The sequence below is a fragment of the Talpa europaea genome (genome assembly GCF_964194135.1).
Source record: "Talpa europaea genome assembly, chromosome: 12".
Taxonomy (NCBI): Eukaryota; Metazoa; Chordata; class Mammalia; order Eulipotyphla; family Talpidae; genus Talpa; species Talpa europaea.
Window position 1 is genome coordinate 101,404,623 of NC_140079.1, and position 114,964 is coordinate 101,519,586.

Below are 114,964 nucleotides of genomic sequence, written 5' to 3' on the forward strand. Positions count from 1 at the left end.
TTTATGAATAAAAGAACTGGGTACAGGGGCCTCCCCTGGTGGCTCAAGTGGTTGAGCATTGCACTGTGAAGCTGTCCGCAGCCTCTGCAGCGCAGGTTTGATCCCGGCCAGCGGGCAAGGGTCCTGTATGGCGCAGCAGACCTCTCCTGTCGCACCCGCTGCTCCCCTCAGCAGTGTATTTCGTCAGTCTGCCTGTTCTGTTCCCCGCTCTGTCTCTGATGAATCCTCTCACCCTCCTGCGCCTCTGGTCTGTACCCTGGTTCTTGTATAAAGTAAATAAATCTTAAAAAAAAAAAAAAAGAACTGGGTACAGGCCAGAGGTGTGGGGGGTGAGAGGATTCACCAGAGACAGAGTGGGGAATAGAACAGGCGGACTGAAATCCACTGCTGAGGGGAGCAGCAGGCGAGACGGGAGAGGTCTGCTGCACCATGTGGGTCAGCTCCCTAGCTGGGGATTGAACTCAGGTGGCAGTGGCTGCTGATTGCTTCATAGTGCTACATCTTAACCCCTTGTGCCACCAGGAAGGATCTCACTGTGTTTTTATTGGAAGTAATGGTGGACATTTCTTCCTATGTTTGCTGGCCTTCTTAGTATCCTCTTTGGTGAACTGTCTGTTCATATCTCCTTCCCATTTATTAGTGGATTGTTTTCTATTGTTGCATTTTGGGAATTTTTAAATACATTTGGATATCAATGGCTTATCAGTTGTATATTGTATGAATATTTTCTCCCATTCAGTAGGATGTCTTTTTAACCATCTTGTGTTTTCTCTCCCTATAACTTGAGGCAATCCCAATTATTTATTTTTGGTTTTATTTCCCTTACCATAGGGGTCAAGTCACCAAAAACATCTTTATTGTTGATATTGTAGGAGTGTCACTGATGTTTTCTTCTGTTCATTTTGTTGTCTTAGGTCTTATGTCTAAATCTCGAGCCCACTTGGCGTTTATTTTGTGTATCGAGTTAGAGAGTGAACCAACTTCACTCTTTTCCCCAGCACCATTTATTAAAGACACTTGCCTTTCCCCATTGTATGGTCAGAGCTGTTTTATCATAGATTACGCACCGATGTGTACAAGGATTTACCTCTGGGTTTTTGATTCCATTCCACTGATCCATGTATCTATTTTTGTGTGAATACCATATTGTTTGTATCACTGTTGCTTTATAGTAAAGTCTGAAATCAAGTATATGATTTCTGTTTCTCTCCTTTTTCCTCCAGGTTGTTTTTGCAATTAGTCAAGGTCTTGTGTGTTTCCATATAAATCTCAATATTTTGTGTTCAGTTTCATTGAAAAATAGTGCTGGTATTTTTATAAGGATTGCATTAAAATTGAATATCGTTTTAGGCAAGATATTCATTTTTATTATATTGATTCTTCCATCGATTAGAATGGAATATCTTTCCATCTCCTAGGGTGCTAAGTCCTTTAGTAACATCTGATAGTTCTTGTTATGTTGATCTTTTACCTTCCTTAGTAAGGCTGATTCTGAAGTATTTAATTCTTTCTGAAGCAATTGAAAATAGAATTATTTTCTTAATTTCCTTTGATTCTTGTTTGTTATTTGTATATGAAAAGGGTATGGATTTTTGCATGTTGATTTTGTAACTTGTCACTTTGCTGTATTCATCTGAGGTTTTTAATAACTTCTTTTTTTATATAAGATTTATTTATTTATTTATAAAAGCACCGGGCACAGTTAGAAGGGCAGGAGGGTGAGAGAATTCACCAGAGCCAGAGCGGGGAACAGAACAGGCAGACTGACGAAGTACACTGCTGAGGGGAGCAGCGGGCATGGCAGGAGAGGTCTGCATGCCATGTGGGACCCTTTCCAGCTGCCAGGGATCGGACCGGTGCTGCAGAGGCTGTGGGCAGCTTCGCAGCCCAGTGCTCAATCACTGTGCCACCAGAGGAGGCCCTCTAATAACTTCTTGATGGAGTCTTAGGGTGTTTCATATACATTAGCATATCATCTACAGTGGTAGTTTCACTTCTTATTTTCTGACTTCTTGGATTCCTTTTATTTCCAAAAAAGACAATTTTGAAAATGACGACACATGCACTAGCTTAATATCATGAAAATATTTGATTAGTAGCTAAAATTCTACCCACAGCAAAAAAAAAAAAAAAAATCCAATACAAACACACAAATTTTGTGTTGTAGTTTCTTTTTTTTTTTTTTATAAATTTTATTGTTATATTCCCCATACAATTGCAGCCCCCCCATTCTGACCCCAATCCCTCCCCTCCTGCCCCCGCCCCCCTAAAAGTGTCTCTGGTTCATAGTTTTTTGTTGATTTTGATTTTCACTTTCTTATATTCATTTTCCTGGTCCCTTATTTAAGTTTTCTAGATTCCTGCTATGAGTGAGACCATCCGGTATTTTTCTTTTTCTTTTTGGCTTATTTCGCTGAGCATGATCCCTTCCAGCGCCATCCATGTTGCTGCAAATTGCATGTGTTTATCTTTTTTGAATGCTGAGTAATATTCCATGGTATATATGTACCACATCTTCTTGATCCAGTCATCTATTTTTGGGCATTTGGGTTGTTTCCAAAGCTTAGCTATTGTAAACAGTGCTGCTATAAACATAGGGGTGCAGGTGCTCTTTGGAATTGATGTTTCTGTGTCCTTTGGGTAAATACCTAGGAGTGGAATTGCTGGATCATATGGAAGCTCTATGTTTAGTAGGTCCAGAAATCTCCACACAGCTCTCCACAGTGGTTGGACCAGTTTGCACTCCCACCAACAGTGCAGAAGAGTTCCTTTTTCTCCACACCCTCGCCAACATTTGTTGTTGCTAGTTTTTTTAATATGTGCCATTCTCACTGGTGTAAGATGGTATCTCATGGTAGTTTTGATTTGCATTTCCCTGATGACAAGTGATGTTGAACATTTTTTCATATGCCTGTTGGCCATTTGCATTTCCTCTTCAGAGAAGTTTCTTTTAAGCTCTTCTGCCCATTTTTTGACTGGATTATTTTCTTTGTTGTTGTTGAGTCTCATCAGCTCTTTGCAGATTTTTGTGATCAGTCCTTTTTCATTAGTGTTGGGTGCAAAAATGTTCTCCCAGTTGGTGGGGTTTCTCTTTGTTTTTGTTATTGTCTCTTTTGCTGTGCAAAAGCTCTTTAATTTGATGTAGTCCCAGCTGTTTATCTTTGCCTTCACTATCACTGCTTTGGGTGATGTGTCTGTAAAGATGTCTTTGATGTGCAAATCACATAGTGTTTCGCCTATATTTCCTTCTATATATTTTATGGTTTCAGGTCTTATGTCTAGTTCTTTAATCCATTTTGAGTTGATTTTTGTGTATGGTGTGAGGTAGTGGTCAAGCTTCATTCTTTTGCATGTAGCAACCCACTTTTCCCAGCACCATTTATTGAACAAACTTTCTTTGCTCCAATGCATATTCTTTGCTCCTTTGTCAAAGATTAGTTGACCATAAATCTGTGGGTTTATTTCTGGATTTTCTATTCGATTCCATTGGTCTGTATGTCTGTTCTTGTTCCAATACCATGCAGTTTTGATGATTATGGCTTTGTAGTATAGTTTGAAGTCTGGGAGTCTGATGCCTCCATTCCCTTCTTTTTTTTTCAGGAGAGCTTTGGCTATTCGGGGTTTTTTGTGATTCCATATGAATTTCATCAATAATTGTTCTATTTCTTTGAAGAATGACATTGAAATTTTGATTGGAATAGCATTGAATCTGTATATTGCTTTTGGAAGGATGGCCATTTTAATAATGTTTATTCTTCCAATCCATGAGCAGGGGATGTCTCTCCATTTCTTTGTGTCTTCTTCTATTTCTTTTAACAGTGTTTCATAGTTTTCTTTGTATAGGTCCTTTACCTCTTTTGTTAGATTTATTCCCAAATATTTGATTGTTGTAGTTTCTTCTGTTCAATTCACTCTTGTATGTGATTTTACTGAACATTTAAGGAAGTGTTATATCCGATTTCATGCAAACTGCGCCAAGAAAGAAAAAAAAAAAACCATTCACCTTATTCCACGAGACAAGAGTGATTTATTAAAGGAAATTATAAGTCAATCTTATTTCTGAAACTTGACGCAAAAATCCTAAATAAATACTAACAAACCAAATCCGATAACATATTTTAAATGATAACATAGGAAAACAAAGAAGCTCACAATCAAATTAGAATCGAGTAAGGTTTCCTCCAGCAATAGAATGAATGTTTTATATTAGAAAATCTTCCAGACAATTTCACAACATTAATAGATAAAAGGAGAAAAGAACATATGGACTCTTCAGAAATTGAGAAAAACTGTCTGCTAAAATTCAACACTCTTTGATAACGCTCAGTAAATGAATATGAAGAGCGTGACTACCTCAACCTGAACAAGTAGGAAGCACAGAAACCTGGCGCGGGGGGCTGAGACCCACCTCCAAGCCTTCTCTCCCGACGCTGCTTCACCTCTGGTCCTCTCCGTCTCCAGCAACGACTCCAGCTGCTCACAATAAAATCTGGAGCCCTCTTTGATCCCTCTCTTCTCCACTTGCCCCATTTCAACTCCTCAGGACCTCCCGGTCCCAAATACGCCTAGAATCCAACCACTGTCACCGTCTCCACGGCTAACAATAGTCCAAGCCCGGCTTCCAGCTCTGCGCCCGCCCCATGTCGCCTCTCAAGTCAGCATCCAGAGATCCTTTTAAAAATGCCTTGTTGAGTTATAACTGACTTAAACCACAGTTTGCTCATTTGGAGTGTCCATTTCAAGGGCCTTGGGAATAGTCTCAGAGCTGTGCCTCTGTTCCTAAATCAATTATAGAACATTTTCATTACCCGAAGACGTCCCGTGCCCTTAGGCCAATAGACACCAGTGCCCTCACCCCCGCAGCCCTAGGCGGCGACTGGGGTGCTTTCTGTCCCTATAGATGTGCTCGCTACGGACATTTCATCGAACAGAACCACACCCTGCGCGGCCCGTGTGGCTGCTGCTGCACCGAGCTCGTGGCTTCCAAGGTGGGCCTGAGCCGTAGCCTGCACCAGCACTTCGGTCCTCTGACGGCTGGGCGAGACCCGTTGCGTGGACAGATGGCATGTGGGTGGCGCAGCCCTCAGCTGATGGTCTTTGGCTTCTAGCTGTGGAGAATAATGCTGCTATGAACATTCTTGCAAGTTCTTGTGTGGACCTATATTTCGGGTCTCCATGTACATGCCTAGGAGTGGAATTGCTGGGACAAAAGGTAACTGTGTTTCACTTTTTTTTTTTTAAGATTTATTTATTTATTTATGCAAGCACTGGGTACAGTCAGAAGCGTGGGAGGTTGAGAGAATTCACCAGAGCCAGAGCGGGGAACAGAACAGGCAGGCTGACGAAATGCACTGATGAGGGGAGCAGCGGGCGGCAGGAAAGGTCTGCGCGCCATGTGGGACCCTCGCCTAGCAGCTGGGGATCGAACCGGCGCTGCAGAGGCTGCGGGCAGCTTCACAGCCCAGCGCTCAACTGCTGCGCCACCAGGGGAGGCCCTGTGTTTAACTTTTTGAAGAACTGCCAGACTGTTCCAAAGTGGCTGCCCGGTTTTAGCTTTCTGCCAGCAGTGTATACGGATTTGAATTTCTCCACATCTTCACCAGAACTTGCATACTCTGTCTTTTGATCATAACTGTCCTCTGGGAGCAGAGTAGTGTCTCGCTGGGTTTGATTTGCATTTCCTCCACGGCTGGTGATGCTGAGTACCTCTGCGCGGGCTCATTGGCCGTTGGGATAGGTTCCATGGAGAAGCCTAGATCCCTGCCCATTTTAACTTGGGTTATTTAATTTTTAATACAGAGTTGGAATTTTCCTTTATATATTTCAAATACACATGCCAATACCGATTTGCCACTGAAGTGATTCCTTTTAAAATTTAACTCAGCTAACATCATTCCTTGGCTTTGCAATCTTCCCATGGTCCCCATCTCACTCAGGGCGCAAGCCAGAGTCCTCATAATGCCCTCCAAGGCCCTCCGAGAGCCACCTTTGTGTGGCCAGCTTCACCTGCTACCACTCACCCCTTTGCAGCCACTTGTCTCCTTGCCGTTCCCAGCACACGCCTTACCCGCTGCTGCCTTGACCTTGGCTCACCTGTCCTGGCCTGGAGGTCCGCTCCCCCGGGAGTCCTCACAGCCCACTTCCTCCCCGACTCTGCTCAAATGCCGCTTTCTCAATGAGATCTGCCCCAATGTGTTTGAAAATCATCCCCGGTCTTGTTTTGCCGAGCTCTGTCTCTTTTCTCAGTGGCTACTCTCCTCTTCTAATGCACTGTGACATTTCTTGTAATTATTATTTATGTTATGATTAATATTTATTTATTAGTCCCCGTCACTGGAATCTCTATAAGGGCAGAGACTTCTTGCTCTTTCATTCACTGATGTGTCGCCAGTTCTCAGAACGGCACCCAGCCCATGGAAGGCTCACAATACACATGAGTGAATGATTGTAAAAATGCGGAGCCACTGGAGAGTTTTGAGCAGAGGACTGTCATGGTCTGACTTACATTTTCTTTTTTTTTTTAAATTTATTTATTTATACAAGAACTGGTGTACAGGCCAGATGCGCGGGAGGGTGAGAGGATTCACCAGAGCCAGAGCGGGGAACAGAACAGGCAGACGGACGAAATACACTGCTGAGGGGAGAAGCGGGGAGACAGGCAAGTTCTGCTGCGCCATGTGGATTCTCACCAGTGGTCCGGGATCGAACCCACGCTGCAGAGGCTGCGGACAGCTTCACAGTGCGGCGCTCAACCACCTGCGCCTCCAGGGAGACCCCTGACTTATATTTTCAAAAAGTCACCGTCAACCCTATTTATTATAGACCGTAGTGGGACGAGGTAGAAGCAAGGGGGCCGGCTGGGAACGTATCGTAGTCCCTGACCAAGAGATGCTGTCACTTGAACTAGGGAGGTAGCAGCCAAGAGATGATGAGCAGCTGGACTTGGGATATAATCTGGGGCAGAGCCTAGAGGGTTTCTTCAATGAGTTCGATGTGTAGTGAGAGAAGTAGAAGAATCAAGAATGACTCCAAGTTTTTTTGGCCTTAGTAACTAGAAAAAACTGAGTCTCAATCATCCAAGAAGACAATTGGGTGGGAAGGTACCATGGAGGGGATGTCAGGAGGTCAGCAGTGGAATATGTTAATTTTGAGCTGTCAGTTTGATCTCTATGTAGAGTCAGGAGAGAGGTTCTGAGACAGAGATAATCAATTTGGAAGCCACAGGCATTTAGGGGGTATTTAAAGTCACGAGGCCAGAAGAAACCACCAAGAGAATGAACGAAGGTGAAGAAGGGAACAGAAGAAAAAGACGGAGCCTGCGGCATCCCAGCCTCGAGATGTCAAAAGAGGCGGGACCAGCAATGGAGGCAGAGAAGCAGAGACAGTACAGTCAGGAAGAAAACGCAGAGTGCAGTGTCCTCGGGGCAAGCTACAGAGAGCACACGCGGAACGTGGCGTCGTCAGCTACGCCGGATGGCGCTGAGCAGCCCACCCTGGACAGAGGATTAACCGGCGCCTGTACTCTGAGGTCGGCCGTGTCCTTGACCAGTGCAGTTTTTGATGGGATGGCGGGGACAGAAGCCTGTCTGGAATGGGTCAAAAGAAAAACGTGTGCTTCCTGCCACCTGCCGTGATGAAATAAATGTTTACTGGAACAACAGCCCTGAAAATATAACAGACTATAAAAGTGGAAAAAATATGCGAGGCAGCCATTCTCAGGCACTGGGCATCAGACAGGGTAAAACTATGACACCCAAGAGAAGAAAGCGTTATTGCCCGGCTCTCTGCCTCAGGACCATTTCTCAGCCCAATTAAAGAGCTGGACTCTGAAAAAGCATGGTGGTCACGCTGAGCTGAGAAATACAGGTTCAGCAAACATAAAATAGTTGAAATCTGTGGGCAACTCATTAGAGAGGAGGAAGCTCAGGTGAGAGAGGCCCATAGTCTTAGGGCTCCCCCAGGAGCCCGTGACTCAGCTTTGGGCTGTCTACTGCAGGTGATACCACCCGAGGTGGCGGGGAGCAGCGCTGCAGCCTCTACCCTGCAGCCAGGGTAGAGAGGTCACACCATCTCCTCCAGGCCTTAGGATTCAGCTGAAAATGACCTTCAGAGTAAGGACCTCATCCTAGAGCAGCTCCCAGCATAGCTTTTCTGAAAAGGAACAGATATTAAACATTTAAGCTTTAAATGTGTGTCTATGACTTCTGCCACAACTATTCAACTCTGCGGTTGTAATATAAGAGCAGCCAGGGACACCATCATGAGCAGATGATGGTTGTGTTACAGTAAAACTTAATTGACAAAAGTCTGGTGATCATGGGAAGATTTGACCCAAAGGTTGTCATTTTCCAAACCCTGCCCTAGAATAAGATGTTTTCTACATTCATTTTAACAAAGCCCAACACCAAACCACAGAAGATCCACAGTAGAGGCAGAGTTTGAAGGTAAAGAGCCACCAGGTCAGAGAGGCTGGCGAAAACCCTGGACTTGTACAGATCTGTGCTAACAAGTGTGGAAACAAGCCTGAAGAAGTTCAAGAACATCAGCTGTGATAGAGTTGTCTGCTAAAATGAGAATCAATACTTCTCAGAGGAATATAACAGAATCCATCATCTCCACAAATGTGCTAACCATGATAGCTATTATTCAATCAAAAAATCACTAGACCAAAAAAAAAAAAAAAACAAACCACACACACACACACACACACACACACACAAACATGATCCAAAAGGGGGAAAAAAAGGTAACAGTAGAAATGCAACAACAGATGTCTGCTAAGGCTACTTAGCAGACAAATGTCTTAAAGTGGCTATTAGAAATATATTTTTATAGGAAAATATGTTCAAGGAAATTGAAAGTAAATACTTAAAGAGTGAACAAATAGACTTTCAATGGAGAAATTGAAAATACAAAAAGGAATTAAATGGAAATTCTAGGAATTAAAAGTAAAAAAAAAAAAAATTTGCATCAGTCAAAGATAGGAAAGACCTTATGGGGAAAAATGACAAAACTTTATTGTAAGACACAGAAAACTTAAAATAAATGAACAGTTATAATGTTTTTGGGAATGAAAAGACTCAATATTTCAAAACCTTAGAAGCTTTTTTTTTGTTTAAAGATTTATTCATTTATGCAAACAAGAGCTGGGGTACAGGTCAGAGAAGCGGGTGGTGAGAGGATCCACCAGAGACAGAGCGGGGAACAGAACAGGCAGACGGACCAAAGTACACTGCTGAGAGGAACAGTGGGCGAGCCAGGAGAGGTCTGCTGCGCCATGTGGGTTGCTCCCTGGCCGGCCAGGGACTGAACTCGTGCTGCAGAGGCTGGGGATTGCTTCACAGTGCGGTGCTCAATCCCTTGCTCCACCAGGGAGGCCCCTTTAAAAGCTTTTTATTATGGAAAATTTCAAAATCTGTGCAGCATCACGTAATGATCATGTAGTGACTCCTCAGACGTCTATCACTCAGCCTCCATGACCACCAATTGCTAGCCCCTCCTTCCGTCATGACATACTATTTATAAATATGTCAGCCTATGCCTCTAAAAGATAAGGACTGTTTAAATATATATAATCATATAGTATCACACCAAAGGCAGAACAGTCATTTCTTGGGATTAGTCTACACCACTCAGGGTTTCCATGGTCCATGGCGCCATTTTAACTCGTTGGAATCCATACAACAGCCACATGCATGTTATGTTATGTTGCTTAAGTCTCTCATCTGTGGGTTCTCCCTTTTCTGCTTTATGTTTTTCTCTTTCAAGTGTATTGGTAAAAGAAAACTTGGTTTTCTTTTAAAAAATTTTCAAAAAAGCAACCCAGAGTCTGGACTTTCTCGATCCCATCACGTAGTGTGGCGTGTTCCTCTGTCCTTGTTCTTGCCTGGTGTTTAGTGGGAAGGCTCATTATTTTTAAAACGACAGCTCTCTGGAAGTTAATCTATGCATGCAAATCTAATGAAAATTCAGCGTCTAAGCTGGTTCTGGACGAACGGACTCTAAAATTCATTTGGAAGCCTGGAGAGCAAGAGCAGTCAGGATAACGCTGGAAAGAAGAGGGCGTGCGGGCACTGTCCCTTCTCGGAGTCGGGGTCCTCTCCGTTCCCAGCCGCTGAAACGCGGGGCCTTGCTGTGGGGATGAGAGGCAGACCAGCTGAGCGGAGTAAAGAGGAACGTGGAAGAAGACACAGTAAATCAAAAAGAAGATGAGGGGGTGTTCAGTTAATAAAACTGTTGTAAGGAAAAAGGTAGAGGTAGACCCTGCCTCAACCCTGCACAAGCTTAAGTGGGAAAAAGTAAAATTGTAACATTTTTAGAAGAAAGGTTTCCATGTAGTGAAAGATCTCTTAGTTCATAGGAGGAAGGTCGAGAACACTACATTTGAAGACATTAAATTTTAAAACTTCTTTAGTGGCAAGTCACTAAAAATACATACATAAGCCAAGGAAGGGAGAATTTATTTCATTTTGGGAGAGTCAGCATCCGAAAGTTAAACAGAAACCCCGACTGATGAATATACAGTAAGAAGAACGGTTTAATGACCGGTCTGCTAAGACTGGCAAGGTGTTGGCAGCACGTACAACTCCAAATGCTAGTAAGAATGTGAAGGTCTTCAGCCTCGCTGGCGCTCAGGGAGGCGCACTTTAAAATGATAGGGAGGGACTCTCCTGGTGGTGCAGCGGTTGAGCTCTGGGCTGCAAAGCTGCCCGCAGCCTCTGCAGCGCCAGTTCGATCCCCGGCCGCCGGCGAGGGTCCCACATGGCGCGACAGACCTCTCCTGCCGCACCCCGCTGCTCCCCTCAGCAGTGTATTTCGTCAGTCTGCCTGTTCTGTTCCCCACTCTGGCGCTGGTGAATCCTCTCACCCTCCCGCCCTTCTGATTGTACCCAGTGCTTGTATAAATAAATAAATAAATAAATCAAAAAAAAAAAAATGATAGGGAGGGCCTCCCTGGTGGCGCCAGGGGTTAAAGCACAACCTATGAAGCTAACCGCAGCCACTGTAGCACGAGTTCGATCCCCAGCCAGGGAGCAACCCACATGACACAGCACACCTCTCCTGACTCTCCCGCTGCTCCCCTCAGCAGTGTGTTTCAGTCCATCTGCCTGTTCTTTTCCCCGCTCTGTCTCTGGTGAATTCTCTCACTCCCCACGCCTCTGGCCTGTACCCCTGTTCTTGTATGCATAAATAAATAAATCTTAAAAAATAAAAATAAAATGATAGGGAGACACCATTTCATCCCCCAAAGGCTGGGGGAAATGATTAAGTCTGGTCAATAGCTGACATTGGCCAAGATGTGGGCTATGGACGAAAATCCTCTGCCAGAGGCACGCACGTCGGAAACACCGTTTCGGAAAGCAAGTGGACAGGTGTACCTATGTGCCAGACACCTTCCGGATGCCCTCCCGCTGACACACTCCACCTAGTGGGTGCCCAGGCTGCCAGGACCTTGGGCTGGGATGCACCAGGGGGCAGCCTGGCTGGAGATCAGAAAGGACAGATTGGGACACTTCTGCCTTCAACCCCTTGGCTAAAGATTGTTCCTCCAACCAGGGCCCCTCTGCAGACTTTCTTCCCCGGTTCCAGCAAGCATGCCCTTTCACCTGCCCTTTGGGCCTTGTGGGGGCACTGGCTCAGCTGCTGTTCACCCCAAAATAAATACCCAAAATAATTGAGAACGGGCTAGTAAAGAGATACTTGTACGCCCATTACTATGAACTGACTGTTCGTGTCCCCCTAAAACTGGTATGTTGAAACCTAACACGCACTGTGATGGGGTTAAGGGTTGGCGCCATGGGGTGATGGGTCATGACAGTGAGGTCTTCGTGACTAGGATGAGGCCCTTATACCCCTTCCACGATGAGAGACTGTAGCGAGAGGGGGCAGCAGGCCCTCCGGACACTGAATCTGCCTGCACCTTCCCAGCCTCCAGAGCCTGGTGAGGGACACGTCCCTGTTGGTCGCCAGGCGGGCAGTACCGCAGCTCCGACAGACTAAGACAAAGCAAGGTGGGAAGAGATACACTTGCACATTCAAGTGCACAGCAGCGTTATTCACAGTAGCCAGAAGGCGGAAGTGGGTGAGTGGACACACAGATGTGGTAGAGCAACACCATGGAACGTTACGCGGCCTTAAAAAGGAAGGAGATTCTGACACCTGCTGCACATGGATGAGCCTTGAAGTAGATGGTCGGGGCCAAGGGCTAAGGGGTGGGGAACGGGAGCTCGTGCTTAGTAGGGACAGCTCCTGTTTGGGAAGATGAAAACTTCTGGAGGTGGTGGCTACTCAACACCGAGACTGTGCGTAGGATTACAGAGCCACACACTGACAAATGGCTGAAATGGCCCATTTTCTCTTATGTATGTTTTACCAAAAAAAAAAAAAAAAAAAAAAACATTGAATGCCAAGAAGAGATTTCCAAAGGAATCGTGCCATGTGCCACTCATGTGAGGTGTCTCCACACGCAGACAGTGGCCAGTGGCGATGGGCTGTGCACATTATATGAACCACACCAATATGTCACTTTGGAGGGGGTCAAATGTCCGCAGGTGTCGGTAGTTTTGTTTGAGTTGACATCATAAAAATACACATCTTGTCAGGGGATGCTGGGCACCAACTCTGGGAAAGTGGGGACTTTGGGGAAGGGAAGTGGGGTGCAGCTTTAGTTCTCTCTGATACGTTATTTCAGAGCCAAGATCTGAAGCTGAAGTGACAAAGTGTGACCATTGCCCATCTTAGCAGACACGGCAGTGGGACGTGCGGGTGCGTCTGCTGGCCTGATCTAAGGGGCCCTGACGGAGGCCCCGGGGTGACCTGAGTGTTGTCCTCTGTGGGGTGGGGACCTGGAGCTGCCTCAGGCCAGAGCCCCCCTGTCTCAGTAGCCCGGAGGCCTCTGACTCAGGGGAGTTTGACAACGTCATTCATTCCTTAAATTTTATAAACCTGCTTCTTGAGGGACACAGATTCAGGGTGAGAGGGACCCGGAGCACACGGGTACAGAAGCTGTGGCCCGTCGTCCTCTGGCTCCACACTCCCCGCCCTCCTGTGACTCTCAGATGCGTCTGTGTGTGACTTCCAGGGCCTGCTGCTTGGCTTCCTCGAATATACAGGGACGTCTCTTTCTTCTTTGCCCAAGAGAGCAGCACAGTGGTCAGGCCACCCCCCGCCCAGGAGAACCTCAAGTGTTACTTGATGGATGAGAAGAGGGTGACACGGAGGGCAGTGTGCCCTCACAGAGCCGTGCCCACGAGTGCCTGGAGCCCTGCAGAGGCCGGAGGGCTTCCTGGAGTGGGTGGCGTTGACGCTGGGTCTTGCAGGACAGTGGGATAAAAAGGCCGGAATGAGGAGCCCTTCCAAGCGACTGGGGGGAGCAGTGGAAAGCGGAAGGGACAGACGGGGGCCCAGCTCGAGGGACTGACAGCATGAACAGGAGAAAGAGGAGAGACAGGGAGCGACACCCCGAGGCCATCACCCTCTTGGACACACGCGTTGAACAGGCCCCACACATGGGCTTTTCTTGAAGCTACATAAATGTGTGTGTGTGATTTTTCTTTTCCTGCTGCGGGAGCGACGTGTTTAGACAGAGTTAACCCGGTGCTGCGTGGGGAGAACGTGGAGCCCAAGGGGCACCTCGGGGCGAAGCTGCGGTGAGGCAAGCGGCGCTGCGGGAGGAGGCCCGGGAGGAGGCCCCGAGAGCCCGGGGAGCCCAGGCGAGGGAGGAGGGAGGCGTCGGCGCTGACTCAGGTTCTGGCCCAGGAAACAGGGTGCTGGTGAGACCTTCCAGAGAGGGGCCTCCTCATGACAGCGCAGCTAGATTTGGGGGGCAGACACGAACTGAGAGGCGGACCCCTCGGGTTTTGCTGGAACTGTCCGCGGGGAGTGGCCGCGCGAGTCGGGCTCCCGGGACCCCACATGGACTGGAGCAATGGGGGGCTGTAGAGGCCCCGCGCCCGGGCTGGGGGCGCCCCGGGCTGGGGGGCCACGCTCCGTCTGCCCAGGCCGGGCGCTCAGCGCCTCCCGCGGGGGGTGTCCGGCCCGGGGCCCCGAAGCGTCGGGCGGGCGCGGGGCCGCGAGGCTGGTATCGGGGTTCCCGCCGGCCCCGCCGCTTCCCGCCTCAGTTTCCCCCGCCCGCCCCGAGGGCTCCGCAGCCGCCGCGGCCGCCGCCCGTCGCCGGGCTCGGGGGGCGGAGGGCCCGGCCGGGCCGCCGGGGGCGCGGGGAGCCGGAGCCGTCGGCGTCGCCCCGGGGGGCCGGGCGTGGGGGGGGGCGGGGGGCGACCGGCGGCGACGCCGCGCCCCGGAGCCCGGCCCGCGGCCCGGCCGCCGTCCCCGGCCCTCGCGGGGCCCCGCCCGCGCCGCCCCGTCGCCGTCCGGACAAAGGGGGCGCCCGGGCCGGGCGCCCGGAGCCGCGCCGGCCGGGCCCCGTCCCCGCCGCCCCACGCCCGACGCCCGGCGGCCGCGCCTTCGGCCCCTCGGCCCGAGCGCGCTCGGCTGTTTCCGGCGCGGCCGGCGCAGGTGGAGGGGGCGGGGCGGGGGCCGTGCGTGGTGACGCCGCGGGGGGGTGACGCACCGGCGTGCCCCGCCCCCTCCCCCTCCCCGTTCAGGCTCTGGAAAGAGAAGAAAAAAAACTTTCTTTTTTTTTTAATTGAGGAATCAACAGCCGCCATCTTGTCGCGGACCCGACCGGGGCTTCGAGCGCGATCTACGCGGCCCCGCCGGTCCCGGGCCCCGCAACCGCCCGCGCTGCCCGCTCCGCCCGGCCGGCCCGCTCCGCCCGGCCCTCGGCGCCCGCCCCGGCGGCCCCGCTCGCCTCTCGGCTCGGCCTCCCGGAGCCGCGGCGGCGGCGGCGGCGGCGGCGGCGCGGGGTGGGGGCCGCGGCGGCGGCGGCGGCGACCGGGCGCCGCTCCCCCCACGGCGGCGGCGGCGGCGGCGCGGGCCGGGCGGGGCGCGGAGCCGGGCCCCCCGGTCGCCGGGCCGCGCGGGCCCGCGGCGGGCGCGGGGGGGCGGGCGGCGCGGCGGCGCTCCATGGCCCCGGGCCCGGCCTGAGGCGCGGCCGTCGCGGCAGGCCCGGCCGGGGCGCCGCCGCTCGGCTCGGGGGCGCGCGGGGGATGCGGGGGCCGCGGCCGGCGGCGGCCGGGGGCGGGCGCTGAGCGCGGCGGGGCGCTGTTGCCGCGGCTGAGATTGGGCCGCCGCCTCCCCCACCCGGCGGCCTCCTCCGCGGCGCCCGCCCGCGGCTCCGCGCCCGGCCCGCCCGGGCGCCCCCTCGCCGCCGCCGCGCGCCGGGAAGATGGCCGAGAACTTGCTGGACGGGCCGCCCAACCCCAAGCGGGCCAAGCTCGGCTCGCCCGGCTTCGCGGCGGCTGACGGCGCAGGTGAGCTGACAGCGGGGGGGCGGGGGCGCCCCGGCCCCGCCAACTCCCCGAAAGTTGCCGGGACGCGCCGCGCCGGGGTCCGCCCCGGGGCTCCGCCGGCGGGTGGCGCGGCCGCGGCTCGGCCCGGGGCAGGTGCGGGCAGGGCCGGCCGGGGTGCGGGCAGCGCCGGGGTGCGGGCAGGGCCGGGGTGCGGGCAGGGCTGGGGTGCGGGCAGGGCTGGGGTGCGGGCAGGGCCGGCCGGGGTGCGGGCAGGGCCGGGGTGCGGGCAGGGCGGGGGTGCGGGCAGCGCCGGGGTGCGGGCAGGGCCGGCCGGGGTGCGGGCAGCGCCGGGGTGCGGGCAGGGCCGGCCGGGGTGCGGGCAGGGCCGGCCGGGGTGCGGGCAGCGCCGGGGTGCGGGCAGCGCCGGGGTGCGGGCAGCGCCGGGGTGCGGGCAGGGCTGGGGGTGCGGGCAGGGCCGGCCGGGGTGCGGGCAGGGCCGGCCGGGGTGCGGGCAGGGCCGGGGTGCGGGCAGGGCGGGGGTGCGGGCAGGGCCGGGGTGCGGGCAGGGCTGGGGGTGCGGGCAGGGCCGGGGTGCGGGCAGGGCTGGGGTGCGGGCAGGGCCGGGGTGCGGGCAGGGCCGGCCGGGGTGCGGGCAGGGCCGGGCCGGGGATGTGGGCCAGCCCGGGGCGCGAGTTTCTGGGGGGCCCCGGGCTCGTGCCTGCGCCCCCCGGAGCGGCCCCTCGGAACTTTGGCGGCCCCGGGCCGCCGCCGGGAGGAGCCTCCCGCTGTCTGATTCACGGGCCGCCCCGTCCGGGCCGCCCCGTCCGGGCCTCCCTGCGCGAGCGCCCGCGGCCCCGTCCCCCGCGCCCGGGAGCAGCTCGCGGGGACCCGGTCCCGCCGGGGCGCGACCCGTCGCTCCCCGTCGCCGTGCGGCCGCCGCCGCCCCCCGCCGGCGAGCCCCGAACTTTCTGACTTTCGTTTCACCGCGGCGGGGCCGGGGCGGGCGAGGAGGCGGCGGCTCCGGGTCAGCCCCGCGGCCGCCGGGGCCCGGGAGCGGGGCGCGCGCGGGGCGGGGCGGGGCGGGCGACCCCGGGCGCCGGGCGGGGCTGGCGGGGCCCGGGGCCCCGGGACAGAGGCCGCCGCGGCCGGGCGCTGCGGGCGCGGCGAGGCCCGGCCTGGACGCGGGCGGCCGGGCAAGTTCAACTCGGAGGCGCGTCCCGGACCCCGCGAGGGGCTGCGGCCGCGCTATTGTTCGGGGCGCGCTATTGTCACGGGCTGTTTTGCTGTTCGTGGAGGGACGGAGAGTAACTCGGCCGAACAAAAGGCCGGTCCTACTGTCTGCGTCCAGCTGTTTCCAAGATGGAGGCCCCGGGCGGCCCTTCTGACGAGCTCCGCTGCCGGGACCGGCGGCGGCCCGCGGGGGTCCTCGGACGCGTCCCGCCGCGCCGGGTGTTCGCGGGCACCGGGGCTTTTACCCTGCCGGCTGTGGAACGAAAAATAGTTTTCCGTAGATCTGATTTAGATGATCCAAGGATAAAATCCACGGCGGCACCTAGGTGTTGGGTCCTTGGCTACAGGTCGGCGATCCGTCTGCTCGCTCCGGTAACAGCCTCTCGGGGAGAGGGTCTGCTAGTGGGGGGGTCGTTACCAGCCCGTTAAACACGTACAACCTTGTCTCTTGTAGCTGCTCGTTTAGGACAGAGATCTTGAGGCTGTATGTTGAGTAAGTTCAGGGCTGAAGGATTTACGTAATCCCCACGGCGGAGTGAAGGTGCATGGTCGATGGGAAAGTGGGGTGAGCACGGGGAAACATTCTTGAGCGGCTCGACCTTATTTTAGTGAGGGGATGTGTGTTTGACACTCCGAGGAGAAAAGTGGGCCACGGTGCACTCGGCAAGTGCCCCGCTGGTGTGATGAAGTTTGTGGGAGAGGACTTCTGTGCCAGGGGCCAGGAGGAGGTGGTGGCAGTGGCAGCTGCCTCGGTGGCCTGAGAAATAGGAGTGGCTCAGATGCCAGCACGCAGTGTGTGTCTGGGGACGGGCCTGTGGACCCAGAAACAGTACTGCTGCGATTGGGGGGCTCACTAGCCAAGCTACTGCCCACAGGGCACTTGCAGTCTAGCGTGGGTGTGCATAATCCAGTGGGGTGAGGTGGCAGCTTGAGTGGTGAATGTCGTGGCCGCCAGTGAGGGGCCGGGAGGTCCGGGATGGCGTCTTGTGGGGGGGGGGGTGGGCAACAGTGATGCAGAAACAGGGAGTGTGCCCTGAAGGAGAGCGGCCAGAAGGGAAAAAAACAGCGCTGTCCCCCTGCCCCAGAGTTCTGTTGGGGCGCAGAATGTGATGCTCTCAGAAGTTGTTGAAATCACTTAACCACTTTTTCACTAACACACTTGGCACTCGGGAAGAAGGAGGGGTTTGTGCTGCCAGTGTATAGTTAGCTGTGTGTGTGTTTTTAGAAACTTTTTAATTTAATGTGTCCAGATTAAAACAGCATGTTAATGTCCTTCAGGGATTTAATAGTGTAGGAGAACTAATGTCCAGGCAAGCGGAAGGCTGTGTGTGCACGCGCGTGCTTTATGGAGACAGTTTATACACGACAAATGTAATAGAAAGGCTTTTGAGATTGCATTCTGGAGACTAAGCAAAGGTCTGTTCCATCCTGGGCTGTGTAGTGTCCCTCGGCAGTCGTGATTGCGGTGATCATGCAGGTCCCTTTAAACGGTGGAAAAGCGGGTGTAAGTAAAGCTCGGTCGCCAGCCGGGGCACCTCCTGCGACAGCGCGGCGGCCTTACGGAGCAGCTTTTCTGAGTTTGACCCGCACAGCTTCCTGCGAGGTTGGAAGGTTTTCTAGGTTAGGAGCTGGACGCGAGTGAGGACACCCTCCCCAGCATAAAAGACTTGGAACCAGCACCGAACCTGGACCATTCAAGCAACGCATATTCGCTCTGTAGATCTGTCCAGAAAAGTGGTGTCTGCTCAGACCACAGACCCCAGAGACTGCTGAACTTGGCAGGTCCTAATAGCGGAACTGCAGTAAGTGATTTGAATTCCTTGGTTGGGGGGGGGGGCGCAGACAGAGATGTGTTCTTCCTTCAGGGGCACAGGGCAGGCTGCCCCACGCCCCCTTGTTCCTGGCGCAGCAGGGTATGACCCAGGTCTACACAGTGGCCTCAACCGACCCTGTTCATTGCGGTGGTACCTGAGGACCAGTCAGGGTGTTTGGCTCATCTCTAAGTTAAATAAGCTAAATAGGAAAAGGGATTTGCGTGGAGACTTCTAGGGCAGGACCTTTTGAGTAACTGCAGGGACCGAGAACAGTGGCTCTGCTTAAGTTCCTGGTGGTGATGGGGGGCAGTGCGGGTCCTGCCAGAGGGGTGGCAGATGGGGAGACTTGTTGAAGGTTCAGATGTGATTCTGTAATTCTCACACATGATTGAAAATGACTTAGACAGGGACTGAGGCCGCATCCCCGTCTGGAGTGGATGCCGAGGCCATTGGCCCGTGGTGGTGCCCCTTGCGCCGTTGTAGTCGTGGCACGAAGTGGGTGGTGACTTGGTGCTGTGCAGGGTGCCAGCTTGATGATTTTTCTTAACGTGTTTACAGAAGAATCGTTGTGAGTGACTTCGCCAAAGTCTGCCTGGCCTGTCAGGGTGAGACGCACCTTCTATGAGGTGCCCCAGGCGGGAAGGCTGCTTCCACCAGCTGAGTGCCTGGAGAGGCGTCAGGCAGGACCCCATCTCTTCACTTCATTCAAACAGCATTTCTAGTGTAGTCCAAGAACTAGGGTGCACGTGGAGAAGCGTTTCTTGAAACAGGCCCTGTGCTCCAGCAGGATGGCCCGTGGTGGGCCGGGACTGGGCCGCCTGGGCCTGCGCGCTGGGGCCAGGCGCCTCGTGAAAGGGCGGCACTCGCACCCTCCCCAGCCTTTCTGTCACACGAGGGTTGGCAGAACTTTTTCTTTGAGGGGCCGGCATACACGTTTTGCCCTTCGTGGGCCATATGGGCTCCGTCGCAGTTGCTCGGTGCCGTCTTAGTGTGAAAGCAGCCTAGACTCTGGACCCACGGGCGCGGCCGCGTGCCAGTCAGGCTAGCACGACTGCCGTTAGCAACACCGGCGGCCGGGACCTGGCCCTCTTATCGCAGCGTGGGACCCTGGCGTTGGGTGGGACCGACTGCTGTGGCTGCCCCAGGCTGGGTGTCTCTGGAGAAGGGCAGTAGAAGAGCAGCAGCCCAAGTTTCCTGGGCACCTACTGCGCGCTGCTCTGGCCGCTGACCCTGAAGTTGAAGTGGGAGCAGGGTGCTGAGCCCCAGGGTCCAGTGAGTGCAAGGCCAGCCAGGCAGTCTGGGAGCTCCCCGCTCCCAGACCCTTTTACATCCTTCTTCACTTCAAATCAGGTAAACTGGAAAAAACAGTTAATGAAGTGACTGCTCATTTGCTCATCTTTTGCCTTTGGCTTTAGTTGACCCCAGTGGCCCTCGGCACGTGCCCTTAGCCCCAGAACATGAAAGCGAGCAGCTTTGTGAGCGCGCGCGCTGATGTCAGTATTACCCTCCGGCGTCCCTAGCTTGTCTCACTAGGTTGTGCTTTTCAGCTAATTGCCGCAGACTTTGGGGTCTAGTCTTCACTTCAACTTGCATTGAGATTTGGAGCAATGCACCGTGCGCGCTCATCTGAGACCAGCCTGGCGGGTCTCAGGCCACGGAGCGTTTGGGGCCCCCAAAGCCTCCAGGGTCCCGGGTGGGGCAGTGCGGGAGCCAGATGCTGGCCTGCAGCCAACCAGGCGGGTGCAGTTTCCCTCCGCCCCACTCTCGTTGCCACCCTCGTCCAGTCACATCAGCTCTCTGCGTGCGTTTCCTCTTCGGCAGAGACAGTGACCACTGCCCTCTCGGACCTCGAGCGTGGGGGAGCGCCTGGTCTGGAGCAAGTGCCCATGCGGGGGCCCCTGCAGGGACGCGGTGTGCCCCAGCCCACACTCCCCGGGCGTGCTGGTCTTTTTGGACCGGAGACCGCCAGCCGACGGTTCTAGAAGTGACAGTAGCCACGTGCACCCCTGCCCCTCAGATGTAGGCTGATCTGAGGAGGTGCGGCCTACCCAGCCGAGAATCCCGTACGTAGTCAGTGCTGTTGGTTTTTGCCTCTGTTGTCAATTGTGTTTTTTTTAAACAGGAACGTGATGGCTTGAAATATTTAAATTACAGATATTTAAATGGCATTACGTGCCTGTCAAGTCTTAGTAATTTTGAAGCATATTTCATGGACCGTCCAGGCAGTAAAGGTGTGCTCCTGTTTCCCTGTGGGTGCTGCAGGTCAGTGTCAGCCACGCACTCGCCACGGGTAGTGAGCAAGGGCCCGTGATCGGTACTTGAGAGTGGCTTCGGACTGTGTGGATGAGACTAGGGGCAACTTGAGAAAAGATAGAAACGCGATCAAGGGCCAGAGCACCTGCATCGGAGCCGACAGTCTGAAGGGCTTGGTCCACTCCCCTGCTGGCTAATGCCCTGTGTCCGTCCGGGGGAGACAGGCCTTGGGGACAGGCGAGGGTCTGGCTAGCCTTGGCTAAGGGAGGGCGTGCAGGCCAGGGGTAGCCTGGAGGGCGCTCGCCTGTCTGCTTCCCAGTGCCGTCAGGCCCCCCCTGCCCAGCCCATGCCAGGCCTCTGGGGAAGTCCACCAGGGTCCGCGGCGTCTGTGCTTGGGGAGCACGCGTGCTACTCACGCAGTCTTGTCTCCACGCTGTGACCGTGACCTTGCCTCGCACCTGACTCCTCTCTGGTTGTACCATACAGGCACCTACATGCTCGAACTCCTGGCCAGTTCTCGTCTTCCTTTCCAGCCCACCTTGAGGCATTTTCTTCAAGGTGCAGGTCTCCTCAGGACACCCTCCCCCGCCTGGCCGGCTTCTCGGATCTGGCGGTTCTGGCGTGCTGGTCCCCAGTGCTGCCTTGACTGGGGAAGGGGTGACATACTTTCCCAAGTCAGGTTTAAACTTAGCTTTCAGGAAAATTCTCCCATTGCAGCATATCATCGATTCAGAAAGGAAGTCGTTGGTTGTGCTGGTGTCTGTTGGGGGCTGCACACACGCGTGCGCGCGCATCCTGCTTCTGGAAGGGTGTGGGGCCCAGGCGTGGAGCCCGGAGGCCATTCCTTTGAGCTTGACTGGAAAGGATTTGGGGCGAGCACTTCAGACACAGGAAAGGCACAGAAGTAAGCAAAAGTGCCTTTTTTTTTTTTTTTTTCTTCCTTTTCAAGCTCTTCGACAATATAGAGAATGACTTGCTGTCATTGAAGAACTGCCTTTGGAGTGTTTTCTGGTTCTAAATTTGGGGAGCCAGGCTATTTTTGAGCTCTTATACCTGAAAGTTGAATTCCTTTCTTTTTAGACCTTACCCATGGAAAGACGTGGGTATCACCCTGTGTGACATTTCCCTCGTGTTTTATTTCCATTAATCAAAAGAATGTTTAGCTCAACCACTGCTAGAATAGTAAAATCTAATGGGGGAAAAATTCACTTGATTGAATCTGACTTTCCTATTTCTGGGCGTCCCATTTACTACTGTTTGGACATCTTTGTGCTGGCCTTTCTGATGTGCCTGTGCCGTACTCCACACACGGGTCTCGGTATTTGTAGCTGTTTACTGGGATTGTACAGTGTTGTTGTGGAGCAAGTTCTTTCTATTCAGAGTTTCCCTTTGCACTGCCCCCAAAATATTTTGTTATTTTCTTATCAAAACTGAACTTCTTAGTTACTAAAAAGCTCTTCACGAGAAAAAAAAAAAAAAAAAAAAACAACTGAACTTCTTATGCATGTTTTAGCTTTGTAGTCAGAATAACCAATAAATAGCCAGAGAAACTAAGCATTATTTTTATGATCGCCTGTAGAGACAGGATTGTGCAGGGTTTTTTTTTGGTTTTGGTTTAGCAGGCTTTGGTATTTGATTGCAAACTGGTAACAATCAGGAACTATAGAAATCTATCAATTAGGGTTTGCGTTGACAATTATGAACTCTAAGAGCTTGACCCAATTCCTTTGAATTAAAATATTTTGAGTATTTGTCACCTGATTAAAAGTAGAACCTTCTAACCATGACTCAGAGTTGAAGGAAATGTCAGAGCTTTTTATACTGGAGGCCGGCGGGGTGGCACTGGGGAGGGCAGGCACCCTGCCTTCAACTCAGAACAGACACCAAACTGCCATGCCCCACTCACCAGCTCTGTGCTCTGAACCAGACTTTACATTTGGGGAGGGGGCGTGTCCTCATTTCTAAGGGACTTTGTCTTTCTGGACTCTCACGCTTCTTCCAGCTGATCAACTTCACATATCAGACTGTCGTAGGTCCTGGTGTCTAAAGTTAGAGTTGCTGTTACCAGCCTTTACTTGTGTAGGGAGGCATTAGACAGCACTTCCTCTAGGGCTGGTGAGGATTGGGGTGGCGGAGGGGAGGGTCCTGGCCCAGAACCAGGTTGGGACACCTGGGAGCTGCCAGCCTGCTTGTTTCACTCCGGTACCGGCTGGCGGGCGCTCAGTGCCAGCGCACAGAGAGTGGACACAGCAGAGGCCAGGAGCCTGCACACGGTGACGCTTGGCGCACTTCGCTCGACCTGTGTTGGAGGTTCAGTGCTGCTCTTTATTGGAAATTTGAGCTCTAAATGGTTTTCTAGTATTGTTTCGGAACAACGACTTGATTGAGGTTAGTAGTTGCGGGGAAAGGAAAATTAAGGAGAAATTATAAAAAGTCTTATTTCCTCACACCTGTTAGAGTGACTGTTCTCCAACAGACCAGCAGTAACCAGTGTGGCGGTGAGGGTGGAGGGGCTGGGGCCTTGCGCGCTGCTGGTGGGGACGGGCCGGCGCAGCCGCGGCGCGGAGCAGCACGTGTGCTTCAGGAGCGAAGGCGGAGGTAGCGTGTGGCCAGCCGCCCCCTTCGGGAGATGTACCTGAAGAAAACAAAACACTTGGAAAAAATATCTGCATGTCAGTGTTCACTTCAGCACTGTTTCCAGCGGTCAGGGTAGGGAACGAAACTCGGTGCCCGTGGACGGGCAGGCGAATGAAGGCTGTGGTGCAACATTGCTTGGCCAGCAAAAAGAAGCCAAGGCATTTGTGACAGCCCAGGAGGACCTTGAGGGCATTATTATTAGTGGAAATAGATCAGAAAGACAGACAAATACCGTGCGATTTCACTTATTTGTGGAATCTGGAACAAACCCCAAACTGAGCTCTTAAAGAGCAGATTGGTGGTTCCCAGAGGTGGAGGCGAGGGGGAGTAGGTAGGTGGAGGGTGAAATGGGTGAAGGGGACTAAAAGGTATGAACTATAGGGCCTCCCCAGTGGCGCAGCCGGTTGAGCGCTGCACTGTGAAGCTGTCCGCAGCCACTACAGTGTGGGTTCGATTCCCAGCCGGTCAGGAAGAAACCCATATGGCGTGGCGGACCTCCCCTGTCTCGCCCGCTGCTTCCCTCAGCACTGTCTTCGGTCCTTCTGCCTGCTCTGCTCCCTGCTCTGTCTCTGGTGAATTCTCTCACCCTGCCACGCCTCCGGCCTGTACCCCCATGCTTGTATAAATAAATAAATCTTCAAAAAAAAAAAAAGTATGAACTGTAAAGCAGACCTCGGGCCCCATGTGGAGCGCGGTCACGCCAGCGGAGGAGGACATGCTGCACAGTTGCAAGTCGCCGAGTGGCGGACAGTGGAAGTTCTCATCGCAAGCAAGAGGTGTTGTCACTCTGTGGTGACCGTGTCAGCGGGGCGTTCCATGGGCATCGCTTCTCAGTAAATAACAAACCTCCTTCGTCCCTTGCCCACCCGAAACTCACGGAGGTTGCGTGTCAGTACGTCCGTCTTTGAAAAGGCTTTCTTTTTAGGAAATAGTGTTAGGGAAGAAAATGGCCTTGGGGATCGCTATCCAGTTTATACAGGTTGATTGGGTGAAAGGATTATCAGTGAAACTTAATTTCCTCTTTGGTTCAGCTACTTGGAGGGATTGTGCTCCTTGCTGTGTTGTGACAGATGCTGTAATGGAAGTTGTTTCAGTGGGGGTTGTTACTATTTTTCCATTCTTCTAGCTATTTTAGGTGTGGTGATTGATGTTTTTTGCTAGTAAAAACTGTCCTGTGGAGGAGAGAAGATTTTCCCCATTTTGTGGCCCATTTAACATTAATCCTATTTATGTATTTAGTAAGAAACCTTTATTGAAAATCTACAAAAAAGTCATGAAATGTTGATAGATTTTTCTGGGTCATTTTGGTTGTGTCGCGTGTTCTATCAGAATTAGTTTTTGTTGGCAGGACACAACCTGTCCAGAGTAGAACTTATCTTAAAAAATTTCTGAGGGAATCATTCGCAATATTAAGAGAGATTCAGCGTTTTACCTCGCACTTGTGACTCTCCCCGGTCTTTGAAGGTTTAAGAAAAATACGACTCCTTCCCAGCAATAACGGTGGTCTTGGCAGCCTCTTTTGCGGGGACGCGGGGTTCTCATGGCCATCTCCGTGGGCCAGCAGAAGCTCTGGCCGTGGGGCTGGAGCCAGGCCGCCTGCAGCTCCCGAGCCCTGGAAGTGTTACTGATGGGATTCAGGAACTAAACTTTAAATTTGATTTAATTTTAATTAATGTAAATGTAAAGCTGCTGTATTAGACAGCACGACCCTGCCGATATTAATCTCATTCATCGTTGAGTTTGCTTTAAGATTTTATGATCTTAGGAATAAAGTTCTTTTTTAAAGGAAACATCTTTTTTTTTTTTTAAGATTTATTATTTATGCATACAAGAGCTGGGGTACAGGCCAGAGATGGGGGGGGTAAGAGGATCCACCAGAGACAGAGTGGGGAGCAGAACAGGCAGATCCATTGAAACGCACTGCTGAGGGGAGCAGCGGGCATGACAGAAGTCTGCTGTGCCCTGTGGGTTTCTCCCTGGCCAGCCGGGGATCAAACTTGTGCTGCAGGGGCTGCAGACAGCTTCATAGTGTGGTGCTTAATCCCTTGTGCCACCAGGGAGACCCTAAAGGGCCCATCTTTTTGAGGTGGAAGACATTTTCAGAAATATACATGACTAGGTTCAGGATTCTTCGTCACTTAGAAGATAAGCGTCACTCTGAGGAGCCGGCCCAGCCTCCTGGAGCCCGGCAGGCCCGTGCCTGCCTCACGGCAGCAGAAGCAATCAGGTGAGACAGAGCGCAGAGGAGGGTCCCCCTTGTGGGCCTGGGGTTCAAGCCAGGTCTGCTCTGCAGAGTCTAGGATGGCCTCCTGGGGGAAGTGACACTGGCCCTGAGACCCTGGATGAGTAGGAGATGGGGTGCTCTCCCAGGCAGAGGGAACAGCCTAACTAGCAGGTGGGAAGGTCTGCAGGTGTACACTCTCAAGCGTGTAGCTAATTTTTTTGCAAAAATCAGTTTGTTCTTTTTGGTGCGCTGGCTGTTTAGAGGTCCTGGGGCTGGCTACAGAGGGGAGCAGGGCAGCCTGGGCCACACGCTAAGCAGCCCTCCTGCACAGCGCACTTTCGGATGTGTGCGTCCAGGTGACGTGCTTGCGATATGGGGGCGCTGGGGTTGATGTTTTTTGCTAGTAAAAACTGTCCTGTGGAGGAGAGACAGGACACCTGAGTGCAAGGGGTGGCAGGCGATCTAGCAGTCCCGCCAGCAGCGCCTGTCTGACCTCACCCTGAGGTCGAGTTGTGAGGGAAGACGTCAGACACTCAGACTGTGGGGCTCAGAGGAAGGATGCTGGCTTGGGCAGGGGCAGTGGCCTAGGCATCTAAAGGAAGGCCGGGGGTCGTGGACAGCCCTGAATGTCAGGCCAGGAGCCCATGTTCTCCTTTTAGGGCTTATAAAAATGCAAAATTTTGGAAATCCCGTTTAGGGTAATTGGAAGAAATGACTGTGATTTGTTCTCCAGAGTTTAGCTCAGCTCTTTCTAAGGTATATTTTCATCCAAGTCCACCTTTGCCAGGAGAGTTGACACCTGCCTTCTCCCTCCAACTCCCCGGGAAGCAGCTTAAGAATCAGAGCTAAGGGCCTCCCCTGGTGGCGCAGTGATTGAGCGGCTGTGAAGCTGCTGGCAGATTCTGTAGCACCGGTTTGATCACGGGTTGCGGGTGAGGGTCCCACATGGCGCAACAGACCTCTCCTGCCGCACCCGCTGCTCCCCTCAGCAGTGTACTTCGGTCCTTCTGCCTGCTCTGCTCCCCGCTCTGGCTCTGGTGAAGTCTCTCACGCTCCCGCGCTTCTGACTGTACCCAGTGCTTGCTTTTTAAAAAAAAAAGAAAGCTAATGTTCTTAAGACAAGGAATTTTTTTTTAAAGATTTATTTATTTATACAAGAACTGGGGTGCAGGCCAGAGGCGTGGGAGGGTGAGAGGATTCACCAGAGAAAGAGCAGGGAACAGGGCCTCCCCGGTGGTGCAGCAGGTTGAGCGCCATGCTGTGAAACTGTCCGCAGCCTCTGCAGTGCAGGTCCGATCCCAGCAAGGGAGACTCTCACATGGCGCAGCAGACCTCTCCTGCTGCGCCCGCTGCTCCCCCTGCTCCCCTCAGCAGTGTCTTTGGTCCGTCTGCCTGTTCTGCTCCCTGCTCTGTCTGTGGTGAATTCTCTCACCCTCTCGCGCCTCTGACTGTTCCCCAGTTCTTGTATAAATAAATAAATCTTTAAAAAAAAGAAAGAGCAGGGACCAGAACAGGCAGACGGAAGAAATACTCTGCTGAGGGGAGCAGCGGGTGAGACAGGAGAGGTCTGCTGTGCCATGTGGGATTCTCGCCAGCCGGCCGGGATCGAACCTGCACTGGCAGAGGCTGCGGACAGCTTCATAGCGCTGCACTCAACCGCCTGTGCCACCAGGGCGGCCCAAGACAAGGAACTTTTTTTATTCAAACAATTTTTTTTTTTTTTTAAATTTTTGCCCTCTATTGAATAGGTAATTCATAGGGTTCAAGGTTCAGTGAGAAGTCCCGCTCTCCTAGCTGCAGCCACCCTGCTCCTGCCCCCAGCAGGCGGTGTTGGCGAGTCTCTCTGTGCTTTGGAGCCAAGCTGTGTGCGTCTGTCTGTCTTCCTAGGCGGCGGTCGCTCCGCTGTCTGTGCCCCAGAGCTGCTGGATGTACCAGATTTGAAGAGCAGGCTTCATTCTAAAAGCTTTTTAATGATAAAATGTTTGATGGTGTACGTAACACAAAATGATGCTAGTGTTTCTGCCTCCCGACAATTAAGGAAATTAATGTGATGTCATCTCAGAATTTTAGCTGTTCTGTTACTGTTGTGTGACCAGGTCATACCAGTTACCTGGATTCTGGAAGAAGTTGTTAAAACCTGTACCAAGGTGTGCAGCTTAACAACCTGCTTCTGTACCAAGTCTTGCTTGGTTGGACTTTCAGGAATATTCATCTTAGCTGCGGACCCTGTCACTCCTTTAGTCAGAGATTGCAGAACTCTAGAGGGGACCAGAAGTCCCTCGCTCTGAGGCCTCTGGCATGGCAGACCCGAGCAGGGGGAGGGCTGGGGGCACTTGGGAGGGAGAGTCACTTGAGAATCATTAAGTTAAAAGGTCGGGAGGGAGAACAAAACTGGTAACTAGCACCTTTTTAGCCATCAGAAGATACATATTTTAAAGAAAAACTACTTGGAAAGTAAGTCCAGAGAGACCATCTTTTTAGTATTTGTGGCCTGGAGTGTCTGCTAAGTGGCGAGAAGTGGAGTTTGGTTCTCCCGGGGGGGCCCCCAGTGAGGGGCTCAGCGGGTGTGAGCTGAGGTGCCATCCGGAGCCCCACAGATGGGCCAGTCGTCACTTCCTTTGTCACAAGCGCAGGTGTGAACAGAATCCTCTCTTAGAGGTTTCGTCATTGATGTTCTAGAAGCTACACGCTTGGATTTTTTTTCCTCCCGTATTTTGAAATGACCTCAGCTTTCCCGCCATGCGCGTCGTTGGGTTTTTATCCTGCTATTAGGTGGATCCTATGAGGGATCCTATGAGGTACAAAGTGTTACGTGTAGATTGTCACAGTCCTTTAAAAATACTTTTGAAAAGTCATTTAAAGTGCTTTTTAAGGCTTGTTTGAACAATAAAACATTTTAAACTAATACTGAGCCCATTTCAGCTGTCCTCCTCAAACTGTGGACACTCCCCTGGAGACAAGAGCGCCTGGGCTGACGCTGATCCTGGGCCTGGACGCTGCGCTAAGCATCCACCTCTTTTCTGGAATTACTGAGGTGGACCGTTGGCTCATGGAGTCCAAAATCAGGACAAAAAAGTGTCGCGCTACGGGCTCCTCTGGGAGTGACTGGTGTTTGCTCCTGGGTTTCTTTCTCTCTCTCCAAGCAGATGCACCCCATGGTGCCCTCATCTGCTCCTGCCCCGCCCCTCTTCGTGACCACTTGTGCCCTTCATCGTGACCACTTGTCCGCAGGAGGCAGGAGCTGTCTGTACCTTCCCGCCCCCCCCCCATGCGTGCGTGTGCCTCCGAGGACAGACCTGGGCTGTACCCCTTAGGAGCTCCGTTTTGTGAGGGGAACAGGGACAGATGGGCATGCCGTGACCTCCTCAAGAGCTGCCCTTGTGGCAGTCAGTCCGGAGGCTTTTCCTCCAGCTCACCAGCACACATGGGGAGCGGACTATGGCGTGGCTGCGTCCTGGGGGGGCTCACCACAGCAGCACCTCAATGGCACTTTCTCTTTTCTCAGGGCTCTTGCCTCTAAAATTCTGCTCTGAGTTTGCTTCTCACTTGAAGTCTGGTGCCGTTCACTCCCTGCCTCCTGTGGCGCAGAAGCAGCTCCCGGTGACAGTGCCCCAGCTTGTGGCCACCACTTGCTCCCTCACGCTTGTGTGGGCCCCAGGGCTGGCTTCCACCTGGGCCCTGGATGTGCCCGCCAGCCTGCAGGCGGCTGCCCATGTGCCTGGCTCTGGACAAGGCGGCTCTGGGGGGATAGGACTTCAGGGTGCCGGGTGCCTCCCCCGATCTGCGCTCAGCAGGGGCGTGTGGCTCTGTAAGAGAAGCCTGAATCTCACAATTTGAGGAATTTGCTTTAATTATTTCCTAATTATCGTTGTAAAAAAAGAAAGATGTCTTTTGGGAACTTGTTTTAATGCTGACATAAAAATCACTTGTAATGGCATAAATGCTAATCAGATGGTGCTTTTTTTTTTTTTGCTTATTCTTTTTTTGTATTTTAATTCTCCGTTGTTGGAGCCTTACTCCATTATTTATTTGCGCAATTCCCAAGGATTTTCAAAGCAAACTGAGCTTTCATTCTCCTAGAATTGTCACAGATTGTTCGGCTTTCCCCGAGAAAACCCTGAGGCAGGTGCCCCGTGCCAGGTGTGGGGGCCAGGTCTGGACGCACCTGCCTGGTTCGGTCCGGGGGGTGGCCGGGGCAGGCGGGACTGTGACCGTCCCTGGCCACCCCAGAGATGGCCGCGGTGTCCATTTCCATTTGCGTCAGGGCCGGCGGGGCCGGGCCCGAGGCAGGGCCGGCGGGTGTTTTCCTCCTTCCCAGACTCTGTCCCGGGGTCGCGTGCTCAGGAGCGGCCGAGGGGGGGGGGGGCGGGGCGCCCCCCCCCCCCGAGTCACGGGCGTGCGCGGGGCTGCGGTGCCTCCTCTGGGGTGTGGGTGTTTAAAGAGCGCATCGCCGCAGCTGGGCCAAGTTGGCTTTCTGTGTCCAGTTTGACTCAGGAGTTGAAAAGTCTGTTTGTAAGTTTTTCCGGGTGGATAAATAAAGGTGCTTAGGTTTTGACAGATTTTAAGAATATTTGCACGAGCTGGAGCGATGGCAAAGAAAATCTAAAGAAATGATGAGCGGAATTGAAAGAACACAGACTCTGTTGCGGTTGGGGGGCGGCTGTGGCGAGGAGGAGGGGCGAGTGGGGACGCGAAGGTCCCCGTGGGGGGGCAGGGGTGCGCCTGGAACTGGAGAAGCTCTTGGAGTCGGGTCCTCCCGTGGCCGCCTCGCGCCGTGCGCGGGGCCGGGACGCCGGCGGGCAGGAGCAGGGACCACGGACACCAGGAGGAGGCGGCGCAGGAGGAGGCGCCAGCGGTGTCACCCTCGGGCAGCTCCTAGCTGGGCGCCTCTCTCTGTGTCTGCGGGAGGAAGGCAGCACCGAGGCGGGATCCCGCTTCCTAGCTTGGGCCGGACTGTAACCGTCCACGGTGCCGTTGTGTGTCCCCTGGCCCCGGCGCCCTGTGGTGCCCTCAGTCTGCGCGCAGGTGGGGACAGGACCTGGCATTCTGTGGCGGGCGCCGGGGCGGCCTGCACCGGCCTGCACCGGGCCGGGGGCGGAGAGCGTGGAGACCCTCGCCAGGCCGGGCCAGCGGGGTGGAGAACAGATGTGGACTCGCCTTGACGGAAAAAGTGGTTCTGCCAACACAGAGATTTGGGGGGTTTGAAATACAATTGACATGAAAAAATGGAGCGTTAGGACAGAAAGAGAAACTGGAAGCCCGAGGAACGCTGTTTTGTGAGTGATTTGTTCAGCTGGTGCGTGTGAAGCCTCCTCCAAGCAGGACTGTTTTCAAACTGCCCCTGGCTGAACAGACGGACCCGGCGCGCACCTAGTTAGTTCAGGAAAACGCAGTTGTCTCTCCGAGCGCCCGCAGCGGTCTAGTCCTTCCTCGAGGGGAAGCACTGACTTCTGATAAAGACGGGTGCGAAGGGGCGCGGGGCCTGCCCTGGCAGGGTGGGGAGGTGCTGGCCACGGGAGGGGGGTGCAGTGCCCGTGGCCTGCCCAGGGTCTGACCCGGCGGCGGCAGCCCTGTGTGCCTGTGGCAGACCCAGGAGCTGGAGGCTGTGTTTTCTCAGATCAGCTCCATGGAAGGGGTGGACTCTGGGTGGGTGGCCAGGACCGCCCCCTCCCCCCCGCCACCCCCCCTTTCCCAGAGCAGGAGGATTCCTGGTCCCGGCTGTGGCTGTTGGCTGTTTTCCGGGAAACTCCCCTGTTAAGCCCACGAGGTCCGGCCTCAGCTTTTCCCACCCCTGGTCCCCTGGTGACTCGGGGGTGGGGGGAGAGGGGACGCACGACGACGGCCCTGGGCTGGGAAGTGGTGGTGCTCAATCTTGCATCTTAGGAACTTCCGATGATTCAGATTGGTGTTGCTCAACCCGGGCGTTGGGACACTTCGGTGCGGAGAGCGTGGCTGCGTCGTGTTGCAACATCCTGGCTCTATCGTCTGTTCAACCGAGCCTGGTGGCTGTGATGGCGAGATGACGTGTGGCTCTAGATGTGCCTTCCACAGCCCCACGTGACCTGTCTCGCCATTTAAAAAGCCACACCTGAGGTACTTGGCTGCGTGCTTGTTCGTAGGTGTGTGGACTGGTGGGTGAGGACATGAGCAGAACTTGGCGGCCCCGCCTGCACCCCAGCAGCCGTGATGGGTTTGGGTTGAAGCAGAGTGAGGAAAATATGGTCAGGGTGAACAAAATGTGGCAGCCCAGTCAGAGATGGAAGCCCAAGCCTCTGCCCAAGACCGGGCGCGCGTGTGTGCACGTGTGCACGGTAACCTTACACCGTGAAAGGAAGCGGGCACGTTTCACAGTGATAGGAGGGTGAGTGAGTTTCTCCCGGTAAGAAACTTTAGAGTAAATTCTTTGTGCAGGTAGAATCAGACCAGCAGGGACTGAGACACAGGCGCTCTGCTCTGCCCGTCCCGGGGTGCGGTCCCTGGTTCACCTGAGGGATGAGACACACAGGCTCCCCGTTTGCTCGGGGACGAGGGACTAGTTGCCTTGGCCAGGACGTGAGCTCGGGTTCCGCTTCCAAGTGCCTTTTCCATTTCCAGTTCCCACGCAGAGCTGGCAGCCCCGATGCTGGTCCTGCCGTGTTGAGCTGGGGTTTGCTCTCTGTCCGCGGTCCCCTCCTAGGCAGAGGGCTCAGGGATGCGCAGAAGGGCCAGGGGAGTTTGGGGGCGGCTCACGCTTCGCTGCAAAGTGCGTGGAGCTCATGGTTCTTCCCTGAGCAAGTAGGAAGGAAGCTGGCCCGCGTCACAATGGCCCCTTTCAGAGTCAGGCGAAGTTTCATTTTCATGTTCGTGGACCATTGTGTCAAGAAAAAGCAAGAGGCCTCGTTCGGAAGATCCCCGAGGAACAGGGCGCGGGCCTGTGGACATAGGGCTAGAGACACGAGTTGACAGAAACAGGAGTTGTGCTGGTGGGAGGTTGTTTTGAATCTTTTTTTTGGATATGATTTTTCTGTCTGGAGACTTCGGGGCTCCTCCAGATTCAGTACCACACAGTCGCAGGAAAGCTGGGGACAGAACCCACAAACCGCGCCGGGAGCAGAGGCTGCTCACTCTCAGGGCGTCTGCTGCGTCCAGGCTTGGTGCACTTGCATGTCCTGTAACCTTGAGGAAACAACCCGAACGGAGGGGTGCTCCACAAGACAGCTGGCCCGTAGGCTTCTGAAACGTCAGCTGCGAGAGAGCGCCTGGGGAAGCTTTGTAGACCAAAGGGGGCAAGACAGAGAGACATGGCCACGGGGGGCCCTGCGTCCAGAGTTGCGTTGCAGGAGGGTAGATGTGGGCATAACACTGGGACAGTGGGCAGAGTGTGAGTGTAGAAGGGCCTGGAGGAGGGGGTCGCCTGCAGCTTGCTCGCACAGTGTCCACAGAAACAAAGTGCAGGTGTGTGTGCAAGTGTGCACTCCTGCGGGTGTGTCCACCTTGTCACCAGCAAGTCAGGAGAAGCAGTCACCGGCACGAGGCATGTGTGGGGCACTTTGGAGGCTGACAGGAGGTGGCTGCCAGTTCTGCACGGCGGCCTGTGGGCTGGAAGGTGGGGTCACAAGGAGGTGCCGTGGAAAGAAGGGTCGAGGGTGAGTGGTAGCCCCGTGCCCACAAAGCATGTGCCACATGGACCTGGACCTCACCCACGGGCTCGGAGACCGCACGGTGCCCTCAGCCCCGCTACGTGGCTTACAAGATCGGGTACGCTTTTCCCTCGCGTGCCGTGCATTGTGAGGCCTCCTGAGCTGGGTCATTCAGCTCCGTGATGGCTTCAAGAACCCAGGCGTTCATGTTTTGGGCTACAGCCATCCTTTGTGAGGGGTGTCTCCTGCGGTTGAAGACGGTTGTCACAGCTCTGTGACGCAGTGGGATGAAGAAAAGGGAGGTTTCTTTCTGATCACTATGAGGAAAGAAACCTTTTCCGGAACTACATGACCATCTTGCCTGTGATCCCCTGAGCTGAGACGGTGTTACCTGCCAGGGACATGATAGTGGAGGGTGACTTACCCCTTTAGTGGAGGGTGACTTACCCCTTTACGCTGGCGCCAGTGGGGGGACTGCCCAGGCAGCCAGCGGGGATGGCGTGGGGAGTGGGTGAGCGGTCACTGGGGTCTGCTTCCCTGGAGAAGGAGGCTCTTCATCTTCCAACAATGGGCAGCTGGAAGGAGAAAGCCCCACACATTCCCCACCGCCACCTCCCTGCACTGTTCCTCCTTGGCATGTCGCTTTCCCGCCCTGCCACACTGCCTGCTGTAGCCCTGACCTCCCCTCTGCCGTCTCGCGCAGTTTCCGTCTGGATGTCTTTGCACGGCATGTTTTCCTGCATCTCTGCCGTCTTCGTAAATATTGTAATAGGTGTGTAATGGCTTACGTTGTGCGGCAATTTGTTAAGCCTCCAAACAAACAATGGCTAGCAGTTTCCAAGCATCTCGCACTTACTAAATACTTTCACTACAGACACTGTTCTGAGTGTTGTACGTTTGTTCACTTAGCCTCACGACTCCGTGACAGGTAGCAGCCGCTGTCACCCTGGTTTTCAACTGCGGAAACCAGCACAGAAAGTCTAACATGTTACCCAGGATCACGCTGCTGGAAAGTGGGGCCTGGCCACAGGGTTGGGGCCGGAGGCAGGCAGCCGGGGCTGGTAGCTGTGACCTCTAGGCCAAATTGCTTCGTTCGCACCTTTGCTTTTGTGGCCCAGCCGGGGTGAATACCTCCCCACACGCACAGCATGTCCTTTGCACACGCGTGGGCAGCAGGTGGCGGTGGGCTGAATCCATGGCCGTGCAGGAGCAGAGATGATGCCTGGACCGTGTCAGAGCAATGTTCTGTTGAGAAGGGCCCGGGGAGAAGGTGCTGGCTGGCTCATGATGGGGACCGGGGGCGGCTGGTTTTCTTTGCCGCGCCGCTTCCCCATGGCACTTGTGCACTTATGTCCTCGTGCATTTGCACTTAGGTGCCAGCATGGGTCGTGTGTGTGTGTGTGTGTGTGTGTGTGTGTGTAACACCAACCCCTTTCAGATGATGCAAGTATTTTTCAAGCTCTCGTTTTTTTTTTTTTTTTTACTTTTAACTATTTTTAGTTTCTATATATGTCTGTTATTTTCTGCTGCTTCAACACTCTGGGAGAGATCTCTTTTGAGAGATCTCATTTCTGGTAGGGCTGGATTTTCTTTGATAGTTCACTTTTTATTACATAATTACTTAAGCTTAAATTTCACTCCCCCTGAATCACTGTTTATCTAACCCGAGGCCCAGTTACTTCTTTACATGCATTTTAATGTTATAATTCTAAAATTTTTTGACTTCCTGTTTTTTGGGTTTTTTTTTTGGTAATTGGTCGATCTGCATCTGCCCTTACACCGCAGGGCCCAATTCCTGCTTTGAAGTAATGATGAAATCTAGTAGGCCTGGCTTTCTGCTCGTCTGTGCTTAGCTTTTCCCTCTTCAGAATTTGAAAACGGTTCTTCCACGCTTTGGTTTTCAGTGGATTAGCAGATCATCTTGACGTGACCCTCAGGCATGCGAGGGCGGGTCCTCGCGCCCCGCTGGGTTCAGGTCACGGTCCCGGCGAGCGGGAAGGCGGTCGTGGTGCTCAGGGCCTCATTTCCATTTCTCTTTGATTTCTAGATTTTGGATCATTGTTTGACCTGGAAAATGATCTTCCCGATGAGCTGATTCCCAACGGAGGAGAGTTAGGCATTTTAAACAGCGGGAACCTTGTTCAAGACGCTGCCTCCAAACATAAACAACTGTCGGAGCTTCTGCGAGGCGGCAGCGGCTCGAGCATCAACCCGGGACTCGGGAATGTGAGCGCCAGCAGCCCTGTGCAGCCGGGCTTGGGGGGCCAGGCCCCAGGGCCGCCGAACAGTGCGAACCTGGCCAGCTTGGGCGCCATGGGCAAGAGCCCTCTGAGCCAGGGAGATTCTTCAGCACCCAGCCTGCCCAAACAGGCGGCCGGCACCTCGGGGCCCACTCCGCCTGCTTCCCAAGCACTGAATCCGCAAGCACAAAAGCAGGTGGGGCTGGTGACCAGCAGTCCCGCCACGTCGCAGACGGGCCCTGGCATCTGCATGAACGCCAGCTTTAGCCAGACCCACCCCGGCCTCCTCAATAGTAACTCTGGCCACAGTTTGATGAACCAGGCCCAGCCAGGACAGGCGCAAGTCATGAACGGATCTCTTGGCGCTGCCGGCAGAGGAAGGGGAACTGGAATGCCATACCCCGCCCCCGCCATGCAAGGCGCCGCGAGCAGCGTGCTGGCCGAGACGTTGACCCAGGTGTCCCCGCAGATCGCCGGTCACGGGGGACTGAACACGGCACAGGCAGGAGGCATGACCAAGGTAAGGGACTCGGGGCGTCGCGTGCTTCTTAGCAGCGGGGCCTCTCCCCACAGGTCGTGCCACAGGCCGGGGGACTGGCACGTTCCTGTCCTCCTGCCCCTCAGACTTGGAAGAGACAGGTTTGGTGTCCGGAGCCCTTCCCCCTGGGCTGCAGATCTCTGCCGGTGCTGGGAGGGGGCAGTCTCAGGGAAGCCACATGTGGGGTGGCCTCTGTGTCAGGCCGTTGAAGACAGCAAACGCAGTTGGGCTGATTGCCCGATCCCCACCTCTGAGGAGAAGGGTGGAGATTCCACCACCTGTTGAGAGAGACAGCTTCTGCCGGGAATCGGCCTCCCGTGCGTCATGCGTCCGCAGAGGCAGCTCTGCCTCCTTTTTACCCCGCTTTCCTTTTTACAACCAGTTGGTGAGGTACCTCTTGTCAGTCTCCACTTGTTCCTCGCTGACGGGCTGCCAGCTGCTGCACTTTCCAGCGCAGGAACGGCAGGGCCAGGGCCCAGAATTAGGTGTGTGAGCATCACCGGGAGCTTCTGACTCCGGGCTGGGCCGCGCCTCTGGGCCCGGGGAAGGCAGGACTGCGGCCACCACCCATACCAGTGGCGGCGAGAGTAGGGGCTGCTTGGGGAACAGGGCAGGTCGATGCCCAGACAGAGGAGGCAGCTGAGAAAGAGGGAAGCTGGTGGGGTGGAGGGTGCAGGCCGACCCCACCGCAGGCGCGTTTGGCACAGCAAATTCCAGAACGCAGGAAACAGCTTGAACTGCTCTTGGGATGTGATTTGTGCCAAATAAAAGCAGGAATAAGAGCAGAAAACAGATTCCCAGCAAGGTTGATGCAAGCGTTGAAAGCTGTGACTCTCCTAGGTGGGAAGAGGACTATTAGCAACTTGAGAAATAAAAGTGAAACAATAGAATTGCATTTGTCTCTTTTGAAACACTCGCGAAGGGGAACGTGAACTTCAGTGTCGTGTCGTGTCCCCCCCCCCCCCCCCGAAGCGGGTCTGTATGCGCGGGGGCTGGGGTTCTGGGGTTCGCTCATAGGAGGCCCCGCGGGCAGGAGAAGTGCTTGCTTTGGGGGTTTAAGTCCTATACCAAAGCAGGCGGCAAGAGTTCTTCAACTTTTGGTCTTAGACTTGCGTCATCTTAAAATATCTAGGGCCCTGAGGACATTTCTTTAAAACGTGGGTCGCCTCTGTCAGCTGGCGCCCGTCAGAGCCCCTGCCCTCGCCCGCGCTCTCGGGCACATGCCTCTCGGGCAGACCGTCCTCCTGAGTCCATGTTCAGGATGTTTTCTGCAGTTTTTAAAAATAAGAGCTCTGGGCTCTGGGTTTAATCCTGGACTCTTTCTTTTGCCTCCATCTTGGTTCGCCCCGTGTCAGAAACTCGTCCCCTCGCGCATGGCAGCTTGTGGTGTGTGAGGAAACCAACTGCCCTCTGTCCCTGTCCTGATATTTCCTAATGTCAGAGCGTCAAAGTGTTTCCTTTGCTGTTCTTAAAAGAGTCTTGTCCAGATGTGTGGCTCCTCGCCCCGTCTGCTCGTCAGAATTACCTGGGAGTTCTCAAAACCTGACGCCCGGGCCCTGCCGCAGACCAGTTCAGTCAGAGCCCGTGTCCACAAGTATCACGCAGGTGCGGGCCTCCTGGGGGGTCATGCGCCCCAGTCGGGAACAGTTGTTTGAGAAAAACTTGAGAATTGTTTCTCAGACTCTTTCAGAATCTTGGGATTTGATTGGGATTGGATGGGACTTCGTAAATCCTTTAGCGAGAAATGAGACATTTTAATAGTTTCGCGGCTCCTGCGTCGCCTTCCCCTGCACATGCCTGTCGAGTCTCAGGTGCAGGCCTGTGCTGCCACAGGGGGACAGTAGGTGCGTCTGTCTGTGGGTGTGTCTATGCTTTTTATGTTGCTATTGGGGTTGCATTGTTTCAATATAGGAGAACTGGTGTGTCATATATCAATAGATAAATACCGCTGTAATGATCTGGCCACGTTATAGGGTTCTCTTATTTATTCTAATTCTTTTTCAGGTGATTTTCTTGAGCTTTCCTAGTGCAGGGTCATCCTTTGCATTCTTGCAGGTGTTTCCAGCAATGTTTATGCTTTCAGGCACCCTGACTTAAGTAGATGCCTGAAACAGTGTTTCATTATTAGGTGCAGCGTGAGCTCTGGATGTAGACATTTTTAATTGGGACACAATCTAGTCTTCATTTATTGGATGTTGGTGTTTGTCAAATTCCTTTTTTTTTTTTTTTGACACCCATGGTTGATTACCCTGTGAATTTATTTTCTTTAGTTTTATGTATATGAAACATATTATCTCAGTAGGTTTCCTAATATCAAATTGAACCATCTCTGTAACTGCGAAATTAAAAGTTAATACACTGCTGAATTTTACTTGTTACTTTTTCATTGAGAATTTTTGCTTCTCACTAATCAATAGTGAGATTGACCTGTAGTTTTTTGTGTATTTTGTCATGTTTTGATATTCGTGCCATGTTAACTTGATAGAGAATTTGGTAGTTTTTTGCATCTATTCTCTGGAATGGCTTAGCATTCAGGTAATCTGTTCTTGAAGAATGGAGTTGCTTCACCTGTAAAACCCTGAGGGCCTGACGCTTTTTTCTGTCAGGATTGACTTGAGATTTTTGACAACAGTTTTGCTGTTTTCTGTTTATTTTGCCTCTTAGTATTGTGGTCTTTTGGATCAAGATATTTTCCTTTAGGAAAGTCTAAATCTGTGATTTTGAGGGAAAACTATTTAACTGTTTATTCATTAAAAAACATAAAGTGGAGGGCCTCCCCGGTGGTGCAGCAGTTGAGCGCTGGGTTGCAAAGCTGCCTGCAGCCTCTTCGGCGCTGGTTCAATCCCCGGCTGCTCCCCGGCCACCGGAGGAGGGTCCCGCATGGCGCGCAGACCTCTCCTGCCGCCCGCTGCTCCCCTCAGCAGTGTCCTTCGGTCCTTCTGCCTGCTCTGCTCCCCGCTCTGGCTCTGGTGGATCCTCTCACCCTCCCACGCTTCTGACTGTACCCAGTGCTTGTATAAATAAATAAATAAAAATCTAAAATAAATAAATAAATAAAAATTTTAAAAAACCATAAAAGTTTAAAAAAAAAGATATTAAAAAAAAACAAAACATAAAGGGGATACTGTTACTGTTGCCCGTTACAGACTAAAGCATGGGGGCACAGCATCGTGGGGGCATGGGGCGGCGCTCACTAGCTCCCTGCACACACCCGGAGAGGAGAGGAACAGCGTGGGCCCGCCATCCAGCCAGCAGCCCCTGGGTCACTGGCCTGTGTAGCCTGTTCTTAGGACAGTTTTGCAATTTATAATTTTAATACAGATTCTTTACATTTAGGCTTTAACATTCATCTAACTTAGAGTTATGCAAAAATCTTACAGTTCTGGACATTCTGCGTGTTCGTGATAATTTCCTCTTTCTCATTCTCATTTTGTGTGACTCTTCAAGAAAAATATTTAAAATAGAAAACACGAGCTCTTTCAGCAGCCTGCCAGTAATGTTAATGTTAACGCGGCATGCTCTGATTGAAAAAATGAAATGATTTTTCTGTTTCAGAAATAGCAACACCTGATTATGTTATCTTCCTGCTAGCATGTTCTGTTTTTCTACTGAACACAACCCAAACACTTGTCCTTTAGATGGAAAGAAAAACGGCACATTTAGGTGAGATTTAGAAGCTGTTCAGCATTCAAGCCCCTCCTGCCGGTGGAGTTGAGAGGGGCTCGCACAGGGAGGGTAGCAGAGGGGATGCTGAGGGCAGGGGCCGCCGTGTGTTTTGGTCCCTGCTCCAGAGCCTTTTCATTCTAAGGTCAACGAGGATTTGCTTGTATGGCCTTAGAAATCCTTCTACTCCTCTCTTGTAAGTAACAAATCTTTGAAAAGGGGCCAAAATAGTTTGTAGAAAGCATTCTTCACAGATTAAGGTTATTTGTTTTTTTTTTTTTTTTTTAAGATTTATTTATTTATGTATACAAGAGCCGGGGTACATGCCAGAGAGGCGGGGGGTGGGGGTGGGTGAGAGAATCCACCAGAGACAGAGTGCGGAACAGAACAGGCAGACTGACCGAAACACATTGCTGAGGAGAGCAGCGGGCGAATCAGAAGAGGTCTGCTGCGCTATGTGGGTTGCTCCCTGGCTGGCCGGGGATCGAACACGTGCTGCAGAGGCTGCGGATTGCTCCACAGTGCGGTGCTTAACCCCTTGCACCACCAGGGAGGCCCTAGGGTTTATTTTTTGATGAAGTTTTGGGAAAGTCTTCCTTAGACTGTGAGCAGGAATGCTAGCGCCTGTACCTCTCTCTGGGGGTGAGGCTCTGGCTCAGACCCTGGTCTCCTGGAGTGGCGCAGCGGCCCTGGCCCCTGTACCTGAGTGTGTGATGCGTCTCTGCAGGTGCCTTGGTGCTGGATCCAGGACCCTCTCCAGAGTTTCAGATTCAGCAGCTTTAGAGCAGGGCCTGAGAATGTGCATTTCTTTTACCCACAGGGCAGGATGCCCACTGAGCACCTGCACCGAAGGGGCTGGACTTGGAGAATATAGTCAGTGAAGAATGAGCAAGAGGCTTGCCCGGCTCACCTGCCTCCTCTGCCCTGCAGCAGTGATTCAGATGTTTAGTGTTTAACCCAAGAAACTGCACATTTGTCTGATGCTTTTTCTGTTTCATGTAATGCCACCTCATCTGTTCCTTAAGGTAGAGCAAAGAAAATAAGGGATTTTACATTAAATAAGCAAATCATGATTTGACTTTTTACAAACAACGGCAGTGGAAATAAATGACGAATTCATAGAAAGAAAAGACTGAAAGCCTTGAATTGCGCTGTGCTGGGGGTGTCTCAAGCTCCTGGACACAGGTGTTGAGTAGCAATGTGAAGCATGTGGGGAGTGGCTCCCCCCACGGGACCTGCCGGAAAGCTGTCCTCCACACGGGAGCCTGTGTTTGCCCAAGTCATCCGTACGGTTGATTTCTTTTAAAATTCATCAAATGAGGTTGTCTGTGGCCTGCCAATGGCTTGCCCAGAGACAGAGCCCGAGGTGCTTACTGTGGGGCAGGGGCAGCCGATCCCTGCGGGAAGCCCCCTGCCCGCCGCGCGCCTGCAGCGGCCGGCCTCCAGGGGACGCCGCTGCAGCCCAGATCCAGCCTCCACTAATTATTAGCTGTGGGGAAATTAGGTGGCCTCTCTGGGTCTTAGTTTCTTGTCTTTTAAATAAGGATAATAATGTACCTGCCTTTGAGAATTGTTGTGTAGATTAAAAAGGGATAATATAATTCCTATCCTGCAGGATCGCAGAGATCCTTCAGTGGGGGGGGGGGGGTCCCCCGGGGGGGTTTCCCTGAGCACTGAGCCTGGTTTCCTTGTGAACTTTCTTACAAAGAATGAGATAACCACAGAACATGTGAAGTGATAATCAGAGGGTGTCTTCCAACAGAAATAGTTGGCGTCTGCTCTTAATCCTATCACCCGATCCGCAATTCCTGCTAAGTTTTTAGATGTTTTCCCCACCAGTCTCCTCTATTATGTATTTGTTTAAGATTTATTTATTTATTTATGCATACAAAAACTGGGGTATAGGCCAGAGGTGTGGGGGTGAGAGGATTCACCAGAGAGACTGCTGAGGGGAGCAGCGGGGAGACAGGAGAGGTCTGCTGCACCCCGTGGGTAGCTCCCTGGCGGGGGATCGAACTCAGACGGCAGTGGCTGGCAGTGGCTGCCAGTGGCTTGATAGCGCTGTCTTCAACCCCTGCGCCACCAGGGAGGCCCTGTGTATCTCTTTAAAGTTAGGGTCCTATTTCTTTTTTCCTCTAAGCTTTGTAACATTTTCTGTAACACAAACTGAGCGACTTGGTATAAATGCCACATTGAATCCTGACTTGATTAAGTCCCCCCATGAGCATTTTAAAAGTAAGACTTGTAAGAAAACACACATCAGCCTTGTTACTTTACCACCTGAAGGTCAGCTGTTACTATCTGGAGGTAAAGAATTACATGCATTAATTTTTTGAATATTTTATTGTTTTGCTCTATTTTTGGAGGTACAATTTACATAGAGTGAAATGCAAAGGCCTTAAGTGTTAGCGCCCTGTCAAGACACAAGGCATTTCCCTGAGCCCAGAGAGCGCCTCTGCGTTCTCCCTGTGCCTGCCCAGACGGTCACTACGACTGCTGTCACCCAGGGGGAGTCTTGCGTGGCCGCAGGCCTCCTGTAGATGGACTCATACGGTGTGTGCTTTATCGGCACGGCTTCCTTAGTTCGCGGGAGCCTGCGCTTCACCCGTGTTGTTGCCCGAATCAGTAGTGCTTTTTCTTGCTCGGTAGTTGGCGTTGTGCAAAGGTGCTGTGATTTGCTCGGCCAGGCTCATGTTCATGGACACTGTGGTGGTTTCCAGTTTAGAGCTATTCTGTGAAGTTTAGAGTCAAGCTTCTGTAACACTTGCACAAATCACTGTGCAGACACGTAAGTTGTGATTTCTGTTGGGTAACTAGGAATGGGATTGACTGGAGGAAGGCGGGGTCTGTTCTGGACTCCAGGTCAGCCTGTGCCCCGAGCCCAGCCATTGGCCCGTCTGTCTGTGCCCCACAACCCAACCTGAGAATGGCTTTCATGTTCCTTGAAAGGATTGATTAAAAAATAACCCAAAGAAAAAGGGATGCACACGCGGCTGCCCGCGGACACAGCAGGTTTCCTTATTGGCCCTCACGGAACCATCGTGTTCTCCCCTCCCCGCTCGCCACCCCAGCCTTTCCGCCAGTGCTGAGCGGGGCTGGTCGGGTCCTCACAGCCGTCTCTAGATTTTGTGTCACTGTGTAATTTGTTTGCTGCTCGTATGGAGAAATATAAATTGAATTTTCTGTATTAATGTTGTGTCCTGTAACCTTCCTAAGCTCACTTATTAGTTACTTGGTAGGTGCCTTAGAATTTTCTAGGTCGTGCTGTCTTTGAATGAAGACAGTTGTGCTTCTTCCTTTCTAATCTGAATGCCTTTTGTTTTTCTGAGTTGACTGCTCTGCCTTAGCCCTCCAGAACGGTGTTTATGAAGTGAAAACATCCCTCCTCAGTTTGCCCTGTGGAGGAGCACTGTTTGTAGCTGACCCTTGCAAGCTGCCCTGCCTTGAGCTGAGGCAGTACCCGGCTTTTCTTGCCAGCCGAGTCTCCATCACATTTCCTGAATTCCACCACCTTCTTTTTCTGCGTCTTCTGACATGACCACAGAGACTTTCTTTATTCTGTGGTCAGGTGCACTTCTGAGTGTTGACCGGCCTTCTGTCCCTGGGACAGCCTCACTGTGCCGAGAGGGTCACCTTTCTATAGGTTGCTGGATCTAATTTATTAAGCTGCCATTTGGCGTGGAGGCATTTGCGTTCGCTGGAGGTGGCAGGCCACGATCTCTTCTTGCAATGTCCTCATTTGGTTTTGGTATCGAGAATGTACTTACTCCATAAAATCACTTGTGGGTTGTTCCCGCTCCCCTTCTTTTCTGAGTTTGTCTGCGATTGGTATTATTTATCCCTTTCTCCTGGGTCTGGAGTTTTCCTTGTAGGAAACTCCAGATCTGTTTAGTTCATGGTTCATTTCGTTTAATAGGCCTAGGCGGGTTCAAATTTTCCGTTTTAGTCTTAATTTTGGTAATCTGAATTTCGCAGAGAATTTACCACTTTGTCTGTGTTCGCTGATGTCCCATGAAGTGTGTGTAATAGTCCCGATTCCTTTAATACCGCCGCCTCCAGGGAGCCCCAGTGTCCCCCTTCCACGCTGACTCCCGGGGCTTGTGTCCCACCCTTGTTTTCCCTGATCAGTCGAGATAGGGGCTTGTCAGCTTTATTGATACTTTAAACAACTTTGAATTTATCGATTTTTTTTTTTTTCCTATACCATTTTTCTTTGGTTTCTTCTGCTTGTATTGGGTTTCCTTTACTCTCCTAGCGTCTTGGGTCGAAGCTTAGTTCATTGGTTTCAGACTCTTCCAGTTTTAACATTTGAGCAACAGCAGTCACCCTAAACGCTGCTTTACACTGCACCCCATAAATTCTGGCATGTTTTGTTTTTATCATTTGTTTCAACGTATTTTTATATTTTACTTGTAATTTCTTTTATGTAGAAGTATGGTGCTTAATTTCCAAATATTTGGGAACTTTTTAGATATTTTGTTACTTGATTTCTAACTGTGTGGCCAGAGAACTGCTCTGATGATTTTTGTCTTTTGAGACTTAGTGAGACTTGCTTTGTGGCCCAGCATGTGGCCCATCTCTGTGAATCTTCTCCATATACTTGGGTATGTAAACTTCAGTTCGAATAAGCTGGTCCATTTTGTTCAAATCACCTCTGTCCTCACGGATTTCCTGGTTTCTTCTGTCAGTTTTTGAGAGAAGAGTACTGACTTATCCAGCTATACGGATAGTTACTTGTTCCTTTAATCACAGGGTCATCTGACTACTTATTTCTTGCATTTAAAGCCCTTTCATTATGTTGGAGCTACATTTTGCATCACTGTGTCTGCCTGGCTTATTGAATTTTCCGTTTTTCTGAAATCGTCCTCATTTCTCTTCATATTCTTTGTGTGGAAATCTACTTTTTCTTCATTAGCCGCTCCTGCTTTCTTATGGTTAGTGTTTGCAAAGTCTGTCTTTCTCACCATCCTGTCTGTGTATTTTTTAAGTGCATCTCATAAAGAACATAGTTGAATGTTCTTCATTTGTTCTGAAAATCTTGGCTCTTTAACCAGAATGTGAATTTATTTACATTTGATGGTGATACATTTGGGGTTAGGGCTCACATCTTGCTGTTGGTTTCTTTTCTGCCCTTCTTTGGAAGGCTGCCTCCAAAGTCTCCGTTACCTTGGGGTTGGTTTTATGTCGCTTGCATTCCCTGTCGTGGCCACACATTGCTGTCACTTGCATGCTCTTGCCATGGCCGCAGATGCTGTGGGCGCGTTGCTGTTGCTGGGTGTTGTCTTGCCCCAGAGAATGTCGTGGCAGGCGGTTTAACTCAGCATCATGAGGACTTTGCAGATTTGTTTACAAATTTTCTTCTACTCGGTCTTGGGGTGGTGGTGGAGGGGGGTATCTCAGTTCCGGTGTTCTGGCGGGTCAGACCTTCTGTGTCTTCGTTGCACCGCTCTGGATCTGGTCAGCGTCGTCCCTTCGTTGTCCGAAGCCCCACCTGTTCTGGGGCTCAGCGCCAACCCCCCCGGGCTCCTGTGCCCCCTCAGCTTCTCCGGAGCCTGTGCTCACATTCTGCCCAATGCCCCGTGTCCCTTCTTGGTCTCTGCATTGTGCTGTTCGGTGCCTGTGGTTTCTTACTTGGGAAACTGGCCTGATAGGAATGGACCAAGTAGCCTTTGGGTGATGGGGCCCAGAAGCTGTGAGCCGCTGAGACAGACATGGCTGCTTCCGATAGGCTGCAGGACAGTGCCCCGGTGAGATGGGACCGAGGCTGGGTGGTGCCTGCACTTCGAGGTCACCTGCACCTGCTCAGCCAGGAGGAGCTTGAAACGCAGAAATCGGCTGTTTGCGCTAGGTCACAGTTGCAAGATGGCGCCAAATTCAAACCCAGGTTTTGCTGGAGCTCCTGCTCGTGGCCCTCCTGTGAGAGCTTCCCACCCACGCAGGCGTTTTGGGAATGGCCCCCAGAGCCGGCGTGAACCTGCCCCAGATTGAGGCGTAGATTCGGGCAGTGCCCAGCGCCCGGGGGTCTGGCTGAAACGTAAATCTGGATCCAGGAGGCCTCGGGAGTGGAGCCGGCATGGCCCCTCTTCTCACTGCCCGGGCTGCTCCATGGAGAACCGTCGCGAAGCTCACCCTGGCGCTCTCTGCATAAATGGGTCCGAAGCACGACTTCTAGGATGGACTTCTCCAGAATGCTTCTGCGATACTTCAGAGAGTTCTCTTTACCGTGGATGGTCATTTGCTGTCCATCTGTCACCCAGTGAAAACATTTAGAATTTTGTGTTCACCTTGCAATACTTCTGACAGTTTTTGCAGTTTTATGGAGGAGATAGCGATGAATTCCAGCGTGGTCCCGCTGTGAGTGGGACAGCTGCCGTTCTTCTCGAACCGGGTCCTGAGGGGAGAGCAGCCAGGCTTGAGCACTCAGGTGTGCGGGGCCCGGTGCTTCGCTCCAGGATCCTGCTTTGGTCTCGTGTCTGACGATCCTGTGCGGCCAGCGCCATGTCTGTTCTCCACGCGGAATAAAACCCCCGAGCTGCCTTTCTGTTTCTCGGGAAGGGACTTGGGAAACGTGAGAGGAAGCAGCAGACCTGGACAGGCTGTCCCCTCTTCTCGCTCCGGAGTTTGTTTTTCCTATGCACCATTTTGCCTGCACTGCGACAGGATTCAGAATGCGCTGGGGTAGCGCCTGCTCCCTCCTTCCCCAGAGCAGGTAGGGTGGAGGGGCTGGAGAGCCAGTCTGACTTCCCGGGGCTGCTCTTTGCCCTACACGAGGCTTGAGCGCCTGCTCCACTCTAGAAGCGCCCAGCTGCACGGAGCCTTGCCGTGTCTCCTCGGGCAGCGGCTCTCGGGCTGGAAAGGGAACTCAGCCGAGCAGGTTTTGCGCGACTGCGCGGACCAGGACCAGGAGGAAGGTGCGCGCTGCGGTGAGGGAGGCCGGCGCCGCCCGTGTCTCTGAACGTCTGTGGACGGGCGCCTCTGCCCGCCGGGTGAGCTCCTCGGGTTACGTCCTGCGCGGGGAAGGGTCTGCTTGGTGGGCTTGCGGGGCTGTCTCAGTTCCTCGGCCCAGAAGAGCAAAGAATACTGTCGTCCTGTTGATATTTATCCTCTTTTTTTTTTTTTTTTTTTCAAAATTTTTAATGGATTTTATTTTTTGGAAAAGACCAAGTTCACAGGAAAATTGGAAGCTCGCGCGGAGCGTCCCGCGGCCCCCCCATGCCCCTCGCCGAGTCCCCGTCCGGGTCCTGAGCCGCGGTGGAGAGGCAGGCGCCGCTGTCGCCTGCCGCGGTGCCTCCCCCCTCTGCCCCAGGACCCCGGGCCGTGTTTCATGGCGTGTCTCCTTCGGCTCCTGCTGCGGTGACATTTTCTCCGATTTTCCTCGTGTTTGAAGTCTTGACGGTTTCGCGGAGGCCGGTGGGGTCTGCTCGGGACGCTCCTCTGTCGGGAGCTGCCTGATGTTCTTCTCAGGAGGAGCCTGGGGCTTGGGGCTCATCCTCGTGGGTCACATCCTGAAGCGGACGACGTTGCTCTTGATTGCTGGTCTGGAGGTGCCTCTGCTGAACCTCCCTTCCAGCCCCTCCTGTTTACCCAGCCCACACTGAGGAGGTGAGGGGACGTCCTGCCTCTCTTCTGGGGGAGTCGGCACGCTGCTTCCTGGGAGTCTCTTCTGGCCAGCAAGCGCGGCGGACAGTGCGGACTGTCGGCGCCCCCGTGTGTCCTTAGCTGTCAGAGGACGAGAGGGTGCGCCTGGGCTCGCGCCTTTTGAAAAATGGTGCATGGCCCGACTGACGTGATTGTAGTGGACACGCCGTGCCCTCCGTAACGAGCCTTACCCGTTTCCATGATTTCAGCCGCGCTCATGAAGGATGGGCTGGGAAACAAGCCCCTTTCACTCCTGCAGCGAGGCAAGAAATGGGCAGAACTGAGAGTTCCGGGGGGGACGCCAGCCTGTCTGGCGCGGGTATTGCAGAAGAGATATCGTCTCGGAGACACTCCTGCCTGACGGTAGAGATGTGCTGTGCTCTGTTTGTGGGAGGAGGTCTTAAAGCCGCCTCAAGATCTGAGCGGGCACCGTGGTTTTCGGGCCTTTTCCTTCACTCCTCCGCTGAAGTCACAAAGAGGAAGTCGGCGGCCCCGGTGCTTTCAGCGGTGCGCGACTGTGCGCCGGGAACGGGCACAGGCCGGGGCGCAGAGATAAGGCACAGGCCCGTGGGGTCACAGAGTGTGTTTTCTCCTCTGGGAACCTGGCGCTCTGCCTTGGAGGTTGACTGGGGTGGGCAGCAGTGCTCCTGGGGTGGCAGGCGTGGCTCCACAGGGGTGCTGGTGCTGCCTGAGGGCTGATCGCAGCAAAAGTGCTGGTGCAGGCGACTGCAGGACGGATGCTGTGGCCCTGGGGTCTGCAGGGTCCACTGAGAGGTCGGGCTCCAGCTCCCACGTGTCGTGTCAGGGCTGATGCTTCTCCCTGAGACTGCGCTTGCCTCTTGGTTGATCTTAGCTGGTTCCTTAGACATGTTGATTAACTCCCAGCCAGGGCGGGGCCTCTTCGTCCTCTCCTGTGGACTTGGAGACCCGGCCGCCGTGCTGGAGGATGCCCACTCTGACGGAGCTGGGCGCGTACTGCTGGAGCTGAGAGCTGCTTCGGGCACAGGGGTTGCTGACGGGTAGACTCGCTTTCTGTCTGGGGTCTGAACACTCAGGCTGTCCGGTCTCTGGCCTTTTGCTCTCCAAGCTCAGGTAGCAGGTAGATTGGGGTGGAGCGGTGCCCTCAGGCAGTGCTGTGCTAGGGCCACCCAGACTATTGCCAGGTTGACAAACAGGAGCTGTGAGAGCAGTGTCAGCCTTTGAGAGCCTGATGGGCTGGTGGTTGAGTTTGCCGGTATTTTCCCTCCCTCCAGCTGCCTTTGCAAGCTGTGGGGATAGATGTCTCCTAGGGCAGTGACTGAGTGAGTTCGGGCCTCCTCTGGCCCATGCATAAGACGCCTGAGCCCAGTGTGACCACTTACAGCCACGTCCTAACCGAGCAATTTTATCGCTTCTTGGCCCTTTGGCCAAGATCAAGTGTCTAGCCAGGGCGACTTTGATGCATGCCCCACCGGGCTGGAGCTCTGGCAGTCAGGTAGTGCTCCCCTGCTGTGCTCCGTGTCTGACGTCACTTGATGGTATTTTGGATGCCGGTGTGCAGCCGGCGTCAGGTCGTCCTGCCGTCACGGCGCTGGGAAGGCTGGACGGAGAACGGCTCTAAGAAACAACTTTTCCTCCTCACGACAACACGGTGCTTTGTAAAAGAATTTGAGTGACACAGAAAGTACATGAAAGAAATCGAAAAGCCCTTTAGAATCACCACTAGTAAATATTCCGGTGTTCTCTCTTCCTTGCTCCGCGTGTGTGTGCCTGCTGGAGAGTAGATGTTCTGCATGCTTTTCAAAGAACTTAGTGTACCAGGAGCTTTTCCACTTGTCAGTCATTAGTGCCTTTCATAGTCGGGAGCTGGTCGAATGCCTCCACGGCGCCAGCATCTCCCACTTTCCTTGTCCGAGCACTTCGGGCACGTCATCTTCAGGAGGGGGTGCCTGCTCTGGAGCATTACAGTTCTCTCCAGGGTCCTCCTGTTCCTGCTCTGTCCCCTCCCCAAAGTCACTCTCCATGCCATCAGCATCATCTACTGTACCGTATGTGTTATTTTGTATGATTCAGTTTTTAGCGAGAAGTCGGGTCCTGTGTGTTTGAGGCAGTGGTATGTCTGAGCGCATTTCCTAGTTTGAGACTATGGGTGACATTTAAGAAATGAGGGAGGACCTGACTTTATGACTATCCGCTCCTGTGCCCTCTGCAGCTGAGCCGGGGTGGGGGGTGGGGTGCCTGGGGTCCTCCTGCTCACCTCCGGGGGCTGCCTTCCCGCGGGGGCTGCCGGCTGTCTGCCGAAACAACTTGCTCGGTTTTCCCGCGCTGGTGTAGAGGACGCGTGGACTCCTCCGCAGGTCGGCCCTCTCGTCCGTGATAGAGCGGTGGCCGTGGTCTCGCCCCACGGCCCTCTCCGCGCACCGCCCTGCCCGGGGCAGCTGTGTGCGCACCCCCCGCCTTCCCCCCCTCCTCCCCTGGCTGTTTGGTCACTTTTCAAGTGGATTTTGTGAGTCCGTGGTGGGGAGGAAGAGTCCGCTCACCCTGGCCGGAGACCCTTCCTGCAGAGGTTTGGGTGTAGACCTCAGTAGCGCGCCAGGTGACCTCTTAAGAGCGCGACCTTCTGCCCCGCTGGGCAGATTCTGTGGAGATTCCCTGGTCTCACGGGCCACGGCAGTCCCCTTTTCTTGCCCGCACTTTCCCTCTCTTTTCCCATGGCCGCTGCTGGGTTGATTGACTTGACTTTGCTTGACAGGGGTGCTCAACCCCGGAGAGGCCGCTTTTCTGCCTACACAGTGAGGAGGGCTTGGAGGCACTAGGGAGAGGCGTCTGTGCGCCCCAGCGCCCTCTCGGGGACGGCTTTGCCCTGGCCCTGCTGTGCCTTCTGCCCGGGTGTGGAGGATGCGCAGTGATGGGGAGTGGACCCTGTGTGCGCTGTGGCAGGGAGTGCCCGGCCCCCTGGGCAGACAGCTGGCCACCCGCATGGCCCCATCAGAAGCATTGCTGCCTTGTGCTCTGGGTCCAGGGGGGCACTTGACTGTGGACTCAGAGTACCCGGTTGTCACCGAATAACTGGGCTTTCCAGGAGTGTGGCCCTCATGACATTCAAGCATATTTAAAACAAAAAGATTTGAGGATCAGAAGGAACTTTCAAGATCACCGAGTAGCGATGGGCAGCAGCGGAGCACCGAGACTTGGGAAGGGACAGAAGTGGCCGCAGTCGCGCCCGGATCAGCCCAGAGCCGGCACTGCCGTGGCCCTGCTGACCTTGCCTGGGCTCCGGCTCGTGCTGGGATCTGACTCGGGTCTGGGGCGCGCGTCCTGCTGGTGCAGGCACTGGTCTTATGGCTGGACGTTTCCTGAGCAGCTGTGTGACTGTAAACGAGGCTGCGGCGGTGGCCAGCTGCCCCACCTCCCGTCTCTGTGCTTCCTGAGCCGCATTCAGGTCACGCTTCGTCCAGGTGAGAGCCCGAGGAGACGCCTACTTTTTACCCACCCGTTGCGATTGTTCCATCTAGAGGGGTGTGCAGACCTTGGGCCCACACGGCAGCCTGAGCGCTTTCTGCGCGTGCAGCATTCCAGGAGCAGAGTCCGGCAGAGGTGGGCTCTCGTGTCAGTCTCCAGCCTGCTCCTCCTGCTCCTGGTGACTCTGACCTGCCAAGCGATGTCTTTGGCATTGGGATCTGTCTGTTGCCTATTTCCACTTGCTGTTTATTTGCCAAGCGGAGGTGCTGGCGGGATTCCAGGAGTGAGTGGGCGATGGCAGACAACCGATCGCAGCCGTGTCTTTCCATGAAAACGGCTTCCCTTGGTGCCTGGTGCTGCCGGCTGCCAGGTGATGTGGCCACAGTAGGCTTGCTCTTCTCCGTGTCATTGGCTCTTAAATGACTCGGCAGGTTTTTGCTCGTGGTGTGCTAAGCTGCGCTGTATTTTACATACTTTCTGTGCGCTGTGGCTTTGCAGGTGTAGGGCCAGGTGCCGAAAGCAGCAGGTGAAGCAGCAGGTCAGCTGGCACCATGTCGCAGGGAGCTTTATTTGCTGCTGCTGCGGCCTCGTGCAAGGCAGCGTTGCATCGATTTCTTATTTTGTGTGGATGTTCTGTTCATTTCTTTTTAATTTTTTTTTTAAGATTTACTTATTTATGCATAGAAGAACTGGGGTGCAGGCCAGAAGTGCGGGGGGGGGGGGGTGAGAGGACTCACCAGAGACAGAGTGGGGAGCAGAACAGGCTGATACACTGAAATCCACTGCCTTGGGGAGCAGCGGGGAGACAGGAGAGAGGTCTGCTGCGCCCTGTGGGTCAGCTCCCTGCCTGGGGATCGAACTCAGGCCGCAGTGGCTGGCGATAGCTTGACAGCACTGAGACTTAATGCCTGCGCCACCAGGGAGGCGCCATATCTATGTTTTGATTTGAATATCAACCCATGAGGGTTAGACCAGGGTATTCTGATCATATATTATTATTTATCATCCACTTTAAATTTGAGGTGGACATTCCGAATATTGTTCTAAGGCTGGAATGCAGTCTAGAGTGAAAACTGGAGGCGTTTATGATTTGCTAGGACAATTTGAAAATTATTTTCTATTGAAAGTACATCCTGCAATTGGGAGGGGGTTGCAATTGTATGGGGAATATAAAAATAAAATCTATTATTTTAAAAAAAAAAAGTACATCCTACAAGTAGTAAATACACATTTTGTCACATGTTTACTTGATGTTTCTCTGAAAATGTCTCATAACCAAATGCCAGTGGTGCCAGCTGGCTTCCCGCGGTCCTGCCGTCTGCGAAGGGCTCACTTGTGTCATTACAGTCATGACACTCATGAAAGGAGTCGCATCAGGTGGCCCCGGGCTCTCGGAGGCCTGTTCACGGCAGACTGGGCCGACCCTGCAACACGAGCTGTGTCCCTCGCCTGAGCACTTCGTGTGGGTGACTTTGTTCATCCTCCACAACCCAAAGAGGGGGTGTTCTATCTTCTCCATTTTATAGGCACTAAGCCCGAGAGGTCCTAGTCAGCTACCCCAGGTCACGCAGCCGCAAGGTGGCAGACCCACCCTCAGATGGGGGAGCGTCCACACTCAGCCCGGCTCACAGCCTCTGAATTTTATTGTTTGCGGCTGTGTTCTGATCAAGTCGTGTTTAGTGTGTTTTATTTTTCAAAAGCAGCCATTGGGCTGGCATCGGCGCCCTGGCCTAGGCTGCCGGCGCCTGGTCTTGGTGACTGCTCCCGTCTCTGGCCAGCAAGGCTCATGGGCCCAGAGGGGCCCGGGCAGTCCTGCTCAGGCTAGGAAGGGCTGGGGCCGGCCCGCGTTCTCTGCCGAGCCGCGGGCTCCTGCCTCCGTGCCCTTCCTCCGCACAGCGCTGTTGGCCGCGTGCTCTCTGAGGCCTTTCAGCTGAAAATTCTACCCTGTCCCGTTGTCCCCCCTGGCAGGTTGTGAGCGGTGGTGCTGTTTCCTCCACTGCTGACCAGCGTCGGCAGCCCCCCCCCCCACTTCCTCTGGTGGCACGGCTGCGTGCTGTGGTTTTAAATGCATGTCAAGGTGTGAGGGAAACTGCCGAAGAGCTCGCTGTGAAGCGGCGTGCTGGAGTGGGCGCGTCGAAACCACATCAGACTCGGCCTCTGCTGCCACTTGAAGCGCGTCTGAAGGCCTGACCGCCGAGGGAGATGGCGGCGTGGAGCCCGACTCTGGCTGTCCAGCTCTGCCCTGCACCGCCTCCCCTCGCCTCTGTCCAGGGTGCGCTCAGCTGGCCACACGTGTGCAGCCGCACCCAGGGCTGCCAGCAGTGGGCGCCCATCCTGCCCGCGAGCCTGCCTCTCGAGAGGACCCTTGGGGGTGAAAATCAGGGAGTCATTTGTGGGGCGCGGGTTTGTGTGAGTGAGTGATGCCTGGAGCGGGCCTGGACGTGGCAGGGTGTTTATAGGAGGGCTGTATGGGGTGGCAGAGGAGGGCCCCTGAGGCAGGCATTCCGAATCTTCAGGGCCTCTTCGGCCCCCCTTTCAGAATGTATTAATGGATGCTTCTCTCAAAATGTGCCCCACACACAGTGGTGCGGGTGTGGCAGCCTCCCCCACGGACCTGGCGCCCCACCTTGAGCTGCTGATCGTGGGGGGGGGGGTGTTACAATCTGTGGTCCCCTGAGCTGTGAAGAAGGCGTTCTCTGTCCCCGTCCCACAGAGGAGCGAGAGGGCGATCCCAGGCTAGTTGCTGTCACAGATGCCGCTGGTCCCTGGAGACGCCCTCCCCCACGCCCACCCCCCACAGTTCTGTGGGCCCCAGTTTGTGGCCAGATTGGATGAGGCAGATACAGTTTTTCTCTGGGCTAGTGCCAGGGCAGGGGCGGCTCCTTTTCTTGGGAACCCAGACCTTGTCTTCTCCTCAGTGTTACTGATCGTTGTCCTGTCGTGACTTGAGTAGACCTTGGAGTTTGCCCCACGCTGAGGTGGGCCGAGGAGGCTGCTTGCAGCCAGGGGCCTGAGGGGTCAGCCTCCCCGGCTGCGGCAGGGACTCAGGGTCTCCTGGCCTGTGGCCACTGTGCGGGGGAGCCGCTGTGCTTTCTGGCCAGATGCCCCACACCTCATCCTGGAGAACCACCCCCAGGGTGCGTGGTATTGGGGGAAGGCGGCGGGGGGTGTGCCTGTCCCATCCACTCCGCCTGCCGCTAGCCTTGGGATCCAGAGGAGAGGAAGGAAACCTTTACTGATGCCTCTCCAGTGCCGCTCTGACTTGGTACCTCAGCTGCGCCTGGCTTCAGGGACGGGGCAGTGGGTCTTCGAGGGCCTCTGTCCTCAGAGTCTGCCTGGTGCCGTGATCTCTTGGAGTGTTCGTTTTTGGGGTTTCTTCCCCAAGGACTCATCAGGCACCGACCATGCTGTGGGGCCTTGGGACACAGAGGAGGCGCCTGTCCCAGGAGGCAACAAGTTGCATCCTGGCTTTGTGCCCAGGACCGGTTGGGGGTGGCTTGTCCGGTGATCAGGACCTGCTGCAGCGTCGTGGCGTGTCTGCAGTGCGTCTGTCTGGGTGCGAGCACAGGGCCTGCCGTCCCTCTGCTGCGGGTGACTGTCACCCACCACTGGCCAGGCAGCCCCGGAGCCTGCCCACACCGGCTGTCTCAGCGGTAACGCTCGTGGGGGCACTGTTCACTTTTTCAAGCTCTACAGAGAGGTGTCTCAGACCTCGTGCCTTCCATTCTTCCTGAGGCTGATACCCCCATCCTTGCTGGCGGGAGGGGGCCAGCATTGGGATCTCGCCTCGCGGCCCCCCTTCTTGTCCAGCTTGTCTGCGCTCACATGCAAACTGGCCAACGTGCCTGTCCTCTTGTTGATGTGGCGGGCATGGCACAGAGGAAGGGGCGCTCAGAGGCGGGTGGCACACTGACCGCGAGAGGGCTCTTTGTGAGGGGCTCGGCAGGGCCCCATGGGTTCTCGTCTGGATTTCACTGTGGGAGAACTTGTCCCTTTTCCAGGTACTAACTATAATTATCTTTCTTATTTTCTGAGCTTGAACTTGAATGCTTAGAGGGGCTCTGAAAGAGTAGAGTGCAAGGCAGTGTTGACCTGCCGGGTTCTTGGGTGAGACAGAACGTTATATTCCATCGCTGGACTTGTGTGCATGCTCTGTAATTCACCAGTGACTCCATGGTCACCAATTTCTGCTGTTCTTTCTAAAATTCAGTGAAAAGTCTATGTGATGGTTCCTCTGGCAGCCTTAAACCAGACGTTGATATACTTTGGTTGAAAAATAAAGCTGTTTACTAAATCGCTGCTAAGTACCTCGTGGGAAATGAGGAGAAATAGGTTGTTGTGTGTGTGAGCCTAGACTTGGGGCCCACGAGGTGCAGCTTGATCAAAGCATGATATGTATAGGACAGATGGCTAGAAGCAAATGGCTTTTACCCAAAATTGCCAGCTCTGGCTGGCAAGTAGACTTTTGGTTCTCGAAGGCTCTGCCGGGAGACAGTTGAGGACAGGAGTAGGCCCCCTCGTTGGGAGGCGCCACGCCGCCTGTTGGAGCTCCTGCATCTCCCCGTCAGTGCTGACTGGTTAGGAGAGGGTGGGGCTGCTCTGGGTTAGGGGCCTGAGCCCTGGCCTCGGAGCCTGATCTGGCGCCAAGGGCCCAGGCCGGCCTTCTGCTCCTCTTGGGAGTTGTGCTCGGTGTCACAGGCTGAGGTAGAATTTTGTCCTATTTCTGAAATACACAGTCGCTTGTGAGGACGGGTGTTCTTTACCTGCCCCCTGTGACCTTTCGCTTGACTTGGTTCTTGCCCGGGAGGATCACAGCCACGTGCAGGTGGTTTCCTTCCTACTGAGGTGGGCCTGGACAGGGTGGAGCGACCCCTGGTAACATCTGGTCCAGTGCTCTCTCCACAGGCCCGGACCCTTCCATCAGTTAAAAGGTCTGCGGCCCGAGAGACTGACCAGGCAAGTGGTGCCCAGCCGACGAGGCCAGCAAACTACAGCCTGGCAAGATGATCACATGAATATTATTGTCAAAGTTTTTGCAAAGTCTTAGAAATACTCTTCTCAACAAGGTGAGCTTGGAGTCCACAGGCACCTGTGTGTTCTCGCCTCTGTGCCTTGCTGTTACTGCCTTGGCGTCTGTGTGTGTGGAGGGACGGGGCCTCTCCGCTGCCACTAGCAGCGTCCTCCTGGAGCACGTATTTGGCTCGTGATGGGTGACTGAAGGCATGAGGGTGCGCGTGCGTGATGCGGGGGACGGCTGTGCCCCACGGCCAGCCGGCCAGGCCCTGGCGCCCCTTCTGAGCGGGCGGTGAGGACGGAGCTGTGAGCAAAGCGCGTCTCCTGGTGCGCCAGGCTCATTGGACCTAAGTAGAGAAAATTTAAAATGAAATTAGGAATTGGAAATCGTAACTGTGTTTTTCCACACGTTCTTAGGCCTCTAAGAACAGTGTTTGATCCTATGCTATAAAGCAAATTCTGAGAGACGTCTGTCAGATGGCGTTAATTTAATATACTTTATGAAAATGCAAATTCTTCCTTCAGTTCGTCTGAGTTTCTAGTAACAACTGAAGAGCCTGGTCGAGGACCAGAAAGGCCCTTGTGTTCAAGTTACGCAGAGCTGTTGCCTCCTGGTGATTGAGTAGTCTGAACTCCGAGTTGAGCCTAATTAGTGAAGAATTTGTTTTTGTTACAGCTCACTCAAGTTGAATTTGAATTTCAGTAGAATTTAAAGGTTTCCGTTTACTCCAGGGAAGCAAATAAGGGCAGAAGTGGCAGCACGAAGGTGCTTACTTGCCAGAGTGAGAAAGTCAGCCGAGGGGGTGGCAGCCCAGCCGGGTGGGGAGCTGCCACAGAGAGCCCTCTGGCTGTGCCGGCCAGTCCTGTCTGTGTGTTTATGGGGCATTTCAGCGGAACGGGTCAGTCGTGGTGCGCGTCGGTCCGCAGCCTGGGAGTTTGGAGCTGAAAGACAAGGTGCGACTCCTCGTGTGGGTGACGCTCACCTTATAGGCGAGAAAGGTGTCCTGGGAGGCACCTGGGTCCAAAGCTGTGGTTTTCAGGGAGGAAAGGAACAGTCCCCGCCACATGGCGATGGGCGGGAGTCACCAGCACCCACCAGGGCTGGCCCCGAGGGCCTCTCCCCCTCCGGGTGTGCTGAAGCAAGCCCCGCGCGTCATGTCACAGTCCGTGCGTCTGCTGTGCGTTCTGAACTAACAGGAACTTAGTTTGAATCGGAGGGTGGGACCCCTAAAGACACTAACCAGCAGAGCATCATCAAGCTGGAGGGGCCCCCTTTGTGGTCATCTTCTCAAGGTGTTGCTGCCGCTGTCCTGGGGGGTGGCGGGGGGGGGGGCAAGCACTAGCTTGGGGGTGGGGGGGCGCGGCTGTCCAGAGCAGCCTCTTCATTTTGAGCCTTGCCTGTTCACAGTTCTCACTCGGAACCCTGAGAATGAGCCTCGTTTAATCATTGAAATGAGTTTTTCACAGGAAATAACAACTTCTCGTGGCTGGGTCAAAGCGAGCCTTTCTGAGGCCCACCCTCTTCCACGTGATCACATCTGACAGCTGACGTCGCCTCTCTTTCTTTCAGATGGGAATGGCTGGCAACACCAGTCCATTTGGACAACCCTTTAGTCAAACTGGAGGGCAGCAAATGGGGGCTCCTGGCGTGAACACCCAGTTGTCCAGCAAACAGAACCTGGTCAACAGTTTGCCTCCCTTCCCTGCAGACATCAAGAATGCTTCAGTCACCAACGTGCCAAACATGGTGAGTCGCTCTGGCCTCAGGCCTGTGCTCCCCGAGGGGGTGCCCTGCTATATGGATTTGTGGGGCCCACAGTGAAGACCTGCCCCTTGCAGTACGCACGGGGGGGGGGGGGGGGGTGAGGGAACAGCCTCTTCCTCTTGAGCCATGGTCTGGTGGAGCTGGCCTGGGGCAGAGGAGTCTGCCTGCCTGCCCTCCCTGGGCGGGGCTCCACGAGTCACTCGAGGCGGAGCCAGGGAAGCAAATGAGGGCAAAAGTGGCAGCTCGAATGTGTTTACTTGCCAGAGTGAGAAAGTCAGCCTGTTCTCAAGTTAGTGCGGGTTTTGACGGCTCTGCTCGGCCTGAGGACTGGTGGGGAGGGAACGGCAGGGCCTGGTGCATCGCCACCCAGGTGGGGATGCTGAGCCACGAGCAACTGGGAGGGGGTGTCCCCGGGAGGGTGGGGACTGGCCTCGAGCAGTGAGGGGCATCTCCAAGAGACCTTAGAGTCACCCTCTGCTGTTGTGGGCCGCAGGGCTCTCGCGGAGAGCGTTTGTGTTCTAAGAGCAAAACCAGGAGCAAACACCACATCGGCCTGCATCGGCAGATGTGTTACCTTTGTCACGTCCTGGCTTCATAAAATTTTTGAGTTTGAAAAATTCCTAAATTAACATTTTCACCATATTCTATGGGATGATTCTAAGACACACTTTTCTCCCCACACCGTACCGTGCTGGAAGCAGGGTGTGTTTTAGAAGCACCACGTGCTGTTTCACTTGTTCATAAATTGCATTAACACGCGCGCCAGCTTACAGGGTTGTCAGAATTTAAAGCTCATTCATGTTTCTCTCCGGCTTGGAGGAGGGGCAGGAGCATCCGTGAGGAAGCGGGCGAGGAGGTCGCGGGCTCCTCCAGGAAGAGGCCACCTGACCGCTGGTGACACTGTCCTCGCTGACGCTTTGGAGAAGTCCCAGCGCGGAGGGAGGAGCATCTGCGGGAAAAGGGGGACGCACGTCCGGCGCGGCTGGGCCGCCAGCTGGGTTGGGTGCTCTTTAAAGAGCGTCCTGTAGAAGCAGGACACGTGTGGGCTTACCTGACCCGAGAAACTTGGTGACCAAAGGGGGTGCCCCTCAGTCTCCGATGAGGCTCCCTGGGGCTTCTCTCCTGTAGGGGTCACTTCTGGGGTGACGATCCTTGGTGTGTTTTATATTTTGAGAAAAATCAAGAACTGCATTAGGAGACTTGCCCGTTTCTGAGGTTGGGGTACAGGCCTGTCCTCGGGGCGCTCCTTGTCAGCATTGCTCTTGAGCGGTGTTGGGGAGTTCTGAACAGCTCCCCCATATTGAAGAGTGGGGGCTCTGGGGGGCTGCCAGGCGGCTGCTGATGCAGGTTTCTGAAGGCAAGGAAGCCAGCGGAGGGACTGCGCACGCCGGGCCGCCCTCTTTTCTGTGTCCTCCACAGGCACAGCCGCGGAGCCCGACCTCCTACGGCAGCCATGGTGATGGCGCCCGTCCCGCCCGGAATCTGCCCGGGAGGAGGAATCTGTTTTGTGGCCACTGATATTCATGAAACTTCGTTGTATTTTCTGTCTCAGTTTTCCAGGATACACTGCTATCCCCACTGAGGCAGAGCAGGCGTGGGTGGGCTCTGCGCCCTGATGCAGGCCTGGCGCATCAGCCGGTATCTGTGGCCGAAACACAAGGCGGGGCTAGAAAGGGCAGGTGGGACTTATATGGCCACAGACTTCGGGCCGAGAGTTATTCTCCAAAGGTCCCACAAACACACCTCGGAGAGCGAGGCGCATCCTGGGGGCGGCCCCTCCTCCTGTTTGCCCTGACCGCAGGGTCTCCTGTCCCAGGGTCCACTTTCTGACCATGTGGGACCAAGACGGGAGCCACAGGGTGGCCTGAGCGCAGTGTCTCTGTGTCTTCGTTGGCAGGCTCGTCTCACGGGGTTCGGGGGTTCTCGTCCCCATGCAGGCACGGAGGGCGCTGCCACACTTCCCGGGGCAGTGAGCAGGCGCCTCAGCTCTTAACCCAAGCCTGCTATCGTTGTGATGGAATCAGAAAGCCTGGGCGTTGGGGGCGCTGGGGCTTAGCGGTGATGCGAGTGTGGGCTGCATCTCGCGCTCTGCCGCCAGCTGAGCTGCAATCTCTGAGGTGTGTTTGTGGGACCTTTGGAGAATAACTCCCGGTCCAAGGTCTGTGGCCCTATGAATCCCACCTGCCCTTTGTATCCCCGCCTTGTGTTTCGGCCATAGATACCGTCTAGGAGACGTCGACTACATTGCCAATACCAGGAAATGGTAATTGAGAGAAATGAACCAAGTCCTTTGCTGTCAGGCTCAAGTGCTCAGTCAGCACCATTTTGCCTTCGTCCACGTGTGGGTCTCTGTCCACCACAATGTCTTTCCTGGAGCCTGGTCAGTATAGGTGGTTCTTCCGTGGAACCTTCCAGGTGGAAGCATAAACGTTCTGCGGAGCAGAAGCAGAGACCAGAGGAAGGTTCTCTGGGCTCAGGCCCACTGTGCCCCAGTGTGGGACGCCTGCGGCCCACCTCTTAGCAGCACACTGGGTAGTCCCAGGTGATTCTGAGAGATGCTGGGAAGGAATATCCCTTTAGAATTGTCAGGTGATTTTTGTGAACTGGTCGTTGGGTGCATAGGGCCTGTGACCTGTGAAGACCCTCACTCAGCAGAGGCCTGCGGTCCGGTCGGTCTGTCCCTTGATCTTCGCACAGGCCCAGCATCTGCCGCCTCTTTTGGCTGCTCTGTCCTGGAGGTCAGCACGCACTGCTCCCTGGCAGACCGGCCCCCCATTTCAGGGGAGACTCGGGGCAGGGGGTGGCGGCCCCGTCCCCTCAGCAGCCTGTGCCTTGGTCCTCTGGCTCTCCCGTTGCTCTGTCCTTCTTGCCTTAGTTCTCCACAGAAACCACATCCTCTGATCTGAAGGGCTACCCGGGGATCTTTCTGCTCCTGCTTGCTCACTTGCAGTTACTTTCGAATTGAATTTTAATCTTAAATTATAAGGTGATCTTACTCTTTAAAAATTGGTAAACAAAAAATGTGACTTCATTTATCTGAATAGCTGTGTTCTCTTTCCTTCTGTTGATCTTCATCCTCTCGAAGGTGATTGTCGCTTCTTTCCGGGTTGGCAGCCGTGTGCGCTTAAGGAGCGTTTTCTTTCTTTTGACTCAGAGCTCTGCATACCCCGCTGTTTAGGGTCCTTTTGGGGAAAGCAGAACCAGCAACTCCTGCAGAGCAGTCCCTTCTCCCGCCTGCGGTTGGCCTTGGTGTCGCCTCTGACTCTGAGCGGCGGTCGGGGAGGAGTCACGTTTCCAGGCCCTGGGAACGGGGCTGTCAGCGGAGCGTGGCTCGGGCCGGCTGCTCTCTGGGCGCGGGCCTGGTCCGTCTGAAGGGCGCCTCGGGAAGCCTGCTGGTGCGGACTCGGGGCAGAAGTCATGTGGCAGGGAGACGTTTTCATCCTTGTTCGTCTCAGTCTCTGCTGCTTACATCCGCAGGGGAGTCCTGTGCAGACCAGTCTTCTGCACTTCGGGGAAGGAGCTTACTACTCCAGGGTGACCGTCACGGTGTGCACATATGCTCGTGTATCCAGTTCTGTCCTTAGGACAGATTCAGGACACACCGAAAAACGGGGTGGGGACTGATTGCTCAAAACGTAGGTAGCAGTAGTAGTCATGATAAAAATACATGCTGGAGTCTTTGAAAAATGAAGGAATAGCAGAGCACATATAAAAGGTTTGCTTTTGAGGGACAGGATGGAGACGGCTGCTGTCAAGCAAATGGCGCGTGGTCAGACCCGGCGGGGACCAGAGTGGGTGGTGGGTCCCCCGAGCCCCTGAGCCCCGGTGCTTTGTGCTCACCTGCCATGCTGTGGCTCAAAGGCGACCGGCAGCTGGGAAGTCATGCGATGGCCGAGCCTCTGTGCGTGCCTGGCGGTGCGCGGGCACCGGTGGGAGGACCAGGCGTGCGCCACACCCCCAAGGCCAGGGTTACTGCCCTGTCTTTCTTGAATGTCTCATTTTGATTTTCATGTCCTTAATTATGGTAAAAATAAAACTATTTGTATATAGAGGCATACATTTCTCTGTGGAGTTGCTTAGTGCCTGTCCTCCGGCTTTGCCATCGGGTTCTCTTAGAACATTCTCTGTCCAGGGGCCTAGCCCCTTGTGGAGGAGGAACTACAGGGGTCACCCCCTTCCAGGCTCTGAGTCACACCTTGGGCTCAGCTCCTCCCCCGGGTCCGGCGACGACCCCTGAACCTGAGGCGGCTCCTGCCCAGGCGCCAGCGCCCATGGGCTGCTTCCGTGGGCCCTGGCTGCAGAGCTGGCACGGGGCTCGTGCGCGGGGAGGCCTGGCTGCAGGCGCGTCTCCTTGCCCCGCGACCGTCTGGTGGCTCGGGGAGCGCGCCGGCCTGATGTTTCTGGTTGTCTGGCCTGGCTGGCTGACGGGCACTGCCACCACTTTGAAGCAGATGTTTTATTTGTAAAAGCACATCTGTGTTCGTTGTGGGAAATCTGGGAAAAGTATAAAACTGAAAATAAAGACCATTTCCTATGGCAGTTTAGTGCCTCGGGTACCACCCAGGAGTTGTGAGTCAGTCTCTGGAGGAAGGAGCGCGGCGTCTGGAGGGTTAACGGGCTCTTGCTTGGGGCCGCCTCTCTGTGTTTCATTGCCAGGGCCTTCACCCTGTGTCACAGCAGACTCACCTTTTCTACTCTCTAGAACCCTCCAAATTTTAAAAATGTGTTTCATTCTTAGCCATTTTCTCCCCCTCCCCATGAAATGTCTTTTGATTTGTAGGCACTTGTTTTAATACCTTCAAGTTATCAAAAGTAGGATTTAAAAAAAAAAATGGCATTTAACTCTTGACCAGAGGTGTCCGCCAGCCAAGTTTCACAAGGTCTATTTGCTGTTTGTTTTAATTCCCTAAACAAACGATGAAAAGAAAGACACCATCCACGCGACCCCCGCCAGCCTCGCTCTCACCTTCCTCCTCCGCCTCTCTGGTGGCCTCTTCTGCGGCTGAAGTCCGCTGATCTCTCACTGTTCTGCTTTCCCAGCTCACTTACACCCCCAAACAGGTGAGATCATCTGATGTTCCTCTTTCTCTCCTTGACTTCCTTCATTTAATGGGCTCCTCTTGAGATCCTTCCATTTTGCTACAAATGGGCAAAATTCCCCCTTTTTTATCGCTGACTATGGTTGCACTTACAGGTGCCTTATCCCTACCCCGTTGTCTGCCTAGGCCCGCCAGGCCGCGTGGTGTTGAGCGCAGTCCCCGGGCCACTGAGGGCAGCCCAGGGACGTGTCAGATTTTGTAACTCACAACAGTCTGTTTATCATTTAATTGTAAAGTTAGGAGCTCACCTGACTTTTATGATGGAGTTTTTGTATTTTAAGAACCAGCAGGAGGACAGCTGGCTTGGTCTGCTCAAGGCAGCCTCTGAGAAAATAGCATTGGGGGAGGAGGCTAGATGAGGAACCTTAAAAACAACCCCAAAAGTGAGCCGTGGTGCTCAGCAGGCTCCGATCTGCGCAGACCAACTCTGAGAGACATTCACTCCATGAGAGAGATTTATATATGGGTTGGGCATTAGCTGATGTTAAAGGATAATTGGTCATCTTGTTAAGCATGATAATGGTATATCCCTCCCCACCCCCAATCAATGTTTGTTGGAAATGTTTGTAAATGCAGAAGGAAAGAGACCTGAAGAGGGAACCTTACCATTCTCCTGTCAATTTGGGAAGAACTTTCCAGTTCACAGGAAGAAGCTAATCAAGGAGACTCCACATCCATACTGAATGCTGCCAGGGGCACAATCAAAGACTGTTTGTTGAAGCTTTTTTTTTTTCAATAGCAGTATAAAAAGAGGCGGTGGGGCACAATTGACGCCCAGCAATGGGAGATTGATTAAATGAATTAGAGCCATAGATTCGTTATAAATCATGTTGTCGTGCTGTGTGAGACAGCTTTACATTCAGAACAGACCTTGGAGCAAATTCAAAGCCAAATACATATGATAGAAGAGACACACACGTGCTAGAGGAGACACTCCATGTGTGACAGGAGACTGGATTGATTATGGTCATACAAACATATGTACATAGGAAAAAGCTGGGAGATTAATCTGTCAGTACTCGAATAGCAAACTCCTGGCTGCAGGGATTTCGGGTGTACATTATTTCCGTGGTAAGTGTGTTGCTCTCCAAATTTCCTAGCATGGACATGTTTTATTGTAAGAAAAAAGAGCTCTAAGCTGTTTCCTCGTAGAAGCTCCACTGCCTCTCTGACCCTGCTGCCCCGCCTCTCACCTGGACTTGGCTTTGGCCTGGACCATCTTCAGGTCTCCAGGAGTCAGCTCCTGAGCACAACCACATGGTTTTTCTACTTGTTGATTTGCTAAGTTCTGACAAAATAGAAGCAAAACAGAGGCCCTGTGACTTTGTAAAAGCGAGCTTCGATTCCCTGGGAAATATTTTTATACCTTTTCCTCCTAGTCGAACTTTGCAATTTTGACTCTTAGTTGTAAGACCAGGGCAAGGCTGTGCCTGAGCGGCCGGGCAGGCGGTAGGCCTGAGCGCTGAGCAGGTGGGACATCCTGCACTGAGGGTCTTGTGGTGTAGACCAGCACCTGACATTTCTCTCACTGGGACGCTTCTTTATCTGAAGAGTGTTATGGTTTGTGAGGGATAAAAAGATTGAGTTACCTTTTCCATTTTCTCTGCCTTTAAAGGGATGGTCATTCTGGACTGCTATTTTAAAAAGAGGAAAGCGACTGAATTCTGCTTCTATATCTTTAGCAGGTCATCAAATACTTTTTGGGAAAAAATATTGTCAGATGTCTGAGTGGAAGTTTTAATGGCGGGCAAAGCGTTTCATAAGCATGTTAACAATCACAGTAGGTGGTCGTGTAAGGGTAAGTGTCACCTTCTTTCAGAAGAGGTGGTGAGCACCGTGACTGTCGTCTCTGGATGACGAGGTCCAGAGGTCGCGCGCTGGGTCGCGCTGGGTCTTCACAGCAGCTACAGTTCATCGGGCCTTGGCGGTCTTAGTAATTACATTGAACCACACAAAATTGCCAATTTGGGGTCTACGAAAACAATTTTGTGTGGCTCAACACCTTTTTGTGTGTTCACACCTCTTATTACAGCTGGGTATTTTGTTGAATTCGTTGGATTTTGGTTACCTCATTTAAGAGCAGTGTTGTTTCTTCCTCTGAGATAATCATTTACAAGCGAACTTTGCTCATTCTGACTTCTGTGTTGGCTGATTTCTGTGCTTTTGGATCTTCTTGGAAGTTGTTCATGAATAAAGAGAACCACACCCGCCCTCTTTCTTTGGCCAGTGTTAGCCGTCAGCTTTAGCAGTATTTCAAAAAACTAATGAACGAACATGAATTGCAACTCTGAAAGCTTAGTAAAATATTTTTCTTAATTTGTTTTTAGTCTCAGATGCAAACACCGGTGGGAATTGTACCCACACAAGCAATTGCAACAGGCCCCACTGCAGATCCTGAGAAACGCAAACTGATACAGCAGCAGCTGGTCCTACTGCTTCACGCCCATAAGTGTCAGCGCCGAGAGCAAGCCAATGGAGAGGTCCGGGCCTGCTCGCTCCCGCACTGTCGAACCATGAAGAATGTTTTGAATCACATGACACACTGTCAGGCGGGGAAAGCCTGTCAAGGTAAGTGCCGTTTTCTGAAGTAGTGGTACGAGCTTAGGGAGAAGTTTGTCCTCCCTATTCTTGGGCAGTTTTCTTGCCAACAAGTTCCTTATAACCTCTGTCCCATGCCGGCCAGGCCGATGCCTCTGGAACGCTTCCCTGGAGGAGCAAGGCAGCATATCTGAGCATGCTCTGGGAGCTCCTGCGGGTGCGGCTGTGCCTGCCTCTCTTCTCCCCGCCTCCTCCTCTGGGCACAGAGGATGCTTGTCGCCTCTTGAAGACTCTTCGTCATCTGTGTCTGGGTCGCAGTTTCTTTGGGGCAGGGTCGCACATGCTCGCCCGCCCCCCCACCCTCCTCACCCCCCCGCCCAATCAGCCTCGGGTGTCTGTCTTGCGGGGCTTCCCTGTGCTCGCCCCGGCGCACAGCCGGCTCCTCCAACCTCTCGTCTTGACGCAGAGCACGATGCCGGGAAAGTATCCCGGGGATGGTCAGGGACGGGGGTCGTGCGCACCGTGTCATCCCTGCCCCTCGAGGAGGTGGCACATCAGGCACGTCACGTGCCCCCTTCCCTCTTGGATGGCGGGAACCTGCGTGCCGCTGAAGCAAGTGCCTCCTGTAACAGCTTCACTTCCCTGTCATCTTTATCCTCTTTTCTTCTCCTCTTTCTTGTGCTCCTGGAACTTGGGGAGACTCTCTCCCTCTCTGCCCTTGCTCATGGCTCGTGAGCCCCCACAGCAACCCTGCTCCTGATGGAGAAGCAGAGGAGACTCAGCCAGAGCTTTAGAAAGAACTGGAAGGCTCGCTGTGGCATGGAGCGGGGCCGGCCGTGCCCAGGCACACTCTTGAGTGCAGGGAGGTGCCCTCCTGTCCGCGTGCCGGGCTTCTCGCTTGTCTCCACGCGTCTTCGCCTGTAGGACCGATGGTCTCGTCCTTCCACATGACGTAAAATCTCATTTCAAATAGTGACATTGTAGAGTTATTATTTGTTCTACATTTTGTCCAGTTATTCAGCTTTTCAGGTGGAATAGCTTTGTTTTGTGGGCTGAACCTTAATCACCATCATTCATAACATTGCTTCCACGGGAAGTTTTGTTTGGAATTCTCAATAGTCCACTTACAAACTTTTTGGAAAACAGCCTGTTTGTAAGTTGAGGACCGCCTGCACTGTGTTATGGTTACACTTGTTACCATTTTCTTATGGAACCTGGCATTATAATTTAGGTATAATTGAAAGTGTGACGATTTGGATAGAAAAATAACATCTCGTTGTTTTTCTGGTCATAGTTGCCCATTGTGCATCTTCACGACAAATCATCTCTCATTGGAAGAACTGCACACGACATGACTGTCCTGTTTGCCTCCCTTTGAAAAATGCCAGTGACAAGCGAAACCAACAAAGTAAGTGAGCCTTGGGGGCAGAGAAGCCTGGAGGAGAACATAAGCTGTGTCTAAGAGTCTGCCGAGGAGTAGGCAGGGAGCAGGGCAGCGTGTCTCCCGCTGTCCAGTGGCAGAGACTCAGGCAAGGGACGTGGCCAAGGACAGGGACAGTTTCGTGAGCGGAGGGCATCTCTGTGTGAAGGCAGACACCGTCGCAGGGGCGCCCCCTACCCCTATACGCACTCGGGTCACACAGCGGCATGAGCCAGACACGGGGTGCTGGGAGCAGGAGCCCGCCAGGCAGGTCTTCGTTGTTCTTGGCAGATACACAGTATCTGAGGATTTGAGTGTCACCTCGCTGCACTGTGGCAACTCGAAGGGGTGGGGGGGCAGTGGGGACACTTCTTTTGGAGCTGGCACCCCTTGCCCGACAGTAAGTTTTGAGGACTCTGTTCTAGAAGAGTGGATTGGCTCAGTGGCAGGTCGAGTCCGTATGAATCCCATGTGCAGACATCTGGGAGGTTCTCATCCTCCTCGGAGACTCAGCTCCCGCCTGCTTGTGTGACTGGCAGTCGGGACGATGCAGTTGGAGAGTCTGCCTGGGCCGGGCCGCACCATCATCCCCTCCGTGGGGCGTCTTGCGCGTCATCGGGTAGCCCCGGGCACACAGCCGGGGCCTGTGGGGCTCCTGCCGTCGGTAGGCATCAGAGCAGCAGAGGACGGAACGTCTCTTCCCAATTTAAGCCCTTCCTATAGTTTCAGGGGTGAGACTGTAGTCTTTGGCTGCGCCCCTCGGTCTGGACAGATAGGAGGTGCCCTCCAGCCTCGTGTCGCTATCTGGCAGGAGCTGCTCCCTGTGGCCTCCGGCACCCCTCTGTCTTGCTCGGCTTCATCTTGTCTGTGCCATCTTGCTGCCCCCACCCCCAACCCATTTGTGGCTCCCTGGTCATTACTCTCCTTCTTGGTCCTCTTCCGCAAGACCCCACAGCCGCCTGGAGTGCTGCCGCTCCTCTGGGTGGCTCCAAGCGGTACACAGGGGAGGGTGGGAAGCAGGTTGTTCCTAAGAGCGCCCTGGGGCTGTGCTCACCTCTTCCTCTGCTGCTCCCCGCCCCAGAGCCTGGTGGTGTATCGGAGCCGAGGGCCCTGGCCTGCTGTCCCCCGCCATGCCGGGGTCACGCTCTGGTTCCGCTAAAGGCAGTTCCCTAAATCAGTTAAATTATTCTTTGATTAACCAAAACAAATAGAGTCTCCCAGGACGTGTCTTGTGTAAAGTGAAGTTTTCTGAATCTGGGTCTTCTAGAACCTGATATTTGGGACACCATTCTGGCTGAATAGTCTGGTTTTCGTCCAGGGTCATGTAAACTTTTAAAATTTAGTGTTTTGTGGCTGCTATAATTTCTTGACTTTTAGGACACGCTTTAGTAATAGATTAAGTGCCAACTAATTCGCTGTCAAGCTCATAGTCCTACATGCGTTCTTTGCATGAATAATGCGCTAGGCCTTTGCCTGAACTTCCAGTCGGGGGTGTAACTTTTCTGGGGTAGCTCGATTTTGTAGGTCTAGCCATGACAATTGTGAGCTTTGGTGATTTCTCTTTTTAAGAAACACTTAACGTGGCTTTTTTTTTGTTTTTAAAAAAGAAAAGAACATGTGGTTTCTGGGGTTTTTTGTGTGTGTTGGGTTTTTTTTTTTTTTTTTTTTTTTTTTGACATCCTTGCAGCTGCCCGGCTGCTGTGGGGCGGTGCAGGGTGCCCTCTGAAGTGGTCGGCCACAGCACCTGCCGGCAGCACGTGAGGGCCGCGGGCAAGTCTGGGACGTGATGGCAGGGCAGTGGGGTGAGCAGCTCCATGCGGGGGTTTGGTAATTTTTCATGAAAGAGATGAAGAGACTTAGTACATTTTCATACTTCTCAAACGGTGTCAGCTTTCAGTGTATTTTTTGACTCCACTAGTTTGGTGAGTACGTAGAGGCTTGGCACGATGAATAAACAAACAGCTTCAGCAACCTCTCCTTTGTGAGTGCTGCTTCTCCTCTCGTCCTGCAGGCCGTGGTTGCCACGCAGGTTTCGCGGAAGAGGGGAGGTGCAGGGCCAGCCCTCTCGTAGCTTAGAGTGGGCTCCAGAGACAGACTGCACGAAAACGGCACGCCGTGCTGTCGCTGGAAGGAGCCGGTGGGAGGTGGTCGGTCGTGTCGGGCCTCCTCGGGGGCGCTGTGCTGGAGGGGGCTTGGTGGCACCCAGTTTGAGTAGAAGAACACAGAAGAGCATCTGGAAGACACGGCAGTGCCAGCCAACACTGCTGGTGTGCGGCCCAGCGGGCTGCGAGGCCTGTGCACAGGGGCTCAGGGAGGGAGGGACTGTCTGGGGGGGGGGTGTCGGCCACACCCCAGCTGGCCTGCACTATGCTTGCTTCCGCCATTGATGAGAGAGAGAGAGAGAAATAGAACACACGTGCGCACCTGCTGCGATCACCTGTGGCACCAGACCAGTGACTGACTGCATCTTTGGTGTGTGTGGAGATTTTGTTTAGAGTTTTTGAATTGTGTGTTAGGGATCCCGTCACCGCTGATCTCAAGCTAGCTGTCCCTTGAGGGTGGTGAACGAGGGCTTTTGAAGGTACAGACCTGGTGTCAGTGTGGGCATCTGACGTGTCCAGACTCCCTGTGAACCCAAATCCCCTCACAGTGAGATGCTCGCTGCACACGAACAGCTCTCAGGCCCGCCACATGGGCATTCCCGGGTTGCTTGCTGGAAAGGCAGAAACGGGCCCCGTGCCAGGCCTCCTCTGTCGTACCTGCCCCTGCACGCCCCCCGGGCGCATGTGCCCACTCGCAGCTGAGGTCGCTGTGCTGGGTGTCTTGGAGGCCAAGTGTCACTCCTGGCCCTGCTGGGCAGGTCTGCGGCGTTCTCTGGGAAAAGCCACGTTTCCCCACTCAGACCCCACAGGGACTGCCAGAGCGGACGCTGCAGGGTCCGCTGTCTCCAGCCACTGCTCCAGCGCCTCCACTGCCTCGGCACCCAGTGCCTGCTGGTGCTGTTCATGCCAGCATTAGGCAGCCCTCTTGTTTTAAATGCCCTCTTGCTTGTATCAAGTTCAAATCTGTGTCCTTGACACCGCACATAGAGGGCCACTTGGGCCTAGTGAGCGCTCCTTGAGCAGCCCTTGTCCCCTTGAGGGCCCTCGGGGACTCTCAGCTGCTCTCACTGACGAGCTGGGGTGTGAGCAGAGGGGCAGTGGAACCAGTGGCCGCAGCGGTAGAGCCATGGGCCGGTTGCCCCGATGGAAGTGTGGGGTCATTGGCACGTGTTCCTCGGGCGGCTGCGTCCTGGCTTCCCTGGTGACGGGTGTTGCTCCCTCCTGACTCTTGGCTTCTGAGGAATTCTGTTGGGGGGACCATGCATACTTGATGAGGCCTTTGTTGGGAGGGCTGGCTGGGCTTGGTGTCCCCTGCCGGGTTAGCCCGGGAAGTAGGGGGGAAGACCCCCAGAGAGCCACCACAGCACCTGAAGCAGCCCCGCCCGGCCTTCCCTGGCTGTTCAGTAGAAGCCTTAGTTCCGCCTGCCGGGAGGCGTGTCTCCTACCAGCCTGACAGAGCTTGGGAATTTATGTCCACCTTTTTTGGACTGCCACGGTGAGCCCGGTTTAGTTGAACGGAGTGCTGTTGGCCGTGCAGACTCTGCATGGAGCCCGTTTGCAGACACATGTGAACATGTGAACAGCCTCATGCGAACACGACTGGGCCCTGGAAAGAGCCGCGGGAGCCTGCCCTTTTGTTTCCTGGGCCGTGGGCTCCTGGCGGAGCTGTGGCAGACAGGGCGCAGGCAGCGGGGTGCTAGGCCTGGGGGAGAGGGAGCACGCGTCCGCCGAGGGCTGTGTGCCAGGCAGTCTGGACAGGGCTCTGTGGGACAAGCCCTGTGTCCAGAAGGAAGGGAGATATAAAAGGGGCAAAAGAACAAGAGTTGTTGGCATGTAGCGGTAAAGGTCAGTATTGTGTGAAATTGCTGCAGGGAGGAGGCCTCCGACTCGGAGGCGGCTGCGAGCGAAGTGGTGTTTAGCTGCCTTCGTGTTCAGACCCAGGGCCTTGCGCTGCGGTCACGGTTGTGCTGAACCGTGCAGAGGACCTGACACGCCTGTGCCCGGAGCCCCCTTCAGGGACATTTGGGGAAGAGCAGGCGCGCGGGGTCTACTCCGAGGCAGGGCCCAGAGCCGCAGTTTCACGCTGTCAGGTTGGGGATTCGGCTAATCTGTTGTCTATCCCAGGAGACCCCACCTCTGCGCCTGCTGACTCGGTGCTCACACTGCCCTGTGGTGCCCGCTTGCAGCCACGCGTGTGTGCTCGGCTGTCCTGAGCGTGAGTGCCCAGTTTGCTGCTGCCCAGGGAACCCGGAAAACCTCCAAGGAAGGAGAATTGGTGGCCTCATAAAACCCAGTTCATGGGGCCTCCCCTGGTGGCGCAGCGGTAGAACGCTGGGCTGCAAAGCTGCCCGCAGCCTCTGCAGCGCCGGTGCGATCCCCAGCTGCCGGCGAGGGTCCCACATGGCGCGCAGACCTCTCCTGCCGCCCGCTGCTCCCCTCAGCAGTGTACTTCGTCACTCTTCCTGTTCTGTTCCCTGCTCTGGCTCTGGTGAATTCTCTCACACCCCCCCCCCCCCCCGTGCTTCTGACTGTGCCCAGTGCTTGTGTAAATAAATAAATAAATCTTTAAAAAAAAAAAAAAGTTCATGGCTCTGTCACCTGGTGGCTCCCCTTGTCGCTGGCCATCACCCCATAGTAAGTGCCCAGCTCCCTGGACTTGAGACTGGCCTGTGCTTAGGCATCAGAGGCCTTTTGTTCGTGCAGAAGGTACCCGCGTAGGGGGCTCAGCTTGTGAGTTCTGACTTCATCATGGTGGGAGAGGAGCCCTCCCCGGCAGAAACCCTGCTGTGGGCTTTGAGTTGGGGCTTCTCCTGCTTTCAGTGGTGTCCAGAAAATGGCGTGAGGTGGCCCAGGCTGGAGGGTGCAGCAGGCTTTGTGTTGGTGATTTCCCCTAATGTGGGCTCGCTGCGGGCTGGCAGGGCTGTCCTGCCGCCTGGCCGCCTAGGGTGCTTCCTGCGCTGTTGGCTCGGGGTGGTGGCAGCTTATAGCTCGTTTATCCCATGAGACCCCATTATAAGTCAAGGAAGGCCTGGAATTTGTTCTCCTTACCTCTGAACTGCTAAAAAGCTCAAATTCCAAATGCTTACTTATCTTCTGATAGGTATGTTTTCTTTTAAATAGAGAAGAGGGTGATGTTTACGTTTAAGAATAAATGTCTTTAGCACAAACACAAAGTACAGTGACCCTGTCGGCAGCTCCCTGCAAGCTCTGAATGCTGCACGCGCCCTGGGGCGCGGACGTGGCGCCCACCACCCGCGGGGCGATTTGGCCCCCTGGACAGCGCTTGGCGGAGGTGCGGCAGAAAGCACAGGCAGTCGGAAGGCATCGCGAGGCGCTGCCCTGGTCTCCTCCCAGCTCTGGGAGGCCACGCCGGTCCCCTGTGCCTTCCATTCCGCGCAGCCGCTGCTCCCCGGGCGCAGCAGAGGGCGCCGGGCCTGCTCTTCCTCACGGCGGGGCTGAGAGAACATAAATCGTCCCTAGAGCGTCCCGCCATTGGCTTTTCTTCTCGTGGTACAGTTCTCTGAGGACATTTAGCTCGTGGGTTTTCGGAGTACGAGGTGCCCATGTTTAACGTTGGGATGTGTTCACGTTTAGAAAATGATGCTTTCACGGGTGTGCAGGGTTTCTTTCAGCTCCGTGCGTATCACCCAGGACCTGCCTTGGGAATTGCTTTCACTCATAATAAGGGTGTGCTCGGCGTGTGTGGTTGTGTCTAACGAGCACTCATGAGCTGAGGTCTGAATATCTTTATCAGGAAAGTGAAGCGTGTGGATTGTGTGATTACCGAGATTTTTTTACACATGTTAGTCTAGTTAAGTGACTGATAAGCGTTCAAGTTGCTTATGTCATAGTGGTATGGACTGTTGCGTTATTACGCATCCTGGTCTGCGCTGGAAAGAAAGGCTTTGGGTGGTCGCCAGCGTCTCCAAGATCATTTTAAACATCCATTCTACCATCTGCTGTTTTATCATGTGGCCAAAGTTGGGGAACATCAGAAAGCAAGGGAGTCTCGGGGATCAACTGTAGGGCACAGACTTCTGCCACGTGGCAAGTGCCCATCAGGTCAAGCTCTTGGAGTGCTTTGGCCAGCAGGAGAGCGCTTGGAGGAGGTCCTGTGGATGGACAGACGGACTGAACTCGAAATGACCCAGGAGATGCGAGTTTGCGGTCATTTCTCATCTAGGAAGCTGTTGGGAGTGGGGCTCTCTTGTGGCCACAGATTTCCTCTAGGCTCCTGGACCAGCCAGGCAGCTGGGCAGCTGGGGCGGCCACTGTGCCAGCCTCCTGCATCTGACGGGAAACTGGGGGAGAATGGAGAGGCGGAGTCAGTGGTGAGATGAGGTGGCCCCGGATAGCTGAAAATCTGCGCAGCCTCACACGGCTGCAGACATTGGTAGTTGGAAGTGGATCATCAGGCAGTCACGGCAGCATTTCTTGGCCACCTTCCACAGTGGGAGAGCCGACTGGTGCCTCCGGTGGAGAGTCCTCGGGAAGGGAAGTGGGTGCCGGGGTCGTCTGTGTGTGTGTGGCGGGGCGGGGGGGCTCGACAGTTGACTCATGAGTAACGCGACCCACTCTGAACCTCCTGCCTGTGCCGGGAGCCTGAAGGCCCTGGGAGGCGGTGGTGGGAAGGATGCCTCCAGTTCACCTCAGGGGTGGCTGGTGACCCCCAAGGAGCAAAACCCTTCCCTTGTCGTGTGCTTGCCACCCCCATGGAACTGACTTCTGAATGTGGGTACATGCAGAGTTTAAGTACCTTCTCATTGTGTGGTCTGTTGCCTTCTAAGACAGAAGCTTGAATGTCTCCAGCTTCTCCACACAGCTGCACAGGACAGGCTGGAGTCAGGTCCTCCGGTGCAGCTCCTGGCCAGCCCCAGGGTCTCGCCCGCCCGCCTCTCCCCCTGCCGCGCGCGCCCCTGGCGGTGCAATTCCACCTGCTTCTTGCTGGGTTGTGAGTCACTCGTGGGTTTCTTGCTGTTACTTACCGTTTTTTTCTTTTTCTTTCTTTTTTTTTTTTTTTTGTCTGTTTGTTGTTGTAGCTATCCTGGGGTCTCCTGCTAGTGGAATTCAGAACACAATTGGTTCTGTAGGCACAGGCCAACAGAACGCCACTTCTTTAAGTAACCCAAACCCCATAGACCCCAGCTCCATGCAGCGGGCCTACGCTGCCCTCGGACTCCCCTACCTGAACCAGCCCCAGACGCAGCTGCAGCCTCAGGTTCCCGGCCAGCAACCAGCACAGCCTCAAACTCACCAGCAGATGAGGACTCTCAACCCCTTGGGTAGGTGAAGGAACTCTGGAGAACTCCATGGCCCCAGATGCAGCCATGGGAATGGCGTGTCTTCCTGAAACCCAAGGCTGCTTTCAGCCGTTGTTTTTCCTCTACATTCAAGTTGCTTCATGTGCACGTGTTACGGCAGACGTGTCATGGTACCTTTTAAGTGGTTGAAAAGGCAGAAGTGTCTGATGCAGGGGAAATGTTCCAGGCCTGGGGGACGAGTGACATTTGAGATGAATCAATGTCTGTTGCTCCTTGTGCTGCTTCTGGACAGCTGTCTCCAGGGAGTTTACATGGCTCAAGCTGAAGCTCCGAGCCCTGCTTCTGCCTCTGGTCTTGACCCTCACCAGGCTGTTTACCTGACGAGCACTTGTGGGTGGTCTGCCAGTCTCCCACTGCTTCCCGCTGTCACCTCAGTCCATTATTTGCCAGTGTTGGCGCATCTGTCCATGTGGAGCCATGATTCCCTTGCCGTGCACACATACTGTTTTCTCAAAATTTTTCTTTAAATTGGGCCTCCCTGGTGGCGCAGGGGTTAAAGACAGCGCTATCAAGCTGTCCATAGCCACTGCAGCACGAGCTTTATCCCCGGCCAGGGAGATACCCACAGGGCAAGGCAGACCTCTCCTGTCTCCCCGCTGCTCCCCTCAGCAGTGTGTCTTAGTACATCTTCCTGTTCTGCTCCCCAATTTGTCTCTGGTGAATCCTCTCACCCCCACACCTCTGGCATGCACCCCGGTTCTTGAGTGCATAAATAAATATTTAAAAAATTTTTTTTTCTTTGACCCAGTCGTTTGAAACTTAGGCTTAAGCAAGCAGCTGTGTCCATCAAGCCAAGAAAAGGATGTTGTGCTAGTTACGTCCCTTTTATAATAGGATAAGTGTTTTAGCTTTTCAAATGACCTGTTGAAACTCACTTCATTTGTTGCTGTCTTGGATAACAGCTGCCATATTGAACACCTAAGGTCTACCAGCCAGGAGCCGGGGTTGCAGTCCTAAGACCTGACCTCTGACCTGACCCCATGCCTGTTGATGGTGTGACTTGGGATGAGACTGTTAACCTCTCTGAGTCTCAGCTTTTTCTTACTTTAAAATGAATACCGTAGGCACCTTGATCTTTTCTGCACTTAATTTCTATGATTTTATTTTCTAATACGGAAAAACATAAAGCAACACAATGGCTCATGGCATGATGGTGATGAAACCAGCATTAAAAATCTAAAACTGTAGGGGGGTTCCTTATGATTGTACCCACAGTCATAGAGTGTACTTTAATATCCAGTAGCTGTATTAAAAGTGCCTCCTTTGGGTTAGAGGGACAGCGGCCAGGCGTCTGCAGCTGGGCTGTGCAAGTGGCCATTGCCGGAGCCAGGACTCCGGAGCGCCTGTCAGCCGTCTCGCGGTAGCTCCTCCCGGCCCCTGCGCTGGCAGCTTACCTGCTGCCGAAACTTTGAAGCATGTCTTCTCATTCAGGAGTTGGTTGACTTCTCTTCTTTCTGTCTTTAAAGGAAATAACCCAATGAACATTCCAGCAGGAGGAATAACAACCGATCAGCAGCCACCAAACTTGATTTCAGAATCAGCTCTTCCAACTTCCCTCGGGGCTACAAAGTAAGCCCATTTCTCAGCCTGCTCCTCTCTGCATGCCAGCTGCACGGGCCAGGCCTGGTAACCACAAAACCCTGTGGTGCCTAACATGTGGCAGACGAGACTAGTCTGAGCGGGGTGGTGGGGAAAATGTTTTTACCTGTAAACGTGGGGCAGACCGTAGATCACACAGGTGCATTCGCACTTGAGTCCCTCAGTGGACAGAGGGCGCGTCCTTGTCTCTCCCGCAGCCCACTGATGAGCGACGGCTCCAGCTCCGGAAACATCGGCGCCCTCAGCACTATACCCACAGCGGCACCTCCTTCCAGCACTGGCGTCCGCAAGGGCTGGCACGAACACGTCACTCAGGACCTGCGGAGCCACCTCGTGCACAAACTGTACGTGCAGCGCCGCCACCCATGCGGGACGCAGGCACTTGTGCTGGGGGTGCTGTCACGGGTCTGCCTGACTCACTCCTGAGGGGTCCTCTAGGTGGTAGTGCCGTAGCAGCTGAAGGGAGACCCGTGTGGTTTAGGGGGTGGTTAGGGTTAGGGTTAGGGTTAGGGTTAGACTCCTTGGCCTTGCAGAGATCATCAGAGCATTTGTGACTCAGCCCTGAGCTGCATGGCCCATGGCTCAGGGGCCAGGGCCCCTGTGCGTTTTTTTACAACTCAAGACACAGTTGGGGAGATCCTGAGAATCGGAGGAGGCTGGGCCCAGGCGCAGAGGGTCGGCCATGCCCCTGTACAGCCGCTCAGCTCACAGCCACTGACATTGAGCTGACGGTAAATTTAATCGATTCCACTGGATGTTTCTTTTTCCCCTTCATTATTCCCACTCATCTTTTGGTATAGTTTAAAAGTTTGGAATTTGAAAAACGTCATGCTTGAATTGACTTGGCATGTATTTATTAACACCACAATATTCTGGCAAGACCAGCAGGTCAGTGTTGTCTCCAGAGAGCGTCTGCACTGTGTGCATGGTAGGCAGGCAGGGTCGGGGGCTTCTCACGACACTGAGTTACCCCTTAGAAGGCAATTGGTTTCTTCTCTTTCTCTGTCATGTGTGAAATGACAAGGTGTGGATTGAAATTCAGTTAATGGAGTTGTTGTCCTTCTAGCGTGCAAGCCATCTTCCCCACGCCTGACCCCGCAGCCCTGAAGGATCGCCGCATGGAGAACCTGGTAGCCTACGCCAAGAAGGTGGAGGGGGACATGTACGAGTCTGCCAACAGCAGGGTAGGTCGCCGCGAGCCTGCAGCCCCCCCACACACACCTGCAGAGGACGCAGCTGCGTCCATCCAGCTTATCTGCAGAGGGGGCTCTGCCCGTCGGGTAGGCAGTGTCCCCTAGAGGGAGACCCTCAGAGCAGACCTGAGAGCTGATCCAGCTCGCATGGAGAATGCTGCTGCAGGCAGGCGGGCAGCACCGTGACTCAGTCACAGGCATGCCTTAGTGGACGCGGTTCCTGCCGCCCCTGCTGGGTCAGCGCCAGCGTCAGTGAACAGGGAGAGGTTCAGATATGGAGTGAAATGTCACGTGCTGCGTGGCGCCAACTCAGAAACTCCGTGATTCCACTAGGCGTTCCACAGGATTCTGGGCCTGTGATGTATCGGACGTGTTGAGCACTTCACCATGTCAGTGTTCTCGATGAGGAAAGCTTTTATTAGTTTGTTAGAACATGTAAACTTTCTTTTTGTATAGTTTTCACAATTTCATATGGATTTTGTCTTTTCCAGGATGAATACTATCACTTACTCGCAGAGAAAATCTACAAGATACAAAAAGAACTAGAAGAAAAGCGGAGGTCGCGTCTACACAAGCAGGGCATCTTGGGCAGCCAGCCGGCCCTACCAGCGCCTGGTGCCCAGCCCCCTGGGGTGCCACAGCCACAGCCCGTGAGACCTCCAAGTAAAGGCCTCCTTGTCTTCTGCCAGCCTTCAGGCTAAGATTCCCACTGCTGGGGCAGGGGTCACTTTAAATAACCACATTTTTTTCTGCCATTTTAGATGGACCCATGCCCCTGCCGGTGAACCGCATGCAGGTGTCTCAAGGTATTTACTGCCATGACTCCCGTCTGAGCTTGATGCTCAGCACCCCTCCCCACGTGTGTGCACAGCGTCTCCCCTTCCTGCGCTGGCAGGCAGGCTGCAGCTCCGAGGCGGAGTGGGTGTCTGTTGCGTGCAGAAGCTTGAAGATGAGAGGAGCACTCCCCAGGGTCAGAAGTTGGACCTGGCCCTCTTGTTTCCTGTCCTGAGGGGACAGGACCCTTAGGCAGAGCCTCCCTGGGTGCCCTGGGCGGGGCAGGTGTTTGTGAAGGCCCGTTGTGGGACAGTTGAGCTCCAAAGTTCAGGCCGGAGTGAGCAGGCAGTGGCGCCGGAGAGGGCCAGTGCAGGGCTCCCCGCCAGGCCAGGCTTCCCGCACTGGTCTGGACGGCGGTGGAGGGTTGTCCCCGGTGGAGTCTGTGCAGGTGCCTGGTGGAAGCAGACATTTTAGCTTGGCAGTAAGCGGAGCACTTACCCCTGGAATGGACTTTTCCAGTTCCTCTCAGACTGAAGCTTGAACGTGAGGACATTTCTACAGGTCGTGAAACAATGTGATGGCTTATTCGGAAGATTCTGGAATAGGGCTTGCTGCTGTGCGGGGGCCGGTTCGGGAGGGAGAGGAGGCCGTGAGTGCCGTTGCCATCCTCCTGTGCGCTGGAGGCGACGTGGGGGTGGCTGCCTTGGAGGACGCTCCAGGGGCTTGTCCGGGTGGCTTGGCCGAGGAAGAAGTCAGAGTCCGAGAAATGGAGGGGCATGGCTGATGCTGTTTGGGGTGACGTGGAAGCTTCTGTGGCTTTGAAATCTGACACGACAGCTGTTGAGCAGGAGGCGGACAGGTGCGCCTCTCTGACGACACATCTGGCTTTGTTTAATTCTTGAACTCTTCAGGACAGGGAAAGTTTTATTTGCAGGTTTCCTGGAAAGTTCTCCTGGGCCTGTTGCACTCGCGTGTTGACGGTAGTATTTCTCGGAGGTCATGGAAGGTAGTGCTGGGGGAGGCAGATGGTCTTTTTTTTTTTTTTTTTTTTTTTTTAATTTTTTTTTTGAGGCATGTTTTATTTATTTGTTTGTTTGTTTGTTTTTGTTTATACATGCACTGGGTACAGTCAGAAGCACGGGAGGGTGAGAGAATTCACCAGAGCCAGAGCGGGGAGCAGAGCAGGCAGAAGGACCGAAGGACACTGCTGAGGGGAGCAGCGGGTGGCAGGAGAGGTCTGCGCACCATGCGGGACCCTCCTCAGTGGACGGGGAGCAGCCGGGGAACGAACCGGCGCCGCAGAGGCCGCGGGCAGCTTCTAAACCCAGCGCTCAACCGCTGCGCCACCGGGGAGGCCCAGGAGGCAGATGGTCTTTGAGATCCTCTTAGGTCCCACTCGCGTGAGGGCGATGCCCTCAAAGACCGTCAGGGCCCCTGTCAGTCCTCAGCCCTGCGTCACCCGGCATCTGAGGAACTCGGTTTGCATGTGGGCAGTCGTGAGGGAGGTGGCACTGGCCTGAGATGCTCGGCAGCTGGCGAGTCTCTCCCCTGTGTGATGCTCCGGTGGCCAGTGGGCACCCAGGGAAGGTGTGGGCCTTCCAGCCTGTAGGGAGGCGGCTGAGGTGGGACACTGCTGCCCGTGGGCTCTTTTTAGACACTTCACAGACTTGGAAAATGAAGACCCTGGTCGGCGTCTTACCCCAGATCTGAGCAGCAAAGCTCAGCCCACGGGCTCCCTGCAGGGCACAGGCTCTGGAGGCCTCGGGAGCTGGCACAGACCGGCGCCCTGGGCTGCGGGGCAGGAGGGCATGTGGCGGGACAGGCATGAGCCCTCCCACTGCCCCTTGGCCCGTCATCGCGCTCTCCTGAGCTGCCCCGCTCAGCCCACCTGTGCCGTGTGGGTGGCCGCCGGGCTCCGCAACCGCGTCTCTCGCGCTGCCGGCCCCGCCCTACCACCCTCTTCCAGGTGGCAGAGGCCCGTCACCTGTCTGTCCCGATCAGTGTGTGGTTTCTTCTCGCCTGGCGCGTGTCTTCCATCTTGCATTGCTTCGCGTGTCCTTGGTGAGCTGGGATACCGTTTTCCTGCGGGTCCTTCTGACGCCCCATTGTGGGTTCCTTCACAGGGATGAATTCATTTAACCCGATGTCCTTGGGGAGCGTGCAGCTGCCACAGGCTCCTATGGGACCACGCGCGGCGTCCCCCATGAACCACTCTGTCCAGATGAACAGCATGGGCTCCGTTCCAGGGGTAAGTGCTTCGGCTCGCCTCAGCCGGGCGCGAGCGAGCGAGAGGGGTTCCCCAAGCGGTGGGATTCTCCGCGGCCTGGGATCCTGCAGCGCCGGCTCCTCTGCGTTTGGCTTCTGCCGGATTTCTGTTTTCTCTCGCGTCATCACTGTCCCAGAGGGAATCTTTTGACCGTCCTTTCTCCTGGCATGGTAATGTCCCAGGACCTCGTGACCGGGCGAGAGATGGGCGTCCTGCGGAGGGGGGAGGCAGCCTCCGCTGTGGGCCTGAGCGGGCTTGTCCCTTCTGTGGGCTTCTAGAGCTGACTCTGGAGTCTAGAGACTGCTTCCTGAGCGCCGTCAAGAACTCCTGCAGGACACATTGGGAACTTTGCATGATAGTGTGCTGCTGATTGCTGATTTCTGCTCCGACGGCGGTTCGAACCGCCTCATTAGAGACTTGCCTGAGAAGGCGCTTCGAGTGCCCGGGAGCCGGGGGCTCTGGGAGCGGCGGCTCTCACCCCTCGAGGGAGGGTGGACTTGCCCGTGCGCCCGAGTTCTGGGATGGTTGGGCCCCGTGTCTCCTAGGGCGTCTTGACACCCCGACCCTTGTCTTCTGAACTCTCGATGACTTGCCTTCCAGATGGCCATCTCTCCGCCCCGCATGCCCCAGCCTCCCAACATGATGGGCGCGCACGCGGGCAGCCTGCTGGCCCCGGCGCCCGCGCAGAGCCAGTTCCTGCCGCAGGGCCAGTTCCCCTCCCCCGGCGGGGCCATGAGCGTGAGCAGCGTGGGCCTGGGGCAGCCGACGACCCCGACCAGCGTGGCGCAGGTACAGTTGGCGCTTGGCGTGGCCGCCCGTGTCGGCGCCGCCCCTCTGCTCCCGAGGAGCTCGCACCTCGTTTCCATGTGTCGGTCCCCGAATTTCTCCCCTTTTGTCCTGTCGTGTTTACCTGGCTTGGACGTGCTCCTACCCTGAGGTGAACTTCATGCGAAAGTGGATTGCAGATTTCTGCCTTGTGCACTTTGGGGTTTTGATTGCCAGGTTTTATGTGTCACTTTCTCAGTATTAACGTCTGCATGTTCAACTCCGAATCTCACGTGCCACCCTGACAGACTCTGGGTCTTTCAGAGGCCTGAGGGAAGGTCAGCTTGTGCTGCTGCCCATCTGTCTGCCCAGGCAGAGTCAGGCTGGCTGAATCATCCAAGGGGCTCTCTTCTCGCTGCCTTGTTCTTAATTACCTATCAAGCGCCGAGAAGTCTCCTCGGGTTCAGGGCCGCCCCCTTGTTGACTGCGGGACGTGCGATGCTGCTGCCACCCGTGTGCGTGTCTGTAGCGGCCAGCTCTTCCCCCAAAGACATACTCTGTGTTTAATCTTTCAGAATGAACTAATGTGAACAGAAGCCATTGGCCACATTAGTTTTATTTATTAACTATTTAGTCTTAATATTGGCATTTTATTGCTTTGGAACAGAGATCTGCAGACTTGTCCTGCAAACATTGTGGACTCAGGCCCATCAAGTCTGTTCTAACTTGTGACTCTGTTGAGGTGCACAAGCAGCCGTGGACATGTCACCTGTGCATGACAGAGGGGCGTGGCTGTGCCCACAGGATAGGTGCAGGCAGCTGGCTGGGTCCGGCCCTGAGCTGTAGTTAACCACCCTGCTCTGACCCACGATTTTTAACAGATCCACAAGGAGACTCAAGGGTGCGCCTGCAAGGAAGAACGCTGTGCTGGCCCACGCGGTCCTCCGGCAGCTTGTTCTTTGTAAACGAGGGAACCTTCCAGAGCGCTGAGCTGTGGGCGTGTGTCCCGGAGCGCGAGGCCGGTGATCTTACATGTGTCTTCCAAGCCTGAGGCTTGACAGTTCTATAAATCAAAGAATGAGAACATTCGCAGTGATGACTTACTGGAAAGTGCATCTTATCCTGAGTGCCCAATTCCATGATTTTTCACACATGGACATTTCTCTGAGCCAGCAGGTCTCATGGAGAAGTCTTGACTCGATTTTCGTACCTTCAGGTCTTCAAATCTGCCGCCACATTTTCACACATGGGAATAACGTTTCCGAACTCTCTTCTCTTCTGTCAGGGGCAGGTGCCTGGTGCTGCTCTTCCCAACCCTCTGAACATGCTGGGGCCCCCGGCCAGCCAGCTGCCTTGCCCTCCCGTGACACAGTCGCCGCTGCACCCGACGCCGCCTCCTGCCTCCACGGCCGCCGGCATGCCGTCTCTGCAGCACCCCGCCGCGCCAGGGATGACGCCCCCCCAGCCCGCCGCTCCCACCCAGCCGTCGACTCCCGTGTCGTCTTCCGGGCAGACTCCCACCCCGACTCCCGGCTCAGTGCCCAGTGCCAGCCAAACCCAGAGCACCCCGACAGTCCAAGCAGCAGCTCAGGCCCAGGTGACCCCGCAGCCTCAGACCCCAGTGCCGCCCCCCTCCGTCGCCACCCCTCAGTCATCCCAGCAGCAGCCGACGCCTGTGCACGCCCAGCCTCCTGGCACGCCGGTGAGCCTCTGTCTCTTACACGAGCGCTTTCTGTAGACAGTGTCGTCGTGAAATCACTGCCCATGAGCTGCGCCCTGAGGGCCGCCCTGGCATTGCCTCGCCTCCGCCGAGACGGTAGCTGGCGGATGCAGCTTAGGGGGACGGGCAGTCGTGAAGAAGTCACACGGGGTCTTCTGTGCGCTGTTCAGGCTCCCTGCAGACAGGCTGCATGCTCCCCGTTGCTGTCTTAGGTTGGTGCCGTCTGCTTCCACTCCTTACTCCCCTAAGGTCGTGACAGTTTGGTAGACACGTCACATGACTAACCACGTGGGCTTTGATCTTGCTGCCTCCCAGCTGTGTTTTTGGAGGCCATTTCAATGTGACGTGGCAGGCCCGGGGGGTGCCTCCTGTGGCTCAGTCTTCTGGGGACCTGCTGGTGGTGCCCAACTCCGAGGCTGGGCCGCCCCCGCTGCCCCAGGCGGTCCAGGCTGCCCGGCCACCTCCACCCCCCTTTTCCATGATCTCTGAAATCTTACTTTATTTACTTGTCATCTGACTTAGAAGCCCCCGTGCCCTGAAATACATTCACCTTAATACTGAGGACATCTGTCCATAAAGCGTCGCAGTTAGTCCTCACAGCTCCAGCCTAACAGCTCTGCTCGTGTCTTTCCACAAGGGGCGCACCCTCCTCATTCTTGGTTCGCGTTTCTCAGCTCTCAGTAAGATCCCTTGCGACTTGTGTTCTCTCTCCGTTACTTAAAACACCATTGGCTAAGACCTTCAAAACTGAGAATCTTCCAGTGGTTCCTTCTCTTGCTGTTCACTGACTCCACCACCCCCGACATCACCAATGTTCCTGCAGTTAACCGGCTGATCACCCACGTTCGTCCACACGGGCACTCTGTTCCGCCCTGCAGACACGCTCACCCATCGATCATTCAGCTTTTTATCATACACATTCATGACCTGACATTTCAAATCGGAGGTTTTCAACTTAGGTAGAAAACTTCCAGAAAATAACTGTAGGACAAAGCGAGGAGAGCTCTGCTCTACATGTCTGCGCTCTGCCTGGAAGCTGGGTGCATCTCGCCTGCCGGTGGCTGCGTGTCAGACTCCTCGCTTGGCCTCTGATCTCCAGTTCTCGCCAGTCGTGCGTGCCTGTTAGGCTGGGCTTGGGAGATGTGACCACAGAGCTGCACCCAGGAGGGCGCAGCTCTGAAAGGTCACGCGTGTTGTCTGTTTGCAGACATCCATGATTTTGGCTTCCCCACAGCTTTCCCAGGCAGCAGCCAGCATTGATAACAGGGTCCCCACGCCATCCTCCGTGGCCAGCGCCGAAACCAACTCCCAGCAGCCGGGACCCGACGCGCCAATGCCGGAGATGAAGGCCGAGGTCAAGACCGAGGATGCTGAGCCCGACGCCAGCGAGCCCAAGGGGGAGCCCGGGTCCACGGTAGGCACCGTTCTGGGGAGTGGAGCGATGTGCCGCCCGCAGGGGCGCGCCACCGGGCCATCCTTAGGGGAGACGCCGGGGTGCCCCGCTGTACCCTCGCTGTCCGCTTGAGTCAGGGTTCCGGCAGAGAACAGACTGCAGAGAGGTGGGCTGTTTCTTCTGAGAGGTTGGGCCGGGGCTTTTTTCAGTCTGCCTGGCGGGAAGAGCACGGGCTCCCGTCCAAAAGGGTGTTTGTGCTGTTCGCCACCGGCTGAGGCTATGTGGCGACGGCACCGGGGGTCCTGGCTCACCGAGGAGCCCGTGGCAGAGGCTGGGAGCTGCTGGCCACGGGCAGAGTCAGCCTATAAAAAATGTGTTTTTATTGCCCATGCAGACGCGGTAGTTTTTAAGATGGGGAATTGCCAATACAAGTCTAGATTCCTGGCTTTTCTGGCAAGTTGAGAAACCCCGTCAGCATTTGGCGGGCCTTCCCACGGGGGCAAGCTGGGTGGGAGCGCCCTCATGAAGCCTTACATGGGAACCAGGCTCCGCAGCTGGCCGGTCCCCGGTGCTCCTTGTCCCCCCCACTCCCCTCACTGCGTGGGCCTCACCTGCCTGACAGTCTTAGCCGCTTGGTGTCTGAGTCCCGTCTAGTGCGACATACATTGGTGTAAGAACAGGTTAAATTGGGACGACGACGCTCGCCTCGGGTCTGTGTTCGAGGGACTCAGGTGACACCAAGCGTCCCCGCCGCGCTGCGGGAGGGGCGAGGAGGGAGCAGCGCGGCTCCCGCCAGGAAGGACTTGCGCGGTCCCGTGCCGCCCCCCAAGGCCCCGGTCCGCCTGCGGTGGAGTGAAGGTCTGTGCTGTTCACACCTCCTTCTCCGTGGTTTTGCTTTTCTGAAGATGATGGAAGAGGACTTGCAAGGATCTGCTGCAGCCAAAGAAGAAACGGACCCCGCAGAGCCGAAGCCAGAAGCGATGCAAGTGGACGAGAAGAAGCCGGAGGTCAAGGCGGAAGCCAAGGAGGAGGAGGAGAGCAGCTCCAGCGGCGCGGCCTCCCAGTCCACGTCTCCCTCCCAGCCCCGGAAGAAAAGTAAGTTGTCTCCCCTCGGACGTGCCGCGTCGCGCTGCTTCTCCGTCAGGTGCTCACGCCACCCCGAAGCCGACGGTCCCTCCCCGCTTCATCTGCCTCTCCCGCCGTTCCCCGAGTGGTGCCTCGTCAGAAATGACTGCACCGAGCTAGACCCCCGCCTGAGAACCTGTGGAGTTTGTGGTGGGAAGGAGAAGCCAGACCCGGCCCGGGACGGGGGCGTCCTCCGAAGCGCCTCCGACCGCGGGGCGGGGGGCAGGAGCACCTGCTGCCTCCGGAGCAGGCGACGAGCTGGGCGTGGTGCTCGGGCGGGCGCTGTCCCCGGCCTGCACCCGTTCCTGCTGATCGGAGCAGGACGCTGAGTGCCGGGGTGGGGGCGGGCCCCAGTGACCCGGTGCCAGGACGGGGGTGAGTGTTGAGGTATGCGGGGTGAGCTTCACTGACCCTTCCGAGGTTTCCACGGGTGTCGTTTATCTGTTGCTATTTTCTCTGTTAGAAATTCTTAAAATAATTCATTGAAAAGTAACAAATCCTTTACATGGAGCCCATCAAAAACACATTTTTGTGAAAATGACCTTGTCCACAACAAAGGTAATTCGTGAAGGTAGGCACGAATTTTGCAAATGGGTGAGTGGATGCGCACAGCGGGCGTCTCCTGTCCGCCTCAGCCTCCGCGCGCCACGGGAGGGGGCCTGCCCACAGAGCAGGACGCAGCCTCCCGCGGACAGTAGCTGCTACAGGGAAGAGCCTTTTCAGACGATGGGTGTTCTCTTCCCGGACACCGCACCAAAACTCAGCAAGTGCAAGTGTCTTGCAGTCCAGCTGCGGTGCGAATTTAGAATCCGTGTGTCTGTCTGGCACCAGCGACCTGGTGGTCTTTCTATGTAACACCATCCTTTGGTCACCTGGGCGTCTGGCTCGCTGAATTGCACGGCTCTTCCAAAGGCTGGCAGACTTCACTGTACGAGGTTTTACACTCATACTGACTAATAGCGCCATCATGTCTCTTCCAAACAGCCTTAGAAATTTTGAGAAGCTGTCACGCTCGTGTGGTAGCTAGAGGTTTCCTGAAATTTTGATTTTTGTGAAAGTGCGTCTTTGATCTTTGCCGCAATCAACTGTCCTTGAAGTGACTGGCGCACTTTGTTGATTTTTGAGGAAATGTCTGCCCCATGTTCTGCTCAGTCGCGCCTTAGCTCGTCCATCAGTCCTTTCTGGTTTATATGTTCTGGAACAAAAACGAAACAGCATGCCCCTTAGCTCAGCACTCCGCCCCGACTATGTCATAAAGCTGCTCTGTGCCACCGCCTGCGTGTCCGCCAGCCGGCGGGTGCCAGGGCCGAGGCCTGAAGACAACGGTGGTCGTCACCACTCCTCAAGGGTGTTCGTGCGTGCAGCTGGCAGGCTCCTGGCTTGGCACAGGCTGTGGGGGCAAGGCGGTGGCGGCCTCCCTCACCCTGTACTCCATGTTCCCGCGGTTGCCAGGCCCCACCTGTCACACGTCAGCGTGGGGCACGAGACGGGAACTACTAGGTGTTGCCATGAAAAGCAGCTCCGTTAGGACATAGATGTGACTTCCAGGGTAGTGCTAGAACTTCTGCAGTGATGGAAGGTGTATCTCCGTTACAGTAGCCCCCGGTGCCATGTGGCTCTTGAGCACTTGAAATGTGACAAGCGTGATGAGAAATGGAGTTTCGTGTTTTGTGAAGGTTAATTCACTTCGATGTAAGCACCGCGTGTGAGGGGCGGCCGCCACGTTAGGCAGCACGGGGCCCGCAGGTGTCCGTGGGCCTGGCCTGAGGTATTGCCGGCCGAGCACCAGCCTGAGCGTGTGGGTGTTTGGGCCGCGGGAGCCGGCGGCTTGCTCGGCGCACCCCCTGGCCAGCAGCAGAAAGCTCGACCCCACACAGCTTCCCACCTTGACTCCGATCATTTGAGTCTCATTACATCTCTGTGGTGCTTCACACAGGATTGAAAAGGCCTTTTTCTTGGCTTCCTGAGTGGGGCCCAGAGCAGGGTGTGTGTCTGGCTGTGCCCCCACCCGGCCCCGCTTGTTTTCAGAGACTAACATTTTAATCTCATGTCATTTTCCCGTGTCATGAAATGTTATTTTCTTCTTTTCCCCTAAATATTAGAGAATGTAAAAGCCATTCTTAGTTCACAGGCTGTACGAAAACAGGCCAGAGTTAGCCTGTGGGCTGTGGTTTGCCAGCCCCTGATCTCGCGACATGAACAAGCCATCAAGTAACTTGAGGTATTGTAAAGAGTTATTCCAAGACAACCAAATGCTCCTTGGCCTCTGCGCACCGTGGGCGAAAAGGGGTTAGCATGTGTTTCACGAGGTTCCCGCAGGGGACTGTCTGTTGGGGGTGTGCTCCCCACAACCTGCCGCCCCAGGTCCACGGCAGCCAGGTGGGGGGGTCCTGGAGAGGAGGTTCAGGAGAGCAGGGCGGGCCTGCTGCTGGCGGCAGCGAGCGCGTGGGAAGAGCCCGGCGCCGCCGTCCCGTCTCTCCCTGCACAGCGCGTGGCTCCCGCGGCAGCCTGGCGTGTGTGTGCTGCTTCGGTCTGGTTTTTAAATTGCGGTTTACCACGTGAGTGTGGTAGGAGCTTCTCAAAATAGGAAGACTGCCAAGAAGAAATCTCACGTCCCTTACAACCTGAGGCGTCAAAACTTCGCGGCCACATTTGCCCCTGGTCAGTCTCTGTGGGGGGCAGGGTGGGGGGCGGTGCCGCGACACACTCACCGCCCACAGCCCACCTCGCTTTCGGGGTGTCCAGCGCGTCCCCGGTCATCAGGGCTCTTGGGGTCTGAGAGACTGTGATCGGCAGCCGGATCGGTGACGACAGAAAGCGCGGTAGGAAGTGGGGTGGCTCGGGGCTGAAGACCTTCCCGCGCGCAACGTGGGAGGGAACGACCCAGAACTTACGGGAAAACTGATTATTTCTGTGGCTCTGTTGTGTGTGTGTAGTTTCGAGGTTGTGCTAGAGAGCCGTGTGCCCCTGGTGGCCTGAGCGACCTCCGCCCAGGAGAGCCCGTCATCAGCGGGGCTGGGGAAGCCCCTTCCGGGTCAGGGTCCAGGACCACAGACGCCGCCGCCGGCGGGCAGGCTCCAGAGTCCTCTGCGCCTGGCCTGACAACAGTTAGCGCTGGAAGCCCATTAGCTGCAGGCTCAAGTTTCGTGTATGATGTTTTGCCCCCTGACCTGGATGCTGTTCTGAAACCCTGGGGTGCTTTTCTGAAGCCCACGCTGGAGCTTGAGCCTGTGCTTGGGGGGCTCCACAGTCAGGGAGAGCACTTGGGAGTGTCAGAGGCGCCAGCGCTCGGGATCGGGAGCAGCGATGCAGGAGGAGTGGGCGTGCCTTTTCATTGCCCTGTCTCCGGTGTTTTCTCTCCAGTCTTCAAGCCGGAGGAGCTGCGCCAGGCGCTCATGCCGACCCTGGAAGCCCTGTACCGGCAGGACCCTGAGTCCTTGCCTTTCCGGCAGCCTGTGGACCCCCAGCTCCTGGGAATCCCTGTAAGTTGGCATGGTCAGACAGAACTTCCCCGGTGTGACACCCGAGGGCTCGTCGTTTCGCGTCTTCAAAGGGGGTGAAATAACTCCACTTAGAAGATTTCTCTCCGAAGACTGAAGAAGTGTTTTCTGTCCACGCAGTAGTATTCCTGCAACCTAGTGACTGAAATATTCGCTTCCCCCCTTTTCTCTGAAGCTGGGGGGCAAGAAAGAGGGCTCACTCTCTCCAGGGCACACCCTGTGGCCTCACTTTATATCTGGGACGTGCTGTAAGACCTTGTCTTAAAAGAATTGGTTTAAATCATAAATCATAAACCCCACGGGCTCTCATTTTGCTGCCTCAGGTGGTCAAACAGAGGCGGGGGGGGGGGCACGAGCCTTGTAAGTGGTGTCATTGTCGTGCTGTGTCTTGGAATCTCATTCTGCTTACCAGCACCAAGTGGATAGCAAAAAATGTATTGGCTGGTAAATTTGTTCATTATTTTAATTTGGAGGTTAAAATTCTTGTTTTGAAATTTTTACATTTGCAAATATCTTTTTATTTGGTAGTTCTTTTAAGATGCCCTTCTTTAACTTTGCCTTTGAAGTAATTTGATCACACTTGAAGATAGTATTAGTTTTTGATAGTAAAATTAGAGAAAATTCAGAGGTTATTTTCTTTCCAGTTACCATTTCATATTACATGGAAGTTCTGACCTTTGCTGTTCCAAAATCCAAGTGCCTTATTTTATCTTTTATCTTAAAAGATAAAATAAGGCACTTGGATTTTGGGGCTCCAGCCACTAGACTGAACCATTTTATCTTTAAGGATTACTTTGACATTGTGAAGAATCCCATGGACCTTTCCACCATCAAGCGGAAACTGGACACAGGGCAGTACCAAGAGCCCTGGCAGTACGTGGACGACGTCTGGCTGATGTTCAACAACGCCTGGCTCTACAACCGGAAGACATCCCGCGTCTATAAGTTCTGCAGCAAGCTCGCCGAGGTCTTTGAGCAGGAAATCGATCCTGTTATGCAGTCCCTTGGGTACTGCTGTGGGCGAAAGGTAGTTTAAACTTTCTCTGGGAAATGAACTTCCCTGGGTAACCCAGCCAAAGAGGGTGGCATCATGATGTTTGATAAACTCAGCATTTAGACACACTTGTGCAAGTGGTGTCTGGTCTTTTGGAAAATAATTGCCTGGGGTGATGTAATAGATTATCCAAAGGTAGACGTGCCTATTGGGGACTGAGGTTGAGCCTTCCAGCTGCTCCCGTGTCCATCATATGTCTGTGACAAATGTCTTCCAGCCTCTACTTCTGTCACATTGTATCCAAAAATGTCTTAAGTAGCTGTGAAAGTTTTATAAAAAACCAACCATCCAGTGTACTAACAAATAATCTACTAGTTGAATCTAATTCTCTATAGTGAAATAGAATGTGACATGACAGGAAACGAGATGTATTTTTAGTATTTTTTCTTTGTTTTTGCAGTATGAGTTCTCCCCCCAGACCTTGTGCTGCTACGGGAAGCAGCTGTGCACGATCCCTCGCGACGCGGCCTATTACAGCTACCAGAACAGGTAAGCCCCGGAGCAGGATGTGCTTGCCTGATGGAGGCCAGTGTGTTCCTTTGTCCTCAGGTTCTAGGAAAACTGCCACATTTTTATACTTACTTTTTACAGTATAAAAATAAGCTAAAAACTGCTTGGTGTACTGCTTGGTTCAGGTACAGTCATTCTGAAGCCTTGGTCTTTGTAAAATGAAACCTTTCGAGGAAGAGTCTGGAGTGGAGAGTAGCTCTATAGAAAGTTGTACGCCTTTTCAAGATAGCAGTAAAGCTAAAAAATTGTATAATTCGACATATAAATGCCTAGCTAATTTGGCCTGAACAGTCAGGTGAAAGATTTGAATTAGTGCAAGTTCTTTAAAAAAAAAAAATAAATCAAAACCTTAAGATTATTTTAAAAAGTTTAGTAATGCTACACAAAATAAGATGTGGTGCTTTTTTGGAGTTCAGTTATGACTCCCCTGTTGTGAGATGGCTGCTCCGGGGTTTCCCTAGGGGCGGATATGCTTACGAAAGACTCGCTGCTCTCAGGGAATGTGGGAGAAGGCTGAAGAACAGCTCTCCTCACTCGAGCAGCGTTGGAATTATTTTCCAAGTCAAGCTTATTTCTGCCAGTTGCCCGGAGTAGCCAGAGTGAGGGTGACGCGCAGGTTGTGCGTCTTGGCTAGACTCTGTAACACCGCTCTGCTTTGTGAGCTGGCAGCTGGAGTCCCTGGGTGCTAGGATGGAACACCGTGCTGCTCTCCATCCTCCAGGTTAAGAATTAAACGTCAGTGTTAGGGCTTGAAGTCTGATTATTCTGATCTTATGTATAAAAAGATCACATGTGCTCTAGTATATTGAAGCTTGGGAGCACTCTACTAGTCCAAAGCTACATTCACAGACCAGAATAATTTTTGTCCTTGAAATTAAGTTTTTTAAATTATTTTAACTGAAAAAAAAAGTCTGACCGTATTCAAGATAATAAATAATTCCCATACATCCCTATTTTTTAAAAAAGTTGCTGTTGACCTAAAGATGGCTCAAGGAAAGGTTTCTAATCCTTGCCCTGCTCATTGTTCCTGCTACTTTTGGGTCAAGGGAAATATTAGTGTGAAGGGCAGGGAGTGGATGTCCCTGGGGAGGGACCGCTGGAAATAGTGTAACATTTACAATTTAAATTCTGTCCTGGAACCAGATCCCCTTCTTGATGGGGCCTCTCCCACAGCGGCCTGTGCCCTGGACCTGCCACTCTACTGTGCTCAGCCCTGTGGCCTCCAGCACACTGTGTGGCTTAGGCTGCACCTGCTTGCTGGGACTGTGGCCTGGCACCTTCCCCAGCAGCCTCTGTGCCAGGCTCCAGGGAGATAATCACAAGAGTTCACCCTGAAACCGCTAGTCGTGAAGGTCTTAGAGAACAGGTTAAAATTGACTGTACCCTGGGAAAAGCCCCTGCTACTCCAGTGCCCGACACAGTTGGGGGTCGGGGGAAGGACAGAGAGCAGGCTGCTTGCCCTGTCTCTGACTATCCAGGAACTGCTCGTTGTTGGTCCCTCTGTCCTGGATCTTTTGGGCCCTGCTCTTGCTGGCGGCACAGATGTGGGCCTTGCTCCAGTTGAGAGCAGTTGCGTGCAGGGGCAGCGGGGCACTGTGGCACCTCAGAGGGGGCTGTGACAGGATTGTTACGCAAGTTCCAAAATTTTATTTCTACGTAGAAATTCATTTTTACTGAAGTAATGTATTCTTAAGAGTAGGAGCACATATAGAGGAGTTGTTGTTATATGAAGGATGGATTTTTTTTTTTAAGTGTATCACGTTGTCCCTCAACTGACTCTCCCAAGGCATGCTTTCTAGAATTTCGTACGTGAAGAGATGGACACGACCTAACCCTAAGAAAGCAGCGGTCTGATTGTACAATGGGCGTTTCAACTGCTTACAGTTTCATACTCAATTTTGACTATTTATGAATACTCTGCTGCTGTTTGGAATAATTGTTTTGGCACTTTTACTTTAGTCCTAAACTGTTTGGGCACTTAGAACAATAGAAAATCCTACCAGCCACTTAAATGGGTGAAACTCCTCATCTATAAACCAGAGTATGGCTACATTTTCGTTTTGTTTCCATACATTGAAAATTTGAAAGTAACTCAGGTTGGGAAATTTTTCTATAGATTTTTCTGGTTGCTATCTATAGGTAAGATCGATGTTATTTATAGATAACCAGTTATTTGTATATGTTGATATGATACCTACAACAATCTGCATTTGAAAATTTACTCCATATATTAAATTACCTTTAGAGAGAAGCAGTTACACTGTGTTCACGTTTGGTGCCGAGATGCACGTCCTCTTCCGATTACATGGGCTGTTTCCTTTGCAATTCCATGCCCATCCAGCTGCTTCCCCACAAGACACAGTGCCCTCGAGGCTCTTCAGTTGAAAAGTGGGTTCCTCGCCATCTGTATTTCAGTGTGAATGCGGTTGAGGTGACGAGACAGGGAGGGCTCACTTTAACGTCCGTCAGACCTTGGCTTGCCCATGAATCGCCGGGGAGTTCGGTGAGGGACCAGAATGGTGGCCACTCCCCCCCGGGCTGTCATCTCTCACGAGGACGACGGAGCCAGGCCCCCTCCCCTTACACCTGGAGAGGTTGGGCTCCCCGCTGTCTCTGGCGTGGCACTGGGGCCGCGCTGCCCCCACTTTCTGATGCTGAGGTTCTCTAGAAGTTGGCAGCACACGTTGCTTAGGCTTCCACGGCCCTCCAGGTGTTCGGCCTGCTCCGGCCTGGCTGTGGCCAGGTTCCTTCTCCAGAAAAGGACGGGTTTATCATTCTTGTTCCCGGGTCTCACCAGGTTTGATGTTTGGCTTGATTAGGAGTTGGGCATTTTCCCAGGATTTAAAAATCATCCCACATGTAATTATCATAGCAATTTCGTTTCAAAACTGTCCAGACATCATCTTTCAGCTCACCCACAGTGGCCAGTGATCAGGACACTGATTCCAAGTTTTATTTTTAAAAGGAAACCATTTGGCGCTGAGGAGATGTCTCTCTTGCATGTTACTCCAGCGGCCACTGAATTGCTCGTAGTTCCTGCACCTTGGTTCTATCTTGCCAGTGGGGTTATGCCCTCCTGCACTCGGAAATTCTTTTTACTATGGGATTTCACAGCTCCATGAATAGCCAGAATATTGCTGGAGTTCATTCCAGAAAAGATATATGTGAAAACAGCAAACAAATCATCTGTTTGTCCCTGGTCAGAGTTTCTAATCTTGGCAGAATTGTTATGTGAACAGTCCTAAATAAGCTGGTCCCAGCTCGAACCTTGCATGGGTCCAGGTGCTACCCACAGTGACTGTCGCGTTCCTTATCAGCAAACTGAAAAATTGGATAATTTTGAGAGGTGCACATGCTCTAAAGTGTTTTGCTTTTAATTTGCTATATGTATTTTGTCATTGAAATGCAGCGGGCAGAACGCTCAGTGTGCTTAATTAAGATTAGCTGGAGAACCGGGGCGGGGGACTGGGGGCGGCTGTGGCGGGAACGGAGACCCGCACCCGGGGCTGCCGGTGGCCATGGGTGCGTGTGCCGCCCCGCGCACGTCCCGTGCGGCGTCCTTGACGCGAACCCCTTGGCGCCTGTAGACTAGTGCTGAGCACTAACCCGTACCCGTGCTGCCGCGCTGCCCGACACCCCCTCTGCGTGTGCCCCGCTCCGCCACGTGTCCGTCCCGGTGTCTGTGCGCTCGTCTCGTGTATGCAGCGGCAGCCTGCGTTTCTGTTGGCTCCTCGCTCGTGTCCTTTCCAAACATTTAGTAGTTTTTATTGTAATTGTCCTTATTTGGTGCCCTGAGCCCAGGCTCCCTATTATCTTACAAGAAATTGGGGTGAGTGGATAATTTCTCAAATGCAGATTGTGCTTCAAAGATTAAATTTGCTTCACTTGGATTGTCACCAAGTCACAGCAGCCAGTCACGGAGTATCTCAGATTGACGAGTGACTGGTCCCCGAGCCAAAAAGTTTAAATTCAAGCCTAGAATTGGATTTTAAAAGCTTGTTCATGGACCTACATATATTGTATGGCTTATACAATATATCAGCTTTTCCTCTGTGTATTCGTACTGATAAATGGCTGGAAAGTCTTTGGCCCTGCTGCATTCTGTTCAGTGTTTGTCTCGATGTGGATTTGGTTTCATTTGTATCGTGACCCAATTTACCAAGTGATTAACATGAGAAAAAATACAGGGAAAAGTTAAAACCAGTTCTGGGTGCTCAACGTTTTCATACCTTGAAAGATCTGGCTTCACACTGGAAATAAAATCTCTGCATTGCTGTCAAGCATAACTTTTCCATTTTAAAAAGTGAAAGCTATTTCAGTGTAAGTTGCTTTTTGTCAGACTTTTTTTTTTTTTCCAAAGTAAATTTTTTTCCATCTCAAACCCTGGAGTTATATTTTTCTAAGTAATGGCAAAATTCAAACTCCTGAGTCGTAGGCTCCTTGCAGTTCTAGTGTGTTAGCGCTCCTTGGCCACGTCTGCGCCTTGGGCTGGCCACGCCCGGTCAGTGTTAGGGATGATGGCCTGTGCTGCGTGCAGTGAGACCGAACGCTAATCAATGCTTTGCCTTGGCTTTCTGCTCTGTGTTGTCTTGGTGTTTGCGTCTCACCCTTACGTCTGTGCTGTCTGTTCCTCCCCGTTCTCTAACCCTGCCCTTCCCCGCCTCCCCTGTTCCTTTCATTGTCCTCACTGACCCATCAATCAACCAACAACGCCCCCCCTTCGTCGTGGTGATCTGCCCTGCTCTGATTGGTGGCTTCGTTGCTTGGGTGGCTGTGTGTTATGATGGACCAGTTCACCCAAGTATGGCCTTCTTGCTGACAGGTATCATTTCTGTGAGAAGTGTTTCACAGAGATCCAGGGGGAGAATGTTACCCTGGGTGACGACCCTTCACAGCCCCAGACGTAAGTACCGTCCTGTCTTTTTTCTTGGGGGGTGACTCATAATTGTTCCTTGTCCATGGTGAAGAGAGGCACCACCACCATATCGATTTCTGTGTCATGTATTATTTCACGGTGACAGTTTTAGCTGGGTCTCAGGGCCCCTCCCACATTGCTTCTGCCATTCAAGGCGCTGGTGCCAGGGCCCCTGTGCAGGTTCCGGCCACCCGTGACCACAGCCCATCTCGCTCACTCGCTCTCCTAAACCAAAAACCACCTGCTGTTTCAGAGCAGCTGTCACCTCTGGTACATTTTCAGTTGCACCCGAGAAGCCAGGTAACCTGCTCACAGAACGGGCAGTGGCAAAGATTGAGTCTTGTGTATATGCCCCACTTCCAGTTGCTCTGCAACCTGCCCCTCTGCGTGCTGGAGCTGACCGGCCACGCCCAAGCGAACGCCAAGTGAGGGAGGCTCCTTCCTCACGAGAGCCACGACTCCCCACGTGTGCGACTCTCCGTCAGCACAGACAGGCAGCGGCTGGCTTGTTCGTTCCTTCCCCGAGCTCACCTTCCCCCGAGGGGGTTAGCCTTCACGTGGTGGAGCTGTGATGGCAAGCACACACTCACGGAGTAGATGTTCAGCTTGTTTGTGTGCTTGAGAGTCCTGAAAACCCGACGCCCTCCCTCCCGGCCCCGACCTGCCAGACTTCTGCCAGGCCTGTCGCCCAACCGGGTTTCCTGCTCAGCAGCGATTCCCGCCTTGCGGGGAAGTCAGGTCAGCGTGACTGGCTCCCCCAAAGGAGATCCTTATTCTTTGCTCAGCTGTGTGATTGATTGGTAATTGCATGATAGGACCCTGTGAGATCACAAGCACGTCACATACAAGTGAGTGTAGCAGAAAAAAAGCCCGGCAGAACCCAGACACTTTGCCCTTTAGGAGCTGGGAAGACATCCTGGGTGGGTGCCGACCGCGTGTCTCTGGGGGGTGTGCTCAGAGGAACGGACTACACCGGTATTGGTTAAATTCAGTAGCCATTGACATTACAGATTTGATTGGAATTAATAAGTTTGAGTCACAACATGATCTAACCGTCAAACCTTGGCTAGTCTTACTTAAGTCCCCCAACAAATGCTGCTTATAATTAAGAGGAAATATTTTTTTTAATGTACTTTTTTTTAAAAAAAATTATTTATACAAGAACTGGGGTACAGACCAGAGATGCAGGAGGGTGAGGGAATTCACCAGAGACAGAATGGGGAGCAGAACAAGCAGATCTATTGAAATACACTGCAGAGGGGAGCAGCAGGTGAGACAGGAGAGGTCTGCTGCGCCATGTGGGTATCTCCCTGGCCAGCAGGGATCGAACCCATGCTGCAGAGGCTGCGGACAGCTCCACAGTGCTGTACTCAACCCACTGTGCCACTGGGGAGGCCCAAGGGGAAATATTTTAAGAAAGACAGAGAAAAATAAATGGCAGTGCTTTCTGTTGAGTCAAATCATCTCTCACCCACTTGAAGCTGAGCCGACCGTCCTTTGCATGTTGCTCAAAGGGCCGGTCATGGGGGCAGGCCAGAGACGCCACAGCGCTCAGCAGGCACACTTTAGTTGTTAACAGTTTTCCTTTTTTTTTTTTTTTTTAAACAAGGACAATTTCAAAGGATCAGTTTGAAAAGAAGAAAAATGATACCTTAGATCCTGAGCCGTGAGTATCTGACTCTTCCCTCTAACTTTGGGTTTCAGTGTCAGGTGAGGAAAGTGTCGCTGTGGCTGGCGGCAGGAGGAGATGCCGGGATGTGTGCCCGGGAGGGACTGCGCGTGCAGGCTCCCATCGGGATTCTTTGTGAACTCACAACATCTGTGTGTCTCCAGAGCTGGCCCTCTCGATGCCGGACATCAGCAATAAGACGAAAGGGATGCTGGGTCCCCTTAGAGCCGCTCTAGCAACTTGGTCCCTGGTGGAGTGTGGCCCCTTAGAGGCCAAAGGCAGGAACATCTGCTGGCGTGTGCCAGTGTCAACTGAAGGGCAATTTCAGAGAGAAAACCTCACAGACCACTTTCCAGGAATAAAGAACAGAGGCCTGATGTCCTTGCCGCTGCCTCTGGCGCAGGGAATTTTGACTGTCCCCATCACCAGTGAGAATGTCTCCTTCGCAGTTAGCTTCTGCGACAGCCCCTGGGGAGACTTCAGAGCTCCTTCAGTGTGGTGGCCACTCCAGCCCCCAAATCCCAGTCCTGAGGACACCTGTGTATGGAGATGCATTCTGTTACTGGGGTGAGCACCCGTTTCGGGCTGCGTGGGGAGGGCTCAGGAGCTGACAAACAGGTGCTCCGTGGGCCCTGACCCCTAGCCCCAGCGAGACTGATGCCTGCAGTGGGAGCCAGACTTCCCACCAGGCCTCCGCCTGGCACCTGACTCTGCTCTGGGCACGGCTTCATCTCTGCTGCCAGAAGCTTCCAGGCTTGGGGTCGCCTTGATCCTGGAGCTCAAGCCTTGGCATGCGCTGTGCAGAGGGAAGCTGCTCCTGCTGCCCTTGGGCCAGCGACAGCTGTGTCCTCATCGTACACCCCCTTTCAGGTTTCACCTTCCTGCAGTTTCTTGGTTTCATTTGGCAAGTTATACCCCATTACCTTGGAATACTAGGAGTCAGGCAGGGGAGTGCCTGGCTGAACGAGGGGAGCCTGTCTTTGAGCTGTTCCTCTTCTGGAGGAAGACAGAGCAGGAGCAGTCAGGGTGCCCTGGTGAGGGGGGGCACCCCTAGAAGCAGGCATGCGGGGAGTAAAGGACACAGGACGTTTGGCAGAGGCCGTTACTGCAGGTTCAGTGGCCTGGTTGTAGGTGGGGAACATGGGTGGCAGCATGGGGGTGCTGGGCAGGAACCACTTACACTGCCTGCTGACTTGCATGTCTCCTGCCTGCCTGCCTGCTGAGGAGTTTCCTAGGGCAGCCCTGGTGTCTGCTGGTGGAAAGAGCATCCTGGATCTGTGGGGTGAACTCACCAGTAAGGAAAGGACTGCTCCTTAGTAGGGAAGTTAGGTGAGACAGAGAACTGTGACTCAGGCCCGAGCTACAAAGTGAAACTGGAGGAGGCCCCTCCCACCTGCAGCTGACACAGAGCACACCTTTGTGCCGGACTCCCGAGCGGGCATTCTTCATGCTGCATTTTTTTGTTTGTTTTTTTTAAAGATTTATTTATTTGTTTATTTATGCAAGCACTGGGCCCAGTCAGAGGCGCGGGAGGGTGAGAGAATTCACCAGAGCCAGAGCGGGGAGCAGAGCAGGCAGAAGGACCAAAGGACACTGCTGAGGGGAGCAGCGGGCGGCAGGAGAGGTCTGCGCGCCATGTGGGACCCTCCTCTGGTGGCCGGGGAGCAGCCGGGGATCGAACTGGCGCTGCAGAGGCTGCGGGCAGCCTCGCAACCCAGCGCTCAACCGCTGCGCCACCGGGGAGGCCCGATGCTGCGAGTTTTGTTGTCTGTTCTTTCAGTCAGTTTAGGCACGGGCAGGGACCACGAGCTGGCATTGGATTTGAAAATGTATAGTAATGCCAGAGATAATGATAGGTAAAACACGACATCTTTCTAGTCATCTTTAAGTATGCTGTAGTTGCAGAGGAGATCAGGGAGGCAAGGAACACCGCATTTGTTCAAAGAAGGGCAGAGAGTCAGCCTTTCCTGTGGGAATACCAGGCTGGCGCGTGTTCAGGTGCAGCTGACATGCTCCGAGTCCTCGCGGGGATGAGGTGTGGGCTCCGGCTCCACGGCCCTGTAGGCTGGCCTGGCACTTCCTGGGTCTTACACTGCGCTTTCTTCTCTTCCAGTTTCGTGGATTGCAAGGAGTGCGGCCGGAAGATGCATCAGATTTGTGTTCTACACTATGACATCATTTGGCCCGCGGGGTGTGTGTCTCCTGTGATCGAGGGGAGGGGGAGGGGGCCTGTGCAGGGTGGAGGGTGGCGGCCTCCGAGCTCTGTCCACTCTTCAGCAAGTCCCTCGCAGGCTTGACGCTCGGTGAGGAGGGCACCCACACTGCTGCGTCGCCGCTTGCTGCTCGTGGCCTGCTCGGCTCTGATCACGCCTCTTTGTTTTGCAGCTTTGTGTGTGACAACTGCTTGAAGAAAACTGGCAGAACCCGAAAAGAAAACAAGTTCAGTGCTAAGAGTAAGTTGTGGGAGGGGTCTGCTCCCTGGTCTGTATGTCAGAGACCTGCGAGAGTCTTCCAGCCTGCCTTCGTGCCTCTCATCCCAGGTTTGGGAGCTTACCTGTCCAGGGTTTTAGTCTGTGAGTTTGCTTTCTGATATTTGTCGTCTTCTCCAGTCATTTGGCTTGATTTTTATTTATTTATGCATACAAGAGCTGGGGTGCAGGCCAGAGGTGCGGGATGGGGGATATGTGAGAGGACTCACCAGAGACAGAGCGGGGAACAGAACAGGCAGATCTACTGAAATCCACTGCTGAGGGCAGCGGCGGGGAGACAGGAGAGGTCTGCTGCGCCGTGTGGGTTGCTCCCAGGCCGGGGATCGAACTCGTGCTGCAGTGGCTATAGATAGCTTGATAGCGCTGAGACTTAACCCCTGCACCTCCAGGGAAGTGCATTTGGCTTGATCTTTATACGAAATTTTATCTTTGTGCATTTACGATCAGTTCACGTTTTAGGTAAAAGCTTAGATATATAGTAAATTTGTAAATTCTAAGGGAGAATATTTGTCAGCAGATTCTTCTCATGTAGTTTAAAAGCAGGAGTCGTCGCATACCTGCAGCCGACGTCCTGCTGTGACCAGCACACTGAGCCCTGGGCTGGTGTGGGAGCCCTTGCCCAGCAGTGACCCTCTCGGGGCAACCCTGGCCCAGCCACTGCACCCAGCACTGCCAGAAGCCTGGTCACAGTGGCAGAGAAGAGCTGGCAGCGTCCAAAGCGAGAGAGCAACTCCATAGGGTCGGCTCTCAGCGGTCGCGCGGCCTCCTGGCTGGGCGTCCCAGGGCTCCCTTTGCTGAGTGACCAGCAAGCAGCGTCTTCACAGCTCATGCGCCCACCACTCCCGGGCCTCTGGCCTGTCTCCAGCAGGCAGGGGACCAGCACCTTGCCCAGGGTCCCCAGCAGGAGCTTGGGTCATTTGAGGAGATGGGAGCAGAAAAGAGGAGATGCGGGAGATGCGGGAGGTGGAAGGCAGCAGGCAAGGAGGAGGCGCCTCTCAGGCCGCAGCGTCCGTGTCATTCAGGGTCAGACTCGTTTCCAGAGTGCGTCGTCCTGTAACTTTAAACTCACTCTGGTAATAACCTTTCAAAATACTGGCTGATGAATTCCCTGCCTGGTAGTATTTCTCTTTACATCAGGGTTCCTCAGCCCAGCCAGGGTTGACATTTAGAGCCCGATACTTCTTTGCTCTGGGAGGTTTATAGGATTTTGGCAGCTTCCCTTTCTGCTAGTCTCTAAATGCTAGTAACTCAGCCCTTACTCCTGAGTGGCAACGATCAAGTATGTCTCCAGATGTTGCCAAACATCTCCTGGTGGCTGCAGGCGTGCTGAGAACCCCTGCTCTAAAGGATTGTCTGAGATCCCTAATGCCGCCAGCAACTTTAGAAACACTCCCCTGAGCCCGGACTCCGGGGATCCGAACAGAATTGCCTGCAGAGCTCTACCCTCCAGAGGGGTGGGGTGGAGGAGGTGCAAAAGAACTGGGAGCTGGCCTGGCCCCCCACCAACCCAACATCCACAGAGTGGTGGGGCGAAATTCGTGGGCCTTGGCCTGGAAGTCAGCTAACCCCCCCTTCATTTTCGGCTTGAACGCAGGTCAGCACAGTCTCTGAGGGTCTCTCGGTCAAGGTGGCCGTGTTCGCTCTGCGTTAACTCAGTACGGAGGCCGCCTTTGCCTGGCTTTCACGACTGAGCCTTCCCTTGTCAGACCTGGCAGGACTGCTCTGGAGGGGAGTTGATTTTTGAGCACAGATCCCACTTCTACACACACGTTCCACAGACCCTCCTTGCGTGCGGTGGCAGGGTGTCCACCGCAGCTTGGTGGGTCATAGGGCACTGGGTTGCTTAGCTGAGGTGGGTGCAGAGCCTCAGCCTCGGGAGGAGGGCCGCCTGAGGCACAGGGAGGGGCCACCCGCCTCCCCTGTGTGCTGACAGCTAAGGGGCGGCAGGATGGGTTTTCCAGCAGGAAGGAGAAACTGCAGCCCGGGTCTTCATGTGGGCACCATGTCTGCTCCCTGCCACCCCTGTGAGGTTGTCCACTGCCTCCTGTAGAGCCCAGGGGTGTCGTGCAGGTGTTTCAGGTGATTTGGAGACGGGCATGAGGACCTGGCTGTGAAGGTGTATTCCTTCCTTGCTGTTCGAGAATCTTGGCGTGTGTGGACAGATAGCTGTGGGAGGGGTCCCGCAGGCTACCCTTCGTAGCCATGACCACCTCCTGAGGAAATAAATCTTGCTCAGCAGCAGTGTGGGAGGCCCTGGGGTTGATTGAGAAGCTGTGGGTTTTCTTTAGTCACGTCAGAGAGAATAAAGGAGTCAGCCCTGACTCCCTTGGCTCCTGGTTCTGTGTTTCTCAACATGGGGGAGGGTGCCAGGCTGTGTGGCACATGCCTCCATCAGAATGTGAAGCAGCAGGCCTCCCTGGTGGCTCAAAGAGTTAAGTCTCAACACTATGAAGCTGTCTGCAGCTACTGCCACACGAGTTCGATCCCCAGCCCCGGAGCTGACCTCCCGGGCGCAGCAGACCTCTCCTGATTTGCCTGCTGCTCCCCTCAGCAGTGTGTTTCAGTAGATCTGCCTGTTCTGCTCCCCACTGTCTCTGGTGAATCCTCTCACCCCCCTGCACCTCTGGCCTACTCCCCAGTTCTTGTATGCATAAATAAATAAATCTTTAAAAAAGAAAGTAAAGCTGCCTAAATCCACTTCCCCCTTTTAAAGCTCTTTCAAGTTTTTGTTCTTCTGTGGGGTTTTATTTCATTATCCTTTTTTTTTTTTTAAGATTATTTATTTATACAAGCACTGGGCACAGTCAGAAGCGCGGGAGGGTGAGAGCAGAACAGGCAGACTGTCGAAGTACACTGCTGAGGGGAACAGCAGGCAGCAGGAGGGGTCTGCGCGCCATGTGGGACCCTCGCCCGGCGGTCAGGGATTGAACCGGCGCTGCAGAGGCTGCGGGCAGCTTCGCAACCCAGGGCTCAACCGCTGCGCCTCTGGGGAGGCCCTCATTATCTTTTTAAATCACTTTAGTGAGGTGTAACTTACATTTCAGAGTAACTTCTTTCACCACTGGCATGCCTACTGCTGGAAGAAAATGGAATTTAGAAAGTTAAATTTTCCAGCTATTTCTTGATCTCCATAAGGAATATTTTAAAATCACAAATAGTTTAAAATACATTTCTCATTTCTGTAATATTTCAATGTCAGTAACTTTAAGTTTAAATTTGGGGAAAATGTCTTCAAAACCCCATCATTTCTAATCTCCGTCAGCCTGTAGCGCCTGATTTCCCAGGTGCAAGCAGTTTTTATTCTGAGATGAACGCTTGCTTGCCGTCTCACTCCCGTCACAGTGGCCACACCTGGAGTGGTCCATGGGCGAATGGGGGACCAGGCCAGCACCCGAGAAGGGTGCTGGGGGGCGCAGATCTAGGTGCTGGGGGCCTGGGACCCTCCAGAGCAGCAGCAACCCTAGTGGTCTTGTCCTTGGGTGGGGCGGAGGGGGGTGTCAGTGTGTTCTGTCTTACACTCTGCAGCCAGACTTCCAAGCCGGGCAGGAAGGGGAGAGCAGGTCACAGAACACTCTGTGCCGTCCTGTCCCCAGGGCGTCTGGCAGCCGTGCGTGCTCATGCGAGTTCCTCAAGTCTGGGTTCCTGCCAGTAGGCACAGTTGTGACACCGAGTGCCCTCACTGGATACTCCGGGACCTGGGAGTGAGCTGCAGCAGGCCAGTGGGCACAGCACAGCTCTCCACACACCTTGTTCTCTGCCGCCCCCCAAAACCCATCTTCTGTCAGATTTGGACACTCTTGGTGGCTCTTTGGTCCTTAGATCAGGGAAGGATGGACGTTCCAGGCTGTGGGGCCTTTCCCTCTGTCCGTCTGCATCTCCCCTGGGTTTTGGGGACACGAGCCTTAAATTATCAGACCACCCTTTATACGCTGGGTTCTGTGGCCTCGGCTGCTTCCCCACCGCCCTTCCAAAGTCTGCTCACCTGCTCCTTCTGGGTTTTCCAGGACTGCAGACCACAAGGTTGGGGAACCACTTGGAAGACCGAGTCAACAAGTTCTTGCGGCGACAGAATCATCCTGAGGCCGGGGAGGTCTTTGTCCGCGTGGTGGCCAGCTCAGACAAGACCGTGGAGGTCAAGCCCGGGATGAAGTCACGGTGCGTGTGCAGGCGTGTCCTTTGCCACGGCCACCACTCCTGGCGGGCCGGGCCCTGTGTCCAGCCAGGCGGTAGAGCTTGAGCGCTTCATCTAAGACTTTGTGGTGGTTAGCTGCAGCCTGCCCTGCTCTCGGCACCCCAACTTCATCTGGGGGATGCCCCGCCGACTGAAACACTGTCATAGAACAGGGCCATGGCTGCGGTGCTCCCCGGCGCGGGCCTCCCACTTGCACCCCGAGGGGTGACAGCAGGTCTCCTGTGAAGCTCCTCGTAACCAGGGACTTCATTTCAGGTTCGTGGATTCTGGGGAGATGTCGGAATCGTTCCCGTACCGAACCAAAGCACTCTTCGCTTTTGAGGAAATTGACGGGGTGGACGTGTGCTTCTTCGGGATGCACGTGCAAGAGTACGGCTCGGACTGCCCGCCTCCCAACACCAGGTGGGCCCCGCGTGTGTGTGCGCGCGTGCGGGGCGTGCTGGGGTACAGCCAGCCCCAGCTCTGCTGTCTCACAGAACCTCCGTGCTGTGGAGCTACGTTTAAATGAAACAAGCCGCGCTCCACCCACCGTGCCCTGGTTCATGTAGTTTTCTGCTGAACCAGCGGGAAGTGAAGGGTGTGGGTGACTTTTTCAAGTGTGTGTGTGGTGTCACCACATGAGGTCCCGATCCCAGTTCTCCCGCTGTCCCGTCCTGTCTGGGGCAGGCCAGCTGACAGGCCGGTCCCGGCACCCTTCCTGAAGTACCTGCTGACGGGTAGACAAAGCGCCCTGCCCAGAGCCCTCTGTGCTGAGTGGAGCGTGGGGGTCAGGGACCCAGAGGTGCTTCCTCGTTTATCCTGATCCTTCCCGGTTCCCCGGGGCGAGTGACGCCCTCGCTGCTTTTGTCCACGGTGACACGGAGTTCCATGGCAGTGGCTGGCGGTGGCAGCGGCGTGTGCAGCCCTGGTGAAGGCCGTCTACACCAAGGGTATCTCCAGAGCTCTTTAGAGCTCCCTGGTGTTGGAGTCTCACACGGGGGGCTCCTGTGCGTTAGAGTAACGCCGCCCTCCTCCCCAGGCGCGTGTACATCTCTTACCTGGACAGCATCCACTTCTTCCGGCCCCGCTGCCTCCGCACAGCCGTGTACCACGAGATCCTGATCGGATACTTAGAATATGTGAAGAAATTGGGGTGAGTTCAGTTCAGATTATTTAGAGCTATTAAAGGCTCTGTTCTCATTTTGCACTATGTATTTCTCTCTTTGAAATGAGCGTAATTTTTAAGTGTTTATGTTCACGTCCTTCACTGGATTTAGGGGTCCCCCGAGCCCCCTGCACCCCATCGTAGCCAGTGGTGCTTGCATTCCCTGCTTCTGCATCTCTCCTTTTCCCATTCCAGCCTCCTTCTTAACCTTATTGTGCGTCATTTATCTATTGTGAAATCCACCGCTCTTCAGTGACAGTACAGCCGCCCCGCTGCTGCCTTCCCTGAGAGCCCCCGTGCCCGGGCCGCTCGCCCTGCCCGGCAGCCCCTGGCCTGCGTGCTGTCTCCATACACCTGCTTTCCGTGGGCATGTCCTCTGAATGGCGCCCCCACAGAGGTGGTCTCTGGCTTCTGCCTTCTTTTTTTATGTTCTAATCTGTCACAGTCCTTTGCAAATGTGTAAGTTGGAGTTTCTTGATTGGCGCATCCTGAACAGAGTGAATGATGGACTTTAGCGAAATAGCCACCTACCTTTCCAAGCACAGGCGTGGGGAGACAGGGAGCTTGGGCTTCTCCCCGAGTACTCTCTGCGCCACAGGCTCCCTGCAGCCCAGCCTGGCCAGAGGCGTGAACCCCCGGAGGCTGTCTCCCTCCATGTCCATCCTGTGTATGGGCCACAGGGCGCCCTGCCTGTCCCCCCACCCCCCACACCAGCTCTTGGAAATGCTGATGGCTCACACATACTGCATGCGCCACGTTCTGGTCATTCCCCTGTTCTCTCTAGTCCTTGCAGTTCCTTCTCTTCTTGCTTCTGTCTCTGCCCCTCTGCTTTTCTCCTTAAAGGAGGGACATTAACATAGTGTTTTCATCTGAGCCGTCATTGTGTGTGTATCCTGCAGGTATGTAACAGGACACATCTGGGCCTGCCCCCCAAGTGAAGGGGATGACTACATCTTCCACTGCCACCCCCCTGACCAGAAAATCCCAAAGCCCAAGCGCCTGCAGGAGTGGTACAAGAAGATGCTGGACAAGGCGTTTGCAGAGCGGATCATCCACGACTACAAGGTGCCCGTCCTGGTGGCGCGGGTGCTCGGCCCTGGGCCTGCCTCTCACGTGTTCAGTGAGGATGAGAAAGCAAAGAAAGGCCCCAGATAAAAACACAGACGCCTCTCACTGCCATCTGTCAGGGCTTTCGGCCGGCCCCCGAGGGCTGCACCGCGGGGCTGCTTCGCCGGGCACGGGCGGCCGTGGTGTTGGAGGGGCCTCTGCTCCCCAGGGCACGCCTGGGCCCTGACATCTCACGGCTGTGCTTTGTTCGCTCTCCAGGACATTTTCAAACAAGCGACTGAGGACAGGCTCACGAGTGCCAAGGAGCTGCCGTATTTCGAAGGCGACTTCTGGCCCAACGTGCTGGAGGAGAGCATCAAGGAGCTGGAGCAGGAGGAGGAGGAGAGGAAGAAGGAAGAGAGCACGGCGGCCAGCGAGACCCCGGAGGTGAGCCGCGGCCGGGCGGGGCCCTCGTGACTGGGGGCAGCCCGCTGGCTCCCTCCCCCTCCCTGTCTGTGTCGCGCCCCCTGCCTGCCCCACGGCTCTTCTTTGGGGTTCAGCCTGCCTACCGAGTCACTGCAGCTGGGCCACCTGAGCAGTGCACTGGGGCACTGCAGACACGCCACCCCTACCCTCGGGGTGTGCTGGTGGGAGGAACAGACACGGGGAAAGTCCGCGCAGGTCCTCTCCAAGGCGGCCAGAGGGTGGGGCGGGCAGGCCGAGGCAGGGACGTGTTGGGGCGGTGGGGGGGGAGCCAAGGATTGGCAACGGGCATATCGACGCCGAGATGCCTGTTTTCAATTAAGAGAGAGACACCTAAGAGCCAGGAGAAGCCGTAAGACCGAGCGCTCAGAGAAGCAGGCTCCTGAGGGGCCATGCTGGTCCTGAGTCCCAGGCTTGGGGTGCCCCGGCCTCGCAGAGTGGCTGCGGGCCCAGCGATGCGCAGGGGCCAGTCCTCGGCCCGTAGTGGCGCACGCGGGCACCCGCTCATTTCTGATGTCCCTGGGCTGCGCTGCATGCGCGACCCAAGGTCCTCGAGGCAGAGTTGGTGCTGGAACCGGCCTTTGGATTGTGGGCCTCGCTCCATTGGCCGCTCTGACGTGAGAGACCAGACTTGGCTCGTGAGCCCCCAGTGTCCCTCTGGGTGGGCCAGAGGGCCCTGCCCAGAACCTTACCCCCAAACCTAGGGGGCGAGGTAGGGGGCAGCCTGGCATTTGGACAGCACGGCTCCCACTGTCATGGAAAGGCACTGGGTGAGGGGCGCCCGAGCAGGCCCAGAGTACCCTTCTGCAGGGGCACCCCAGCCCCTCAGGGTGGGTGCAGGGCTCATGTGTCGTCCCACACGAGTCAGCACTTGGTGGGCTTAGCTGCCCTTTCAAGAAGAAAATCAAATGATACTGATTATATTTATTTTTATTATTTTTTTTATCACCTGGCTCTCTGGGAGAGTTTAAAAGCTCACTGGAAACTTGAGCAGATGTTGGGGTTCAGTGTACCGCACCCAGTTCCTCCTGCTGGCTCCTCCCATCGGCGTGCTGCAGCCGTCACAGCTGCCACCCACCTGGCGCGTCCTCGCCGAGCAGGCCACCCGCTCTGTGCCGCGCGCCCCGTGGTCCTTCGGTTAGGGCCGGTGGGCGTCAGGCTCCTCTGGGCTCTGTGAGCCGTGGTCTCGCAGAGTGGAGTGTCCAGGTCCCCGCCGGAATGCAGGCAGAGGGTCCCGGGGACGGAGCGGCTTGGGGCAGCGTCTGTGCCAGTACGGGCTTCAGGCTGCCTGCCCCGCTCCACAGGGGCGACGGTTGGCATCACCGCTGCACCAGGGCTGTGGCATGGAGCTTGAGCAGGGCACTGCCTACCCCGTCTGCCCCCATGGGCTTGGCGCTGGCATCCTGGGCGTCCTGTCCTCGGGAGGCAGCGTGCTCTCTGGGCAGCCCCGGCTCGTGGGCTTTCTCCATGGGTGTCTCCACATTCCCAGGGGTCCTGCAGCCCAGGCCCTTCCCGCCTCACCCGGCATCTCCTCAAGCGCAGCATGTTTATCACCCTGCTCACCTGGTGCTGGGGGCTGCCAGCCGGGTTTGTCTGACAGCTGCGTGCGCTACTGCAGGGCAGCCAGGGCGACAGCAAGAACGCCAAGAAAAAGAACAACAAGAAAACCAACAAGAATAAAAGCAGCATCAGCCGAGCCAACAAGAAGAAGCCCAGCATGCCCAACGTTTCCAACGACCTGTCCCAGAAGCTCTACGCCACCATGGAGAAGCACAAAGAGGTAGCGGGCGGGCAGGCGGTGTGGGCCCAGCGCTGAGCCCCTCCTGGCCCCAGAACCAGGTGGAGGACTTGCAGGGGTGCCGAGAGGAGGGCGACAGCCCCCCACGGCCGTGAGGGCACACGGCAGGCAGAGCCGACTGGCCGCTGGACAGCCCCGCGCCCCAGGGAGCGGGTCCAGACATGCCGGGACTGTGGGTGTCGGGGCAGCCTGTCTGGGGCTCACCGACTCTCCCCCCCCCCCCCCATACACCGCAGGTCTTCTTTGTGATCCACCTCCACGCTGGGCCGGTCATCAACACGCTGCCCCCAATCGTCGACCCCGACCCCCTGCTCAGCTGCGACCTCATGGACGGGCGTGACGCCTTCCTCACACTGGCCAGAGACAAACACTGGGAGTTCTCCTCCCTGCGCCGGTCCAAGTGGTCCACCATGTGCATGCTGGTGGAGCTGCACACCCAGGGCCAGGACCGCTTCGTCTACACCTGCAACGAGTGCAAGCACCACGTGGAGACGCGCTGGCACTGCACCGTGTGCGAGGTAGGCCGCTGCCGCCACGTCGGGGCGCTCACGGGTGCTCGTGGTGGGGGGGGCAGGGAGGATGCTGGTGGGCTGTGCTTTGACCGCCTGGGCCCTCGTCCCGGTGGATCCTGCCTCCCTGTGCATGCAACGCACAGGCGGGTCTCCCCAAACAGTACAGACATGGCCCCTCTTCCTCGCCACCCTGGTGTTGTCCACGTCACCCGCTGTTCCCTGCGTCACGTCCCTGGGAGGACTGGCCCTGGTTTGGGCAGCAGGGCAGGGCCTTTCCTTTCAATGCCCCAGCCTCCTGTCCCTCTTCATTCCCGCTGCTGGAATGTTCTGCCCTTTCTACCAGCGGGCCACCAGTCCCATCAGGCCTCCTTGTCCAGATCTTGTGCTCCTGGTCCGGGCTGTGGGTGCAGGCCCCCCGTGGAAGCCCAGCCCAGGGAGAGGCGTTTGGTACCATGGTCAGAGCCCAGGGTCTTGCTCTGGGGGGTGCGGTGGTCTGGGCGACCCAGCACTCTGGGGTGGCGCTTGGGAGGAAGCAGGTCAGGCGGTCACCTCCGTCATTCCTGTCCTGTTGTGTTGACGGTGAGCGCCTGCAACGGGACACAGCGGCTCTGGGTGCCGATCCTGGGGATGGAGGGTAGGGGTCCTCGCCCACCAGCGCACTTGACGGCCGAAGCCCTGCTCTGGGTCGGGACCTGTGGCTGCACACAGTGGAGACGGTGGGTGGGGAGAGGTCAGAGAGCCCCCAGATGAGGGTCCCAGGGCTGGAGGGGGGCTTGGCCCGCACCAGCCTTCCTGAGTGCACGGTCTTGCCGGAGCCCATGCTGACGCAGCCACGTCCACCGCTCTCTGCAGGACTACGACCTTTGCATCAACTGCTACAACACGAAGAGCCACACCCACAAGATGGTGAAGTGGGGGCTGGGCCTGGACGACGAGGGCAGCAGCCAGGGCGAGCCGCAGTCCAAGAGCCCCCAGGAGTCCCGGCGCCTGAGCATCCAGCGCTGCATCCAATCCCTGGTGCACGCCTGCCAGTGCCGCAACGCCAACTGCTCGCTGCCGTCCTGCCAGAAGATGAAGCGGGTGGTGCAGCACACCAAGGGCTGCAAGCGCAAGACCAACGGCGGCTGCCCGGTCTGCAAGCAGCTCATCGCCCTCTGCTGCTACCACGCCAAACACTGCCAAGAAAACAAATGCCCCGTGCCCTTCTGCCTCAACATCAAACACAAACTCCGCCAGCAGCAGATCCAGCACCGCCTGCAGCAGGCCCAGCTCATGCGCCGGCGAATGGCCACCATGAACACCCGCAACGTGCCTCAGCAGAGTCTGCCTTCCCCTACCTCAGCTCCCCCCGGAACCCCCACGCAGCAGCCCAGCACGCCCCAGACACCACAGCCCCCCACCCAGCCCCAGCCCTCGCCTGTGAGCATGTCACCAGCCGGCTTCCCCAGCGTGGCCCGGACTCAGCCCCCCACCACGGTGTCAGCCGGGAAGCCCACCAGCCAGGTGCCGGCCCCGCCACCCCCCGCCCAGCCCCCACCCGCGGCCGTGGAGGCAGCCCGGCAGATCGAGCGCGAGGCCCAGCAGCAGCAGCACCTGTACCGGGTGAACATCAACAACGGCATGCCCCCCGGGCGCACGGGCCTGGTGGCCTCGGTGAGCCAGATGGCCCCCGTGGGCCTGAATGTGCCCCGGCCCAACCAGGTCAGCGGGCCGGTCATGCCCAACCTGCCGCCTGGGCAGTGGCAGCAGGCGCCCCTGCCTCAGCAGCCGCCCATGCCAGGTCTGCCCAGGCCCGTCATGGCCATGCAGGCCCAGCCCGCCGTGACTGGGCCGCGCATGCCCAGCGTGCAGCCACCCCGGAGCATCTCTCCTGGCGCCCTGCAGGACCTGCTGCGGACCCTGAAGTCACCCAGCTCCCCACAGCAGCAGCAGCAGGTGCTCAACATCCTCAAGTCCAACCCCCAGCTGATGGCCGCTTTCATCAAGCAGCGCACAGCCAAGTACGTGGCCAGTCAGCCTGGCCTGCAGCCCCAGCCGGGCCTGCAGCCCCAGCCTAGCCTGCACCAGCAGCCCGGCCTCCAGAACCTGAATGCCATGCAAGCCAGCGGGCCTCGGCCTGGCGTGCCTCAGCAGCAGGCCATGGGGGGCCTGAACCCCCAGGGCCAGGCCCTGAGCATCATGAACCCCGGGCACAACCCCAGCATGGCGAGCATGAACCCGCAGTACAGAGAGATGCTGCGCAGGCAGCTGATCCAGCAGCAGCAGCAGCAGCAGCAACAGCAGCAGCAGCAGCAGCAACAGCAGCAGCAGGGCAGCGCGGGCATGGCCGGGGGCATGGCGGGACACGGCCAGTTCCAGCAGCCTCAAGGACCCGGAGGCTACCCCCCTGCCATGCCCCAGCAGCGGATGCAGCAGCACCTCCCCCTTCAGGGCAGCTCCATGGGCCAGATGGCGGCTCAGATGGGCCAGCTCGGCCAGATGGGCCAGCCTGGGCTGGGCGCAGACAGCACCCCCAACATCCAGCAGGCCCTGCAGCAGCGGATTCTGCAGCAGCAGCAGATGAAGCAGCAGATCGGGTCGCCAGGCCAGCCGAACCCCATGAGCCCCCAGCAGCACATGCTCTCAGGACAGCCACAGGCCTCGCACCTTCCCGGCCAGCAGATGGCCACGTCCCTTAGTAGCCAGGTGCGGTCTCCGGCCCCTGTGCAGTCTCCGCGGCCCCAGTCCCAGCCTCCACATTCCAGCCCGTCGCCACGGATACAGCCCCAGCCTTCTCCACACCATGTCTCGCCCCAGACTGGCTCCCCCCACCCAGGACTCGCAGTCACCATGGCCAGCTCCATAGATCAGGGACACTTGGGGAACCCCGAACAGAGTGCAATGCTCCCACAGCTCAACCCCCCCAACAGGAGTGCGCTGTCCAGTGAGCTGTCCCTGGTCGGCGACACCACAGGAGACACCCTAGAAAAGTTTGTGGAGGGCTTGTAGCGGTGCGAGCGCGTCACTGTCCCTTTCATGTTTTGGACTTTTTGTACTGAAATCCAAGCATCCGGGCTCTTTTAGTCCCGGGTGGACTGCTACTTCCAGGCATGGAAGGGGTCGATTGCTGTTTAAAGAAACAATACAAAGAATATATTTTTTTGTTAAAAACCAGTTGATTTAAATATCTGGTCGGTCTTTCTTTCTGTTTTTTTTTGTTCTTGTCTTTGTTTTGGGGGGAGGGGGGTTTTGTTTGGATTCTTTTTGTCGTCATTGCTGGTGACTCATGCCTTTTTTAATGGGAAAAACGAGTTCATTATATTCATATTTTTTATTTGTATTTTCAAGACTTTAAACATTTATGTTTAAAAGCAAGAAGAAAACAATAATATTCAGAAACTGATTCCTGAAATAATGCAAGCTTATAATGTGTCCCGATAACTTTCTGATGTTGCGGGAAGATTTTTTCTATCGTGAACTCTGTGGGCGTCTCCAAGTATTACCCCGGACGGTAGGAACCGCCCCCCGCGCGCACCCACACACCTCTGTCTATACATACCGGCTCAAGCCAAACTCTGTCTTGCAGATGTAGAAATTGTTGCTTTGTTTCTCCGATAAAACTGGTTCTAGACAAAAAATAGGGATGATCACTCTCTTAGACCATGCTAATGTTAATAGAGGAGAAGCGTTCTTTTCTTTCTGTGTGAAACTTGAAATGAGGAAGAGCAATTCTAGTGTAAATCATGCAAGCGCTATAATTACTATAAATAAGGAAAGTCAAGATTCAATCACTGTATAGAATGGTAAAGCACCAACTCATTTCTTATATCATATTGTTAAATAAACTGTGTGCAACAGACAACAAAGGGTGGTCCTTCTTGAACTCATGTACATGATATTAACGCTTCGTGTTGAGGGGTTTTGTTCTGAAAATGCTGTTTTCAACATTGTATTTGGGCTCTGCATGTTTTTCTCGTTGTATATAACGTACCGCTTAAAATTGATATAAATTACTGATGTTTTTAACATGTATTCTGTTCTTTAAGATCCCTGTAAGAATGTTCAAGGTTTTTATTTATTTATATGTATTTTTGGAGTCTCTTCTTTGTCAGGCACGCCTGGTGGGCTGCTCGCGAGGTGCTGTGGCCACGCGGCGGAGGCGCGGGGATGGCGGTGCACGCGCCGGACTCTCGGGCCCGGGCCCGGGCCCCAGTCAGAGACCAGCAGGCCCCCAACGGCACCAGTGCTCCCGGGCGAGGAGCCGGAGCGGGGGTGCCTCTCCCGGAGTGCCCGCATCAGTCTCAGAGTCCCTGCGGGGGCAAGCCCGTGGAGATGGCCTCCCCAAAACCCCCGGCTCTGTGAGGGCTGAGGCCGCCGCTGCGTCCCGCGGAGCTGGGCAGGAGCTGCCCTGGAGGCTGCCGGGGGGAGCCTGCCATGGCGGAAGAGGGGCGCTCGTGCCACACTCCAGGCTCCCCTGCCGAGCGGGTGGCAGCGGGCTCCCGACCGCCTGAGGAGGACGCTTGCGGGAGGCTGCTGGAGGGGCCGGCCGGGCGTGGTGTGAATCTAGACGTGATGGCCCCAAGGCGCCCTTCACCGTTTTTCCGGATACTTTCAGAATAGCTGATTTGGGGATCTAAATTTAATAACAGGTGAATTGAGCCAGGTAAGAAGGCAACGGTGTCTGGCACCACCAGCCAGTCCCCCACCCAAAAGGGAAACCGCCGCGTCCCTCCAGTCACCACCAGGCCGTCCCCACCCTCTCCCTGGCCTTCCCCGGCGTGGGGGGAGGGCTCCGAGCCGGGGGTGGGGCGCTGGCCCTCCTGGGCTGGGAGCAGCAGCGCTCAGCCCGGATGTGGTCACGGCCGCGTGTCCTCCTCTCGGGGTCTGAACCTCGCGCCCCCCAGATGTCCCAGGACAGGGCTGAGGGCGCCCCCGGACGCCAGCCCCGCGGAAGCAGCGGCCCCCGTGCTGTGTGTCGGGCCGTGTGCTTGGAGGAGGACAGGCCTGTGTGTGAGGAGTCGGCATGGGCCGCGTGCGTGCTGCCGCTGCTCGGCCGCTGGGCCCCGAGGGGGCTCCGGTGGGCTGATGCCCTGAGCGCGAGCTCCGCAGCCCTCAGGGTGGCAGCTGCCGGTCTTGTGCGCGCTTTTGAGACTACCGTGTGGACGCGGGAGTGGAACGGGGAGGGGCGGGTTCTGCTCTGAAGGTGTCGGGCTTTCAAAGACAGGACTTGCTTCTGGTGACTGGAGTGGAGGCAGGTGTCCTCCGAGCCAGGATACGCTGTGGCTGTGGGAGCGCAAAGTCCCAGTGAAGGTCGGGTGCCGGCGGTGGCCAGGGCGGGGGGCGCGCTGTGGCTGCGCCTCCTCACGGGGCCCACAGAGGCGCCGAGCACACGGGGGTGGGGACCCTAGCGCCACGCTGCCCGGCGCCCTCCGCGTGCAAAGTCAAGAGCAGGGAAACGGGTTGAAAGTGAAGTGAAAGTCACCCCAGACCAACCAGGGCCACGCCACGTGGGCGAGAGGCCAGCGTGCTCGGGCCTCTCCGGAGAGGACTGGCCTCGGCCCCGCTGACCACTTGCTGCAGAGGCGCCAGAGCACCCCCACCCGGGTGGGGTGCGGGTCCGTGTAAGGGGTCAGGAAGAGGCTTCCATAGAGTCCAGGGGCCTGAGGTGCAGCCTTGAGCAGCTCTTACCTCCTTTCTGGAGAGACGCTGCTGGCAGCAGGTCCAGTGCGGATCCACTGCCTGCCGGACCCCACGCCTGCCTCGCTGCAGGGGACCCGGAGGGCCGCGCTCCCACCGGGGAGCCCTCCTTACTCCACAGGCTCACCTGGTGCCCGTGCGCCAGGGCTCCACGGGGGTGAGGATGGGTGAGGGTGTCCAGGTCCTCCTCGAGGGCCGCATGAGGCCCGGCCTGCCTGTGTAGTGCCCGTGCTTACCCCCGGCCTGGGAGCTGAAGGAATGTGGGCAGTGTGGGTCAGCCCTGACCCTCCCCCCCGCGCCTGGACGGGGCCTGGACGGAAATGGAAGCCTCTTGCAAATTCTAAGAATTTCATCTCCGGAGGCCTGTCGTGGAGGCCATGGCATCAGTGGCGTTCAGATGGCAGGCAGGTCCTCAAGGGAGGTGGTGATGCTGAGGGAATATCCCCACAGGTCCTTCAGGAAAATGTCCAGAGGAAGTTCTTGAAAGTGACAGTGAGGGCAGCAACCAGAAGCCTCGTATGTTGGCCCCACGCAGGGCTCCATGTCCGGGAGCTGGCTTGGGGGCCGCAGAGGAGGTTGGGCTGTTTCCTGTGCTAGGCACTGCAGGCAGCCTTGGGGGGCAGACACACGCCAGGGCACTGCCCCCCAGGAGGCTGCAGAAGGGGGCCGGCTGCATCCAGAGGCTAGAATCCTGTCACCTGTGAAGCCCAGACACTCAGGCGGGCACACAGTGACCCTCCAACCTTCCAGGGAGGCCGGTTCTTTGTGCCCAGCCTGCTAGACACTGAGTTCTGGGCTTAGATTTCCCAGGTGAGGAAGAGTGGTCCCCATGGGAGGAGGCAGTGAGCCCTGGCAATGGCCTAAGATGGGAGGGGCACTGAGATGAGCCCCAGGTGGCTTCCTGCAGGCGTTGAGTATAGCTCAGCAGCCTGCGCCGAGTGGCTCCTGAGCTCTGAGGAAAACCACCAGAGACGGACAAGTGGAGGAAGGCGGCAGAAGGTGCTGGGGCTTGAAACCAGCCTCGATGCTGGACACCAGCAGGGCCTGTGGTCAGGGCTGTGCCCCAGGACTCGGGAAGCACATGCTCTCCCCCGACCCCTCAGGCGTTCCAGGACAGCACCTCTCCAGCCGGGACGTGCACCTGGCTCTTGGGACACTGCTGACACTCTGGGTCTGTAGGCCTGGCCTGCACTCTGTGCTAAAGCTACAGGGCACTGAGAACAAGGCCTCTGGGC

At 55.0% G+C, this 114,964-nt stretch overlaps 1 protein-coding gene across 2 annotated transcripts; it reads left to right on the forward strand.

The window, feature by feature from the left end:
- Positions 1 to 15,286: 15,286 nt before the first annotated feature.
- Positions 15,287 to 111,041, forward strand: CREBBP (CREB binding lysine acetyltransferase; the record flags this gene model as incomplete). Of its 2 annotated transcripts, XM_084249385.1 has the most annotated exons (31): positions 15,287 to 15,371; positions 35,175 to 35,887; positions 57,231 to 57,407; positions 64,852 to 65,092; positions 66,357 to 66,470; positions 73,624 to 73,866; positions 75,372 to 75,474; positions 75,702 to 75,848; positions 76,571 to 76,688; positions 77,189 to 77,360; positions 77,459 to 77,503; positions 79,595 to 79,719; positions 80,338 to 80,526; positions 81,788 to 82,204; positions 83,457 to 83,636; positions 84,521 to 84,710; positions 88,104 to 88,222; positions 89,028 to 89,267; positions 89,695 to 89,783; positions 94,627 to 94,707; positions 96,329 to 96,385; positions 98,502 to 98,579; positions 98,774 to 98,841; positions 102,882 to 103,032; positions 103,325 to 103,471; positions 104,088 to 104,201; positions 105,113 to 105,278; positions 105,540 to 105,707; positions 107,362 to 107,523; positions 107,778 to 108,059; positions 108,906 to 111,041. In XM_084249385.1, the coding sequence occupies 31 exons, from the start codon at positions 15,287 to 15,289 to the stop codon at positions 111,039 to 111,041; spliced, it is 7,317 nt and encodes a 2,438-aa protein (XP_084105511.1). The 2 variants fall into 2 exon arrangements, with proteins under 2 accessions (XP_084105511.1, XP_084105512.1); XM_084249386.1 differs by lacking the exon at positions 66,357 to 66,470.
- Between the last annotated feature and the right edge of the window lie 3,923 nt (positions 111,042 to 114,964).